The 144,179-nt window shown below is 39.5% G+C and overlaps 1 protein-coding gene across 1 annotated transcript; it reads right to left on the reverse strand.

The window, feature by feature from the left end:
• Positions 1-61,396: 61,396 nt before the first annotated feature.
• On the reverse strand, positions 61,397-115,009 carry AR401 (S-adenosyl-L-methionine-dependent methyltransferases superfamily protein). Its single transcript, XM_087681319.1, has 8 exons — positions 114,774-115,009; positions 114,363-114,636; positions 79,975-80,100; positions 79,654-79,878; positions 63,871-63,967; positions 63,631-63,734; positions 61,932-61,983; positions 61,397-61,833 (listed from the first exon to the last, which is right to left on the reverse strand). The coding sequence occupies exons 2-8, from the start codon at positions 114,608-114,610 to the stop codon at positions 61,579-61,581; spliced, it is 1,107 nt and encodes a 368-aa protein (XP_087537445.1). The 5' UTR covers positions 114,611-114,636; positions 114,774-115,009; the 3' UTR covers positions 61,397-61,578.
• Between the last annotated feature and the right edge of the window lie 29,170 nt (positions 115,010-144,179).

Here is a 144,179-nt window from a genome sequence, read left to right on the forward strand (position 1 = left end):
AACACTCTGTTTTCAGCCTCATTTTTTGCATGTATAGTTGCTGAAATTTCAGCCATAGTGTCATTAATATTCAGCCCATAAAAGATGCCTGAAATGCTATCATTTTCAGCTAACAACCCCAATGCTCTCAGTTTCTTAATAGCCCGTTTCATAGATATGTGTTTAGCTCTACATATTGCTTCCACTGTCTTAGACCAACATGAACTGTTTGCTGTAAGCTGAGAATTACCAATAGTAAATACATGCTTCATTTCATCAAAGGCGAGTACACCCTTTGAACAGCACTACTACAGCCTCGCATTACAGCAGTGCTTAATGAAAATTCAGGTCTTTGAATTCCCTTGCATTTGGAACCAAAGGAGACTCTCGAAGCGTATCACGATTTCTAGGATGATTAACACAAACAGTAAGAAATGTAGACGGCAGGTCTAGGATCACATCCCGTCCCTCATCACAGAGGAGATGGGACACTCCCTCTTAGCCCCCTTCACAGAGAAGGAACTAAAGGAGGCTTTCCATACACACGACGAGTAGAAATGCTCGGGAGAGGATGGCCTCTCTAAGGCCTTCTTTACTACCTACTAGGAAGTAGTGAAGGACCCCCTACTGATGGCCTTCCAAGAGATTTTCACTTTAGGACAGATTCCAGGGAGCCTTTTGGCAGGCCTTATCAGCCTTTGGACTACTTTTCTCCCATCCTTGCTTCTGACTCTTTCATAAGCAGAACCATCATCAAGCACCTTTGTTTCCATACGCACACCTGTAATATAGGGCTGTTGTTAATTGTCAGATGAACAAGGTGGAAAGTTTGGAAAAGCTAAATCAGAAGAAAGAAGCATAGAAAAGTCCCAAATAAGGGGAGAAAGACGCACAAGGAAAAGCGCAAGTCAATACTTTTGTAAAAGAGCACAAGCGCATCGTGATTTAATTTAAGGAGCAGTGGGCTCTCACCCGTGCAATTTGTAAAGGTAGATGGGCGGTAGGAAGTAAGCTAGGAAGATAGGAGGACAATGGGAAAAAGGGCCTAGGCCACGGCCGGCCATGTAAAAAAGGGGATAAGGGGATGACCGCCCAAAAGGGATTTAGGGTTTTGTATATAAAGTTGAAAAGTGAATGAGAAGCTCATTCTTGTGTGTGGCCAAAGCTTCTTCTTCTTCTTCTCTTGTTTCTTGCCTTCTTGCTTGTGCTTGAGTGAGGGATTGAGGGAGTGTGAGGGAGTGAGGGAGTGAGGGAGTGAGTGTGTGAGAGTGAGGGATCATGGAGAAGAAGCTCCCCATCTTCTCTCTTCATTTTCTCTTCTTCTATTCTCTTCTCTTTTCTCATGCAGCTATGGAGGGTGGAGCTTGACGGAGAGGGCTTGAGGTTTCTTGAGCTTGCTGCAAGGATCATGGAGCTACCGGAGTGCAAGAGAGAGGAGGGAACTCGATCGAGCATCAAGGTAAGCTCACTACACCCGTAAGGTAGGCATTGCACGTTGACTATGTGAGAGGTAGCCATGGCCGCTCGGCTTGAAACGCTTGATTAATAAGCGGTCCGTAGGTCTCGAGGTAGAGCTCCATAGCTCCCCTCCATTTTGGTTCCGTTGTCGGGACCAACGGAATCGATCCTCGAGCGCCGCGCACATCGAATTGAGCATAGAAGTAGGATTCGTAGCCCAAACTGGTGCTCAAGATAGTTAGGAGATTTAGGAGGTTTTAATCCTTGGAGCAAGTAAGTATTTTGATTTGTTGTTGAATATTAGAGTAGGACCATCCATCTCCATCTCTGGTTTGGATTTTTGTTGCATTAGGTTAAGAGTAGGATAGGAAAAAGAAGGAAAACAGAAGGGTTCTGCTGCTGCTGGAAATAGGAAAATAAGGACACATATTCAGATTTCTGACTGGAAGAGTGTGAGGGATTAATTTCTGGGGTTACGGCAGGCTGGGATGGGGGTAAGAGGCCTAGGGAACCAGGAAATACCACATTTGACATTCTGCCTTGTGAGAAGAGAGGGAGCTTGAGAGCCAGGGAGAGAGAGAGAGAGCTGCAGGGAGATCTTTGAAGCGCTGATCGATTCAAGTGCCACATTGATTCCAGGTATGTCTGGCATTTCCTTGTAGTGTTTTGCACCTATCCGGAAGGCACTGGATGATTCCATGGAGTAGGCACTGAGCTTGAGTCATTGCACGCAACCCGTGGGCTATCATCTGCGCAGTCGGACCAGCCCCTGTTCGAGTCCCAAAATCGAACCACCTGATTTCTGGAGTCAGACCGTTCGTCTGCTAGAATCGGACCACCCTGTCCGACTGCGAAAATCGGACCCAGTGCCAAAATCGGACCACCTTGTCCGATTTTCAAAATTGGACCACGTGTCCTATCGCAGGAGTCGGACCACCATGTCCGACTAGGGAAATTGGACCAAAGTAGAAATCGAACCCTGTGCCAAAATCAGACCACCCTGTCTGATTTTCACAATCAGACTAGCACGTTCGATTCCCAGGATCGGACCACCCTGGCCGAGTCCCATAATCGGCCCTCGGCCCTCGGACAACCAGACTCGGACTAGCTGAATTTGACATTCGGACCAGTTACATTCGGCCCTTTCTACTTGGCCCTCGGATGGGCCGAATTGGGAATTTTGCCCCTGCAACTCGAACTTGTTGGGCTGAATTTGGATTTTTTTAAATTTTAACCTGTAGACCTAAAACTGACCGAGAGACCATATAGAACTGAAACCATATCATAGATCAATCACTGGGCTAAAACTTATAGCAAGTAGTTCAAAATTTGGCTATAACGATCCTCCAAATTGCGCATGGTGTTTACCGTAATGGCCCTGCGGGCTGGGGGGGACTGCCCCCCCTCCCCCTCTCCCTCCCCCCAGACCCCCGCAGAGGGGGCTTTGTCCCCTCTGCACCTCCCCCAAGTAGGTTGGAGAGAAATATGTGTCATGACAGGTCCTCCAAATTGGACCCTAGTGTAGTAATGGATCTACATGAGCATGGATTCTCACTTGCAAAAGAGCAACCAAAAGCCCATACCTGAACAGAGAGAAACAGAGACCCTAGAACATCAATGGGCCAATATAGCCAACAAGGGCAAAAAGGCCACACTACAAAAACACATACGTGTTGCATTCGGACTGCATCTAGTCAAAGCAGAAAGCAACAACATCAAGCTACAACAACGAGAATGACTACATATGATAGTCCTGACAATAGATGCTCCTTGAATAGCACTGCACTGACGATCCAAGACATCAGTGGAGAATCCACATCTGGTCGTGCAGTTGGGGACTCAAGGGCATTTGTCAGAAGGCTTAAATTTACAAGCCAAGACCAGCAAGACGAAGACATAGTACCACCTGCTTATCTTAGGGTCAAACTCACTACGGAAAGAGAGCATACTATCAATGCTCTGATTGATGAAGGAACAGATTTTAATACCTTGACCTATGAATCATGGAACCTACTAGGCCAACCAGAGCTCATACCGACTAATGCAACTCTTAGCCCTTACGGGGGACACCCACAAGCACTCATAGGGAAGTGCAAAATCCTTGCGACAATTGAAACTGAAAGCTTACCTATCCTATTCCATGTTCCTCCAAATAGTGCTAATTACGGGAAGGAAACCCTCCTAGGAAGACCCTTCAATAGGGCAACCAAGTGTGAGTCCGACTATGTACCACAAAGGATACACCTGACACTACTGGGTGTGAGGATAGTCACAACCTTTAGCAAGGGTGACCTCATCGAACCTCAAGGGAAAGGCAATGAGGGTGCTGATATAATAGTCAAGCCTGCTAACGAGAGCAATGACTTGTTGGAAGAGTTGACACAAGCACAAGTCGAACAACGAGAACTAGTGAGTGAGGCCATGCCTGAAACAAGGAGAGTGCTGACATAACAGTTAAGCCTGCTAACAAGAGCAAGGACTTGTTGGAAGAGTTGATACAAGCACATGTTGAACAACGAGAACCAGTGAGTGAGGCCATGCCTGAAACAAGAAGGTCAAAAGACAATGCCAAGGACGGGCTTTGGACTTACAAATATTGTAGAAGACCCCAGAAGAAGCCCAAGCCTTATAGACGAAGACATCGATGGAGGGTCAGCACAATGCCACGATGGATATCCAAATCATTGCTATGTGCTCAAGGGTATTACACAAGTAACCGATGGATTTGGGTGCCAAAACCCTTTGCTAAACCTCCCTTGTCGGCTGAAGGCTAGATCGTCTCAAGAGCAAAGAAGCGTAGGAGGAGATCTAAACAAAAAATCAGGTCTCGAGTCAACAACAGTGGAGTGACCGAGTCCCTCATGCTCAAAATCAAGAAACCAAACGGGACTAGTCTGAGGGTAGATCCTCAGCCTAGCGTGCTTGACAAGCAAATATCAGATGTAATCATTGAAGATACACAAAAGCAGCTAGTGCCCAAGGAGCCTTTGATTCCCAAAGAGGATAGCATGCATCATAGGCACAACCTTGCTCATGGCAAGGTTAAATGCTCAACAAAGCAAATAGCAAAATCATCTAACAGCCGCGAGCAAACCTCCCAACCAGTGTCAAAGCCACATAGGAGTCTTAAGTCTCCTACACCCTCTTCCCCTAAACGGACACAGGAAGCACAACAGTCGTCAAGTGCGGCTACTCAATCCCAATCTCTACCTACATCAGAGCTTCCAAATGTCCAAGAGGCAAGACATGACACCACCCTTAACTCTCAACCTAAGGATATGCCTGTGAAATCCACCGTGCCTAGCTCAACTGATACTCGATCTACGCAAGTGAATGCTCTAAGGGCAACAAAAGACATGACCACTTCCAATCAACCTAAGGACTTGACACCGCAATCCACCAATAGTAGCAAGTCCACTGAACTAGCTGCTACTACTTCCAACCAGAGATCACAGCAATCACAGCCCTTAGCCGTGGCAATGCCCCTTGTGGAACGTGTCCTTAGTAGTTTATCTGTGGAGAAGGTATCGCAACCAACTTCATTGACAACTCCAGCACTTCCAAAGTGCCTAATGTCTAGGAGTTAAATAGAAGGGAAGAGCTAGACTCTCCAAAAAGGGAGGCAGTTGTACCCTCACAACCTAGCAAGGCTATTCAGTAGGCCACGACTATGTCCTATAAGGACACACTAAAGAAAGGGAATGCTGAGGCCCAACCAAGCACGTCAACTATTGACCTAGTCCAGGGTCTTGAGCCATTGAGAGATGCACCTTCACTAACCAATAAAAAGAGGAGAAAATAGCAAAAACAATAGCAGTTACAGGTGGTTGTGGACCCTAAGAACATTGACACCAAGAGCGCTGGAGAGCTGAGGAACAAAGCATCGAGTCCATCCACCAATGATCCCATTGATGCCTCTCCTAATAGCGGTGAAACCTCAGACACATCCATGTGCTCTAAAAAATCAAAGCAGTCATTACCATCAACGGTTGCTTGCAATACTCAATCCACTGACAACAAAACTCGCATTGACCAATCAAGAGTGGATACAATGCTGTCAAAATAGAGTGACAAATCTATACCAATCACATCCAAGGAGAACCATGACGCAATAACAAAGCCTCAAGAGAAACATGGAAACCCCAAGAGCATAAGAAATCCTAGCATTGACCAATCTTGCTCGTCTAGGCCTGAGCCCCCAGCTACGCTAAAGCCTAGGCAAACTCCTAGAACTCTACATGAGATAGCAACTATGCAAGCCCTTGTTGAACATAGAAGTGTCGCAGAATGCTTAACCAAGTTGGATGCTAAGCTCAAAGTGTTCTCATGTGTCTATGTCCTGGTAGACATGGGCGCATTTCCTAAAGAGCAGCTTGAAGAATACTTGCCATTTCCCTTATCCTGGGAAGAGCAAGAACATCTTGAGGAGCATTATAACAAGCTCCTGCATGAACCCATGCGACTCATCTCTAACAAGGAAGCCGATGAACTACGCTTAACTATAACATTCAATGATGTGCTCTGCCAACCAAATCTCTTAGAGATAGAGTAACTAAAGCGACAATTAGAGGGCCAAAGTCAATTGGAACAACGTTGGTGTGAAAACCGTGTTGCAATGGCCAAACTAGGAGCCCAGATCATGACTGCCTCAGAGGAGAGATTAGCCAAATGGCAGTCTCAAAGAGACCCAACCTATGTGGCACCAACTTCCTTTCGAGTGCTGACTGCCATTCAGGGTACGAACTTAGCTGAAACTAGCCAAGAGAACTCTTTGTATGATAAGGTTCTCACTGAGGAGTTACATGTTGCCAGTAGACTCGGACAAGGTTCCATGCTACTCGATGTTACAAAATATCTATCGATACTGAGTAAGCCGCCACAAGTATTAGATGTGTGTGCCACACTCCAGTACAATCCGAAGTTCTACAATTGGCTTTTATCCTCCTGAAGTGACATGGATTCGTAAATATGTACATAAATAAACAATGAATTTTGTGACCCTGTATAGACAATATCAACACACACAAGCAATGATAGTCAAGTGCAGGGAGAAGAGTTGGGTTCAACAGGCTAAGCTCCTCAGGTCCTCCTCTCACCACACATTTAGAAGTTGTGTGACCATTCCCGCCTCCAGGTGGAGAGCATGCAACCCTCATTACCACCAGAAGAAGCCCTGACCAATATCTCTGATGGTGTAGACAGGGTACCATCCCTTTCTATACACCTTTCCCCCTTTTTGGTCTATCCTTCTGAGGATGAGCCAGGACCCACTCCATGACAACCAGTCCACACAACTTAGCATAAGCTAAGATCTGCTAATGGCTGGAGGCAAAATGAACATCATCATGGGGGCCATCCCTCTACAATAAACATTGCATGCCTCACCTCTTCCCTCCTCATCATATGCGCTTGATAACCCACTGTATAATCCCTTCCATGCGAATAGTTTTATCCTGCCTCAAGGCCTAATCCTTGGTTTTCCATTTTTCAGGTCCCCCTACGGTAGCCGACATGGAGTACCCAGTGTAGCTAGCTTGCAAGGACGCTATCCGCTGTCGAAGGGAGCATGTAGCACAAGTGTTAACAATCAGAGACAAAGACAATAGTGAAGAAGCAACAGTCAGAGCAGAGTGCTCTCTCACTTTCATTATCATTCCACACACTACTTAGTGAATGTACAACCTAAGGTCACAAATGACCATTCACACCAAAGCAATTAAGTCCTAAGCATCGACTTATTTAATGTTCACATAGTGTGGTACAGTTGGATAACTCAATTGTCGAGTATGGTCATACCAAAGATAGTAGATCGAGCTTGAAGTCTTAACACTCCCCCTCAAGCTCAAGACAGCATCTGCACACCAAGCAGCTATCTAAAAACACTGAACTTATATTTACCGTAGGACTTGATAAAGATATCCGCAACCTGCTCATCAGTCTTTACATGAATGAGATCAACTTGTTGTCCTGCAAGAGCCATCTCTCTGATGAAGTGGTAGTGTACCTCTATGTGTTTCGTTCTGGCATGATATACTGGATTCATGGCCAAGAGTACACTACTCAGATTATCGCATAGTAACTTCACTGGAGCATCTACCTGTATGTCCAAATCAGCCATAAGCTTGAGCAGCCATGAAATCTTGCATGCTGCCAATGCAGCACCCCTGTACTCTGCCTCAGTACTCGACAAAGCAACCGTAGGCTGCTTCTTGCTGCTCTAGCTAATCACGCCGCTACCAAATCCAAAAGCATATCCACTCGTAGATCTATGGTCATATGAGCTTCCTTCCCAATCTGCATCTGTGTATCCAACCAGTTTCAAGGGCTTATCTCTCACATAGAACAGCCCATAAGCTACAGTGGACTTAATATATCTCAAAATCCGCCTAACAGCATCTGAATGTGGCTTCTTGGGCTTCTGCATAAACTGACTTATGAGCCCAACTACATAACTCAAGTCCGGCCTAGTGATGGTCAAGTAGATCAGAATTTCAACCATCTTCCTGTACATAGTCACATCCTGAATTTCAGCTCCAGTGCTAATGTCCAGCTTGACATTCTGATCAAGAGGTGTATCCCAATGGTTTACAATCAACCATGACATATTTCTTCAGCATTTCCATGGCATAATATTTCTGCATCAGCCATAAACCATTTTCAGCCTTGATCACCTAAATACCCAAAAAGTACTTCAATTCACCTAGATCTTTCATGTCAAATTCAGATTTTAGCATCTGCATAACATGATGTATCCCCAAATCATCATCACCTATGATTATTAGGTCATCAATATAGATAACCAGCACTATCAATCCTTTGTCTGTCTTTTTTGTAAATAGACTGTGATCAGCCCTACCAATAGCAAATCCCAAGCTATGTAAGTAATTACTGATCCTTGCATGCCAGGCTCTCGGAGCCTGATTCAGCCCATACAATGCTTTTTTCAGCTTACATACATAATGCTAAAAATCAGGGTGAACATACCCTTCAGGCTGAACCATATAAGCATCCTCTACTAAGTGGTCATTAAGAAATGCATTCTTAACGTCCATCTGCTACAATTTCCAGCCTTTAGCAGCAGCCAAAGCAATCACAGTGCGTATGATTGCCATCTTGGCAACAAGGCTGAATGTTTCCTCATAATCAATTCCATACTATTGGGCATACCCCTTAGCAACCAGCCTAGCTTTGTACCTTTCCACACTACCATACGACTTGCATTTGATTTTGTAGACCCATTTGCAGCCAATGGTCTTTTTCCCTTCAGGCAGTGGCACAAGATCCCATGTCTTATTTTCAACCAAGGCATTCATTTCTTCATCCATAGCTGCACACTAGTTCTCATCTTTCACTGCTTCAGCATATGTACCTGGTTCTTTGATCTCCATCACTTTTGTCATGTAAGCATAATGCTTTGTAGAGTAGCCATTGTACGTCAACCTATCAACAGGGTATCTAACCCTCTGTGAGCATCTAGGCTGTGGTGCACTGCTCGATTCCCCTCTCTCATGAGGCGGAATGTACATGCTCTGCCTTGTGCCAGGCATATAGACAGTCGGAATACCAAGTTCACTGTCTAAAGCATCAGCAAACTCATATCCAGAAGTCATTCTACCATGTGTCATCATACCAGATGCATCCTCAGTAACTTTCTCTTTTCCTTTGCTGTCCAAGACATCATTTCATACCAAATGCATCCTTAGTAGCTTTCTCTTTTCCTTTGCTATCCAAGACATCATATCTCCCCCTCACTGACATATTGGTGTCATCATACCATATGCATCCTCAGTAGCTTTCTCTTTTGCTTTTCTTTCCAAGACATCTATCTCCCCCTCACTGACATACTGGTGTCAGTGGACGGTGAGCTCCTCAATCTCCCTATCCATGGGGATACTATCTGACCACTAAGTCCTGTCATAGCAGTGCTCTACTGCAATGGCACTGTAGCCGGTGAAACATACCAAGAACCCATCTCATCAAAAATAACATCCCTGCTCACTAAAGTCTCCCTGGTAGAGGGATCATAGCATTTGTATGCCTTCTTCTCCTACTAATATCCAATAAAAACACACTTATGCGCTTTTGGATCTAGCTTCTTTCTTTTCTCATCTGGAATGTGCACATAAGCAAAACAGCCAGAGACTTTCATGTGACATACATCCGGCTTAAAGCCATACAGCCTCTCAAAAGGTGTCATCTCATGAATACCTACAGTGGGAGTCCGATTCAAGATATACATGGCTATCGTGACAGCCTCAACCCAATAATAGAGCGGCATCTTCTTCTCATTAATCATGGCACGAGCAGCTTTCATCAAGACCATGTTCTTTCTTTCAACTACCCCATTTTGTTGAGGAGTGTAGCTGGAGGTAAGTTGCCTACGTATGCCATTTTCAGCCAGAAAGTTGTCAAACTCATTTGACACATACTCCCCACTGCTATCTGATCTCAAGCAAGAGATATAGCAATCAAATTCCTTTTCAACCTGCTTTTTAAACTGCTAAAAAACAACAAACACCTCATCCTTTGTCTTCAGAATGTAAACCCAAGTATAGCGACTGTAATCATCAATGAATGTCACATAATACTTACATAATACTTTGAGCCTCCCATAGATGCATTATTGGCTAGCCCCCAAACATTAGAGTGCACTAATTGCAACAGACATGTACTCTACCTTACATGCCTGACAAATGGAAACCTTGACTGCTTACCAAACTAGCAAGCATCACATACATGACCAATATCTGAATATTGGAACTTGGATAAACCTGTAACAAGCTATTTTTTCTGCATAATTTGCAACCTTTGCAAATTCACATGCCCCACTCTCTTGTGCCAAATTTCCAAATCTCTGATAGTGCCAGAACCATGGGCAAACATAACTCAACTCAGCCCTGGCAAAGTAGCATCAAGAGTAAACATTCTGCCATTCCTGTGATCGCGAGCTATCAACTTGCATCCATTTCCAAACTCTTCAATAAAGCAACCATGCTTATTGAATCTAATCTGCAAGTTCTGCTCTGTCATCTGACTGGCAGATAGTAAGTTCTTCATAATCGATGGAACATGCAATACATCATGCAAATTTTTCTTTATGCCATCATGAACCACAAGAGGCACTTTGCCTTTATGTTCAATGCACCTGTATAGACATAGCCATGTTTTTCAGCCACCATATGAGTGAACCAATCATCGTGAGGGGTCATGTTGTTCAATTCCCCTGAATCAATATACCAAACTGCATCATTAGTGGATTTTTCAGCAGCTCTGCCTTTTACATACTGCATGGCAAACAATCTATCTCCTGAAGTATCATCTACATGACTAAACATAGCAAAGTGTCCATGTTTTTTGCCTTTCTAATTGCTCTACTTCTTCCAGCAGTCCTTGGCAATATGCCCATACTTCCCATAGTAGTGACAATCCTTATCCCTATTGGGATTGTCAAATGGACGCTCCTGCTACCAAGAGCCTCTGGCTCTAGGGCTAGATCTCCCCCTGCCTCTAAAATTTCCACCACCTCTCGTGTTTGATACCTGCTGGTTGTTATTTCCATAGGATGCATTATGCTGGCCTCCTCTACCAGATCCATAGCCTCTACCATGGCTGCCATGACCACGCTGATTCGAATAAAAAATTTGTATCCTTATTTTTAGAACTACTTGACCTTGTAGCCAAGCCAAGTTTAACCTCCTCATGTATAAGCAATGCAACCAGCTCATTAAAATCAGGCATTTCAACCCTCACAGACACAGAAGTGTCAAAAGACTCATACTCAAGCCCCATGCCATTCAAAGTCACAACAACCATGTCTTCATCTTCAACCTGTGAACCAATAGATGCCAACTGATCTGCAATGGTCTTAACCTCCATGACATAATCCTGTATAGATCTGCTCCTTCTCTCCACGTTGTTGAACTTCTGCTTCAATTGTATCTTCCTGGTACTTGTGGTTGTGCCATAGTACTTGACCAAAGTGTCCCATGCATTCTTAGGAGAGCTACAGTTCATTATTTGCATTACCATGGCATCTGAGATACATAAAGAGAGCTAGTGCAAGCCTCTATGAGCTCTTTCTGTCCAAGCTTGGTGTAATCATCTCTGATCAGTCGTAGGTTGATCTGGGAGCTCAGGTTCAGCTTCTGCTCCAGTCACCAACTCCCAGTAGCCTTTCCCTATTAAGAAGTTCTCCATGCGGAACTTCCTTATGGCATAATTGTTATTGTCAAGATTTTCCCCCACTATCTAGGTTATGGTGTCAGTCCTCTCTGCATTAGCCATATTGTACCAGGCAATATTTAGTCACTGCCTGACTTCCTGCAAGCCAACAAGTATGACTGACCAAGTTCAATCCTCAACTGTTTATGACAGTTTTCTGCAATTAATTGCAATACAAAAACCAGGGTATTTCAGCCTAATGACAGCTCAAAATAGTCCACACAAACAAGTGGTCTAACCCATAGGTATAACAGTCAATACATATGTTATGTAGTTGCTTCAGCTTAAACTCCTGCAACCTCACTGCCAGGGTAAATACATACAATCTAAAAACTGTAAACTGTGAGTAACCAGCTGTAATTTTAAGGCCAAAAACATTGAGTATACATGACATACATGTCCCATAATGCTTGTAGCAGTTCAGAGATCTATCTCTGCATATGAGTTCTCAGTTAAGTCACTCTAACATAGAGTATGACATTTGTTACAAGTACAAAACAAGATATACCTACTGTATATTTCAAGCACTAAAAAAAAAAAGTCATTGTCAAGGTATTTCAGTCCCAAAGACTTTGCAAAATGCCATAACCTTATGCTACCATGCATAGAACTCAATACATGATCTTGACCTCATCCAAGAATGATCTGTCTCCAAGAGTCAGTAGCAATGAAGACATTTACTGGTTATTTGCTATTCATGACATTCAAGAACCATGTGAAAGCATCTTGTTTCAGCTCCATACATTTGCTTCAACTCCCTTTTCAATGCTCATAGCATTTGAGAGACATATGCAAGTCACCGTGTACCTGGAGCTAACTAGAGTGACTGATACACTTTAGAGTGTAGTGATACATGCAGCCCACACTGCTCATGACAGATTTTAGCATGTCAATGACTTCCCAAAACTGAGCATTTCAGTCAATAACTTCAGTCCACAACCATGTCAGTCAATACATATGGTTCCCAGAGCATGTATATGCTTCAACAAGTTCTCCTGAGCATGCCAAGAAGCTCAAAGCTCTTGAGTAGAATCAAGTATATGCTGTATACACCTGATTACAGCAAGTGTTCACTATTTTCAGACCTGTGGTCAACTGTCATAGTTCATAGATGAGGTCTACATCAAGGGTTAGCATTCCAGGACAATAACCCATCTTCCAATGATGATTTAGCAAGCATTTAAGTGCTCCATTCCCTTCCAATATGCTTATCCAGCTGGCATATGCAGATTAGCAACTTGGCGCAGTTTGCATGGATAGATATGGGCTTCTCCTTCTTCACGCTGATGATCACTTCGATGTATATCCACTCAATGATGATAAACCAAGCCTTTACAAGGCTCCAAACAAGTCACAGGTCCTCCTTCAAGCAATGACAAGTCACAATGATAATGCCTACCTTGTACCATAGGAAAATGATAGTCAGTCCTTTGTTCTCTTCAACCCTGACAATTCAATCTTCAGGTCTTCTTCCCGTATGCACTCCACAGAGCCCAGTCATGGGTGCTCTGATACCATGTTAACAATCAAAGACAAAGACAGAGTGAAGAAGAAACAGTCAGAGCAAAGTGCTCTCTCACTTTCATTATCATTCCACACACTACTTAGTGAATGTACAACCTAAGGTCACAAAGGACCATTCACACCAAAGCAGTTAAGTCCTAAGCACTGACTTATTTAATGTCCCCATAGTGTGGTACAACTGGACACTTTACGTGTCGGGTATGGTCATACCAAAGATAGTAGATTGAGCTTGAAGTCTTAACAACAAGCTCCTCCGTCGGAACGCTACGTATCTACCCTTGAAAGATATGCAAAGAAACCCCCGGACGTAGGCCAAAAAATTCCCAGGTCAGGGGAATAGAAGCTCAAGGGAGCACACAGGGCACAACAACACCGACCGTGCGGACCCCCAGCAGACGCTCGGGCACCAGGTGCTCGAAAGAGGAGAGGGCAGCTCGAGACAAGCAGGAATTTGATGCATTGTTCAAAAGTATTCTGGAAACAGTTGCGGCCAGGGACTACACCACTCAGGTTCGAGCCGACATTTACCCCACCCAGCCTCACAGGAGCCCCTCACCAGCATAGCCTCAGCCGCCCGACCACCCAAACTCGCCCCGCCTCGTACAAATAGAGTAGCCCCATGTTGTATAAAAGGCTTATCAAATGCTACCTAGCCATGACTTTTTGTCTTTAAATGGTTAAGTGCTGACATGTTTCCCAATTGTACAAACTTTTCATATTTGCGTTTAATATATTTCATGTCTTTAGCAAAAGAAAAAGCTAATCAAGTGCAGGTGATAAGTATTTAAGCCAACACCATGGAATTCAGCACTAGTTTATTCTAGTTGCGGCATATGCCGTGCATGTACTCTCATGAAGTGACAAGTGAATGTAGGATGACACAGGTCTTTGTGCGAAAGTGTTCAATGCCCAAATCACTGCAAGTCCATCGACCCCACAAAGAGTTGCAACAAAGCCACGCTGCCGAAAGCAAAGATCATCCGTGCGAGTGTCCATGTCACATGGCCCAAAGCGTGATCTTAACCACTTCCTCTTTCTGGGTTACACTCTGCACCAGGCACTCACGCAGCTGTTACCCCAATTGTACCAACATCACACGTTCCAAAGAGGGTTCCAATATCTCAAGTTTATCTCCCCATCTCAATGACTGCTTCTCTAACAATGAGGCTAGGGCACAATCATCACTGTAATATCCATTTCCTGAGCCTTCGAAGCTTGTCATTTCCCAACCCATTGAAAGGCTGATAGCCTCAACATGTTGCAATAGTTGTACTCAAGCAAGTCCAAAAAAAGACAAAATTTTTAAAAATTTAAAAAAAAACAAAAAAAGAGAAAAAAGAAAGAAATAAACAAGAAAAAAAGAAGCACAAGAAAAAGAAAATGGAAAAGGAAAAAAGAAAATAAAAGAAGAAAAAGATACGAAGCACCCACGATTACAGCACAGCACCTAGGGGTCCTCAAATTAGGCACGTCCAGTGACCTTGGTCGGCTGGCTCCGTCTCTAGTCCCCTAGCCCTTTAGCATCACCCACAATTGTTCAGGGCACATCAAAGGCAAGACATACCTAGGGAGCTTGCCTCACCTGTGGTTAGATCTGTCACCCTGACCCATTCGCACAATTCCCTCTTGCACTCTGCCTTAATACCATTGCAATCAATTGTGGTAAGCACCGCATAAATGGCCATGAAAAGTACACCGTCCTCATCAAGCAAGTCCAACAGCTCCCAACTATCGAAAGTGCGGTGTCCCTATGTTCAATTATGCTACGTCGTGCAGTCACAATGCAAAGGATGTCTCATACACCTTCACGTGTACTTCTTCTCAACATGGATAACTTTTCTTTGTCTACACATTGTTACGAGAAACTAGCCCGCTGTCTTCTAACTACGTAATATCTAAGTATGCACGAGCACTCACATAATATCTGCACTGAAATATATACGCAGTTTGGGTCCTCAAGTGTGCTGACAATACTCTCAACTTGCTTCGAGTTCGACCTATCTCCCAAACTAAGTGAACTATGTCTTGTGCACGATAGAGAAGACTAGCACTACCCCTAGGGTGAGACCAGCTATGAGAGGTTTTCAATTGCAGGTATTGAAGACTCCAACGAAAGTGTCATTCGCTCTTCACCGACACCCAATTCTGAATTCTTATCATTTATCATCCTGCAAACCCACCAAGAATCGTCATGTGCAGAATCCCCAACAAACCAATACTTGTGCTGGCCATTAGTGCAATCCCCAACAAAGAACAATCCTACCACCAACTCCAACAACCCTACCACCAACCACCTAGGCCACCAACATGCCCCCAACAATATTCCTCCATACCACTACCAACACTCCTCCACGGCAACCATCAATGTCCCTTCCACCCCCCACGTCTTCGGTACAGGCCAAAGCCTGCTACCTACAACGGTGAGTGCCATGAGACTGGCACTCGTCTAGAAGGGGGATAATCTTAACTGTTACATGAACAAGGTGGAAAATCTAGAAAAGCTAAAGCAGAAGAAAAAGGCCAAGGAAAAGTGAAACGAAAGACAAAGGCGCACAAGGAAAATCTAGAAACATAAGAAGCACAGAAAAGTTCCAAATAAGGGAGAAAGACGCACAAGGAAAAGCGCAAGTCAATACTTTTGTAAAAGAGCACAAGCGCATCATGATTTAATTTAAGGAGTGCCAGGCTCTCACCCATGCAATTTGTAAAGGTAGACGGGCGGTAGGAAGGAAGCTAGGAAGATAGGAGGACAATGGAAAAAAGGGCCGCCGGCCATGTGAAAGAGGGGATAAGGGGATGACCACCCAAAAGGGATTTAGGGTTTTGTATGTAAAGTTGAAAAGTGAATGAGAAGCTAATTCTCGTGTGTGGTCAAAGCTTCTTCTTCCTCTTCTCTTGTTTCTTGCCTTCTTGCTTGTGCTTGAGTGAAGGATTGAGGGAGTGTGAGGGAGTGAGGGAGTGAGTGTGTGAGAGTGAGGGATCGTGGAGAAGAAGCTCCCCATCTTCTCTCTTCATTTTCTCTTCTTCTCTTCTCTTCTCTTTTCTCGCGCGGCTATCGAGGATGGAGCTTGACGTAGAGGGCTTGAGGTTGCTTGATCTTGCCGCAAGGATCGTGGAGCTACCGGAGTGGAAGAGAGAGGAGGAAACTCAATTGAGCATCAAGGTAAGCTCACTACACCCGTAAGGTAGGCATTGCGCATCGACTATGTGAGAGGTAGCCATGGCCGCTTAGCTTGAATTGCTTGATCAATAAGCGGTCCGTAGGTCTCGGGGTAGAGCTCCATAGCTCCCCTCCAGCTGTCCCAAAATCAATGCATATGAGGAATTATCTTGCACAAAGAAGTGTTGCTCTTCCTGTACATCACCAATCATCACTTTTACATTAGGACATGCAGCATAGAGCTCCCCTGAAGAATTATTTGCAGCCCTCATTCACCAACCATGATCAGTGTCTACAGGCCATGCACCATTTTCATACAATCCACGCTCAATGACATTTATCTCAGACCCATGTTCACGTAAAGCAACACAAGGAGTTTCACACTCCCCTATTTTCACTACCGTTTCAGTGGTAGCTCTAGCCCAATGATTTCTTGTGTAGTGATTTCGAGGAATAAATCCTAGAGTCTCTTCTCCATATTGTTGCATTTGCCTTACTCCACCATGCATATTGCTACAAGACGATGCATTTTCAGCCACTTTCTTCTCTTTTTCACATATTGTCCACTGATTAGTAGCATCCTGCATAGATAATCCAGTACCTACTTCATGCTCATATTCAGCCAGAATACCCAACAAACCAGTTTCCTCCTCAAATTGCAGCAATGCACTAGTGGTATCACCAAGAAACTAACGCTTCCTTTTAATTATGTCAATGATCTCATCATGAAATTATCGCTTGGCAATGCCAAGCACCTCTTCCAAGGTAAATTCCACCCGACTATTTAAGATCCGTTCTTCAAGAATCTTCTTAATATATGTGGCTATCTCAATGTCAGATTGCAACTTATATCCTAGCTGCTTGCCCTTCTTTTTGCCCTCTTGTTTGTTATCATGTTTTTGCTTCTGACTAACCTCTTTCATAACATGCTCGGGAGGTAGGTGATTTGCAACTTTAGGCTGATCCACACTTCTTCTTGTCATTCTTTTAGATGTCCCTACAATATCTTCATCTCTTTTTCATTTTTCTTCCACAAGTACATTCGTGTTTTGTACCTTTGCTAAATATGCATACACTGAATATGCATCTACCGGTGATTCCCAACCAGTTATGCCACGAATATCTTGCCCTACATGAGACATTTCACTATCAGTGACCTTTCTCTTTTCAGCTGCATGTAAAGCATGTGTCCATATTTCAACCTTTGGACCAACCATCACTTGGCCATGCATTCTATCCAACCGTAGACCAAAAGTAGAAGCATGTATCGCTGCATAAGCATTTCGGACAGCCAAGTCTTCCAACAACTTCTGCATACCTCCCTTTCTAAAATTCAAAGCAAGAGGCAATCCCGTTTCTTGTGCATGGATCTTGCCATCTTTCCAAAAGATAAGTTGTCGTGCCAAGGCCTCCTGATAGGCAGCACAATCCTTTCTCTCGTGCTGCAAACTATCACACCACATACATCTTTTTCCAGGCTTAGGGGTTGCTACCCGTCCCCTTTCCTCTTATACTTTTTCATCCAATTTTCCAACCTTCAATTGAAGATCCCACATCCCTTTGACCAATTCATCCAAGACATCTTCCCTAACAGAGGAAACAATAGCAGGAACAGCCATAGGGCTAGCCACAGAAGTAGGTAGCTTACTAGATACATCAACTGTCTTGCTTGTAACAGTGGGCAAGCTAGAGACATGCAATCTTTCTATTCTTCTATGCTTCTTCACAAGAGCAGTAACAGCTTCCTTGACATGTCTCCACTCTGTTTTCAAACCTGTCTCTGTAATCTGATCCTCTAGCAAATTATCAAGCTTCTCTTGAAGCTCAAGATCAACTGCCTGTAGAAATAATTCAATTTTTTGACTTGCAAGAGCTTGCTGTTCTGCAAGATCCAACTGCTCAAATCGACTTTCAAATTCTCTTAACAATTCCGTAGCCACAAGAACCTTATTGGGTTGTATAACCCACTCCTGAAAAGTCTTGCGTGTAATCAAACTGGTGTCCTCAATGTAAAATTCTTCCTTGAGTGTCTTCTTGAAGGCTACCCAATCTACATCCTGCAAGTATAATTCAGTAATCCGCGCTTTCAGTTCATGAACAATAACACGTATAAAATACTGGCTCCATGCAAATTGAGCCACTCCAAAGAATTCCATCTTCTGAGCATAGGTATGTACATATGCAGATACATTCCTTCCATTGAATAACTTCACCTCACGCTCAACTACTTGCAAAGCATTCATCACAATGCTTTCTGTTTGAGCTGAAGCTTACATCACCTATTGTTGTTGTTGTACCTGCATAAGCATATTCATATTTTGCACTAATTGTTGCAAAACATCACTGGAGATTGTATTCGAAGGTTCTCCTATATTACCTTTCCTTCTTCTATGACGACCTTTCACGTCGGGTTCACCAATGTCAGAGAGGTTTTTGTCAAAAGGTTGAATCCACCGGGAATCAGAAGTAGAAGGAAGTAGAGATAGGAGATGGAAGAGAAGATAGAGAATACCCAAGTGGTAAACACAACAAAAACAAATCACAATGAATTGAATCAATATGTATTGAAAGAACCTAGAATCTTTGCACTACTCAGAAGTAATCTCCAGGCATTAGTTCTCCTGGAGCTCCTTCGTAAACCAAAAACGTAGATGAGAAAAATCTGCTCTTTCTCTGCTGCCTGGAACCCAAATCTGATGGCTCCGTTGGCTCCGAAAGGGGGTAAAACCTTCGAACACCTGTTCACGGATCTCCCAGATCACTCCTTCTTTCAGTTCAATCTGCAATTTTCAGCATGTTTACAGCAATCGCGACGCGCGCATTTCGTCAATCTGTCCTTTTTATGAAAAATCTCCTAATTGGTTGAAAAAGCAACTAGCTTTTTGCATGCCATCCTAATCTAGAAGCTTTTTCTAACTTTTTCGAATTTTTTCAATAAATAATATCAAAAATAGACTAAAATTATCAAAAAATCTAGTATTTTCGGATAATCCATGAAACTCATACTAGTACTAATAGCTCAGCTCACATTGACTCTCTAGATCAATAGAGAAGTCAGATGATGATGCATTCCATACTTTTTCACACTGTGTCCTCATAACATCATGATAGCGGGATGGCCCACCAACAAGAAGGTAGATTGTTGCAGCTGTGGAGGCCCTACAAATAGCTGTAGAGGGGTTTATCATCAACTTATTTGATAATACACATCTTGTGGCCATCCATGCAAAGCGTGTCACAATCACAGATAAAGATATGAACTTTATCATTCGGCTTCGACACGGCAAGGGAACTCCGCCATAGTTTACTAGATTAATGATGCAAGGTTTGTAATGAGTGTTACATCTCCATAACATCTTGGAAGCCGAAAAAATTTTGTATACTCTGCCACATTGGAATATTTATTTATATATACATAATATCTCATGCGATGTGTACTGAATTCAAATAATTGAGTAAAGTTGTTTTGTTTTGTTTATTGAAATGCATGACTCTTAATTTTTGTTTAAAGTAGGAACGCATCAAAAGTAGTAATATGTATGGATACAAGTTACGTTATTGCTTATGCACAATCACAAAGTGCAGTTTATGCATTGAATTATGTTAATATATGTGGATGTCTCATTCACGTACCACACATTATCATCACACTTACGCAATCACAAGTGCAGTACTACGTGTTGAATTATGTTAACGTATGCGAATGCGTCATTCACATACCACACATTATCGTCACACTTATATGAACCACACATTTATTTAATAAATATTTATTTATAGGGACAAATTAAAGTATCTTATATTCATCAAGAAAAATACATGTGATGGTTGTTAGTGATGGTAGATACAAAAAGTCGATAGCCAACAAGAACTCTCAATTGTTCCTTGGCTTTTTCATCGGTTGAGAGGAGGGGCCAGCTTTCGATGAAAATATAAGTTCTTTCTTTGCTTCAAAAATAATGCACTCCCCCTTTAGCTCTTTCTCTAGGAGAAGCAGATCTAACGCTTTAGTGAGGTTACCTAATGTCGCAAGCACACACATTGCTCCACCACATGTTTGGTCAAACAAGTAAAGAAGCTTTGATCGCTTGATTAGCACCACCTTCTCCAAGCTAGATGTCACATGTATCGCTTGAAAAGGTCCAAACTTGGTCAAAGCTCGAATTTTCATGATTATTTCTTGCCCTCTTGGTGAGCACTTCTTATGGAAGACCACCAAATCTGCAACAAGTTTACCAATATATTTCTTAAGAGCTGAATCCTTGCGTCGATCCGCATGTCGAGCTCCTCCTTGCCTTGATGCAAACTCATCTATATACAGTATGTCCTGAATGACAAAGTCAAATCAAATAATATATTTAGTGACTAACCTAGAGTTATCAGAAAGTGATGAAACTTGATAGTAGGGTGCGTCGAGTCCCCGGAGTCCACCGGTGAAATCTTGGCCAAAAATTATACTTGTAGCTGCCCTGTCCGAGTCATCACACAGGATAGCTGTAGGCATCATTGCTAGAAAGTGGCCCCAGACGCCAAACTTCGGATAGGGTAGCTGCAAGCATCATTTTTTGCCAAGATTTCACCAATGGACTCCGAGGGACCCGACTCATCCTACCATCAAGTTTCATTGCATAAAAATATATGGTAGTTAGAAATCTCACCTTCTCCAGATCATCTTGTATCTTCATTTTCTTGTGTGTCAGGGAGGCATCTCTTTAGGCAAAGGGATCTACAAACTCCTTGGTAGGAAGCTGGGGCCTTGGTCTGAACAAATCATACTATAGTGCTTCAAATTCAGCATCGGGCACAAGGTAATCTTCTTCAACCGAGATAATATGCTCCTGTGCTGCTATGATCGCGCTCACAATATCTAAGCTTGTGCCATCATATCTTCCAATCTCTGCCATTGTTGGATGCACATCCATGTAATCATAATCAATCAAGTCTTCCATTGAATCCCTGACTAGGATAGAAAACAACTCTTCTTCCTTCATTTCCAAGTATTGCAGTACATCTAATAGAAGCAAGTATTGTACACCATCTACTTCAATGGGTGTCAAGGAGGCAAGGTTGGGTTTGTCGACTTGTGGCTGTTCTGAAGAAGATGGCACCATGAGAGCCAACCATTGCTCTGTCACCACTCGATGTTCCTCTTCAACATTTATGAGCTCTTCAATCGGTTCTTCTCCTGTGTATGTGATAGAAATAACATGTGGAGTTGTATCTTCATAGCTCTCCTCCTCTAGGGGTGTATCCAATGCAAGGAGATAAATTGCCAATGCGCAATCACACTCCACGAGATCCAAAGGTGATATATCTGGTGCACTTCCCATGGGAACAGTGCATACTCTATGTGAAGGATCCACATGGGTCAGACACCTATTCACCACTTTTTGGTAATTCTTCCCTGCCTAAAATACTATGAGTTGTTCCAGAGGCACCCAAGTCATGTCGGATCCCTTGATGGAGTATGTGCATGTAGCAATGGTGCTCACAAAGTCTTCCAAAACCTGAAGGGGGGGATCTAGTGATGAGAGTACGCTTTCAAGGTTGAAGTTCTTAGAGAAAACATGGAATATCTCATCACCCTAGCTGGCAAAGATAGTCTCGTGGATCCACTCATCAAAGTGTGTGCGAGCATCCATCGTAGCAGGTAGGAGCGATGTGGTGGATATAAACAGATGAAGAGAGAAAGTGTGAAATGAAACAATGAAACAAGAACTAAACTAGTTCTACCTTAAAAACCTTAAGTTTTAAACCATTAAGGGTTGTTAGCATACGATATTTAGTTATGGCTTTACTTACATCTTTATAAAGTTTACATGCATATGTAAATGTGTTGATGTGAAAAGTGTATAACAAGTGTATGATTTTGCATAAATACCATAATTTTTAAATATTGCAAGTTTGTAAGCGACAATATTCTATTGGCCAAAAAAATCCAGAAAATTACAGGTGTTGGATATTACAACTTGTGGTGTTGGGATATTTAGGGAGACTCTATAATTTCTAAAATATGTGGAGCCACACACTTTCCGCTGGTAATAGTATCCTCAACTCGGATTCGAATTTTCCTACCATCTAGTTTAAAATAGAAGCTTACAGGTGGATTCTGCATTAACATTGTAATTTCCTAGTGCATTATACTCAAGGGCTAATCATCCTCCATTTGCAACACTTGGGGCTCGCGGCCCTCACAAATGACAATAACATCCACAGTTGCACTTTCACGCATGTCTTGATCAAGGCACAACCATTTACCCTTGAGCATCCTCCATCTACGATACTTGAACACTAGGCATAAAGTTCGTTGTGCGACAAAGTACCTGTAATTGGAAAGGAAAGTTAGTTGATTCATCCCAAAGTAAGATAATAGTCAACTAAGAGAGAAAATTTTTACCTAAAAGCCATGTCCCTTGTTGTGACTCGACACTCCACTGTGTCAGGACTGAGTTATTTTTTATGTCCAAGTTTTGCCGAGAATCCTTGTTACATAATCCTCTAATGCATTTTTTATGACGTATGTGCTTTTGGTACGTCTCAAACCCTAACATTCCTTGAACATGTGTGCAAAAATTGCAATCAATATGGTACATGTGCAAAATGTTGCTACTACACACTGGCCATTCTATGCTATTGAGATTCGATATGTGCATAGACTCAAGGGTTCCATATTCTCGACTCCCCTTGGGTAATATGTACTTGGAGTCATAGAAAAAAACAAGGTGCTCTGCGAGTTGCTTAGTTGTGCGCCCCCCCTCAAAGAGCAATCTACCAATTTTGAGGTGGTAACACTTAAAAGAACCAATGAAACTCTCAACATTTTGCCACTCACAGCAATCCGAAGAAGGGTATACTTCTATAAATACAAGACAAGTTGTTACATAGGTATCATGAAATTTCTCATTCTCAATGAGTTGCAAATACTTACTATTTGCAATGTTTCGTTGAAAGGGCACAGTGGGCGCAATATGTATTTGTTTTTGCATGAATACACATTGTACAAACGCCTGTGTTACAAGGTGAGAATCAACATTCCTTTGTCTAAGAGCTAAAATTTTATCCTTCCAATGCTTTGATACATCTACAATTGCAGATGCTTTCACCCTGAAAGCTCCCTTCATACTTGGATGCATATGTAACCAAGATGAGCAATGATACGTATCAATGATCCAATTCCCTTCTTCATCTTTTCTGTTACGTACTTCTATCAATAGAATGCTTGCTCTTCTCTCAGGCATTATAACCTATGAATTAGATGTAAAGAAGTATGTATTAACCCCTAAATAATAAGCATTTTAAGTCTGTCCAGTAATCACCAATATGCCATACAAATCAACATGGCATTAAGAGATGTTTACACTTTTGTAAACAGACATAAACATCGATATTGAAATGCATGTGGATATATACATCAACATAGAGTATAGATTTAATTTCAAACATCACTTTAATCATACCATTTACATGAAATATAATGAAAAAAATAGCACAAGAATACTCAGAGAATTTTGCCAAAATAAATTTTATTATAATGAAGAGGAGTCTAATTTGACTCAATACATTGTATGAAATGTGGGTATTATAGAGTAGTTGTTACAAGGATAGCATCCACATGGCATGCAAATCTTAATAAGCACATTGGATTGACACCTGAGATATTCTAAGACTCAATAGATTGTGTGTTATATGGATGATATGATACAAGAGTTTCATGGATCATTGCCAATTGGCATGGAGATCCAAATGGACACATAGGACCAATAAAGCAGAGGATTTTTGAACCATCGACTTCCAACAGATCCATATCATCCAACACAAAGGAATCACTCACCACATCAAAATAGTCGATTGAGAATTATATGCTTCACCTAAACCTTGTACAATACCTGCATGTACAAAAAAACACCTGCATGAATCCCTTTTAACAAAAATACTTGCATGAATCTCTTTTGGCAAAAAATATCTAGATAACTACATGAATAGAAGCAATACAAAACATGGCCAATTTACCTATAAGCTGGTCTGCTGAAGATAAGATTGAATCATTGCTAATCAAAACCCATTGCAAATGATGGACATAAGAAAACATCAATCCCATCAAACATAAAAGTCACTAATTAAATGAATAAATTTTGGCACCACAAAATGTGGCAGATTTACCTGTAAATTGAGCTATAGAATCTCTGCTCTACCTTGTGTTTAGTGCTGCAACAACAATTGATCCTTAAGTTAGAACTAGCATCAAACCCTATTGTAAAGATAGTATAAAAAGGGATAATACAGAGAGGAAGAAAGAGAGTGTGTGTGTGAGTACACGGGAGAGAGAAAGAAATGAGCACCTATCCAATCTTCCCCAAATTGATCTCTGCAAAAGACAATTTTGCAAGAGTTAGTATTTACATGAAGGTATACTAAAAAAAAGTAGAAAAGAGGAAACATAGAGAGAGAAAGAGAGAGGGAGAGAGAGATAAGCACTTATGCAATGTCACCCAAAATGATCTCTGCAATAAAACAACAACAAGGGTTAGAACTAACATTGTGTTGTATTGAAAAGATATCAGCAAAAAAAAAAAACCAAACAAAGAGAGAGATTAACACCTTTGCCTCTTGCTCTAAATAAACTCTACAAGAAAACAACAATTAGAACCAACATCAAATTCTATTGAAAACACAACATAAAAGAGGAACAACACATAGAGAGAGGGGGGAAAGAAAGGAGAGAGAGATGAGCACCTTTGTCTCCTGCCCCAAACAACCTCTGTAATAAAACAACAACAACAACAGTAAGAAACGACATCAAACCCTATTGAAAAAATAGCAAACAAGAGAAAATGCAAAGAGAGACGGGCACCTGTGTTTTGCCCAAAATCTGGAGCTGCATGGAGAAGAAAGTACAGAGGTAAGCAGAACGCTCAAAACCCTAATTACTCTCAGCAGGGAGCTTCAATGGAGACGAAAATTCACGAGTATAGAGAATAGAGGAAAAGTGGTTTGTTGCTCAACTTTTGGGTCAAACTGATTTCGTAAGAGGGAAAAAAATCGAAATTGAAAATTTTCCAAAAAAAAGGGGAAAAATACGATGTGAGAGAAACTCAAATTTTGTGTACTATTCATTCTCCCTTTCTTATCCTCCACTACCCCTTTTTTTAATAGAAAACCCAAGATTTGGAGAGAGAATATTCACCCTCCATGGATGTCAATATCTAGCCTTCCTATTGAACAATCCAAAAGGCCCACATCTTAAACTATATTATTTTCAAGGGCCCATTTGTGAGTTCATTTTTTTCCTAATGAAATTCATGCATACTGCCATCATCATGCAAAATAGTCATTTCATTATTATGGATTTTACATCTCATTTTCAATCAAGCATGGATAGAAACTTCAATGTCTTCAATTTCTTTGTTAGCTCCAAGATAATTTAAATGTGCAATAAGCTTTTTCAATCAGGAGTGTTACCCATATAAGACAACGACTTGCAATATGGCTAGAGCAATTACATTTATAAAAAATTACATTCTTGAAATTGGTATTTGAGACACTTGGATTAACATTTTTACGTTTAGATAACTTAAGCAAATTAAAAGGTGGATGAGAAATCTTGGGATTAGAATTTGTAGGTTGGCTTACATTATTATAAAATTTTCACATCCAAGGTCGATGATTAGGATGGTTCTTTCCAAATTGAAAGTTGGAAGCACAAAAAGAATAAAAACAAGAGTTGTTATTACCCATATTATTTCCTATGGAAGTTGAAAGTTCTCGTCGATATTTAGTTTGTTTCTTTTCAGCATATGCCAAACAGATAGCCTCATCCAATGTATTCGGTTTCAACATGTTGACTTCAGCTTGGAAAAATGAAAGAAGGCCGGACATATAATTCCTTTTAAAAGTAGATTCAGCTATAGGCTAGACCATTTGAAGTTGCAACAAAGTATTCCAAAATCTTTCGATTTTTTGAGGAATGGTCATCCAATTTTTGTAACATGTGAAGCTTGAATTGGGCAAGAAGAAAATTAGTGAGAACCTTCTTACGGAATGCTTTCCATGTAAGAGGACGATAAGTGCTCTTGTGTGTGACATCCCACCATAAAGAAGCTTTGTCGATAAAATGATGTAAAGCACACTTGATTTTATCATTTTCAACATAACTTTCATTATCAAAATATGAGTCGAATTGACTTCGCCAAGAAAGAACCTTAAGACCATCTATAATACCATCGGTATTAAATTTAAAGGTATGTTTGGTTATCTTTGTCTCTTTGCAGATGGATTATGCTTCAAGGGTAGCATTAATGGTGCGGACCATAGCATCGTCGTCAGTAGAGAAAATTTGGGATTAAGGACGCTTGAGAGATCACAACTCTTGCTCTAGTTGGGCTCGATGTTGGCGTTATTCTTCTAATTGCATGGCCAATAAATCCATGTGTTGCTCCATGTTGGTTCAGGAAGAACCGACAATGTAGAATCAAAATTTGCAGTGCTGGATGGTCTTTCATGAGACATGATGATTGCAAACAACTTCATGAAGTTATCTAAATAATAAAGACGCCTTGTAATTCAAAGACACTTCACCTATGGTGATAAAATTTTGGTGTGTAGGCACCAAAATAGAGAGTGACTTCTCGACAAAATCATGAGATGAACTAGGAAAGAAAGATTGAAAATTTTTATGGTATTTTGATGAAGTTTCACAGCCTTGGAGTGATAGCACAGGAATCCCCTCTTGAAAACTAGAAGTCAATGGTGATGGGATGGTGATTTAGGTTGATCAGACTAGTCTACAAGTGAGTTGGTGTAGGAAAGGTTGACGTTGATTGAGTAGGCAAGGATTAAGCAAGGCTTTAAGCCTTATTTAAAAAACTTGACTTTAAATGACTTGAGGATAATGTCGACTTGATCACCCAATGGCCAAAAAAACTGCCCCCCCACAAATTACAAAAAGAAGCTTAAGCAAAGATTAATTACAAATCTTAATTAAGCTCCTACAAATCTTCTTTTGGCTTGGAACTCACAAAATGATGGCGCCATGGTAGGGGGGATTGAATTTTTCAATGTTCGACTGAAGTGCAAAATTTCTTAGTAGAGATAGAGGGGTTTGGGGTTTCGAAGCCTTGGGAATCTAGTTGTGAAGTTGATTTGGGACTATAGAGCTCAATTGCTCTAGAGAGGTCTACTTCGTGCAAGAGGGTAAGCGTTGGAAACCCCAAATGTAAGTTGAGCTTTGGTACCACTATTCCATAGATTGGGTGTGAGACTTGCACATAGTGAGCAAAAGAAGCTCTCCCTTACTCTCTTTTCTTATAAAATCAAAAGCACAACTCATAAAACTCAAAATAGAATTAGAGAAGAGTAAAGAATAATTGAGTGACACACTATTGGGTGCCATTTTCCCTGTACATGGAGTGGACACCTCCTCCATGCCGTATTTATAATATTAAAATGAATCTTTCTTTGCCCAAAGATAGACCCTTTACAATCACTATTTTGATAGAAGAGTTTGAGCTAATTGAATAAATGGTTGGAATCAGTTGCACAACTCACAACTGCTAAGAGCCATAAAATATTTCTAAAATAGCTTCAATATATCTCCTAAAATCTCAAGTATCAATAAATATTTACAAAGAGGATATATGCACGCCTTAGAATAAACAAAGGTATTTCAATAAAGAAGTCATTGGAATAAATTGTGCTTAACGGTGTGTATCCAATTCATCTTACTCTACACATCAATCAAATATTCAAAAAATCATGTTTTAAAAAAATTAACTGAGTAAATGAAACTAGCAATAATAATCAAATAATTATTAGAATTTCATTAAATATTCAAATCATGTAGATTTTAGCACTTGAGATATGAATATTGTGGCATCACCCAGGTACGGCTTCACCCACGTTCACACCTACAAGTCTCATGCCCAGAAAGGATAGGCATCCCCATCAACCTTCTGCCGCCCAAGAAGAAAAATCATTCACTCTTAGGAACATGCCCTATACTATAATGGAGAACCAATGAGGCACTCATCCTGTTAATGTGCACACAAGGAAAAACCATTGAAGGCGGTCATCTCCTCGTATGTAGGTGCCAGTTAAAACAAATATAGTCAAAACTTTGGAAACCATTATGTAGCATCCATACATGGTGCTCAATCCAAATAGATCTAAGGATGTTTCATTAAGAGGATGTTCCATTAACAAAGGGTCCTAGGTTAAGGGTTCTCTATGCATTTATAGTGCACTAGTATAGCTTGGCTCAAAAAAAGTATTTGCTAATATGCACATGGTATATGTTGTGTGCACTACATACATGTCTTAAGTTGGTTATAACATAATGTGCGACTCATAATCCACTTGAAGAATTCACAAATGTCTCACTTTACTTATTGTATAAATTCCACTCTAGGTTGGCACATTAGAATTATTAGAATCTACTACTTTTAGGTTTGTAAGTAGAGTGGCTTAACTTTATTTATGAGAGTTTCATATGTATAATTAATGCTCATATTAAGCTTAGTGCTTACATCAAAGTTTGAGATATATGAGACTAACAAAGACTAAGAAGTTTATCATATAATCAAGATATAGCATAATATAATGGAGTGATCTAGTAAGCCAATCACAATATGTTACCATCAATATATATGCCAACACATATGAAATATCACTTATGTTTAACAATAGTGATAATTCAATAACCATACAAAATCCCACATGGAAGAAAGGGTTATAAGATAAATTTTCAATATCCACCGTATAAGTGTAGAGAAGTGGTAATGTTACCCTTATATGAGTTGTAAATAGGAGATTTTTCAAAACTCTATGCTCACAAGTGACATATGTTCTTTATAAAGAGTGAATCCCTTTGGACATGCATGCAATCTCTACAAATGCCATCATAAAAAAAATTTCAAAAAAATCAAGGTCAAGTATCTAAATTTGCAAATGTTCTTACTGTAAGTGACTTTTAGCATCAACAAAGGTCATGTGACTAAGCTTGCTACTCTTGCCGTTCCAAACCATGGACACTGTATATTTGAGCATGCTATCATTTTAAAACACTCTCTGTAATTTGGAAGTTTCTATGCACTCCTTCACTCATATTTTAGTCAAGACTTCTCTTGCAATATTGTAGAGCTTGAAGTTAGCTTTCCAGATCAAATTTCATTTCCTCATCTTGACGTTTCTATCAAAAGTTGTGGCAAAAATATTGCATGCCTATCTAGCAAAGCATAACCACAACTTTGTTTCTTTGGCCCAATCTTCATCACAACTCTAGTGCAATGCCTTGAAAGCCCTATAATTGAAGTAAGAATCTAATAAACAAATCTCAAAATCTTGTCTTACCTCTCTTGAGCTCCAATAATGGAAATATGGGTGCATTGCTCATTTTGTAGTTTCATCACTCCAAGTGAGTTGTTTATCCTAGTTTTATCCTTCTTTACGAAAGCAAGTGCCTCTTCCTACTCTCTAAGGATTCTTCTTGGCTATGGCTACTACTTGCTCTCCAATGGTTGAGTTCAAATGCTCAATCACTTTGAGCATAGATTTTTTGCAATTAAAAAAGGGTCACAAACCCACTCAACTCTTAATGGCTACTATAATATCATCTCAAGAATGTAACACAAGTATCATGCACTCATACACTATAGATAAGATATGGTGGAAGGAAACTTCTTAGGCTCTACTCTCTTGCATTGTTTCTTAGTGTGTTCTCACTCTATCAATTGAAAATGATTAAGTGTGCCTTATATGCAGGCACCACACACACAACAACAACAAAAAACTAATGGTACAAAGTAGCATAATCCCTCTGATTTATCATATATGTTACTCTACATTATCATGTACAAGCTGGTGGATATAACCAAGCATATATATCAATAGATGTCTAGGTCCCACGTCCTCATGGCTAGGCACTAAAGGGACACTATAATTAGTGTAGTCATGCATCTGACTTATATGATTTATAGCTTGTACTTTCCACTTTGTATCGACGTCCAAGGCCTCTCCTGATGAAAAGAGATATAAGGCTTTCCTTACACCTATACTATGCATAATGTCTAGATTCCATGTCCTCATGGCTTGACATTAAAGGAACACCATAATTATTGTAGTTGTGAGCATCTAACTTAACTAGTTTATAGCTTATACTTGCTTTGTGTTGATGTCCCATGCCTCGCGTAGTGCAAAGAGACACAAGGATTTTCTTACACCTACACTAAGCATAATGTATCGGTCCTGCATCCTCATGGCTTGGTACTAAAGGAACACCATATTTAGTGCAGTCATATTTAGTTATTTATAGCTTGTACTTTTAGCTTTATGTTAGGCACATGTTTTTTTCTTGAAAGATGGTTATTTATGGAAACATGCTAAGAAGAAGTAAGGGTCTCCACTGTGGGTTCTTGGTGACAAAGCTACACAAGCACATGTTATTCGAGAGTTTCAAAAAAGCTTAAGGGCTAGTCACAAGGGTGTGTGGGGTACATTTGAAAATATCAAAGAGAGATATTGGTGGCAAGGAATGCATAAATACATTGCTCACTTTGTGGAATCTTGTGCCACCTATATCTATCACCTATATCAAATGTATTTAGTTGTGAGGCATCGAGATGGATTGCTATCAACTTACCCACTTTCTCTTCACTTTAAATGGGTACTAGACTTCGTTATTATACCCACAGGTCTCTCAAAAATGTGATACCTTGTGTTAGCACAAGAAGATTTGACAAATCAAGTATAAGGAAGAGCTTCATGGATGAAGACTACATAGGCATTGTGTACATTTTGCTTCAACGAGATATTTTATCAATATGGCTATGGGAAAAATCACAAATGATAGAGGAGAGTTGGATGTTGATGAAGATCAAGAGTTCTTCTCTCAATTGGGTGAAGTATCTTTTATTCTATGCTTTTTCTACCTTATTATGAGAAAACTTTACTATTATTAGTGTAAAAAAACACTTTTAAAGTTCTATTTATTTATGAGTCTCATAGAAAGTATTATCCATATTAATTATAAGGTTTTTTAAATTTAGACAACAAATCTCCTCACTTTCAATCACAATGTCATGTATACTAACATGTAAAGCTTCATGTATCTATATAAGACTTTTCAAGGGTTATTCCTCAATCAAATTTGATGGAAAAACATCCATTAGGAAAAAACATATAGTAAATGGTTGAAGTCATGAATGTGATGAACATGAGAAAGAATAGGGATATCGTAAGAGAGACTTACAATTTGAAGGTCATGAATGTAAAGGTACATAAGCAACGAAAGTCTTATTTCACTTAATACAGGGATGCTAGTATTCACCATCAAACTTAATGTTAAGATTGTAGATTTCTATCCATCTCCAAGCATCCACTTCTTCCATTTTCTAAAATAACAGAAAAAATAAGTTACTTTTATCTTATGAAAGAAGAAACAAAATAGCAAATAACCACTACCAATAGAATATCATTGTCTTTTACAATAGAAGGCAAGTGGAAGAACACAAAATGCAAGGGAAATAATGCAAAATGACAATATGGTGGAAAAAGATAGTATGTAAAAGTTTTATTTTGTTAAAATTATGAATACCTACCTAATGACCAAATTTTGAAACATAAGCCACTCAATTCCACCTTGTAAAAGTTAATGTCTGCAATCTTTATCTAACAATAAAAAACAATTGTGCAGGATGTAAGAAGCAAAAGATACATATCTATGGATTGATGGAAAGCTCTATTTCATGGACCCTTTTAAAAAAATCGGGTAGGAAAAAAATCTGGACACTGCCTTTATTTCAACAAAAATCTACACCCCCAACAAGAAAGTTTTTCAAGATACACATATCTCACAAATGGACAAATCCTAGAGAAGGAATTGCTTGAAATGGAAAACACTTGCTTGAAGCATACCAAGAATGAATGTTTGAAGAAGTTAGAAAGCAATAAAGAGGCCATCTTGCATCTTTAAAAAAATAAAAAGAAGTATTGCAACACAAGAAAAATAGCATTAGGTCTTCATAAAAGAGAAAAGATGCTTTAAGATATTGCTCGATTGGAAGCAAGAAGCAACAATATCAAAAAACACTCCATGCAATCAAGTGAGCAACTTTTCTTACTTCTTACTTCATTTTCTATATAATACGTGATTAAGCAAGTATTTATACTCAATTATATTAATTATTTATATGTGGAACATATCTTTATTGCATTGGTGTCATACTTGAATCAATTGGATCATTTGATGTTGGTTTTCTTGTAAATCAATAGGAGAAGGAAGCAATACTCAAGAGTTTAAGAAGATTGCCCAAAAGGATCTACAAATCTTAATCAAAGATAATGCGTTGCATCCAAAAGACCTACAAAAGATTCTTAATCACTTGGATATCGCACACACAAAGGCTACTCTATAATGTATAACATGTTACCAACAAACGTGAAGTAGGCAAATGTGAAGGGAAGAAAACACTTGTAAATTTGATGATTTGCCCCAACAAGGCATTAAAGCTTTCAAAGTAACAAAATTACTTGTGTTTTCACATTGCATATAGCTTTAAAGTGTTCATTTACTAAATGCTTCTTTGGATTAATATTTGGAATCTTGGATCATTGAGTAGTACTTAGCATTGTTGCATGAACAAACTATTAATAGAGGGGTATTGAACATTGATTGCTTAGCATAGTTATACAATGGGATTAGATGCAACTCTTATAAGCAACAAAGTCAATCTAGCTTTAATTTACTTTGTCTTTTTTAATGGCTTGGTGATTTCTTCTAAGATGTGGCTAGATAAAAAAGAAAAAAAATGAACAAACTTAAATGGAAAATGAGGTATCCCTTATGGTATTGGGGTTCTCTTGAGTGGTATTGAGTGTATGCCCAAACAACACAAGGATCACCCATTGTGCATTAGAAACAACCCCTCCTTCTTTTTTGGGCACACAAACCAGAAACACATAGTATCCCAAAGAATGGGCGACCAACTCACTTTCAATTCAAAATAAGGCCCCTTCATGTTATTAGGTCATCCTTGAGGGATATTGAGCATGTGATGCCCAAACATCTTGAGAGGAAGCCATTATGCATGAGAAACAAATATGCCTCTTTCTATTTTGGCATACACACAATAAAAATAGATATACCCTAGTAGTACAAACAAATCCCATTCTAAACTCACATTGAGGTCCTCTTCCACTATTGGGTAATCTTGAGTGGTATTTAGTATGCCCAAATAGTTCCCTCTTGCCTATTGTTTAAACATGTACGTCATTTTTCTTCAATTAGACTCCATCTATTGTGGGCATTTATGTATGAGGTTAAACATGCCACAACTTGAGTTTTTCACCAAAACAAGTGTTTTGATAGTCTCTCCATCTATTGACGGCATTTATGTATGAGGTTAAACATGCCACAACTTGAGTTTTTCACCAAAACAAGTGTTTTGATAGTCTCTCCTCACTAAAATGGTCCCAAAACTATGCTTTCCAATTATATTTGAACAATACAAGAGGGGAGTATCCTAGATCCCAAACAACCCTCTCTTGTATTGTTCAATCACACCCCTAAAACACCTCCAATATGCCATCACATAGAAGTACCCCAATAGCATGAGAGGACCTCATTTTTCATTTAGGATAGGTCACTTTGCGCTATTAGGGTAGAGTTATCTCTAATGTGTATAAGTGTGAAAGTACAAGATGAGTGTATATAAGCTTGAGTAGTATAAGGGGAGATTGTTTATCATGTATAATTGCTTTTTATTGCACTATTTTGATATATACTCAGCACCACATAGGATGCCCTAATAGTATAAAGTGACTTCATTTTGAATTTACAATGGGATCCCTTCTTGGTATTGTTATCACATAGAAGTGCCCAATAGTGCAACTAGACCTCGTTTTTCATTCAGAATGAGGTCCCTTCACACAATTGGGGTAGAGTTGTTTCCAATGTGTATATCCAAACAACCCTCTCTTGCATTATTCAAACATTCTCCCAAAACACCTCCATTATGCCATCATATAGAAGTATTCCAATAGTGTGATGAGACCTCATTTTTCATTAGAATGGGGTCTATTTGTGCGTTATTGGGATAGAGTTGTTTCTAATGTGTATATAAGCACAATAAATGTACTTTAGTATAAGGGGAGATTATTTCTCATATATAATGGGCTCCCCTGCACTATTTTTATATACACTCAACAACACATAAGATATGCTAGTAGCTTGAAAGGAACTCATTTTGTATTTAGAATGTAGTCGCTTCACACTATTCAGATAGAGTTGTTTCTAATATATCTAGTTTTTTTCCAAGGCATGATATGGCCATTTTGACATATGGATGGGTTTCTCATGGCTCAAAACCCCAAAAACAACTTTTTGAAACACTAAAAATGGGATCCAAATGAGGGAGAAATGGACAAAAAAAGGTGTCCAAGAGACGGTTTTCTCAAATGATGCAAGAGAGGGACATCTTAAGAAATGGATGAAAAAGGGTGTCCAAGGGGGCTATCCTGAATAATGTAAGATTTCTCTCTCACGTTGTTTAGGACAACCTCTCTTGGACACTCTTTTTCGGCTATTTATCCCTCATCCAACTCCATCTTCAATGTTTTAAAGTTGTTTTTGAAGTTTTTTGCAATGGAAAACCCATCCACAAGGTCAAAATGGACCTATCATGCCACCATATAGAAATACCCCTAATAGGCCAAGGAGATCTCATTTTTCATTAGAATGAGGCCCTTTGCACTATAGGGATAGAATTGTTTCTAGTATGTATAAGTCGAAACAGTACAAGGGGAGTTGTTTCTAGTGTGTATACGATGCTAGAATAATCTAAGGACAGATTGTTTCCCGTGCACAATGGCATCATCACTTGCACTATTAGGACACACACAGCACCATCTAGGATATATTACTTATGCAAAGGGATCTTATTTTGCATTTAGAATGGGGTCTCTTTCCACTATTGGGGCAAAGTTGTTCCTAGTGTGTATAATCCAAATAATGCAAAGGGAGTTTTTTCTAGCGTATACAAGCTCAAATAGTACAAGGGAAGAAGATTGTTTCTCATGCATAATAGCATGCCTACTTACACTATTGGAACACACACACTTAACATCGCATAGGATAACTTAGTAGCACAAAGGGCCTACTTACACTATTGGTGTAATGTGTCCACTTGTTCACTTGTAGGACACGTCTTAGCAGCCCATCGGGAAGAGAGTCCAGAAAGCGCCACCCGGCATTTCCACGGAATGTCATGGGATTTGCGATCTAGGTCTTCCTGAGTCTGCCACGAAGTGGAAGCATTTCGGCCATTCCCACTTAGGACCGACCTGAATCGGGGTTTCCCTAGTGATCAAATTCTTAGAACGGTAACTAGCGTTGAACCCCAGGCAAACTACTTTACGCAGAAACGTCAAGATCGAAGCGTATTCATGCTGTACTTGGTTCAAGAAGAATGGGAAACGAGACGGATACAAGCTTCACCTCTCTGCCCGTAAGGCATAGTACCATTCTGTTCCCCTAAAACAGCATAAATCGGGACTCTAGTATCCTAGATTCTAGGTCATCGTTCCTTGCTATCAAATTCCTTCGACAAAAGTTCCCGGCCAACTGACACCACCCTTCCGTAGGACGGACCCATGGTCACATCCACTGCACTTTCCTCAGGGTTGCTTTAGTTGTCTAATTACCTACCACATTTAGTTTGACACGCAAAAACAACTTCCTTAATTAGCCAATTAATCACCGATTCCTTCACGTAATCTTAGCACTGACATAGAAAAACAATGTTAAGCAAGTTCCTTTTCAACAATTGATCTTATTTATCCTTCTTTGGAATACATCATATAATCCAGCCTGAAGGCTAATGCATAATTCGCCCGAAGGCAATCCATAATCTGCCTGAAGGCAATCCAGCAATCCTCAAGCATTACTAATCCAAGTTTCCACTCGTAGACTAGTATGCGGGCCTCGAGATCCAATCTTGAGTCACGTCGGCCTCTTGTGCAAGACCCGGAGGCAAGGGATTTACAGCCAGAGCCCCCCTTGGCACCCAAGCGTCCTCTTGCTCCAAGTAGCACCCACGGAGAGACCTCTCGCGGCGGGTTCGGTCCACGTACCCGATGCGGCTAACAAACCCCTTGGTTAGGGTCATGCAAATAGTTGAGGGTAACTGATGCTGCCTCTCCCTCCAGGCCTTCAACCTACAGCATTAAGTATTTTTCCGTATTTAGTTCCTTGAGCAAAGAAGTACAAACAGTGCTCCTAACTGTACAAACACAATCAATCCAGTGGTTGTTTGTTTGGCCAACTGCTAAGGTGTGAATCCTTCTCTCCGAATGCATCCATCATTCGATCCGAGATCAATTGCGACTTGGAAAGATCCCCAAGGGTTTGTTTGTTTACCCTTTTATACTTGGGTTAGGATTTATACCATGTTAACCCAATTAACAAACATATTAAGTTCCTTAAATTAAGATAGTAAATCCTGGGCAACCTTCTCGCCCCAACTTGATTGGTCAATTGCTTGCTAGGCAATACATAATTTTCCAAACTTGGCAAATCAGCCTCAGGGAAGGGTGATGTAGCAGGATGTCTACTCATCCTCTTGCAAATTAGACTTGCACTAAAACCTGCTAACCTTATTCCAAGGAGTGAAAAATCTATCTCGTGATTTAAACACAAAGCCATGCGACATTGCAACTTGTTGCATAGGAGTTGCATCTGACTTGCAGGATCATCTCTCCCATCAAACGGCATTCCTTGTTCAAGAAATACGTTTGGTCAAGATGTGTCCTCTTGACCCAACCCTAACCTTACTAGGCCGATAATGTTTGGCCCTAGGGTTTCTAATTTCAAATGGAAGTCTAGTATTTGGCCGTTGATCCGTAGGGCAAAAACCCTAGATCGTTCTTGCATGGGCGTCAAACTAACCCTAACATTCCGTGAATGTGGGTAGGACCTTTGGGATTGAAAGTCTTGACTTGGCATCCCAAGTGCGATACTAGGCAAAATTTTTAACGTACTAAACCCTACCTAGCACTTTGAAGTGGTCATCATTTGAGTTACACTCTTACATGAATTACCTAACTGATCCAATTGTCTTGTGACAAGAGGTGATCTTTCCTTAGAACAGATGCAAATCCTTTTCCTAAGAGATGTAAATAATTGCAAAACATAACATTCCATGCAAATATTGCGATTCATAGACTTTTCCCTTCTACGCAACCACAAAATGTAAAATGACCATTTCTTTTCCTTGCCTAATCTATAATGATAGACAATTCACGTCTAACTCATATAAAAACCTACGTTGAATTTCCAACAAGAACTATGCTCATAACCCTTTGCTTAATGCATTGAATTCTAGCTTTAATATGAAATTTCATCCATTCTTAAATCCAACTTCGATAAACGAAGTCCATGCATGAATGATATGGAACCATTATTGATTAATTTGTTCTTCAGCACTTAGCGAACCTAGGATACAATTAACATCGCATGCAATATGCATGGTACATAAATCCCTTCCATGCAATGCAACTACTTGGACAATATTTTTATGGACGTCAACAATTATTTCCTACGAGTCACATCTAGGAAATCATTGCCTAAATGCATTATGCGCTTGTTTTTTCTTGCGAGGAGGAAGACAAGGATGCATTTAAACAATTTCATCTTTTTTTAACCTATGCAATATGTGTTTAGGATTGTGACTTGGAAATGCAAGCAAAGGGTAACATGCAACTAAAACTCATAAGATGAATAAATAATTGCATTCATAACTTCCCCATGAAAATTAAACGTGCCTAATGCATCCCTTTTTTTGTGGAATTAATCTTGTAAGAACCTGGGCATTGGGGTTCGAGGTAGTGTCCACACGTGTGCTTGGGGTAGAAACTCCCGCATGTGCACCTCTCGCCATTTTCTTGGGAGCCATTGACGACGTAAATAATTTGATTTAGTAACTCTCTCTTAGGTTCCTTTCGTGTATTGACTCAATGTCTGTCCATTTTCTCCCCCTCCCGCACAGGACCGGGGCCTTGGAGACTTAGTTTTTCAACCCCAAGGAGGCACAAGTGACAAGGGGCTATGGAGGCTTTAATTTGGAAGCTTCCAAAGAAGCTTCTAAAGCTTCTCTGTCAGAACGATCATGGAGAGAGAAGAATTTGATGATGATGAGGCTAATGATTATGACGATGGCAATGATGTTGGTGGAGGTAGGGGCAGAATGGCGACAATAGGCAGCGTGGAGATGGAGGGCAGCGGCTCGGTGCAGGGTGGCAACTCGTCTTCTTGGCAGCAGCAACAGTCGTCGATTCCTTCCTCTCCCCCCTCCCCAAGCTCCAAGGGGGGATTCATATAGTTGGGGGGGGGGGGGGGGGGGGGGGGGGGGAGATAGCCACCCACATGGCATCACATGCCTCCTCCCTCCCTCATGCACTCCACGACATCTAGCTTCACTTCCTCTCACATTCCTCTCCCCTGCTATGCATCGATTGAGAGGGGGAGGTTAATAATTAAAAAAATTGCCTTAATTTTGACCATTATCCATTTACCTTTTCCCCGAGAAGGGTGTTCTCGTGCGGCCTACGGGTTTTTAGCCTCAGCCTCATTTTCATAATGCGGTTGGGGTTTATTAACGCATGCATGGGGTAAGAACTTAACCACCAATATTTTACATGTGGGAGATTACTTTGGGTTGCATTTTTTTTCGCGGGATACAGAATCTAAAATCGTTAATATTTCATGCAGAAATATTACATTCTCTCTCCCTTAGAGGAATCAAGATGTCCTCATCTCGAGAAGAGCTGGGGGTATTGTTGGTTGAGAGTACTTTCATCCATCCAAGTGGCATCTTCTTTGGGATAATCTTTCCACTGGTGGACGAGGTATTCTCTCAAGGTTTTGAATTTCAAATGCCTCTCCCTAACATCTAAGATCATGTTAGGCCGTAGCTCAAGGACTCCTTGGCTAGGCATTACAACTTGTTGATCATCAAGTACATGACTAGGGTTAGGTACATACTTTTTCACTAGACTGATATGGAATACATTATGAACTTTTAGGTTCTCAGGGAGTTGTAATCTGTATGCATTAGGCCCTAGGCACTTGAGGATCTTGTAAGGTCCACAATACCTTGGACTTAGCTTTTTGCATTCTCCCAAGGATAGGGAACTCTTCTTTGGATGTACATGAATGAAGACCATATCTCCTTCAACAAAGGATCTATCTTGACATTTCAAATCCGCATATGCCTTCTGTCTATCCTTGGTGGCTTGGATGTCCTGTCTTATTGACTTGATTTGGTCATTCATATCTTCCAGCATCTGCTTTGAGGCTTCAACTGTCAAGGTTGAATCTGAAAAGTTTAAAGGACTTCGACAATCGTGCCCATATAATGCTTGAAAAGGATCATCTGAATGCTTTGTTGGTAAGAAGCATTGTAGGCAAACTCAACCAATGCCAAATATTAAATCCACTTTTTGGGTTCGCGACAGCAGTGTGCCCTTAGCATATCCTCAATAACTTGGTTGACTTGCTCTGTTTGACCATCGGTTTGGGGCCAATGGCTTCAAAGATAGCCCTCCAGAAGTGTGATGTGAAGAGAGAGTCACAATCACTAATGATTCTTCTAGGTAACCCATGCAGTTTGAATATCTCCTTGATGAACAACCTTGCAATGTCTGAGGCTTTATAGTTTGTCTTAACAGGAATAGGATGTGCAACTTTGGTAAGCATATCAACTACAACCATAATGGAGTTGTATCCTCCCTAAACTTGGGGCAGGCCAATAACAAAATCCATACTAATGAATTCCCATTTCATTTGGGGAATGTCAAGTGGTTGCAATTTCCCTAGCATTTTGACATGTTCAGCCTTAATGTGTTGACAAGGCAAACATTGAGTGACATATTTGAGAACGTCACCTTTAAGCCTTTCCCAATAATACCTCTTTGTGACTCCATTGAGGGTCTTGGCATAGCCAAGATGTCCTAAAAAAGGAGAGTCATGGGCTTCCCAAAGCATCTTATGTTTGAGTGACTGGCTTACCGGTATACATAATCTCGTTCTATAGTAGACAAGTCCGCTATTGATAAAGAACTCTAGATACTTTGCATGTAGCTTCGGGTCTTGATCCTTGATAGGGATCTCCCTTAGCAATTTCTGATAGGTTGGATCATCGCATGCCTCTTCTCTAGCTATCTCAAGAATTGGGTTGTTTGGCATGAACACCTTTGTAGCTAGAGATCTAGCCGTTGATGGATCTTCTAAAATCAGAGAATTCAGAAATGCCTTGCGACTGAGTGCATTAGCAACTACATTCTCCTTTTCAGGCCGGTATTTGATTTCAAAATCATATTCCTCCAGCACTTCAATCCATCGACGTTGCCTCATGTTGAGCTCATTCTCGGTAAAAATCCATTTAAGACTTTTATGATCCGTCACTAGGGTAAACTTGTTACCCAGCAAGTAGTGTCTCCAAAGCTTGAGAGCATGGATGACAGCTAACAGCTCCAAATCGTGGGTAGCATAATTCCTCTCATGGTTCTTCAGTTTCCTTGAAGAGTATGCTACGAGATGACCTTCTTGCATAAGCACACATCCTAAGGCAAGTGTGCTATTATCAGTTATCACTTTAAACTCCTTACTAAGGTTCGGAAGTTTCGGGATGGGTGCTGATACCAAGCTTTGCTTTAGTTTATCAAAGCTGGACTGTTCAGTAGGTGACCATACAATTGATGTTTGCTTCTTCAGTAGATCTGTCAGAGGCACTGCAATCAAAGTATAGTTTTTGATAAAGACCCTGTACCATCCTGTCAATCCAAGAAAACTACGTATTTCTTTAACAGTTGTTGGTGTTGTCATTCCAGAACGTCTCTGACCTTGGCCGGATCTACTGAAATTTCTTCTGCTGATAGAATGAATCCCATATATTCAATCTATCGCTTGAAAAATGCACACTTCTTCTTTTTGGCATAAAGCTTGTGTGCCCTCATTGTTTCAAGAACAATGCGAAGCTGGGGTTCATGATCTTCTTCTTGTTCGGAGTAGACTAGGGTATCGTCAAAGAAGACAAGTACGAAGTCATCAAGATATGGCCTAAAGATATCGTAAATTAACCTATTGAAGGTGGCAGGTGCATTTGTCATCCCGAATGACATGACCAGGAACTCAGAATGCCCATATCTTGTGCTGAATGCCGTATTTGGGATATCTTCTTCCTTGATCCTTATCTGATAATATCCAGACCTGAGATCAATCTTGGAGAAGATCTTCGCACCTTGAAGACGATCAAGAAGTTCATCTATTCTTGGAATGGGGTATTTGTTCTTAATGGTTGATTGATTCAACCCTCTGTAGTCAATGCATAGCCGAAGCGTTCCATCCTTCTTCTTCTAGAACAGCACTGGATCTCCCCATGGTGAACTGCTAGGATGGATGTAGCCTTGGTCTAATAGTTGCTTGAGTTGCTCCTTCAACTCAATCGCTTCCGGGATGGACATTCTATATGGCCTCTTTGCAATTGGTGCAGCTCCTGTCACTAGCTTGATTTCGTGATCAACTTCCCTTTGAGGAGGAAGTTCTATCAACTCTTCAGGAAATACGTCTGCGTACTCCTTTAGCCATGAAGGTTCTTCACTAGACTCCTAATTCTGATCTAGCTTATGTAGCTTAATCAAATAGACAAGTAGCCCCTTTCTAACTCCTTTTATTATTTGAGATGTTTTGGCCAGTTGGATCTTCCCAGCCTCTCCTTGAGTTGTAACCAATTCCCCTTTAGAATTTCAAAATGAAAACTAGCCCTTTCCACATTGAATGTGGGCATCATTAGGTTTAAGCCAATCCATTCCGAGCAAACACTCATGGATACCTAGATTCATAACCCTGAATCTGATCGAAGTCGACTTTTCTCCCAGTAGGAATTCCACCTTAGCAGTTTGCCTAGTACAAGTGACCTCATGACCATTTGCTAATTCTACAAGTAAGGTAGGTGCATCTATTGTGGCTATTCCTAATCTTCTTGCACAAACTACTGAAATAAAGGAATGGGTACTGCCACAATCAATCAAGGTTTTGAAGTCTTTATCTTGATAATCCGATGGAGTCTGAATCATTGAAAATTGGCGATTTGGGCCTTTCTTGTGAAGAGCGGCATGGACTGTTGCCCTCTCAAAGTCTACTTCCATGGTCGGGTCTTCTTCATGGCACATCTCCCTGTTGGCAACACTGGCGGTTCTTCCTCTGCTCTTGACGACAGCTCCTTGGCCACGGGCGGTTCCCTGGAATGGTCCTTGACATTGTCCTCCATCAAGCTTGGGACATTGCCTTTTAAAATGACCAGGCTCATTGCAATGGAAGCAATGGAGATTACGGCCATTACCTTGGGTAGGAACAAAATTATTGACAGTGTTAGTCCTAGCTCTCTTCCTTTGTCCCTAACTTTGTCCATGCGTTCTCTTAGCCTGGGACCTATACACTCCTTTGTTCTGATCCTTGTATGACCAAGTCTTGTTATTTCTTGGCCTATTCTACACCTCCTATATTATGGATGCAGCTCGAATGAGTGTGTCCTGAAGATCTGTCGAGCACATTGATTTGAGGCGGGTGTTTATAGGTGGGTTTAATCTGGCATAAAACTTTGACACCTGTTGTGTAATGTCCATTTGTGGCGCATACTTCAAAAGAGAGATGAACTTTGAGTAGTATGCATCAAGAGATAGACCAAGTTGTTTCAGCTCATAGAACTCATTCATCTTTTGTGTGCGGTAGGCAAGTGATAGATATCTTCCTCGCACAGCTCTTTTTAGCTTTTCTCAAGTAACTGACCCTTCTGAGATCCCTTGGTCTCTGCACCATTGCTTTCACCAAAGTCTTGCTTCGCCGGTAAGCTTCAGCTTGGCGAGCATTGCTTGGTTAGCGGGTGCAGTACCTGCTACTTCGAAATAATCCTCCATCGATTCGATCCAGATCTCGGCATCAGTTTGGACGGTCCTCCCCTTACCGTCGAATTCTGGTGCCTTGATTTGCTTGAGAACAAACTTCTTCTCCTGAATCACGGTCGTACTTGGTGTAGGGGTCGGACTAGGAATCTGCACTTGAGGTTGTGCCTGGGCATTGAAAAATCTTTATGTTAAAACTTTGCTAAATGTTTCCCACATTACGTTACATGCCCAGTTCAGCTTTCAGCCAAGTGACCTAATCACTTAACTTCTTTATCAATACTCACAGTCGAGACAATCATTGATAAAAACAAGTCTTATTTCATTCATATGAGGCATAGCCCTTTCGAGTACAATTATTTTTGGAAAGATGGAACAAGATGATACATTAATTCGGGGGGAATAAGATTGTGTTGCTGAATACATTCAGCTACAGGAACTGAGTAATAGTGTGGATTGGGGTCACAGATTTTCAAGAATTGATAGGTCATAGGAAGATTAGGGTATCCTTTCCTTTGATATCCGTTCTTCTCGTAACATCCCAAGACCTTGATTCTGTCGATAGGGATTATTCGAGTCACTTCCTCGTACACATACGTGTTGTGCTTGACCTTTCGACCGCCGACATGTAGGGTTGCATTTGCGTGAGCCTCAACAAAGATGAACAGCTTCACGATCTTTAGGTCCTCCATCCACTTGATTCTCTTCAAGTTGATTTGAAGGTATACAAGTCAGTGGGCAACTATGTAATAAATTTCTAAATCACCCGTCCATCTTCGTTCCACGTACAAGGGTGAAGGATTGTAGATGCAGTCTAGGATATTCATCATATCGATCCTCCGTCGATAATCCGAAGCACACATCACAGTCATAAACATAACCTGGGACACCAAGAATTTGTTCCATGCTTCACAACTCTGCAGGCCAGCATTGATACGTAAGTAAGGAAATGTTTTTTTAACAGCAACATTTTCTCTACTTTCCCTCATTAAGTTTTCTTGTAAATATTAGTTCCTCATTGGTTCGCTTTGATACCAACTATAACGTGTCCACTTGTTCACTTGTAGGACACGTCTTAGCAGCACATCGCGAGGAGAGTTCAAAAAGCACCGCTCGGCACTCCCACGGAATGTCACGGGGTTTGCGATTTAGGTCTTCCCGAGTCTGCCACGAAGCGGAAGCATTCCGGCCGTTCCCACTTAGGACCGACCTAAATCAGGGTTTTCCTAGTGGTCAAATTCCTAGAACGATAACTAGCGTGAACTACTTTACGCAAAAACATCAAGGTCGAAGCGGATTCATGCTGCACTTGGTTCAAGGAGAATGAAAAACGAGAGGGATACAAGCTCAACCTCTCTGCCTATAAGGCCTAGTCCCATTCCGTTCCCCTAAAATAACATAAATCGGGACTCTAGTATCCTAGATTCTAGGTCATCGTTCCTTGCTGTCAAATTCCTTCGAGAAAAGTTTCCGGCCAACCGGGACCACCCTTCCGTAGGACGGACCCATGGTCACATCCACCACACTTTCCTCGGGGTTGCTTTAGTTGTCTAATTACCTACGACATTTAGTTTGACACGCAAAAACAGCTTCCTTAATTAGCCAATTAATCACTGATTCCTTCACGTAATCTTAGCACTGACATAGAAAAACAATATTAAGCAAGTTCCTTTTCAACAATTGAACCTATTTATCCTTCTTTGGAATACATCATATAATCCAGCCTAAAAGCTACTACATAATCCGCCCGAAGGCAATCCATAATCCGTCCAAAGGCAATCCAGCAATCCTCAAGGATTACTAATCTAAGTTTCCGCCCGTAGACTAATATGCGGGCCTCGAGATTCAATCTCAAGTCACGTCGGCCTCTTGTGCAGGACCTAAAGGCAAGGGATTTACGGCCACAGCCCCTCGTGGCACCCAAGAGTCCTCCTGCTCAAAGTAGCACCCACGGAGAGACCTCTCGCGGCGGGTTCGGTCCTCGTACTGGGAGTGGCTAACAACCCCCTTGGTTAGGGTCAGGCAGACAATCGAGGGTAACTACTGCTGCCTCTCCCTCCAAGCCTTCAACCTAAAGCATTAATTATTTTTCCAACTTTAGTTCCTTGAGCAAAGAAGTACAAACAGTGCTCCTAACTGTACAAACACAATCAATCCAGTGATCGTTTGTTTGGCCAACTACTAAGGTATGAATCCTTCTCTCCGAATGCATCCATCATTCGATCCGGGATCAATTGCGACTTGGAAAGATCCCCAAGGGTTTGTTTGTACCCTTTTATCCTTGGGTTAGGGTTTATACCATGTTAACCCAATTAACAAACAACTTAAGTCCTTTAAATTAAGACAGTAAATCCTAGGCAACCTCATCGCCCCAACTTGATTGGTCAATTGCTTGCTAGGCAATACATAATTTCCTAAACTTGGCAAATCAGCCTCAGGGAAGGGTGATGTAGCAGGATGTCTACTCATCCTCTTGCAAATTAGACTTGCACTAAAACTTGCTAACCTTATTCCAAGGAGTGGCAAATCTATCTCGTGATTTAAACACAAAGCCATGCGACGTTGCAACTTGTTGCATAGGAGTTGCATCTAACTTGCAGGATCATCTCTCCCATCAAACGACGTTCCTTGTTCAAGAAATATGTTTGGTCAAGATGTAGGGTTTGGGATGTCCTCTTGACCCAACCATACCCTAACCTTACTAGGCCGATAACGTTTGGACCTAGGGTTTCTAATTTCAAATGGAAGTCTAGTATTTGGCCATTGATCCCTAGGGCAAAAACCCTAGATCGTTCTTGCATGGGCATCAAACTAACCCTAACATTTCGTGAATGTGGGTAGGACATTTGGGATTGAAAGTCTTGACTTGGCATCCCAAGTGCGATACTAGGCAAAATTTTTAATGTACTGAACCCTACCTAGCACTTTGAAGTGGTCATCATTTGAGTTACACCCTTACACGAATTACCTAACTGATCCAATTGTCTTGCAACAAGAGGTGATCTTTCCTTAGAAGAGATGCAAATCCTTTTCCTAAGAGATGTAAATAATTGCAAAACATAACATTCCATGCAACTATTGTGATTCATAGACTTTTCCCTTCTACGCAACTACAAAATGTAAAATGACCATTTCTTTTCCTTGCCTAATCTTTAATGATAGACAATTCACGTCTAACTCATATAAAAACCTACATTGAATTTTCAACAAGAAGTATGCTCATAACCCTTCACTTAATGCTTTGAATTCTAGCTTTAATATGAAACTTCATCCATTCTTAAATCCAACTTCGATAAACAAAGTCCATACATGAATGATATGGAACCATTATTGATTTAATTTGTTCTTCAGCACTTAGCGAACCTAGGATACAATTAACATCGCATGCAATATGCATGGTACATAAATCCTTTCCATGCAATGCAACTACTTGGACAATATTTTTATGGACGTCAACAATTATTTCCTACGAGTCACATCTAGGAAATCATTGCCTAAATGCATTATGCACTTGTTCTTTCTTGCGAGGAAGACAATGATGCATTTAAACAATTTCATCTTTTTTTAACCTATGCAATATGCATTTAGGATTGTAACTTGGAAATGCAAGCAAAGTGCAACATGCAACTAAAACTCGTAAGACGAATGAATAATTGCATTCATAACTTCCCCATGAAAATTAAACGTGCCTAATGCATCCCTTTTTTGCGGAATTAATCTTGTAAGAACCTGGGCATTGGAGTTCGAGGTAGTGTCCACACATGTGCTTGGGGTAGAAACTCCCGCATGTGCGCCTGTCGCCATTTTCTTGGGAGCCATTGACGACATAAATAATTTGATTGAGCAACTCTCTCTTAGGTTCCTTTCGCATATTGACTCGACGTTTGTCTGTTTTCTCCCCCTCCCGTGCAGGACTAGGGCCTTGGAGACTTGGTTTTTCAACCCCGGGGGAGGCATGGGTGACAAGGGGCTATGGAGGCTTTAATTTGGAAGCTTCCAAAGAAGCTTCTAAAGCTTCTCTGTCAGAACGATCATGGAGAGAGAAGAATTTGATGATGATGAGGCTAATGATTATGACGATGGCAATGATGTTGGTGGAGGTAGGGGCAGAGTGGCCGTAGCAAAGTGGCGTGGAGATGGAGGGCGGCAGCACGGCGCAGGGCAGCAGGTCTTCTTGGCGGCAGCAACAGTCATCGATTCCTTCCTCTCCCCCCTCCCCAAGCTCCAAGGGGGGGTTCATATAGTTAAGAGGGGGGGGGGGGGGGGGGGGGGGGGGGGGGGGGGAGATAACCTGCCACATGGCATCACATACCTCCTCCCTCCCTCATACACTCCACGACATCTAGCTTCACTTCCTCTCACACTCCTCTCCCCTACCATGCATCGGCTGAGGGGGGAGGTTAATAATTGAGAAATTTTCCTTAATTTTGACCATTATCCATTTACCTTTTCCTCGAGAAGGGTGTTCTCGTGCGGCCTACGGGTTTTTAGCCTCGGCCTCATTTGCACAATGCGATTGGGGTTTATTAACACATGCGCGGGGTAAGCACTTAACCACCAACATTTTACATGTGGGAGATTACTTTGGGTTGCATTTTTTTGCGTGGGATACAGGATCTAAAATCGTTAATATTTCATGCGGAAATATTGCGATTGGGCCACACACTTAACATCACATTGGATAACTAGATAGCTCAAAGGGATCTGTTAATAGCATGCCTACTTACATTATTGGGAGACACACTTAACATCACATAAGATAACTAAATAGTGCAAAGGAATAATGTGATGGAAGTTGTTTCTAGTGTATATAAGCTCAGACAGTACATGGGAAGAAGATTGTTTCTCATGCATAATAGCATGAGTGCTTATGCTATTGGGACACACACTTAACATCCAATAGGATAACTCAATAGTGCAAAGGCATCTCATCTTGCACTTAGAATGGGATCCCTTCACAGTATTGGATTAAAGGCAAGTAATGTAAGGGGAGATTGTTTCTTATCCACAATGGTCTCCCCTTGCACTATTTGGAAACGTACTCAACACAGCACTCATTTTGCATAGGATGCCCTTATAGCGCAAAGGACCTCTCTTTGCATTTACAATGGGTCCCTTCATGCTATTTGGATAGAGTTATTTCTGCTATATGCAACTTTCAACCAAGACATGGCATGGCCGTTTTGACCTCACAAATGGGCTTTTCGTGGCCAAAGACCTCAAAAAGGGCTATTAAAATGCTGAGAGAAAAGAGTTTGGATGTGGGAAAAATGACCAAAAACATTTTTGAGATGCCCCTCTCTCACGGTGTTCAGGGCAATCCCACCTAGACGCCCTTTTTTGAGATGTCTCTCTCTCTTGCATTGTTTAGGGAAGCCGCCCCCCCCCCCCTTTTGACACCCTTCTTTGGTTGTTTTTCTCTCATTCGAACTCTATTTTCAATGTTTCAATAGTCATTTTTGAGGTTTCTAGCCACAAAAATCCATCCATGAGGTCAAAACGGCCATGCCATGCCTTGATTGAAAGCTACATGTAGTAGACATATTTCTATTCCAATAGTCATTTTTCTTTCATTCAAGCTCTATTTTTCCATCATTCAAACTCTATTTCAATGTTGTAATAGTCATTTTGAGGTTTCTAGCCACAAGAATCCATCCATGAGGTCAAAATGGCCATGCCATGCCTTGATTGAAAGCTACATGTAGTAGACATAATTCTATTCCAATAGTCAATTTTTTCATCATTCAAAGCTTGTCTTAGTTGAAATGGCAATTTTCTCATGCACATTGGCATTTGTGAGGTCGAAAAGGCAATTTTCTCATGCACATAATTCTATTCCAATAGTCAATTTTTGAGGTTTTTGGCCATGGGAAACTCATCTTGAGATCAAAACAACAGACCATGCTTCAGTTTGAAAGTTGCACATTATCCCTTGGACACCCGTTTTTCTTACTATTTCTCCTTTATCTAGACTCCATTTTCAATGTTTTAATAGCATTTTTTTACCATTTTTGGCCATGGCCCATCCATGAGGTCAAAACAACCATATTATGCCGCTACATAGGGGCATCCCCAATATGTGATGGGATAGAATGGGATCTCTTGTCACTCTTGGGATAGTGTTGTTCTTAGTGTATATGTCTAAATAATGCAAAGGAATTTGATTCTAGTATATGTAAGCCCGAGTAGTGGAAGGGGAGATCGTTTCTCATGCACATTGGCCTCCCCTTTCACTATTTGGATACAATCAATACCACATAGGATGCCCTAATTACACAAGTGGGCCATACTTTGCATTCAAAATAGGGGCCCTTCATGATGTTAGGAAATTTTCTTTTTTACTATGTATAAGGTTAAATAGTGCAAGGAGAGTTGTTTCTAGTGTGTACAAGTCCAAAAGGTGCAAGGGGAGATTGTTTCTTATCCATGAGGGCAACTCCCCTTATACTATTGAAACGTTGTTGTAAGACTACAAGTTCAGTGAAGCCTCCGAAGAGAAAGGAAAAGACATCCATACAAGTATTTTGTGTTGAGAAACACGTGGATCTAGAGCATGGCTGTAGCTATGGAGGTTGGAATGTAGTAACTAGAACCATGACAACATAGGCAAATGACACTAACTTTTAGTCGGTTGAATTAGGTTCCAAGATAGAATGCTTGGACTCATAAACACAATCCCGAGTAGGACATGATAGGGACTCACAGTGAAGTACAAAGTACAATAGCATATATTGAAAAAGTGAGCCAAGTACATGCCTTTATAGCTTTCCAGCTTCTCTACTCTCCTCACTATCCTTATGGGATACAAGTCTCCTCATCATGCAGCATACATCATTTGACCTATTTTCCAACATTTTGAATACATGTTTATGGTGTATTTGAACAAAATCTTTACAAGATTTTTAGGTAGCAAAACCGGTCCAACAAAATAGTCTACATTTTTTATATTAAATTCCAACGACTTGTTGAGAACTTTGGATGGATCCAAATATATACAATGACCTATTTATTTTGAATAGTACAAGTTGTCCAAGACTAAAACTATCAAAAAGTAATGTGTTTTATGAAAAGTAAAATTTTTGGATATTTTGAGAAGATTTTTGCAATTCTTCCCACGTTACCATATAGATCAAGGTTCTTTCAATCATTTTGAGTAGTTAGATGACCATATTCGGAGTTCGTATGACAAAGGTATGGCAAAAATAAGTCGTAGTCAGTTGCAAAAAAATGAAAATAGAAAAAGCAAAAATCAAATGCAAGGAAGGTAAAAGCAAGCTATTACATTTGAAGAGCAAGAGTTTGAGTTTGTAAATAAGATATAGAGATGTATAAATAGAAGATGGATGAATGAGAAGATCATGGAAAATCAAGTCAGAGCTCGAGTCAAAGAAACTGATTGTGTGAAGGGTCTTGACTAGGATTGAGTTGCCTCTTGCCTAGAGAGTCAACCCATTGAAAGACACATTGCAAGGTACCTTGAATTCCTTCATTTTATCATGTGTCTACATAATACAAAGAGATTCTTGAAATCTTTTTTTTTTTTTTTTTGCTTCTCGTCTTATATCCTACCTATCTTGTTGAAGTTGATCCCCAATGGATCGTGTCTAAACACACTACCCCTCAACATTGTTGGTGAACCCACTGTGAAAGGCCACAAAAAATCAGCAAGATGGGCAATAGTGAGTATGAAGTGAAACCTACCATGAGTAGAGAAAGCATCTTCAACACCACAAACATTCATATAACACATGAAATCCACGACTTTATGCAAACCTATGAAAGCATAAAACATGATGAAGCCATTTGAAGGACACTTCAAGCGATTATTACTGAAATGAAGAGGTTTGATGGAAAAGACATCCCAAATTTTATTTAAGTCTATCAGGAGAAGTTAGAATTTGCAAATGTAGCAGTAAATGAGATGTCATAACACTTCAACGATGTAGTTACTTATGAACTATGGAATCTAATTCAAACTTTATATGGAACCCATGGCAAGACATGTGCAAGTTTCAAAAAAGCCTTAAAAGATGAATTTTTCTTAGAAGATTCGAATCACTAACAAAGTGCTCATTCCTGGAATGGGTTATGAAGAACAGAAAAGTTATATCTGTTACCAAACTACAAAGAGAATTTGAGCAAAAATATGATCAACTTAGCACAACTGAACATATGCTTGTACTTCCTAAGAAAGTGCTACTCTTCCTACAAACCAACAGATCCTCCACTTCAAGCAAAACTTGAGAAATTCCTAGAAGATCATTCAATGGAAAATGGATTCAAGGCTGATTGGGTTGATCTTCAAGAAGTTGTTTTGAAGCTTATAAAGAGGTAATATAGACATGAGCAATTGATGAATTCATAGCGTATGGTTCCTCCTTCATCACGATCAAATCCTCCACCAAGATCACATCTCATAGTACATGCTACTACTTCAAGTAAAGAATATATTTATGAAGAATTGATTAAAGAAATGAGAGATTTGAAATTTTAAATGTCTTTAAAAGAAGATTCAGAGTGATCTAGCTCTTCTCAGATACGCCACACCTAGAATGAATTATGTCAGGAGATGCATCTAGTCTAATAGTCATGAGCATCAGTGCAAGGACTGTGAGTCATTTAGCGATGCTAGAAGAAAGAACTTGGTTTTCTAGGGACTAAATGGAAAAATATCATTGACTGAGATAGGTATGGTGATTACTTCAAACTTTGGCAAGGGTGGTATGAAGAAGATTCTTGAGGGCATGGCCATGCGGACATCTTATGTGACCAGAGAAGATACTTTAGCTTATGGTATATGGGTTGAAAATAAGTCTGAGTAGAAAACATAGCTATGGCAATATGTTGGCAAAAAAGAGAAAGAGTTGAGAAGATAAAGTTATTTGTAGGATAAAGAGAGTATTGATGAAGTAGATGGGCTGTCATGTACAGAATCTACTGTAGATATTTTAGATATGTTGAAAATAGAATTTAAAAGTAGATTGATACTTGTGCATAAACATACATTGGATATATTGGATACTAATTCTTCCCAATGAGAAGATTTGTCTAGTGATTTAGAAGGTAAAGAGGAGCACAAAGAAGATATTTTGGATTTCAATATAGATTGCAAGTTTAGAGGGGGTGAAGATACTCTGTCAATGATTTTGCCCATGTTTTTGCATGAGATGTAGGAAGACCAAGGAAAGGTATGCATATAAGAGTATGATTTAGGAGTGTCTACAAAGTATGATGTCATTCATTTTTTGCCATATGATCCAAGAGAATTTACAAATGTTGGGATGCTACAAAGGATCGATAAGCCAAGGCCAAATGTAGAGGGATTCATGCTAAGAGATGTAGAAGATGCAGATGTTAAGGAGAATCTAGTAAAAGATAAGCAGTTTGGCAGTGAAGATAAGAATAAGGAATATGCAATGATTGAGCCTGAGATACTATATGATGCTAGTGGATTTATGGAGCTTGGGTTACAACAGAGGTTGGATAAGCTATCATTAGATGTAGAGGGATACATATAGGATAAGAAGATCAAGCTTTTGATACCTTACAATCCATGTGGGAGTGATTGGACTCATGATGTGATAAATATAGGTGTTCAGATTTATGATCTTTGAGATAGAATGATCCAGATTATGATACCTTGGGAAATGCATATATGGGTTTTCGATCCAAGTGGATTACATTGTTGGCCAATTCGAAGGATACATAGGTTTGAAGGGGGTGGATGTCGTAAGACTACAAGCTTAGTGAAGGAAGAGCAAGGAATAGACATCTATATAAGTATTTTGAATATATGCTTATGGTGGTGTACTTGAACAAGATCTTTACAAGACTTTTAGATAGCAGAACGCATCCACCAAAATAGTCTAAATTTCCCATATTAAATTATAGTGACTTATTGAGAACTTTGGATGGATCCAAATATATACAATTACCTATTTTGAATAGTAAAAGTTGTCCAATACCAAAACTATCAAAAAGCAATGTGTTTTACAAAAAGCACTATTTTTGGATATTCTAAGAAGATTTTCTCAATTTTGCCCACAATATCCTATAGATCAAGGTTCTTTCAATTGTTTTGAGTACCTAGATGACCAGATTTGAAGTTTGTAAGACAAAGGTATGGCCGAAACAACCAAACTAAGGGCTTATAGAAAAACAAAAACAAGAAAAGAAAAAAACAAAGGAAAAGAAGGAAAAATCAAGATTTTGTGTTTAAAAAGTAAGAGTTTGAGTTTGTAAACAAGGGATAGATTTGTATAAATAGAAGCATGGATTAATGAGAAGGTCTAGATAGAACAAATCGGAGCTTAAGTTAGAGAAATTGATCGTGTGAAGGGTCTTAACTAGGGCTGAGTTGCCTCTTGCCTAGAGAGGTGACAATGAAAGACAGATTGTAAGATATCTTGAATTCCTTCCTTGAATACTATGTCTTCATAATACAAAGTGCTTCTTTGAATTAGTTTTTTTTCACTTCTCATCTCGTATCCTACCTGTCTTGTTGAAGCTGATCCCCAGCAAATTGTGGCTAAACACGCTACCCCTTGACAACATGTAGGCTGTGATATTGTCATTTGCTCTACAAGTAGTAGAAGAGAAAACAAAAATGTGAGGAGACAAAGCTTAAATCCTAAAGATACAAAGAAAAGGACTTACAAAAAAAGCTCACATAGCATAAGCAATAATAGTAAAGAGATGCCACTTTTCTTGAGGGAAATTTCTTTCTTCATTAAATGAGAGATGCACTTTGATAGTCAAATGTATCCATCAAATGAGATCGTCACAACACTATATTTAGACATCTTTAGAAGGACAATATCTCATAATTTCTTATTTGATAAATATGAATTATAAAAGTATTTTCATTTCAATTTCTTGTTTTTAGAATATATATTTAAAAAGCTAAAGAAATGACATAGTTCTTTATGGTAGATCTCTCCTAATTCATCTAGACAGTATCTCTCTCAAAAAAAGGTCCATGCTCGAGTCCAAAATAAACCTAATACTTTTATTCACCATTATCCCATTGTATATAGAACCGATTCGAAAACAACTTTACCAAAGGAGGTATGTAGAGTGATTTACGTAGCCCTTTGGTAACATTGGGCAAGAGATTCCAAAGATATGCTAATAGGATTTCCTCCTTCCAATCTAACACAACCTTGAAAAAACCCCTACCCCCATTATATTTGGCCCACAGTACCTCCCCCTTCAAGTATCATATTAAAATATGTTGTTGTTTCCAAGGGCTAAAGTGGTTTACTTGTAAAGGATACCAAGACTGCTTTAGAGTTAAAGTAAACCACATTGGCACATACCTTGTCTACATCAAGAGTGATATTCATCGCCACCCCATTAGCTTTCTATTCCATGCATTTGTTAATGATGCTCACAAAGATTTTTGATACTAGCTATGGATTGGATTCAAGCTTGAGTTGTTGTCTTCTTCTGTGTCAATTGAGTTGCTACCAAGTACTTATTTTCGATGAAGCAATCCACTAGACTTCATGTTGTGCTCGCATCCTCTTCTTCTCTTCCTCTTGTGTGTAGTCCTGATGTCTTCACCAATGCAGACTAACTATACTTCCTGATTCCTCCTACTCATATATATCTCCTCATCCCTAGATAGCTCTTGGTTAATCCTCCTCACAAGCTCACTAGCTAGGTCCCATGTGACATATTACATGAGAAGACTAGCTTGTATCTTATTACTAGTTGGCTATGCTCAATACAAAACTCAACTTCAAAACACAAAGTTGAAATCTAAGCCCCTTTGTTTAAACTCATTTTAACATTCATTGATATTCAACTACTACTTAAATGTGAAACTTTCATTATAAGAAACCATATATACCTATTGATCTTCTCTAATTGGAACATGATGATTTGTCAACAAGTTAGTGGACTTAAATTTTCAATTGGTTTGGGAAAATCGTGGTCTCAAAATGGTTATGAAAATAAATGTACTCATAACAAAATTAACAGATTCTAACCCTCAGTGTTTCCTCTTCTAGTAATAAGTACACACATGCACACCCTCGTAACTATATCATGAGTGCATTGAATATAGGTGAGAGTTGAGATCAATTTTAGCATGATTTTTGCAAAGATATTGGCCTTCCATGCATTCAAAATAAAGGACAACAAGGGCAAAGTTAGGACACACAAGTAAACTATGCTAACCAACAAGGAAAAACTGCCAAGAAAATATGCACGATTCACAAGAAAATGGAGATGCAATAATAAAGAGGTTAAAAGTAACCCCCATAGTATAGTATTTGGCTTAGTGGCTAAGGCTCTAAGCTTTGAACATGATATAACAAGTTCAAAACCCTCTTCTCTACACTTAATTTTATCTTTCTTGTTCACAAAGTTTTAAAATTTGTCCCAAGAGCTTTTCATGTGCATAATTTATTTAATCTAGCCCAACCTAGATAGCTTTTCTTGTTTCCCATTGAAAAATGGAGATCTGGACCTATTTCAAAATGGATAGTTTTGGAAGAAATTAAAAAGTTTTTAGGAAAAGGAAGACGAGAAATTGAAGGGGGTTTAAACCCATGATCTCAACTATCTAGAATGGTTTTTAACCACGAAATCACAAACTACATATTTGTCATGAAGCTATTATGTCTCTATTTTTCTTTTGGTCATGCCTATTTTTAAGTGATCCTAGTTTATCTACATGTACCTTGTGCACTAGTGTACTTGCAAGATGGGACATTTTGATGAATATCCACCATTCATCCAAAAAGCATGCCTAATTCTTAAATATGAATCATAAATCTCCCCTCTCCTAAGTGCCCATGTGAAATAGTCTTGAGGCAAACCCATAGACACAAAGTAAACACCTACTCTTGAAATATACAAATCATGCAACAAGATGCACACATGTATGCATGCATACATGCATGTGCGCGCGCGCCCCCCCCCCCACACACACACACACACACACACACACTCTCTCTCTCTCTCTCTCTCTCTCTCTCTCTCTCTCTCTCTCTCTCTCTCTCTCTCTCTCTCTCTCTCTCTCTCTCTCTCTCTCTCTCTCTCTCTCTCTCTCTCTCTCTCTCTCTCTCTCTCAAACATCTGTCTCTCAACATCATCTCCCTTGAACAAGTCGTCAGTCCACTAGCAAGTTGGCAACAAAATCACAGATACAACCTCATCTCTAAGATAGGTGGCACTCAAAGTTAATTTTCTAGTCTGCTTCTTTCTTTGCCCCGCTCTGTTGCATTTTTTGAGCTTTATGTTGCTATATTTTCTTTAAGGGTCATTTTCACCTTCTTTTTCTACCTCCCCTCCTTTTTATACTAGGCTCTACTTATGCAAGTAGGCTAAGGTAATTTATAGTCTTCCTAATCACATCCTCCTATGGTGCAAGGGCAACACCTAAGGGTAAGGGTTAGTTGTGAGCTCTTGCCTAAAAACATGATGTACCCAAAGACTTTCTCACTAGGCTTACCATCGTTGCTCAAACTAAATCAAGAACCAATCCCATGGGAGGATTATTTATGTGAATGAATCTGAAACTTGGAAGCATAGAATGTGGCTTTGAAAGAATTACTTGCCAAAGTGATTACACGCTTGGTGGAGGTAGAAGGAAAGTTGGTAATAGAAGCGGCTACAACTAATATGAATATTGAAGATAAAGTTGAGGAAATAATGACTAAAGTGCAAGAGGAAGCACATGAAGAAGTTGAATTATGGAAAGAAGTAGATAAACAAGGTATGGAAAAAACTATCATTTCAGCAACAATTAATAAAGCTACATTGCGAAACAAGATTGCATCCATGCACATTTAGGAGGTCTCATTGATGGGGTGGCATGAGAAAACACGATGAGCTAAATGATGAAGAATGCCAAGGATGTTCAAAAACATACATGCTAGAGACTAAATTAAGGCTTACTTTACAAGAAGGCTTCAATTGGATGATACCATGGAAAATCGTCAAGAAAGGAAAGAATCGAGCAACTTTAGAGTTTGGAAATACGCAGGATAAAGTTGAAGTATTAAAGCAATCAAAATGTTTCAAAGGAACCAAAGTATAAACCACAAATGAACTTGCACTAGTACACCTAAACCACGACTAAGTGAAATTGCCACCAAGAGAAGGCAACTAGAAAGGAGGGTGAATGGGCACATTATCAACATGGGAAAACCATCATATAGGAGTTTGGAAGTCTTAACCACTAAGTTGCTTTTGGGTTACGATGCATTTAGTAACTTCTATAGCTCTAGTAGTTGGTTTCCTTTTTTGTACCACTAACATTGTGAGTTTGTCCCAATGGCACCCTAAAGTGGGCTCTAAGTTGTAATTAAAACCTTGATGCATGTCTCTTTGTCTCATACAACTTTGATGCATCCAAAAGGAAAATAATGCTTCTTTCTCTCTCTCTATCTCCACATTTGCACCATTGTTTTTACAAATATCGTAGTAATAAGGAATTACATCACCACCCAAGAGTAGCAAAGGATGTGAAGGGGCTTGAAAGGCAACAATGTTTGGCATTTGAAAAGGCAAGGGTTAGCAAGCACACCCCTCCCTCTTGGTCATCATTGTTTGGTTAATGTATTTGACAAGGAAAGGGTTAACAAAGCACACTCCTCCCTCTTGAACAACAATAGGTTCACAATTCTTAACTATTATCCAAGCCTTTACAACAAGCTTCACATGGATGATTTATTTGTTGAAAGTCCACATACTAGACCAACATTATCTTGCTAATGCACCAAGGAAGGTTATGTAAACATCGAGGTGCTTTGACAAGCACCCTAAGTGAAGAAATAATACTAAAAGAAAAATTCAATTGCATCATTATAAAGCCATCCAACTTCCCCTCGCAAATGAGAGGTGAGATTCAAAGATATGAGTATAATGCTTTTGTGGCTTTGCAAATCTACGTTTCTAAAGACATGGATTTTGAAGATTTTCAGCATAGCCATTTTGACCTTTCATAGAGTGAGAAAGATAAGGTTCAAAAGGTCATATTAGCCTTTAAATTTTGGAACAACCTAATACATAATCTTTCAAAATAAAAAAGATTAAATTTATGATGAAATTCAAAACTTGGAACAATTGCATTTGTCCCTTCATAATTTATTTTAATTTAATAATAAATGTCATCAAGGATTTTAGAATGAGACTTCAAATGTCTAAACGTAAGATTGTTGTGAGTTTAGATGCAGAATGTGCTCTTAAAATGCATGACTAAGATATCTAGTCTATGTAGAAATAAAATTGAGATTTTAGACATGATTGTAATTAAAATCGTTTTAAGTAATATGACAACCCTCATTTCTAAGTAAACTACTAATAAGAAGGATCATGATATCCTCGGATGTAGATTTGAGTGGTCCAACTTTGTCACACATCTTGTAGCCTTTTGTAGATTACCTTTGACTATATATTAACCAAAGCCTAGAGAGGCAACACACTCTTGTTGCAAGTGCATGTGCCCTAAGGCAAAGACTTTTGAATAGATGACTCACAAGGGTTAAGGCTTCCTTTCACTCTACTTTTTCTAGTGGTGTGAACCACTTTTTGATGGCAATATAAGCTTTGTACCATACATTCCTTTTTTTTTTAATACAACACTTAGTTATAACATGTTCATTTTCTTGTAACTAATAAGCTATTGTCTAATTCAATATGAAAAAGGTGATCACCAAGCATCCATTCTCCTTCAACATATAGAGTGGTTCTTTTTTTTTTCAACATACTACTATGGTAGATGGCTAATGGTTAAAATTATGCTTCTAAAATAATGTGCTATTCTATCAATTTTGGATCAAGTCTACCCAATTTGTGAGACTCATCACAACACACACAAGATTAAATGTGTTTGGGCATTATTTAAGACATCTATATGATCTATGGAGATCACATATTGCTCTAGAATTCAAAAACATATATAATACATAATATGTAGCTATTTATGAGCAATCACATCTAGCACATTACTGTAGATCAACCTAAGAGCAAGTCCCAAACATTCTGCACTAAGATAGATCTTTTACAATTCAAAGTGGACAAAAAACATCCAAAATATAAAAACTTTTCATAAGGATCACCACTATTCCATTCTTAGTAGGCTCTCAAACTATTTTGCATCTTTTTGACAAGAAAAAAGAATAAGTAATCCCAACATATATAGACTAGAACTTTTAACTTTTGAGCACTTGCCTATGATGATCAAAATACATGTTATATGTGTTTTTAACACAATTTTGATTCAATAGCAAATTCTTCTACTAATTCATCAAGACATTGTATCAACAAAATGTTTTTATTCTTCACATATCAATGTACACACTTTGATATCTTTTAAATTTTCTTCATGTCAACCTAATCATGTGCTTTTTAAGTGTGTGAATTGTGATCGAAAACCTAGACAAACCTTACTAAACTAGATCTTTCTTTGGGTTGATCATATACTTTAAAGTCGACATATGATCAAAGCTATGAATTGAAAGCTTGCTCTAAACTTGCTCGCATATGTTGATATAGTCGTCATAAATTAACCATGCAAAACATCATAAAAGTAGCATGTTGCTACCTTGCCTTGTTTCAATTGGATATAATAACAAGTTATAGTCGCTTGGCATTGGAGTACAAACCAATAAGTTAAAATATTGACAAATAAGGTAGATCAAATCAATATCTACTAAAGTTCTTGCATTGAATTACAACCAACAAGTTAACATAGAACTAATTGATATTTGTTCATGCTAAGATCATTGCAGTCAACCAAAATTTTTAGAATAGCTATATTGTGGGGAACCTAGACAAATATATAGTAACCTAGTCTCGTATTAAACAATAAGAGAGCCCTTTGATTACAAATTCTAGGACAACTCCATTGTTGGACAACCTAGGCAAACACCTAAGCGACCTAGTGTCTTATTTAGCAACAGGAGAGCCTTTTTGGATGACCTGCTGGTATTTCATTGCTATCTTTGACCAATCTATTGGCATTAGTATGCTCTTCGCATCGCCTCTGGCCTCCTTGCAATTTTGGCCCATAAAAGTTGGTAGAACTCCTCAATATTGGTATAGTAGGCACCTAACGATCTGTCCAAAGAGACAACAAGACTTGAAATATGTGAGCTATCACTTCTGCACTCATCCTCAAATATTGTCACGTTTCTCATTGCACTAACTATTTTCTACTACAATTACATTACAGCCTCAAATTTCCCTCTAAAGAAAAGCTATCATTATTGATGTAAGTCACCCCTTTTGTGAGAAGTAAACATTGACATGGAGCTACTATTATACTTCTTTGCAATGGGGTGGGTGGGTGCACGGTATGTGTGCGTCAAAGTAGGGCCAAACAATGGCCCTCATATCATGCTATTAAATAGCATACTTTAGAATGAAAACCAATCAAACAACTAAACCATGGTCAAGATACTAAAGGCGTTTGAAACATTCAAAACCCTACTTGACCACTATGCACATGACTTCATGTGGCACACACCATCCAATATGAACATCCTAGTTGACCAATAGCAATGGGTTCCAAGGATTAGACTCGAGATGTTGCCTCTTTAAACAACTCAGGTATAATCATAGACAATAAAACTAATTGAGCCCTATTAGTGCTCCACAATGTTGTAGATCCTAACAACTAAAAAGTTCTTTTATGATGAGCCAAACCTTCAATAGCAATAGCTTCCAAGTATATTGTTTTGAAACTGATTCAAGTTCGCTCATGTCAGGTATGAAAATATTTCATACTCACCCCATTACTCTCGTGGTTTAATTCACCAGAGGCATTTCAGTTGTGATTTGACCCTTTTTTGACTTCTCAAGAAACATCCAAAAATGTGAAGCCTCCCAGGACCTCATTAGACTCAGATCCGTAAAGAATCCTTGGCCAAACCATGGAGATGTGTCTTTTGGCAAACGGAAACAAAACCAGCGACTGATACCACAAATTCGGCACAGCATTCATCATCCATACTGCCCAGAAACGCTTCAGATGGTACATGATTGTGAGTTTCAATGTCCAATCATACTGTCCCGAAATGCTTCAGATAGTATGTGACTGTGAGTTTCAATGTACAATCAACTTGACATCATTGCAAAGATGTACTTGCAAGATGATATAGAAAGTAAACTGGTTTGATCACATTACTTTGCAGAGCAGTCTAAACCCCTTTGATATCAAAACCAAGAAAACATCACTTCTATCATATGAAACAAGGGGATACAGTTGAATTAGCAGTTCTAAGCTGTTACAAGTTCACACTTGCTTCTGAAACGCATCACAAGCTAGTAATCTGTTATGCTGATGTTCTAAGAAATGCCACAGTAGAGACCTTACTCCCCTCCACACCTCCATATCGAAATGTTGGATAGGTTCTTATATGATCAATATAGTGAAAAACAGGCTGCACATCCGAAGATGACGATGATGTTGACGATGTCGAGACTGCATCCTCACCTCTTACGTAAAATGTACCTATTGTTGGACTTTGCATGTAAGAGCATGCCTCATCAATTAGTTCATCCTTGGTGCTGTTGCAAGATGTGATAACCTATCAAACACCATGAGATTGTCATTGAGCCTCCCCGCACAGGAGTTTTAAGCAGCAGTTAAGTGAATTAGAAATTGACAAGTGAGGAATTAAATTACCAAAATACCACCCGGAGCAACCAATTTTGACACAGCTTTCCAATACAAGACCCTGCAATACATAGGAATTATATATTAACCCTTTCAAATAATACATCCACAAAACCCTACATGTTATGTCATTCCACAAATACATGCTTATCAGTATCCATCATAAGATGAACAATTTTATTTCACAAGATCAATCGTGTCTCAAGAACACACATGCAATTCACCCTGCCTTCTCTGTTCTTAGAACATCACCAACAAGAACACAATGCAGTTATGCTCAACTGAGCCATTCCCTTGATTGCTCATGAGCCAAAGTATACTAGCCAAAATTTCCTGGAGCAAGATTTATACTGGGCAAACAAGTCATGTTCACTGAATAATCTTAAGATAGTGAGGCCTAAAGGCTTGATTGCCAATCATTAGTGAAATTATATGTAAAGCCGCCTGTAGTGCTTGTAGCTTAAACCTGGTAATGTGCAAGCATGTCATGTTCACTGAACAAACTGAAGATAGTGAGGCCTAAAGGCTTGATTGCCAATCATGAGTGAGTTTATATGTAAAGCTGCCTGTACTGCTTGCACAGGAGAATCTCAACAAACAAATAATATGATGGGCTAAAACCTTGGTGCTATATCTAAAAACTGGTAATAAATGCAGCTCTAAAAGCAACCACCTATAATTGAAGCCCATGCAACAAGTATCTGAGCATTCGTACAGCATACCGCAACAAAGATAATAGATGCCGCCTTGAGGCATCTCTCTCACATACACTACTTGTCTGCATGCCAGTTGTAACTGGATAAATCCTCTGATGCTCTAAAACCATGCATAGCTGCAATCAGCTCTCCCATTGGTGATTTGAAGCCACTATGAAAGCCTTCTGTCCTCACTCTCCAGACTTTACATCTACCACTTTAGTACAACCAGGATTATGACATCTAATTGCTGCCATATCTCAATGCCAAAACACTACATAGTAGTCCCAGGCCTGTCAACTTAGACATTGTTACAATTACTACTTAATTTCATTGGATTAATGAGATGTTAATATATATAACCCATTAGATGGATATTGAGATTGGATCAGTGCGACACTGCCAAAACTGCCGGTAAATTAAAAATGCACCTGTATCCTGGTATGATCCTCAGATCTTCTACCGATGTTCAAGTCTAGCAAGAAAGGCCATGAAAGGAGCAGTTGAGACTTTCTGAATAACAATGATTAGCTCTTCGACTGCTGGTGGCTACATAAACTTGTCTGACTTTGGCCTTCATCTTGATCAACCATTTCACTCTAATATAACTTACTGTGAATCATCATCAAAAATATCATTTTCACAACCAAGTGTGGTTCAGCTATGCAGCCTACGAGTCAAGATAGGCAAGTGCTTTTCTGACCAGACTTCAACACAATTCCATAGAACTATGATATAACCTGAACAACTACTATAATAGAAAGTTTAGATAAAAAGGGAAATGAGTAGACAATCAATGCATAATCCATTGACTGTGGTATGCCTGAATCCCTTAAACTGGTGAGCTAGAAAACCAAATCATACAATTATATTGTGAGATTGTTGCAAAAAAGGGGTTGAAAACAGAACCCATTCCATTGATCATCTCTTGGTCTTCCCTCATTTTTTATCCCCTCTCTTTTCAAAATGGACAAAATGCATACCACAAATACAACTGCACCAGTAAATATTACCTTCTCTGGGGACCTTCCGGATGAAGGCCAATTGCATCAAGTGTGCCTTTGTCAGTGACAAGCTTGAATTGTGATGAGAGCTTTGTTTCTAAAATATCATCCACCTAAACAGTAAAGAAAATCTGATGCATCACTGCAAATATCACTTAGAAGGATGGAGATCATCACAAGAAAAGCAGTACACTCAACTTAACAATGACATCAACATTCATAACAACAAACATGAAAAGGAAAAAGTACCATAAACTTGACGTTCATATGACCATTGCGATTAGCAATGGCTGTTGCCAACTCTATTGCACCATCACTATAGTCGATACCAGTCAGATCTACAAAACTACAGCACATGCACATCCAGGCTAGTTATGCATTTTTAATGTCTGACTGCTACTACACCACTCATAACTTGTGTAAAAACATTAGCATACACAAGATGTTGGATCGCATGTACTGCTTAGCTACCTTTTCACAATAACACCAACATTTTATTTTTCTTGTAAATAAGTTTTCCTGTTCTCTTACCACAAGCCTTCAAGGGACTTCAAAAAAAGAATAAAACAATCAGACCAGACATGCAATATTGCACATGATGATTTGTAAACAATAAAGAAGTAAGGGAACTTGAATATATCACAGCAGATAGCTTTCCAGTATTCCTGAGTCCAGTTCATTGAAAGTGGCTGCCCATGTTCTGTGAGGAGGAACTGTTTATTTGCAATGTGTCTAATAGCCATCTAGGGACCATCTTTGCTTGCTTACTAGCAGTCAATTCTTGAGTCTTTGCATACTGAGGTTCATGCTGATCAGAGAGAAAAAATCAGGCTACAAATTACCTGCTCCTGGTTGCTAGTTTTGCTGCATTCCAGTATGAGATTGAGCAAAGTAGGCTGGAAAACCTCAGGTGCTGTTCTAAACAAGGGCAACAATGCATAGAAATTAATTTCAAGGCCAAGAGAGCTCTTTCTTTCGTGCTTGTGATCTTAAGGCTTTATTTTCAGCAAACACAGCAGCCCAACTAACAAGCACACAGCCAGTTGTGGCCCAATACAGATGACACCCTTCGCTCTCTCGACTGTAAGCTTAGAAAGCTTCTCTGAAGATGCCATTGCTGAGAGAGTGTCACAGGATGGTAGTAGCGAAAAAGGAAAAAAGACAATAGTAATAGGTTGTATTGATAGACAAAATCTTGAGTGTGACCTAAAAGATGTCCAGACAGCCTAAAAGTATGAACCCATAACACAACTAACGACACCTAATGAAATGACTAAAAAAACAGTAAGGTACTCAAAATGTCAAAGCTCTATAATGTCCCCCATTCACTCAAGGACGAGGCTCAAAACCAACAAATGACATAAAGAATGTACTACTAACACCCGCTCAGATCCAGGATGGCACACTGAACATTTCCAGATCTTAAGCAGAAGCTAGAAATCTCCAATAAAGGTCCTTCATGCCCCACGAAGAAGTACCACAGCCCGCCTTTATGGTAGTCTGTGTCTCCATCTCAAGGACATTCAAGACACATCTTTATTCCAAGTAGTCGAGAAGAAATCCTGAGTATCTTGACTTCCCAACATGGGACCTCCAGATGATAACCAGCACCAATCGGCAATACACAGTTAAGGGATCCCTCCAAAGTGGAAAACAAGGAGGGTGATCTAAAATGGATCTTGCTGAAGACCATGCTGTACAAATACTCCACCAACGAGTAACTTCTCATCAAACTTGTAACAATGGATCATGGGAAGCCAAGTTCTTGGAGATACCAGCATTCCAAACAAGGTAGTCAATCACCTCCTACAAGGGAATCAACCTCTCTAACGGACTGCCTTGAAGGGAAAAAATGTACCTAGAGAGATATTTGACGCCCACAGAAGTGGCAAGCCAGCAGAAGGAGAAAATGCCCCTAAGTGCTTGAGGCATAGAAAGAGGGAATTGGGTGGTATACAAGAATGGAAAGGTGATCAACACCAGGTGCTGGTCCACGAGATCATACTCCACCTATGGGACATGAAGATGACGCTAATGGAATCACAATGGATCTATATGGTTAGATACAAGCATAGTTGCACTCGTACATAGTATGAACTGGTTCATACTATACGGTTCGTACCGTACCGTACCGTACAAATTCGCACCAAAAAACAAGCATTTTTTTTCTTTTTTTCTTTTTTTCATTTTTTTTTGTGGTTGTTGTTGTTGGTGGTGGTTTGGGTTGTTGACTGTTGTTGTTGTGATGATGGTGGTGGTGATTTTGTAGCCTTGATCGATCAACCAAGAAAGGGATGGAAGCTTGATTAGACTCCTCATGCATGTTTTGTTATGATTTATCCTAGAGCCAAAGGACATACATAAGGTATTCAAGCAGTTCCAAACATTTCTAATTGATGTCCCATCATTTTTCACAATATGTTAGTGTCATCAATAAATAAATTGAGCATCATTTGAGAATCATCAAGTAGCTTAATCCTATTGATTTTATCTTTGTTCACAACTCATTTTGCACCACCCGACCCAAAGCATTAGTACACATTGCTAATAAAACTAGGCCAGAGGATATCTTGGCCTAATGTACCTTCTAACAATACACGAATTAGTGAATGTACCATCAGTAGCTACTTTAGCCTTAGCAATGCCAAATAAAACCATAACAAAATTCATCAATCTTTTACCAAAACCTTTGGTGGTTTGTTTGGTAAGTATTCGTCTCACAGGTCATTTTGGCCTCTTGTAGACATTAATAAAGCATCTCATGTCATTTCATCTCTCTCTCTCTCTCTCTCAAGCATACGTGCCTCTTATTTGTATGATCATTCATGTATGATGTATCCACTCCTATGTATGTACTTATAAGTTGTAGCGCATGTTGTGCATGCAGCATATGCCATAGAGGTTCCCTCTTCTTGGCATTCTTTTTCCCTATGATAGATATTCCTTTTTGTTGTAACCTTTCTTATTCCAAAATACAGATACGCTAGGGTGCATTTTGCAACTTGCCAAATAGAGACATGATGCGAAGGAGGAGAAGAAGGACCTCACAAGTATGCCTCCCAATAGCTTCCCTCACAGCAACATCTTTTCTGCAACACGGCCTTCAAGGTCTTCTTTAGCTACGACTTTCGTTCCGTCTTCTGAAGAGCCAGCACTTCATCATCTACATCATGGCCACGTCGTCTCCTGTCACATCAATAGTCATCGAAGAACTCTCTTTGTCTCCTCCGTGTCGTTCCCTCCAACTCTCGATCTTCAACTTCACTGCAGTTCAATCCTTGATCGTTGTTCATGTCTTCCATCTCCTCGTCCGTCTTGTCTTAAAGCTTCCTCCTTCATCATTCGTTGTTGCAATTTTAGACCGGAAGGTTTAAACCGGAAAATTGTTACATGTATGCCATGTGGGACAAATTCCCAAAAGAGAGAGAGAGAGCATTAAAAAAACAACGTAATAGACATAAGAGGCAGATGGGAGAATGAAGTTTGGAGGAGCTGAGGGCAAATTGCTGCAAGAAAACCAGCCATGGAGAGTACTTCTACGTCTCTGACTCAAGCACAGAGGTAGAGCTTGCTCCCTCTGATCACCTCTCTCTCTATTCTCAAAAGAAATGCTTTGCATGATGAATTGATTCCATCGAAGGTCCAATTCTGTGTTTTCTCTGCTCATACTGAATAAGAACAGTGAACTCTACACATGTTGAATGAGAACAGTGAACTTTGCACATGCTGAATCGTAAGAACAGTGAACTCTGCTCATGTTGAATAAGAACAGTGAACTCTACTCATCCTGAATGAGGACAGTGAGCTCTACTCAGACTGAATGAGGACAATGAACTCTGCACATGCTGCATCGTAAGAACAGTGAACTCTCCTCATGCTGAAGAAAAACAATGAACTTTGCACATGCTAAACAGTAAGAACAGTGTGCTGGACAGTAAGAACAGTGAATTCTGCACATGTTGGACAGTAAGGGATGTTGATCTGGACATGTTGTACTATTCCTATGCAGCTGGGATTTACTTAGAAGAGATAAAAACCAACTGTTCACAAGTTATGTATTTTGGAACATTACCATTTTTGTAATTTTCTATCTTTTAATTGATAAAGAAATCCCGAGAGGGGTGCAGGTCTTCAGGGCCAATCTAGTGTTGAGCAAGGGAGAGAGGTCTTTGTTTATGTGTGTGTATGTAAAGTTCAAGTGTTAATTGAAGGAACTACCGCTTTATGTGAGTCATAGATCGGTTTCATAGTTCCATCCCCGGGATTTGAATTCTTTTCTGTAAGAATTTAAGCTTGGACAGTTGTGGATGAAAAGGCCATACACACAGGATTTACAGAGACTACAGGACTAGAGAGATTGCAGACATAGATAAAGGCAGAGGAAAACTCTCCCATGAAGAAGAGAGTTCTTCTTCTGCTCATAGACACCAAAGAGAGAGTATTGGTGCACAAGTATCAACACCTTCTAGAACCGAGATTGAACCACATGATGAGGAGCAAGAACAAGAGGACTTGTTTATGGCACAACTCCTCAGTATGGTTGGCTCTTTCCAACAGCTGGTAAAGAATCCTCGAATGCAAAAATTTTTGAAGTCACATAATGAGGATTCTCAGGCTGAGTCATCACATCATACCATGGAGCGCTCAAAAAGGCAAACCTCTAATGTGCGTAAGCATGTGGAAAAGACACCAAACATGGAGACACGTCCAGTGCAACAAGAAGCACAAGCACAGGATCAGGGAGTGAATAGTCAAGGCAGTTATGCACAAGTGGCACAGCAAACTATTCCTCCTCAGTTTGCTACTTATCCTGGTTACTGTTGGGATGTAAAGGTCCTTTATTCACCTCCGTGTATTTTACACGTGTATTATGTTGTACATGTGAATGCACCCTTACGGCCCTAAGTATAAATACATTTTATTCTTTGTGTACCAACACATTGTTGGTACACCCAAATCGATTCGTCACTCTTACTCTCACTCTCACTCACCAGCTCACTTCCTCTGCTGCAAATCTTCACGCTTCCGCTACCCACGCGCTCCAACAGTTACTTTGGTAGTGGGTCAGTTTTTCAAGCAGTGGCTGGATTACCCACGGGTTATCAGAGATACTTGCCTAGAGGGCCACCAAGAATGATGACTATTGAGGCAATGAACCCACTTTATGCTAATATTGGTCTACAGCCCGGTTATCAAACTCTGCAAAGTCCTTATTTGATGCCTGGAGTACAAAATGCAGCCGCTGGTTTTTCTCAGCCTAGTGGGCATATGGCAGCTAAGACAGGTGAAATGAATGCTGATAATGCACCTAAGGGACTCCCCTTTTTACAGCCACCTGTCTATGACAATCTAACACCAAAAAGTGCAAAGCCTAAAGACTATAAAGAGGGTGGTCAAGCAATAAAGTTTGAAACCTTCAATGGTATGCAAGATAAGCTGAAAGCTTTGACATTTATACAGCAGTTTGATACAGCTTACACAGGAGGGAATCTAAGGTGCGGAAGGCTACAACTTTTTTGAAAGATAATGCTGTGCAGTGGTGGAACATATTGTTGATGCAAGGATATGCACTTGCCACTTGGGCTCATTTCAAATAGTTGTTTGCAGTCTCATGGTTAACTAACACGTTTGAAGTAGATGTCATGATTGCATGGCATAAATTGGATGTGGAAAATTGTATGGATTTAGAAGAGTACAATAAGAAATTTTGGGAAGCACTTTTGCCCGTGAGTTCTAACAGGACAATGCCCCCGTCAGAACAAATTGAAAAGTACTGTTGCGGTTTGCTCGAAGCCATCAAGGATTATTGTACCAAGACTAGGGTTACAAATATGGTACAATTAATTGAAAATGATGGTGTGGCAAATGCATTGTTGAAAGGAAAAGCTGACAGCTTTAAAGGCACTGAAAAGAAGGATTCTCAGTTTAAGCAAGATCCTGGCAAGAAGAATAAGCAATTTCCAAAAAGAACCAGTTTTTCAAAGAAGTCTTTTTGAAAGAAAAGATTTCAGCAACAACCTCAGACTTCTTTTAAACAGGGTAAAGGACAAAAGAGGGCACTTTTTGGTAAAACATTTGAAGAAAGAAAGGCTTTAATGATGGCTGAAAAATGCTTTATTTGTGAACAGAAAGGCCATATTGCTTCTAAGTGCCCACAGCAATTTTCTAAAGATGCGGAGGATAAAGATGCGCCAAGTAAAAAGAAACCCAGCATGGGCTTAGTGCCTGATATGGTGGGAGATCAATCAGTTGATGATGTTACAGAATTGTGTAGAGCTAGGAGAAATATCAAAGATTCCACAGTGCTTATTTTCTTTGATCCTGGAGCTCGTGCAAGCTTTATCTCACCAGCATTGGCAGCTAAATTGGGTATACGTCCCGAGGAAATGGGACCAGTTGAACAGGTTGATTTGGCATGCCCAAGACATACTGAACCTGTCACCCCTATTCTTGGCAAACTTTGTATGCATATTTAGAGCTATATGGACATAGAGGAGTTCCATATTATGCCTCTAGAGGAATGTGATGTTCTGTTGGGTATCCCATGGTGCCACAGGAAGCATGCTATCTTGGATACTTACAATAGAATGATTACTCTTGTACATAGGAGCAAGACTCATGTGTTAGATGTGAAGCTTAAAGGAGAGTCTATCCCAATTGTTTCTACTTTTGCAATTACTTCTGTAATGAAAAATCATATTTCTGCGTACTTGGTTTTTGCAAAGCAAGTTAATGAAGTTGATAGTAATGTGTCTGTACTAGATGAAAGTAGAAGGGCTTTCTTGGATAAATTCAATGACTATTTCTCATATTCGTTACCAGGAGAGGCATGAAGATCATATCATAGATCTTATTCCAGGGACTAGTCCGCCCAATAGGCCACCGTACAGGGTCAATGCAGCGCAACAAAAAGAGATTATGGCACAGGTTAATGAGCTTTTAGAGAAATGACTAATTCAGCCCAGTAGTTCTCCGTTTTGTTCACCTGTGTAGCTAGTTCAGAAAAAGGACGGCTCTTGGCGAATGTGTATTGACTACACAGCCTTGAATAAGAACACGATCAAGAATAGGTTTCTGATTCCGAGGATAGATAACATTCTTGATCAATTACAGAAAGCAGGAATGTTTAGCAGGATAGATTTAAAAAGTGGATACCATCATATCAGAATCAGGCCAGAGGATATCCATAAGGCTGCTTTTAGAACGGCATTTGGTCTCTATGAATTTTTAGTCATGCCATTTGGATTGACCAATTCTCTTGCTACGTTTAACAAGATGATGGATAGAATTTTCTCCCCTTATCGAAGTTTTGTTAGCACATTCTTTGATGATATGATTATCTTTTCAAAGAATTAAGAGGAGCATAGAAAACACCTAGTTGCATTCTTTAATGACTTAAGCGTAACAGATTGCTCATTAATGGTAAGAAGAGTGAATTCTTTTTGGAAAAGATTCACTTCCTTGGGCACATAGTTTCTAAGGATTGTGTAAAGATGGATCCTGCAAAGATAAAAGCAATTGTTTCTTGGCCAAACTTGAAAACTGTTCATAATGTCCGCAGTTTTCTTGGCCTATGCTCTTACTACATAAGATTTGTAAGACACTTTGCGTAGATTGCTTCTCCTTTACATACACTTGAAAAAAAGGATGTCAAATGGCAATGGACTGACAAAGAGAAATCAGCATTTAGATGTTTGAAGGGGAAAATGACTACAGATCCAGTACTTATTTTGCTAGATCTGTCTAAGCCATTTGTAGTGCAATGTGATGCATGTGGAAACAGCATTGGTGTTGTATTAATGCAGAATGGCCGAGTTGTGGCATACGAGAGTAGAGTATTTTCTGTTGTTGAAAGGACTTACCAAATTTATGAGAAAGAATTATTGGCTGTGTTCCATGCACTCTCTAGTTGAAAGCACTATTTGCTTGGTGCTGATTTTGTAGTGCAAATGAATCATCAAACACTTAGATACTTTCTCACATAGGCTAAATTGTCAGAGAAGCACATGCGTTGGGCAAATTTCCTATCTATGTTTCATTTTCAGATAGTGCATGTGGAAGGCAAGAAGAATGTAGTTGCAGATGCTTTATCTCGCAAACCACAAGTGTCAACTGTTTCAATTCCTTATCACCATGAATTGGATGATATGAAAGAACAGTATGTTAATGATGAAGATTTCTCTGAAATCTATGAACAGTTGATCAATGGCCAACATCGTGACCATTATGTGTTCAAAGAAGGCTTTATCATGATGCATGGAAGATTATGCGTCACAAAACAGCTAAGGCCAAAAGTTTCATAAGAAAGTCATGCTCCACCGTATGCACGATATCATGGTATCGATGCTACAATCAAAGCGGTAGAGACTTTCTTCTATTGGCCAGCCTTGAGATCTAATATTGATGCATATGTCAAATCTTGCCTTGTATGTCAAAAGGTCAAATTTGATAGACAAAAGGCACCATGGTTATTGCAACCACTGCCTATTCCAAAAAGGCCATGGGAAAGTATTGCCATGGATTTCATTTTTAATCTTCCAAGAACTTCTTTAGGGAATGATGGAATCTGGACTATCATTTGCACATTCAACAAACAGGAACATTTCATTCCTGTAAGGAAAAAGGTTAAGTCAGAACACATGGTAAAGATATTTATGCAAAATATCTTCAAGTACCATAGAATGCCACGGTCAATTGTCAATGATAGAGACCCAAAAATGACTAGCTTGTTTTGGAAAGCATTGTTTGAAAACTGGGCACTACGCTGAAATTTTCATCTTCTTTCCATCCACACTAATGGACAGTCTGATGAAGCAAATTCGACTGGTTTAGATTTACTGAAGTGTTATGTTTCAGATCATAAGACTTCTTGGGAACACTACTTGCCATTGGTTGAGTATGCATACAATAATACAGTGCACTCACCTACTGGCAAAGCACCTTTTGAGATTGTGGAAGGTGGAAAGAAATTGCCTCCCATTTTGCAGACAAAAGATAACATCTTTGAAGCAGATCATTGTAAAAGATTGGGAAGAAGCATATAAAAAGATCAAGTATGCCCTAGAAAAGTCACAAGCTAAACAAAAAAGAGTTGTTGGTAGTCATCGTTGGGATCTCTTGTTCAAAAAGGATGATTGGGTCTTATTGCGTTTTGAAAAGCCACATTTGAGAAAACAAAAGGACAAGGAACGTTTGTTTCCAAAGTTGAGTATGCGTTATTATGGCCCTTTTCAAGTCTCAGAGAAAATCAATGACGTGGCGTATAGGGTGCAATTGCCAAAGAATTGGAAAATTCATAATGCATTCTATGTGAGCCTATTGAGGCCTTTTATTGGTAAACTGCCAAAAGATTTGGTTTAAGAGGAACAGCCTGAAGTAGAGGAATTAGATGAGATTCTAGTTTCTGAGCAGATCCTGGCACATAAGGATAGGAAAGTGAAAGGTAGAGTTATAAGAAGATTTTTGGTAAAGTACAAGAACTATTCACCAATGGATGCCAAATGGATGGAAGCGGCTGAATTGACAGATTCACCTTAGTTATTGCAACTTTACCGAGAAGCTTTCTTACTGAAATCCACAGTGACTTAGAATGCTTTTTGAAGCAATGTACATCCTCTAATGTACAATTGAATATTGTATCTCATTGAATAATGCATAATGTATGGCTTACATTTAGCATTAACATGTGTATCATTAAATGAAATCTCAGTGCTTTGAAGTTGTATTTGTTACACTTCAGTTCAATGAATATGCATGTTCTCACACTAATAGTTCGCGCATACATCCTATCGCCCTGTATTGCATCCAGAAACATGTATATTAGAAAGGCTCCTAATAATCATAGTTGATACAAGATGCAATCCTCCATCTATGTGAGACTTAACTTGCGATGACACAAATGGTAGTCGGAAAACTCCTACCATCGCCCTGTGTCATCTGTTACCAAGTGATATATGCGATAGCACTAATAACATGGAGAATCATGTTATTGCTTGTATCATCCGTTAGCATGTGTGGCATGCAATCGAGGTCGCTTGCTTCTTTCAAGAGGGGAGTATGTCACCAGGTGGTGATACTTTTTACAGTTGCTTTTCTTATTTACTTATATAAATGTTTTATTTTTCTTTTCTTTTGTTGTGATGTCGTCGCAATGATAAAAGTTGCATATAACAACTTGAGGAATGCAGGAGTCACCATCCCTAAAATTTAGCGAGTTGCTATTTTTGGACCCCAGAATATGTTCGCGTCATTGTCTTCATTTTTACACAAGGATTAATTCTCTGGTCTGTGCTGAGGTCAAATTTTGCACCAATCATGAAGAATTTTAGACCGGAAGGTTTAAACGGGAAAATTGTTACATGTATGCCATGTGACACAAATTCCCGAGAGAGAGAGAGAGAGAGAGAGAGAGAGAGAGAGAGAGAGCATTAAAAAAAAACGTAATAGGCATAAGGGGTAGATGGCAGAATGAAATTTGGAGGAGTTGAGGGCAGATTGCTGCAAGAAAACCAGCCATGGAGAGTACTTCTACGTCTCTAACTCAAGCACAAAGGTGGAGCTTACTCCCTTTGATCACCTCTCTCTCTATTCTCAGAAGAAATGCTTTGCATGATGGATTGATTCCATCGAAGGTACAATTTTGTGTTTTCTCTGCTCATACTAAATAAGAACAATGAACTCTGTCCATGCTGAATAAGAACAGTGAACTCTGCACATGCTGAATGAGAACAGTGAACTCTGCACAGGCTGAATCGTAAGAACAGTGAACTCTGCTCATGTTGAATAAGAGCAGTGAACTTTGCTCATGCTGAATGAGGACAGTGAACTCTGCACATGTTGAATAAGAACAGTGAACTCTACTCATGCTGAATGAGAACAGTGAACTCTGCACATGCTGAATCGTAAGAACAGTGAACTCCGCTCATGCTGAAGAACAGTGAACTTTGCTCGTGCTAAAGAAGAACAGTGAACTCTGCACATACTGAACAGTAAGAACAGTGTGCTAGACAGTAAGAACAATGAATTCTGCACATGTTGGACAATAAGGCATGTTGATTTGGACATGCTGTATTGTTCCTATGCAGCTGGGATTTACTCAGAAGAGATGAAAACCAACCGTTCACAGGTTATGTATTTTGGAACATTACCATCTTTGTAATTTTCTATCTTTTAATTGATAAAGAAATACCGAGAGGGGCGCCGGTCTTCGGGGCCAATCTGGTGTTGAGCGAGGGAGAGAAGTCTATGTTTATGTATGTGTATGTAAAGTCCAGGTGTTAATTGAAGGAACTACCGCTTTATGTGAGTCATAGAACGGTTTCATGTGCCTTCCATCTGAAGTGCCTAAAGCACATAAAATCACAAACAAAGACAATGTTAGAGCTCCTAATATTCTCGTCTAACTCAAACTGAGGCTCATAACCAAGAGATGACCATACAAGACATACATCTACTAAAAACCCCCTCTAAAATCTTTGATGAGACTAAAGGCCAAAGGAGATGCAGACCCAAGGGTGGCAAGAAGAGTGACAATGCCAATGAAGTCCGTCGACGAAGAATGTTAACCAAGGAGCAAGACCCCCTATCCAGATAAAAATCTGCCCAAACGAAAGGCCATGAGAGGCCAATGGAAATGGAAAGGCCTCAAACGGATCACTCTGGAAAACTCTAGTGCGAGATGGATTAGCCAAGTCTCTAATCCAATTGTGAGACAATAGCAAGAAACTATCAAAGGCACCATAAGTTACATAGAAACAAGGACCAAGGACCAAGCAACAAGAGATGGTGGCTTGATGATGAAGAAAAGAAATCACCACATAAAAGAAAAGCCCAAAGTAGACTGGAATTCTTAAAGAAGTTCCTCAAGAACCTGGGAATGCCCCTCTACAAAACAAAGGGCCAAGGAATCCGCAATCGCATCATGGATATTGTCCCTCTCTAAAAGGAATAGGAGCTATGAAGGAACCAATAAAAGAGATGGTAGGGGATGGGATGAAACCTCTAAGATAGATGGTGCACAACTAGGAAAGGGTGCAACTATAGAAATCTACCTCAAAGGCCCTTGCACAATGGAAGGGGATGGAGCATAGACGTTTCCTTAACAAAGACGGCCTGCTCAATGAAGACAACATGGTCTTGAGTCTAGAAAGGCCATAAACTAAGAGAAGATGGAAGCCCAAGTCTAAAACATGTAGGGCCTCTAAAACGAAGATCGATGGATGATCAGACAATAGAGGCAAGATGCTAACACCACTAGTAGGCATCGAATAGATGTCACCAACAGTAGTGATACCCTCTAGTGAATAGAAATCCTACAACAAATCACCTCGTGGAGTCATATGACTCGATGCAACACTATCAATGAGCCAAGGCTGCTCAAAAGTTGAGACAACCGAAAAAGTCTTCTCCACCTAATGAATGTGTAGAAACACTGACTTCATGGTAATAGCCATTGTCGAAGTAGAGGTAGATGGAGGCTCTGAGGTGGATCCACCATTTGCTCTTGAACAAAGGTGAGGATATTCCCTCCAACACTTCTCCTTGGGGTGCAAGGTCTTTCCCCATAATGAGAACACGTGATATCTTCTACACTTCCCCACAAAATCTATATCAAAGTCTGAAGATGACTCCGTCTTCTTCCTCTTCCCTTTCTTCTACTTGGCTTGTCGTGTTCCTATAGATAAGGCTGGAAAAGCACGGCCATGTATACGGGCTCGGCAAGAATTTATCTAATTGTGATGCACATCTTGCTCAAGCACCAATGTGACTAGTTTCTCCCAAGTGAGAGTCTCCCAACTGCGAGAAGTGAGAAAACTAGTATTGAACACATCATATGTCAATGATAGAAGATGCAAGAGAACTATCACAGGTGATAGCTAGGTCTTCTAAAGAAATGCCAAGGGATGCAAGCTCATCTCGAATCCCCTCAACCTTGTAGAAGTGATCTCTCATCCTAGGGGAATATGCGACAAAAAGCTTTCGTAGATTCAACTCCAAAGAAAGTTAATGCCCAAATATTTGGATCCGATAGAGAGATGCCAATCTCTTCCAAACCTCTACAACAATGCAAATATGACTTGCATGCACGAGCACAAAATTCGCACAACTCAAAAAGAGAAAAGAGCAAGCTTTAGCATTCAACCGAACCCATAAAGCTACCAAGTCCTAAGATCACACCGTCACATTAATGGGCAAGGTAGAGCTGCCAACTAGTTGAGCGGCAATCCTTCAAGGCAAGGCAATAGTCAATGAAGAGAGAAGATGAGGAGGATGGAGAGCTGGTATGATGAGAGATGGATGCCTACATGTCCTTTTATATGAGATTTTGGATCTTTAATCCTACTCTCACAAATAAAATGCTTCTTTGTGAAGTTAAAAGTAGGCCGAAATGCATGATAATTTTCTCTTAATTGAGAGCTTTAATTTTACCTACTCAACACCCCCCTCCCTTTTCAAACACAAAAAATGACTGAAGAAGAGAAGCAAAAGTATGAAACACTCTGATTCAAGGATTGTAACTCCAGGTTTGTTATTCACAACCAATTGAATGAGATGTTAGTAAATATAAATAAAGGATTTTTTCATAGTGGCTTACATTCAACCCGGTATGGTTTATGCCAAGGAAACCAACCAACAAAAGCAATGCACTTGCATACAATGAATTGTGCAATCAAAGTAAACAAACAAGTAATAATCTGCATTGACAAAGAGAACACATTTGATTTAGGATGCAGGGAATTCCATGGTCAAGTCATGGCAAAGTTTGGCTTTGGACTTCAGTGCATCATGCCATCTTTTTGGTTCTACGTTCAGTAAACCTTCTCGTACATTGGATCAAGACTCATTGGATACATGGATACTAGGCACATCCATGTCTCTGCCTTTGGCCAAACATCCATAGCTCAAACACATGGACCACCTAACAACCATGGGTAACAGGCCGGAGCCAGCAAATGGTCCACACTTTGTACAAGCATGTGATGATTGCTCCTCACTGCCTAAAAAAAATGAATAAGATGCCAAATATGTATTGCAAGGCTTGGAAAAGTTTGGATTGGCTGCAGGGCTGTAAATTAGCTTTTGAAAATCCAGAATGCCAAAATGTTAAGCGTAGACTTTGTGATGGCTATAGAATTTTCCCACCTAGGACTCCCATCACTAAATTTGGGATTATTGTGTGGGACAGAATCTCGTTTTGTCTTTTATCGCCTACTATATGGGAAAACGTGGGCATTGATGTTGATTTTCTGGAAAAATGAACACCAAAAAGGGATTTGCCAATTGATTGTTGAACTATTGTATCACCAAAAATGCATTGGACATGATATTTTAGCTAACTATTATCCAAGAAAAGCTTCAATGCTAGTACATTTTTCAAACTAAAATCAGTCTCTGCCACAAATGCTGGCTATGATGTTTCCCAACTTGTCTATGTTGGGCATTTCAAAAACTGACTGCTATTTATTGTGAGGTAATACTTGAGCAGTTCAAAGGTGAAATTCATGATTCTCCCTTCTCTGCATGGTCGATTATAGACTCCAAAGCAGTCTTAAACTCGAAATGGATAGGAGAACAGACACAAACAGGAATTCTACATCTAAAGGCGTGCTCATTGAAGTAGACGGTTTCATCTCCCCATGCTCTTCAAGAAGCTTATGAGACTTATTTCCTCTCCACTATTAAATGTATTTTGCCCAAGTTGTGCTTATGTAATTTCTTACCCAGCAGTCTATGCATGTTACAGCATGGGTGTACATTACAGAAGGTCAAACTTCAAAGCACTATCAAGTCTTTTGACAAAATCACTAAAGTTTACAGCATGATATAGCAGCCACCAGGTCACTAACTTTGCAAGACATGTCTGCCAAATCAGTTTTCAGTATATTATTCCTCGACATGGATTGTGGATAACGTCAATCTTCTATGGCATCTAACTTAGCCACAAAATGGCAGAAAGAAACTCTTAAGGAAATTGGATAAGCATCAAAAAATATCCAACTAGATATTACACAAATCTTCAGCATGTATAGAGCTCAAGAACCAACTAGGATTTGCAGAAAGCTTTTGTCAAGTCTAACTCTAACAAAAAGGCAGTGTAGGATCATCAAAACCTTCTTTAATCTACTGGATCGCCTAATTAATCAGTGATTAGCATCAACAGATATGTGAACTAGTTTCTGATAGTCTCCACATTTATTGCGCACACACACACAGATGACTTGTTATTAAATACAGGCTTGGCTTCCACTTGAACTAGAAGAACTCTTCAGTTAAAGTACATCTTAACAGAAAAGGTCATGATGCCCTATAAGCTGACCCAACACTTCTCAGCTCAAGAATCTCAAAAGACATTGTCCCCTATCTCTATAAAACTGATATGCATGCTTCCAGTCACTCTCCCCTGGAGCCCGCAATCACATAACCAAGCCACTGAGACTACTTTGACTAAATCCTAGCAAACCCTCCCTGATTCCGGCCCACCTCTCCCTCCAGAGCCCTCAATCACATAACCAAGGTATAAAGTTCAGACTGTCTTTAAATGTTTCCAATAAGTCCTATATGTTTGAGTATGAAATTATGGTCGAATTCAAATCCCAAGACTGAGCCCTAATACTTCAATAATTTCGTAAGTGAAACTAAGGAAAATGTGTTGCACGAGGGATGGTACTGTAACCTACCAGAGACTTCACTAATATGGAGCTATATGACAAGAGATCATGATGTCTTATTTAATCTAACCTCTTTTACTTCAAACAACTACATGCTTAAGACCCAACATTGCCACGTATGATTGCCCCAGCCCCTTACATCTCCAATATGCAAATATGATAAGAATGATTGAACCAATCATACCAGCATGATTCAAACTATGCAAGCTACTCTAACTACTTTGACAAAATCCTTGCAATTCATCCCCAACAGAAATTAAACAAACACACAAATCACATAAGCTCACAGCGTTTCAATAAAATTAAAAAGAATTACAAATGCATCGGTACTGTGTTAAACTGAACTTGGTTAGACAACAATTACCCATATTTTTCTAACGCTTGAAGCAAAACACCATTGCCAGTACCAATATCTAGCACATTCCACTTGGCGAGCTCCATACTCATTCGAGCTTCAGAAAAAATATCAGGATCAGCAATAGAGAGTATAGATACACCATCCATAGTATCTACTGGAAGACCTGCTGCAACACTGGCACAAATCCTCGATGTCCAAATAGCCAATGTCTCCATGACTACCTCCCCGAACCTATCAGAAGTGAACAATGTGTATCAAATGCCAGAAGACCCATGCTATTGGTGTGATAAACTTTTCTGAGTATATGGAAGCCTTCTTTTAACCCACCAGATCTCTCCTTCATCTCCATGCTCATGGAAGTTTGTCAGCTCCTCTGCATAAGCAGCATCCCAATGACTTTGCAGTCCCAATGTTGAGTGTTCCAAATCAACATCTTGATCCTCTTTGTCAAAACTGCAGTAAATAAGACTTCTGTTGGACAACTGACAAAAGATCCAGGCTACCAATAGAAACAAAATCTAATTTATGAGTTCACCCTACTTCATCAAGTATGTACAAACACAAATAAATGACCCTTTCTCCTAGGCAGAGAGATCCATTACATGGCACTAAGGACCACCATGATGGCTCTTTACTCCACCTACTAAGGGCAGGGTAGTCTAGTAGCTCTTCTCATACTTCAAATGCACTTTTCTCACATGTATGCACCTATCACTTTGTATTGCCATTAGTATTGTAAAAGAAGATTACAGTAGGTTGTAATACCATCTAACAGTTCAAGCTGCAAAACAAGATTACAATAGGTTATAGTACCATCTAGAAACCAAAAGTCTTTCCCCACTTGCAGCATCTCCATTTCGTGACTAACAAAAGGTTAGGCTGAAGGCATCCAAGCACTCTCTTTTAGCAGAGAGATGCATCCACAGAAGATGGATCATGGGCCCTATCAGTGACGCAGGCTTGGCTTCCCCTGGTCATACTGAGCCTGTTACAACTGCTCTTGGAAAATTGCAGATTCCATATTCAAAGTTATGCAGATATTGAGTTTTACATCACACCACTTGAGGGCTATGATGTTTTGTTGAGTGTAACCATGGTGCCATAGGGTTCACAGAGTGGTGGACATCTTTAATGAGAAGATTACCTTGCAGCATAGTGGAAAGACTCATATCTTGGATGTAAAGCTTAGGCGAGATTCAGTCCCCTCATATCAAATTTGGTTATTTCAATGTAATGAAAAACCATCTCTCTGCATACTTAGTTTTTGTTGAGGACAAGAGTGATCATGAAGCTGAAGCAAATTTGTCTAAGCTGGACTGATTTCTTACAGCAGTAAAAAGAATGGTTTCCGAAGTCTTTGTCTCCCACCACCACACCTGACAATTTGGGGCTTGCTTGGTTGTCCACAACCTCATCTACAATGCACACTAGCCTCAGGGACATCCAAAGGCCCAACCCTAACCGTATACTACAAGCTTTGGCCTCTAGACACATTGATAGTCACCAAACTGCACCACCATGACTAACTCAGAAGGTGGTCTCACCCACCATGTCTAACTCAAAAGGTGGTCTCGACCACCTTGACTAATTTGGAAGGTGATCCAATTCACTTTGAATGAATTATATATTGCCTCCTCTCCTTGACAACACCACCTTCACTAAGTTAGACCACAATGTGTGTTTGAACAACTTAGACCCTTGTATCATAGTCACTAGAAACACCCCGAGACTCTTTTTTTTTTCCATTTCAACGTTTTTGACTTTGTTTCCATTCTCATTTCCGTTTCTTCCTTTCTCAGCCCTAGTAAACTCCTCCAAACTCCAAATTTTTATCGTTTCCATTTCTACTCTCATTCTGTTTCTCTTTCCATTTTTCCATTACTCGTAACTATGCCCTGTATGCTTGAGTAAAATCCGTCAAAAGTACTAGATCCATATAAAAGGGTTGAAGTATCTCCTTCTATTCATCTATTTCAAGTGAATCCTCTATTACAAGTTCCAATAGTAGAGGCCCTTCATAAGGCTTCAAAAATGGATACGAAAAGCATTGTGAATTCTCCAATACTCTCGAAGTTGTAACCCGTAACAAACATCATTAATCTTTTCAATGACTTGAAACAACCCATATTTCTTGTGCGAGCTTAGTGACTTGAAATGAAAGCTTGATAGAGCTTCTTAGATGAGCTTTGTCGAATTTCAACCACACCCAATCTCCTCCTTATAAAATCAATTGCCTTCGATGCTTATCTCCTACTTTCTTTTGTTTTTCTTAAGATCTTTCGATAGCTTATCTAACTTGGGCAAAAGATATATTCATATCACATACAAACTCATCAATATGAAATATCTCCTCCTCGGTTTTGAGAATAGGTAATAAGAGTGGTTTTCCATATATAATGTCAAATGGTGCCTCATCTGTAGAAGTATAAATTGTGTTATCATAGGCAAATACTTTTCCCGTTGTTGATTGGCTTCATGGCAATAGCACTTCAGCATATCCAGCATTGTAAGATTAGCTATCTCACTTTAACCATCTATTTGAGAATGATAAGAAAAAGAAAATGTAAGATTTGTATCCAAATTTTCAAAAAAAAACTCGCCAAAAGAGACTAGTGGTTCAAGGATCTCTATCACCAATGGTGGATTGTGGTAACTCATGATACTTAAAGATTTGTTGAATAAGCCCTAAAGGCTTTTGGCGATCAAACTTAATCTTTTGGCACACAAAACATTTTTTGATAAATTCTTCAATATCTCATCAAAGGCTTAGCCAAAAGAAATACATTTTAAATGCCTTGGTTGTGACCAAAATACCACAATGAGCTATGTAAGGAGCCGCATGACATTCTTTCATTAATTTAGACCTAAACTCTTTAGTAACGCATAATTTATTATTCATCAAAAGAAATCCATCTTTGATAACATGAAATCTAGATTATGAATCATGGACACTACATGCATCTAGGGTCTTCTTGACAAGGTATCAACTACCTTGTTTTGCTTTCCAAGAATATGCAATATTTAAAAGCTAAATTGAGCTAAATAATTGACTCATCGAATATGCTTTTCAAAAACATTTGGTTGGTTAAGAAAATGTCTCAAACTATAATGGTCCATCTTGATGATAAATTCTCCACTTAAAAGATAATATCTCCAATCTTTTAAAGCTTGAATGATAGCCATTAACTCATTTTCATAGATAGTAGCATTTTTTTCTACATTTTGCAACCTTGTGCTTGCATGAGCAATTGTATGCTAGTGTCTCCAATCTTTTAAAGCTTGAATGATAGCCATTAACTCCTTTTTATAGGTAGTAGCATTCTTTTCTACATTTTGCAACCTTGTGCTTGCATGAGCAACTGTATGTCCTTCCTAGTTTAAGACTACACCAATGCAATCTCCTAAAGCATCACATTCCACAAAGAAAGGTTTCGACAAATTAAGAAAGATCATTTGCCGATATAGAGCTTTAGAGCTTCAAAAGCTTCCTTCTCTACTTCGGTCCATCGAAATGCCATTGCTTTCTTGGTTAAATCATAAAATGGTCCAACAACCACTACAAAACCATTTAATGAATCTTCTGTAATAATACCATAATCCCAAGAACTTTAAATTTCATAAACACTACTCAATTTTGGCCATTCCACAATAGCGTTGACTTTTTCAGGATCCCTCTAAGTGTAAAAGTCTTAGTCATCTGGGCTTTCTAGTCAATCTAACCGCCCGACTAAACTTCTAATTTCTCTTAGGCATCTCATCAATGATGACCCAGGTATAATTATAGGGCATTTGACCATTGGCCACCCTTAAATAGAAAGATCAATATTTAATCATATTTTGTAATACTTAAATAATACAAATCGCCTTTCAAAGTACATAAGCATTTGATTAATTTGGAATCATTCAACCAATATATCTTAGTAAAAATTAATATACAAAAGGTTTGTTACAACACGTATGTTTTATCCTCTTACATGGGAGGGGTTTTTTCCTTATGTGAACACACTTCAATGTGTAGGTCTATATAACCCTAGGGTTATACCTTGTATTCTCATTCTTTAATTCATTTTAGTGATGGCACTCTTGCACACTTTTTTGTCTCTTCTCACGCTCACTCTCTACTCCACTTCTTGTCTATCGAGCTCTCCATTCAATCCAACAATGATACCAAAGTCATTGTGCCACAGGCCTTAACGCCATTGCTACATTGGTTCCATCACCAACTTTGATACATGAAGTTCCTCACAGCATTGTTGCTCGCAACCGCTGTCACCTCAACCATGAAATTTTCTACTATGCTCTCTCTACGCAGCGTGCACACAGTTTCACGTGCAATTTTACGTACAATCCTGCACATAGCCCCTACACACAAACTCTCTCAGTCTTGCACACAATCTCTCACAGCCCTACCTGCCATTCAATTCACATCGCCCCTCTCATCCTCAATTTCCAAGAAATTTTTAATTTCACATACTCCGTGCTAGAAATTTTTGGGGTTTTTAATAAAACGACCCAATTTTTGCAATTTCTTGAAATTTCCACCAAAAATTTTTCAAGCTTTAGTTGGATTCACCTTCCATTGCATGGATCTTCATTGAATTTGCGCAAATTAAGCAATTTCTCCAACATTCACATGCAAAATTTGGAGATTGTGATACATTTCAACTTATTACCCCAAATATTTTTGTGTGCAAATCCCCGAATAACATCTACATCAACATTTGCATTGATTGTAAACTCTTTCTCATCTCATCTAGCCTTTTTATTCACACACATGTTGCTACAACAACTCTCTTATCCATTTTTGAACAAATTTAAGCAATTGTCTCAGCTCCCTTTGTGTATTCAGTGTGTGCCAAGATGGCACATAATCAAAATGAGTTATTTGAGATGCTTTCTGTTGATGACAAGTTGGATGTTAACAACTATTCCACTTGGTCATACATGATGAAACATGTATTGGTTGTGAAAGGCTTTTTGGTAATTGTGATGGGCTCAAAGGTATGGTCAACAAGCCTTAATGCACCGGCAGATGCTAGTGCTCCTGTCACGAGGACGTGAAAATTTGATGCTTTGCTTATGTTTAATTGACATTTGATTAAAGGATTAATCAAATGTGCAATTAAAAGATGCACATGTGTTGCACATGTGAGGTGCAAGCTACTTTTTTTTTACATTTGAAGACCCAAGGACCCTGTGAAAAATATGGGTGTCAAAGGCAAAAGTTGTAACAAGTTACACTTGTTAGATTCTAGGTGAATTTTGGTGTTAGTTTGCCCCTAGAACTATTAATTGCCCATTAAGTGTGAATGGTGATACTAGGGACTAGGCATTAATTAATGGATTAATGCTTGTCCAAGGGTCAATTAATACATGGGACCACTTTGGGTTGCAAATGGCCTAGCCAATTAATTTTTGGATGGGCAAGGTCAATTTTCTAGGCATGGATTAAGGGTTGAATTAATTTTCAGAATTAATTAATTCTGAAAATTAATTAAATGGCTGAAAATTGCTGAAAATGGATTAAGAAAGCTGCCACTTGGCAAAACTTTCCCATGCAAGAATAGGGCTGAAGGAAGAGGGAAATCTCGTTTTTTCATTTTGGAGCTGTTGGGAAGAGGTGTTGAGCTGTTGCTGCCAGCTTTTGGGGCCATTTCCCAGCCATTGGAGACCATTTTGGTGATGGAGATTGCATACTCTTGACCTTGGGAAGCTGACAATTGCAGCTGATGCACTTTCTCCTAAAGATCAGAGTCTCTAATGCTCCTATTGTTGTTGGTGCATCTATTTGGGGCTAGTACAGCAGGGCAGCAGCAACAAATCTCAGAATTTTCTCTCTCTATAGCATTCTCTCATCTCCTTCAGCCTATGCTCAGCCATTCTCAGCAATTCTTAGCCATTCGGAGGAGATCTTAGCCATTTTTGGTAGGCTGATCTGTAATTTCTGCAGTAAACCCTAATTTACAGCAGAAATTAGGGTTTAGCAACCACCTTGGGATCCGTGCCAGAGATTGAAGGCTCAAGGGACTGAAATCAGTAGTTGATAGTTAAAGATTATCAAGGGATTTTAGGAGCCAACCCATCCCGAATTGATTTGGGGCAGCATTTGGCCAGCCAAGGGTCAAATTGGAGAAGAAGTCCTGGGTGAATCAAGGGGCAAATGACCCAAAAGGCTTGCTGGTCATTTATGATAGCAAGAGCAATTGGTTAGCAAGAGGAGATTGAAGAATCTCGAGTTGTACTCCTTCCAATTGAATGAAAGCTAAAGAAATACCACAAGGGGCGCCAATTTTGGGGCCAATAGGGTGTCTACTGTCCAAGAATGTTATGGGAAAGTGTGCATTTCATTTTATGTGCATTTATTTATTGCTGTAATTAACTCTTAAGTCAGGTTATCACCACCCATTCCAAGAAGGAAGGCTGGTTTCAGCTCCTACTTAGGTTGTTCCACTGCCACCTCTGGCTCTTCACAAGTTACTATTGTTGCTCTTCTTACTGTCGATCAAGCACATTGGGATATACATGTGATGCTCAAGCACACTCTTTGATCACTCTTTCGATCAAAAGACTCATTATACCACACATATACTCTTGTCGGACTACAAAGAGTGCATGGGATAAGCTCGCATCTCTTTGTCAAATCATAAATGAGACACACATTGCCTATTTGAGGAAGCAGTTCGATTTCGAGAAGATGTATGAAGTGGATAGTGTGGATGCCTATCTTACATAGATAATAGATTAGCATAAGTAGTTCGTGAACATTGATGACGAGATATATGAGACCCTATCTTGTCACTTTTGTGATTGGTGGACTTTCACACTCCTATCAAACATTTGATACTACATTATGACTAGTTTCTCAAGGCAATGGGCATCAATATTCTCTTGATGAGTTAACCCCACTCCTATTGCAAGAGGAGTAGACTCATCTCAACCACTCTGCTACTACCTCAAATGATCAAAGCTTTTTGCCTCCTCTCATCATCGAGGCAAAGGGAAGATCGTCAGGTTCTTCATCCAACCATTAGAAGGACAAGGGTAACTCGTCCTCTTCTTCTTCGCACAAAGAAGAGAACAAGCAAAAAAAGAAAAGACGCAACTATTGCCACAAGCCAAGGCATGAGATCTCTAAGTGTCGCAAGCACAAGGCTATGGAGGAGGAGGAGAAGGAGGAGGAGGAGAAACAAGGGAAAATGGAGCTAAAGCTAGAGTTGAGACAAAGTACAAAATAGTGGATAAAAAAGTGAAGCCGGTTGCAGTACCACTGTCTTCAAATATTAAAGAGTTAATTCAGTTGGTTTCCAAACAGCCAAATCTAAGAGACCCAAGAAAAATTCGCCATAAATTTACAAAGGAATCTCTTAAAAAACTGAAGATTGGCAATAAAAAGTTTATCTTACCAATAGAGAGAGAGAGAGAGAGAGAGAGAGAGAAAGTTTCATAGAGATGTTATCCACGAATGGCAAGGCATTTGCGTTTCAGCCACATGAAGCACATTGTCTGGATCCAAGAGCTATAGCAAACATGGTGATTTTTACCATACCACACATCCTAGAATTTGCGACCTATACCAATGCCCGAGGCTCATTTACCTAAACTCAAAGATCTGCTAAATGAAAGAATAAGAAAGGGTATTCTAGAGCCTTCGACAACCAACCTTCCTCCTCAAATAGGGTGGTAAATAACCTAATTAAGCACTATTTACAACAATTAACAAATTCACAAAATTAAAAAGTACACTTTACCATATAATCTTGGACATTGGACACCCTATTGGGCCCCAAAATTGGGGCCTCTTTCACTATTTATTTAACTTAATTGAAGAAAAAGTTTATGTACACAAGGGTTCTCCCAAACCCTTTCGGTATTTCAACTCCCCTTACTATGCAAAATGACCAACAAGTCTTTAATCTGTTTTGCCCCTTGATTCGGGCAATCAATTGGACTTCATCTGCTTTGATGGAGATGGAAAAATGCCCCAAATTCAATTATTTGCTGGTCCCTCTACTTGAGTAGGCTAAAAACAACTTCAACCTTGTTGAATCCAAGTCTTGGAGCTTCCAATTTCTAGCACACTTCCCGAGGCTGCTGCTAAACCCTAATTTCTATTGCAGATTAGATTTTACAGAAGAGAAATCTGAAATTTCTTAGCCTTTGGTGATCTCAATGCTACAATCTTTGAAGCAAGGCTGTAGAAAGACTGGAGATGAGAGAGAATGCTAAGGAGAGAGAAAATTCAAGCTTTCTTCGCGAAGAACTGAAGAAAATCCATCATTTACTGCTGCTGCCTTGTCTCAACAACTTGTAGATGCAAAGAATTGAAGAAAATTAGTCATTTACTGCTGCTGCCCTGTCTCAACAACCTACAGATGTTGTCACCTACTGTTGATTGGTATTCCCCTGCCCCTAGCTGCCTCAGAAGGTCCTCCAATGGCTGCAAATCGAACCAGCAATATCTCTAGCTGCCTCAGAAGGTCCTCCAATGGTTGCAAATCGAGCTAGCAATATCTCCTCCCTCTCTCTTGCAGACTGAATACATTAAAAATACCTCTCTCCAGCCTCTAAAGACGTTTTTCAGTCTTATATGGGCATTTTTTACAAGTGGCAGTCTTTCCAAATGGTTTTTCCAACATTATCCATAATTAAATATTAATTTTTAATCTTTAAATACTGAAATTTAATCCAATAATTATTTTGATGCCTTGAAAAATAATCTGACTGGCCAATAATTAAATTGGCTAGACAACTTCCATTCTTGAGTGTCTCTATGCTTTCTTTGACCATCAGATTGGCGTTAGGTACCATTAAACGCCACTTCTCTAGTATCACCAACTGACACTTATGGCCAAATGAATGACCTAGGCCAACAACTGGCACCAGATACTACCAAGCACCCGTGTGGCATGACCTATAGCAACTTTTGCCTTTGATATCCTATGATTTTCTCGAGTCTCGGCTCATAAATTTACTCTAACCCCAGTTACACCTCACATATGCAACATTTACTTAACCATGTAGTTAAAAATTAATCCACAGGTTAAGTGAGCTTTCAAAAATGCATATTCTCATGACACTTCATCTGTTAAATGAAAGAATAAGAATGGGTATTCTAGAGTCTTCATTTGCACCACATTCTAACAAGTGGTTCACAATGTCTAAGAAAAATAATACACTCAGGTTCATACAAGATTTTCATCCAGTGAACAAAGTGACCATACGGAATGTGAGTGCAAGACCAATGGTGGATAAATTTACAAAAGCATTCGCAAGAAGAGCTATTTATTCTTTGGAAGATCTATACTCAAGATATAACCAGTTCTAGCTTGCATTGGAGAGCAAAGACTTAACTACAATGAAAACTCCGCTTGGCTTGGTTCATATGTGTACATTGCCGCAGGGAGCTACAAACTCTATGGCTCATATGATGAAGACGATGAACAAGGTACTCATAGATTATATTCCAAGTCCAACTATGCTATTCTTGGATGGTGTGGCCATTAAGGGATATGTAGAGAAAAAGATGGATCAAGAGCTGGATGATCATGGTTATAGAATATTTGTGAGAGATCATATTTCAAATTGTAAGAAAATTCTTACCAAGTTAGAGAAAGTGAATCTTACCCTCTCCTATCAAAATCCGGTGTTTGGGATCAATGAAGAATTAATAGTAGGTCATATGTGTAGGCCTTATGACAAAAGGCCTTCTCCTATGAAAGTGGATGCAATAGAGAATATAAAAGAAATATGTTCATCAGTCTCTAAAGTCATAAGGTTTCTTAGAGCCTGTGTGTTGTACTTAGTCTAGATTTCCCATTTTGCTCACATTGCAAATGACTTATACCGGTTGTTAAGAAAAGGATAGAAATTCTTTTGAGACAAGAGACATAACAAAGTTATAAGGAAATTAAAGAAGCTTTTTTGGACTACACCAACATTCAAAAAATTGGAGTATGCAAATGGGAAGCCCATCATTATTAGAGTGGACACTAGTCCAATTGGAATTGGTTGAGCTATAGGTCAAGATTATGGTAAAGAAAATAGATATGCAATGAGTTTTGGTGCAAAAGTTTTAAATAAAAGACAAAGGAGATACCCATAGATCAAGAGAGAGCTATGGGGTGTTGTGACTATTTTCATGTACAAGCAATGATCTGCATGGCTGCGTGTAAACTCATGAGATAGAATAAAAGTGTCAAACTTTTTGTACCACAGCTGTGGTGCTTGTTTCAGCCCATACAGGCTGCGTTTTAGCTTACACACCATTTGCTTTTTTCCAAGAACTACAAAGCCCTCGGGCTATTTCATGTAGATTTCCTCATCAATGTCACCATGCAAGAAAGCTGCTTTTACATCCATTTGATACATCTCTAAATCCAAAACAACAGTAAGAGCAAAAAGCACACATAAAGTGGTCATCTTCAGAACAGGTGAGAAGACCTCTTGGAAGTCAATCCCTTCCTTTTGTGCATAACTTTTGGCAACTAGCCTTGCCTTGTACTTGGGTTTCCCATCAACTGTCTTGACTTTGTACACCCATTTGTTTGGAAGTGATTTCCTTCCCTTTGGCAATGATACAAGATTCCAAGTATCATTCACATATAGAGATTTAATCTCTTCCTGCATAGCTAGCTTCCACTTACTGCTAAATTCGCATGACTTGGCCTCTTTGTATGTAAGAGGCTCACCCTCATCTGTAAGCATCACATAATGCAAGGAGGGGTCAAACCTATGTGGTTGCCTTCTTACGCGTGTAGACCTACATACCCAATGATCAACATTTTCAGGAGTTGGATCTACATCTGGAGGTATATTATTTTCAGCATTTATTGGCTGCTGTAAACCATTTTCAGCATGCTGCTCATGCTATACAACACCTTCATTTTCATTTCCAGCACCTGCATTTTCATAATCAGCAAGCCTATCTTGCTGTCCATGACCTCCTTGTGCTTCTATTTGCTGTCCAACATCATCTAGCTCAAAAATAACCAACTGATCATCAGTTTCAGCCTGTGGTACAACACCTTGAGGCTCATTTTCTGATGCAAACTCTGAAATTTCACCTTTTTCAGATCTTCATTAGAAGCTAAAGAGCCTTTCAGCAATTTTGCTTCATTAAAAACAACATTACGACTGCAAATAATTTTCTTGGACTGAGGTAACCACACTCTGTAGCCAAATTCACCCTCATCACCGTAGCCCATGAAAATACCTTTGGTGGATTTTGGGTCAAGTTAATTCCTCAGCTCATCCCTAACACGCACAAAAGCATCACAGCCAAATATGCATAAATGGTCATATGAGGCCGATTTGCCAGACCAAACCTCCTCAAGGATGCCATAATTTATGGACCTATTTCAAGAGCCGTTGCAAATGTGAACCGCGGTTTTGAGTGCCTCTCCCCAAAATGCATGAGGGAGAGGAGATTAGCAATGGACAACATGCACCGCACTCTTTCACATAAAGTCAAGTTATATCTTTCAGCCACCCCATTTAAAGAAGGGCTGTAAGGGGCTGTAAGCTCCCTCTTAATACCATGCAAGTCACAAAAGGACTTGAATTCAATTGATGTGAACTCACACTCGTTATCAATTCTCAAGCATTTTAGCTTTCTACCTGTTTGAGTGGTCACATGTGCATGAAAAGTTTTAAAAACAACAAACACTTCACTTTTCTTTTTCAGCAAATACACACAAATCTTCTTGGAATAGTCAATAAAGAAGACAAAATATGCAGCACCACCCAACGATTTCACAGGCATACTATATACATCAGAATGCACTAAGTCCAAGACATTAGACTTACGTGAGACACCAGAGTAAAAGGAATTTTTTATTTGCTTTCCAAACTGACACTCATTACAAAAATCAAGTCTAGAGCCTTTTCCATCAACCCTCTTCAGAGAGGTAAGGACATCAAGTCTTTTTGGCTCATATGGCCTAATCTCTTATGCCATAACTCCAAGTGGCTGCAAATTTCAACAACTGCAAGAAACTTGCCATTCAAGGCTTTACAATGCAAGCAATACAAAGTGCCCTTCTTGGTTCCTTTTGCAATCAGCATGGAACCCTTTTTCACTTTCCACAAACCACCACCAAACAGTGTGGTGTAGCCATGCAAAGTCAAGCTGGCCAACAGATAGTAAACTCTTTTTAATACCAGGCACATATCTGACATCTTTCAACACAAGCTCTTGACCATTGTCTAAAGACAAGTGTATTGTGCCAATCCCATCAATACTGCAAGCATGGTTATTTCCAAGGTACACTTTTCCATAACTGCCTGAATTGAACATAGCAAAACACTCCAAGTAAGGAGTTACATGAAAAGAGACACCAGAGTCTACAATCCAAGTCTGAGTGACACCATCATCAACTGACAAGAGTGCATCAATCACATCAACCTTGGTAATCTGCATATCCTGCATGTGACATACAAGGGCATCATAATCAATTGCACATAATACATCAACCTCTATATCTGAAAGCTCTTATATGACCACGCTAGAGGCCACATTGGCCTTCTCTTTGCCTTTGGTTGTCTCCGATGCATCTGTCTTTTCTTCCTTCTTCTTTTTATCTCCTACATTCTTCTTTCTCTCTTGTTCCTTCTTATAGTACCTGCAATTAGGTTTCTTGTGGCCCTTCCGACCACAGTGATAGCAAGTAATGTCGCTCTTATCCTTTCCTTTGCTCTTGCTCCTGTTTCTCTGCCCTATATTTGCATTTTTCTTTTCAGCCCTGCCTCTTACATTATAAGCTAAGTTGTTGCCTTCTCCACTAGATTTACGTCTAATTTCTTCATTCAAGATAGAACCCCTCACTCCATCATATGAGAGATTGGGGTTATTGCTGAGTGAAACCAAGACTTCCCAAGAGTCGAGCAGTGTCATGATCAAAAAGACCGCCCTCAACTTATCATCAAAGTCCAAGTTTGCATCTTTGAGCTGATTTAGAATCCCTATAAATGCACCCAAGTGCTCAGCTGCAGGCTTTGACTCATCCAATCGCATATTCACCAACTTGCGCATTAAATGCACCTGATTAACAAGTGTGGTGATCTCATAAGTAGTTTTCAGTGTCATGATCAAAAAGATCACCCTCAACTTATCATCAAAGTCCAAGTTTGCATCTTTGAGCTGATTTAGAATCCCTATAAATGCACCCAAGTGCTCAGTTGCAGGCTTTGACTCATCCAGTTGCATATTCACCAACTTGCGCATTAAATGCACCCGATTAACAGGTGAGGTGATCTCATAAGTAGTTTTCAAGTTCTCCCATATTGCATAACCTATGTCTAACCCTTCATGTCTGTCAAAATGTCATCAATGACACCCATCTTTATGTAAGCCACAGCCTTTATATTCACTCTGGCCCAATCTGCATCAGACATTAGTGCGGGTTTATCTTCCTGCAAAGCATCCTCACAATCCTTCAGGAACAAAATGCCCTGCATAGGGTCTTTCCAAAGGTCGAATCCATGACCATCAAACCGTTTAATCTCCATCAAACTCTTGATGTCTGAACTAGAAGTAGTTCCAGCCATTTTATCACAAACAAGTGTAAATGCACTAACTTGCGGAAGCACAAGCTGAACCAGCAAAATACCCTATTGTTTTTCCTCAACCAGAAATAAATCTCTGCTGTTTGTACATGAACCAGCCAACAAACAGGTAAAAGATGCAGAAATTTACCAAATTCTGCGCAAATCCCCAAAATTTCAAGTCCAAATTTGCATGAATATCAATCAATCTGATCTAGCTGAGTAAAGCTTTGGCAATACATGAAAAGCCCCAAATTTATGGGATCCAATGTCAGGAAATTTTGCCTAGAAGAGCGAAAATCTGACAATTTTGGTAAAATCCCCAAATTAATTTGGGTCAACTCTCACAATGTCTGCAATTTCTGACTCGGAATTTACTGTCAGGCCTAGATGGGATCAAATTTGGGAAAAGCCCCAAATTCTCTGGCCAGAATTGCACAAATTCTGAAACTGTGCCTCTAGTGTGTGAACACCCGCCAAGGCAAGCAGTAATTGAAGGGATTGAAGGAAAAAATTTTGATTTTTAAAAAAAACTGACGGTGGGGAGGGAGGGTCCGTTGACCGTTGCATCAATCACATGACCTGACCTGACCGATGGCGGCCCAACTAGACCCGTCGCCACACGCGCCTGTAGTCGCTTGCCTGTCGCCAACCCACGACTAACACCCGTCTCCTCGTTCGCGTCTGCTGGTCGTGACCGACTTGTCCACTCTAATGCCCAATCACCTACCGCCTGGTCGCTGCTCGCCTACGCCCGACTACCCTACACACGACTGCCTTTTGATTCCAGGCCGTTGACCTGCCACTTCCCGTTGGCCGCTATTGCTTGGTTTCTCTAGCGCCTAGTCAACTAGACCCCTCTGGCCTTCTGCCTCGAGCTGCCTCCACAACCTGTGAGTTGCTTCTTGGTCTCGGGAAGCGTGCAACACCTTGGGCTTTGATACCAGTTATTGAAAGCGATAGGGACGCGGCTTGAGCACAAGTAAACAAGTGAGTGTGACGGCTTAAGAGAGAGTGAGCAGAGTGAAAGTACGAGACGATAAGAGTGTACCAACAATGTGTTGATACACAAAGAATAAAGTGTATTTACACTTAGCGCATGTAAAGGGTGCGTTCACATGTATAATGTGCGTGTACTATAGATGGAGGTCACCGAGCCTTTATATCCCAACATGCCCTACTTTCCAATCAAGTAAACACAAGCTTTTGCTCGCTTTTCTTCATAAAAGTGGAGTTCCAGTTCTATCCTGAGCATTTTCTTGCTCTCTATCTCTCCTCTTTGTCTCTGAACTACAAGCTCTATTGAGAGCTTTTCAAAGCTTTTAATGGCTTTATGCTCTTTCTATTCAATCATTTGAAACGCATTGCAGTGGAAAACTTGATTTTGTGTAATCCAAAAAGTGAGTTTGGGCTTTACTGTATTCATGTAACAAGTCTGCCCTACTTTTCAATCAGGTAAACACAAGCTTTTGCTCGCTTTTCTTCGTGAAAGTGGAGTTCCAATTCTATCCTGAGCATTTACTTGCTCTCTATCTCTCGTCTTTTCAAAAGCTTTTAATGGCTTTATGCTCTTTCTATTCAATCAATCAAAACACATTGCAATGGAAGACTTGATTTTGTGCAGTCCAGAAAGTGTTGTGATTAAAACAGTGACATTCAGAACATCCTCTGAGCTTTCGTGCAATATTTGGCCAGTAGCACTCCATTAGATCCATGATTTTCCTAAGAGCAAAAAGCTTCTTCAAGCTTCCTAGATTTTTCTCTTCTCTAGCCAATCATTACTAATCATTGAAATTATCCTCTTTTGGTGCTTTGAGATTGGAGCTGGTTATTTCCCTTGGACTAGTTTGTATTTAATCAAGTTCACATTCATCTCTTCTAAACAAGTTCAAGCTAGAGGCAATGCAAAAGGTAGAAACCTCGATCAATCCCCAATCCATCCACTATAAGCTTTAGCCAATGCCTTCACTATAGGTGGATATCCTCTCTTACTTTTCTCATTTCTTTCTGGATTATAAGCGATGGTCAAAGCCGGTTTGATATCATGTTTAGGGAAGAATTTCCTAGCCTCATCCTCATCTAGTTCACCGCAATCCACCGTAATCTTTCCAACATATCCGTACATACAGAAAATCTCTTCAACAAGAAATTTCAATATAGCATTGGTAGTTCTAGTCCTTAATGCTTTGCCCTCTACTTGATTTGTAAGATCTTCTCTAGCTAAAACTATATATTGCATTTGCCAAAGACCCACTGGCATAGTGACCAAGTCAACTACCCACTTTATACATGCCCTTCCCTCAATACCTCTCCTTGATCTTCTCATATGTCGCCCATACACCCCTATGACCAACCCATAGGCTCTCGTGAAACTCTCGCATAACCTGCAACTGGGTAGCCTTGTCACAAACTATACACAAGGGTGGACGTCCTCTCTTCTTAGGATGCTTCCAAAGCATTCCATCTCTCAAGAAATATCCATTTCTTTTTATCTTCCTAAATTCCACATCTGTCCATTTATCCCTCTTAGTCAGCATACAAAGATATTGACCTATCTGCAACTACTCTCCAATGTAAAGCTCCTCTGAGAAGGTCATGGTAGCTAAAATCTTTGTATCATCCTCATCTGCAACCAAATGACTCCTCATCCTCATACTTGGCTTTGAAAAGCATATCTTCAATTGGGTTCTCCTTTCCAGCTATATGCTTGAACTCCGGATTCAATGACTCAATGTAAGCAATCAATCTCAACATAGCTACATCTAGGGTAGAGCATCTAGTAATCATGTGTCACAAGGACATGAAATTTTATTGCTTTGCTTAGCATTTGATTAAAAGTTAATCAAATATACTAATGTGACTTGCACATGTGAGGTGCAAATCAATTATTTCAGAGTGTGGGATCCACGACCCCAAGATATCAGTTGGTGCCAAAGGCAAAAGTTGTAATAAGTTATGCTTCATAGGAACTAGGTGATACTCGGTGACATTAGAGATTAGGCATTAATTAATTAATTAATGCCGATCTAAGAGCTAATAACTATTTAAGGATACTTGGAAGGCAAATTTGCCTAGCTAATTTAATTATTGGCTAGTGAAATTAATCTTTTGATCTAGGTTCAAATCTTACACTGAGTACCATCTAGTACCTGTCAACCGTAACTTATTACAACTTTTGCCTTTAGTACCAATTGATATCTCAGGGTCCTAGATTCCACACTATGAAATAATTGATTTGCGCCTCACATGTACAAGTCACATTAGAACATTTGATTAACTTCTAATCAAATGTTAAGCCAAGAAATAAAATTTCACATCCTCATGGCATCATGCCTAGTAAAGGCAAGCAATTTTTCTCAACCACAACTGGGGCTCCTTTGTCTCTCATTTAAGACCTTTGCCCCAAACCGAATGGCATATCTGTGACCCTCCTCATCATCCTAACCAATGACCCAACCTATACCAATAGGACTAGTATCAACAATCAATATAATAGATCTCACTAGTGCAATCCACTTTCCTAAGAGTAGGAGCAAACTCTAGCAATCTCTTCAACTTTTACACGGCTCTAGTATGTCTCTCGTTCTAGAAGATTTTCTATCTCTTTCGAAGGGGCTGACACAGAGCATCTACAATGTGCAAAATTGAGTATCCAAATCACATAAAATACACAAGCATAAAAGAATCTCCTCACCTTTGATGTAGAGCAATACTCTACAATCTTTCCAATAGCATTCACCTTCACAAGCAAAGGTCTCCTACCATAATAGTTACACGTGCCCAACAATGATAACCTCATTCACACCAAAGGCAGATTTCTATCCTAAGAGCGTCAAATTCACCTCCTCAAGCCTAGTCAAAATCTTCTCACAATCTACAATGTACTCTACAATAAAGTGTCTACATCCCTGCTCATTCTGACTCTCATTCTCCTCTTCTTCTACACATCCTTTTATGGGTACATCATCCAAAAAGGCATGGTAAGCGGAGGGATATACTCATGTAAGACCTTGTGCAAAGCATTCATCATATGCACAATAGAATTAGTAGCACCTTGAGGCAAGGTACACATTCTGACAAGGCCTATCGAAGTTTATAAAGTAGTAAGACTCTAATTTTCAAGGTTAGCTATAACTAATCATAAGCAAAGTACAAATCACCTAGAGAATAGATGGCACAACCTACAAATGCCTCAACAAACACATCCACAATTGCACCTGTATCAACATTCTAGATCGTTACTCTATTCACTAGCTATATATCTTGTATGAATTTGAGTGATCTATTTTTCTTTGAAATTGTAAACCATCTATTTGAGTAAGCACAACTCTGTCGGCTAAAGAGGATCAGTCCTCAATTCTTTCGACCGAAAATGATCATCCCTCTGCACTATGGACTGCATAGGAGCAGCCCTACACACTGGATGCTGAAATACTTCAACAATAAAATCTATAGGCTGAAAACAATCAGCCATAAACTCTGTTTTCTGAGTTAACCCAATCTTTGTCTTGTCAGAGTGCAGCGATGTGGAAGCGTGGGACCAAGACTAAGAGAGAGAGTGAACACAAAGAGAAGAGAGAGAGAGAGACAGTGGAAGATGAAGATCTGTTGTATAAGGTGTGCTGTATACAAAGATATGCAAATATATACACAGGTGCAGTGCACGGGATTGCGGGTCTCCACCTCGACGATGCAACCTACTGTCCACCTCGAAGTACGCTGCAGTCTGCACGAATCTCCAGCCTGAAATCTGCAATCACAAGTGGGAACAATGTGCAGGCTGCCGGCTATAAATAGCCTGAAATAATGCGAAAAATATGGCAGGTCGGCTGCATTAAATGCAGCCGACTGGTACAAATCTGTCTGACTGTACCAGATTGCCACGTGGCTGTCTGCTCCGCCAGGGGATGACTGACAATCGCTAACACCCCCTCTCAGAGCCTAGACGGGGTAAAAGCCTGAGGGATCTGGCATGTCTCCGAAATAGAGCCTGGGGAAGCACCTTCGTAAACAAATCTGCAGGATTGTCCTCCATCTTGCAGTACTCCACAGCTATGGTCTCATCCAGAAGCTTCTCCCTTATGAAGTGGTACTGGATCTCTATGTGCTTCGTCCGGGCATGGAAAACAGGATTCCGTGCCAAGGCAATGCAACTCTCATTGTCGCATCGCAGAAAAGTAGGACGAGTCTGGGGGCATCCAAGCTCCTCCAACAATCTTCGAAGCCACACAGCCTCACATGTGGTGGAAGACAAGGCCCGATACTCCGCCTCAATAGACGAAAGGGCTACCGTGGGCTGCTTCTTGCTACTCCATGAGATAACACCTGCACCCAAGGTAAAACAATAGCCTGTAGTAGACCGCCTGTGGTCCACATCACCAGCCCAATCCGAGTTGCTCCAACCTGCAAGTATAAGATCTGAACCACCTGTGCCTGCTGGATAATGAATCCCTAAGTCAGAGGTCCCCCTCAAATACCGAAGTATCCTCTAAGCAGCCTGCCAATGCACCGTCTGAGGATCACTCATGAACCCCGCCAAGAGACCTACAGCAAAACAAAGATCAACACAAGTGTTGAGGAGCCAAATCAATGATCCAATCAACTGACGGTAGCAAGAAGCATCCGCCAAGGGAGAATCTGAATGTGAAGTGGCCTTCCAGTTCGGATCCATAGGAGTAGAAATGGTCCGGCAATCCTCCATCGCAAAGGAAACCAAGAGCTCCTATACATATCTCTGCTGAGAGATGAAAATCCCTCTCTGAGATTGATAAATCTCATGGCCCAAGAAAAAGTGGAGTAGACCCGAGTCCGTCATCTCGAACGTCTGATGTAAAGCTGCCTTCGTCTCTTTGACCTTCTGTGCATGATTACCTATGACAATCAAATCGTCGATTCATACAGTGATGTTACTACACACACACACACACACACACACACACACACACACACACACACACACACACACACACACACACACACACACACACACACACACACACACACACACACACACATATATATATATATATATATATATATATATATAACACACACACACACACACACACACACACACACACACACACACACACACACACACACACACACACACACACACACACACACACACACACACACACACACACACACACACACACAGAGGCCATCTCCTATGGCCAGCCAAGGCAAGAACAGCTCGAATAGTCGCCATACGAGCAGTGGGGGCAAAAGTATCATGACAGTCAATCTCGGGACGCTGTGCAAAACCTTTAGCAACAAGGCGAGCCTTGTGTTTGTCCAAAGAACCATCGCTAAGATACTTAGTCTTGAAGACCCATTTGACACCAATCACCTTCTGATGAGAGAGGCGAGGCACGAGGTAGCAAGTGCCATTCCTCTTAATAGCCTCCAACTCGGCTTCCATAGCTTTCTTCCATGGTGCGGACTGTAAAGCCTCCTTCACGGAGGTGGACTCTCGATCCTACATAACATAGGTCAGCAAACAATAGTTAGAGCAAACAAGCTCCGTAGAATGTGCCTGGTGCCTCCGTGACCGCCGCGGACCATCCTGCGGTCCCCACTCCTCAGGGACCCCCTCGATCCCTGAATCTCGGAGTGTGTCACGAGCCCAACGAGGAGGAGACCAGACCTCTCCTCGTCGCTCTCCATCAGCTGAAGACTCTGGGATATCCACCGATGGTAACTCCTCGAGGGTGACCGGTGGAATAGTAGACTCTGTCTCGGAAACAGAATCGAAATCAAAAGGCGTTGGCTCCAAAGAAACTGTCTCGGGAGCCCAAGTCTCCCCTGGATCTCCAAGAACGGGATGCTCCTCACCCGCTGCTATGGCCGGAACCTCCACGAACCGCACATCTCGACTGGTGTACACATCCCACTTTACGGGATCATACAAGCGATAGCCTTGGGACTGAGAGCTGTAGCCAACGAACACCTGTCTTCGGGAAGCCGCTTCAAATTTATCACGATGAGACTTGGGAATGTGGACATAGGCATCACACCCAAAAACCCTAAAATAAGAAACATCGGGCTTAGTCCCAAAGTAAGCCTCAAAAGGTGTCATCCCATCAACAGCCGAAGTGGAGGATCGGTTGAGGATGTGAACTGCAATAGCCACAGCCTCGGCCCACAAAAACCAAGGTGTATGTCGGTGCTCCATCATGGTGCGCGCCATCTCGATCACACTTCGGTTCTTCCGTTCAAGAATGCCATTGTCTTCAGGAGTGTGGGTGTTAGCAAACTCCTGAAGAATGCCTTTATCTGCACAAAAACGAGCAAACTCATTAGAAACAAATTCACCACCCTTGTCGGAGCGCAAGGTCTTCAATCGCCAGCCCAATCGGTTCTCCTCAAAGCGAAGTCAATCCTTGAAGTGGGAGAAAGCCTCCGACTTCAACGCCAAGAAGTAGGCCCAAGTCATCCTGCTATAGTCATCTACGATCAACATGAAGTACGAGCTCCCTTTCAAGGACTCGTTCCGCATAGAGCCACAAAGATCCGTAGATACAAGCTCCATCGGGAAAGTAAACCGCCGCGAAGCTTTGTTGGGAATCGCATCCCTATGTTGCTTCCCACGAATGCAGGAGACGCATGGCTACTGGCTCACCACTATGTCCGGCAACCCTTGGACAAGCTGTCCACGTGACGCCCTCCGAAGATAATCATAGTTTAGGTGACCAAACCGAGCATGCCATAGCTCTGTCTATGTCTGAGAGGTAAGAAGAAGAGTAGGGAGAGCAGTAGAAGACGTCAATTTGTAGATGCCGTTCTCCTCATATCCTGATGAGAGAACCTTCCGTGATCCACGATCAAGGACTCGTACCGAATCACTATCAAACTCCACCAAAAGTCCAAGGGAACAAATCTTATGAACCGAAAGTAGATGATACCCTAAACCTGGCACATGCAACACCTCTGAGGTATGGATACCACCACATCCATTTGGAATAAGCTGCATCTCACCCCGTCCTGCAATAGACACCGAAGAGCTATCTTCGATGAGAAATCTGCCCACGCGAAGGTTGCAAAACTGGGCAACACCAACTGATGAAGGAGTCATGTGCCGGGAGGCACCACTGTCTACGATCCACTCTCGAGCCTGGGGGGCTATCATCGCAGCATCAGAAGCCTTCGGGGTAGAGTCCTCAATGACTGCTAGATGAAGAAACACAGCTGATGTGGATGCAGCCACCGCTCCAAAATCCTTGGAGTCCTTCTTGTGGTTGTCCTTCTTGTCTTTGTCGGGGCAATCCTTCTTCCAATGGCCGGTCTTACCACAAATATGGCATGTGGATTCTTTTTTCTTGTCCTTTGACTTGTCGTCCTTCTTCTTCTTCTTCTTTTGGTCCTTCCCCTTCTTCTGAGAGGCTTGACTTGTCAATGCTTCCGACTTGGAAGCATGTTGTCCCTTCAGTTGTTCCTCTTGGTCCAAGACCATAGGAACCAACTCTTCCCACTGAAGAGTAGACTCACGCCCCAAAGCAATAAGGGCGGAGTAGAAAGCACCGAATCGTGGCGGCAACTGGAACAAGAGTATGATTGCCATGTCTTCGGAGGAAATCAGCTTTCCCGCATTCTGAACCTGCATCTGAAGCTGTCTAAGCTTGTTGATGTGCTCCCGCAACGAAGAAGACTTGTTCATGGACAAGGTCCGCATCTGCACCTCCAAAGAAACCCTCTTCATAAGGGTCATCCGGTTATACATCTGGCCAAGCTCCAGCCATATCTCCCGAGCCAGCATCAAGTGCTCGATGTGGGCTATCACGACTATAGTACAAGACAGAAAATAGAAAAGAATGAATCCGGGCATTCAGTTTGTCCCAATGAGACTCGGCCTTAGCCAACTCCGCACGAGCATCGGAAGAGAGTTTGGACTCATCTCTTACCAAGGACCGGTCGATCTCTTCCTGTACAAGCTCTGCCAAATCATAAGACTCAAGGATGGCCAACATCATCACACGCCAGATGCGGTAATTGTCACCATTGAGCTTTTGATCTGAGGAAAGAGCCAGTAAAACAGGTACCTTCCGATCCATGATCGTCTGGAACTCCAAGTCAATCTCTATAGACATCTTCACCTGTAATGCCGGCGCAAACGCAAAAGCAGCCCCCTCTGACTGTGAAAACGCAGCCTGCTAGGGTTCTTTCTTCCGCGTCCCGAACCTTCTTTAAACGCCGGAGGCGATGAAAAAATAAAACCTGCACTTGAAAGCTGAAAACACAGCCTTCCTCCTCTTCAAACAGCACTCCACGCTCGCTTCAACCTTGTTCCAATGCGCAGCCCTCCCGCTCACCCTCGAACGCTGGAAACGCAGCCTTGTGTCGCGATGAAATCTCCTCTTCAAGTAGGTTCTTCACTCAGTCAGCCCTTCTTCACTGCTCTGATACCATGTCAGAGTGCATGGATGCGGATGCGTGGGACCAAGACTAAGAGAGAGTGAACACAGAGGAGAGAGAGACAGTGGAAGATGAAGATCTGTTGTATAAGGTGTGCTGTATACAAAGATATGCAGATATATACACGGGCGCAGTGCGCGAGACTGCGTCTCTCCACCTCGACGATGCAACCTGCTGTCCACCTCGAAGTACACTGCAGTCTACACGAATCTCCAGCCTGAAATCTGCAATCACAAGTGGGAACAATGTGCAGGCTGCCGGCTATAAATAGCCTGAAATAATGCGAAAAATATGGCAGGTCGGCTGCATTAAATGCAGCCGACTGGTACAGATCTGTCTGACTGTACCAGACTGCCACGTGGCTGCCTGCTCCGCCAAGGGACGACTAACAATCGCTAACATGTCTCTGATCTCTACACAAAATTTGCAATTTCATGAAATATATACAAGGAATCCATTGGTACAACACTAGGACTACTCTACATACCAATTTTTAGCATATCTTTTATTTCTAATACTGTGTCTATACAAGTCAAGCCATCATACATCCCATCTATATGCTCATCATCCTACAAACACTTGCAATCCTCAAATCTTTCTCCTTCTTGCATATATACTACTACGCAACTCTAGCCAACTCTATAATTTTCTGAAAAGAAATAGAACTATCTATTGAAAAACCAACAAAGCTTGAAGAAAAAGCACTTCTACCATGAGGCAAGAGCTTTTGCCTCCTTCAACACCGTTCTTCCGCAAGGCAATAGTACCTAAAGAAAATCTGAATCTTTTGCAGGAAAAGGGACACCCCATACAATATCTCTATTCCTAGGATGATTCACACATACGGCCATAAACTATATTGCTCTTTTTCCATCTCTACTACGTACTCATGCATATGCAAACCCATCATCCATTACCTTTGTCTCCATCTATGCTTCCATAATAAATGGTTGACCCAAAATAATATCATAAGAACAAGAGTGCTACACAAAGAAATGGAAATCTTTTTGTAGATCACCTATAGATACCTTGATATTCGGGCATGTAGCGTATAGTTCTCCAGCACTATTGTTGGCGGCTCTCATCTGCCATTCATACTCAACATCCACTAGCCATTTCTCGCTCTCATAGACTCTGCATACAATGACATTGATCTCTGATCCATGATGTATAAGCAATGCATGGAGTAGTTGTTTCACCTATCTTAACCACTGTCTCAATGGTTGCTCATGCCCAACGTGATCTAAAAAAATAACTCTAAGGAACTATACTTGGAGCATCATCTTTTTCATATCGCAACAACTGATTATTGATCTCTAATCAATGATGTATCTAAGCAATACATGGAGTAGCCGTTTCACCTATCTTAACCACTATCTCAATGGTTGCTCATGCCCAATGTGATCTAGAAAAATGACTACGCATAACCATAATTGGAGCATCGTCTTCTTCATAACGCACCAACTGACTATTCTTTATGACATTTGGGCATACTGCAACATTTACTACATAGCTCTCATTTTCTTTTTCTTCATTTAACTCTTTGCAAAGCAACTCCTCAATTGTGCTACTTTGTCCTTCTCCAATCTAGATTATTTGCCTTTTTTTTAATGATATCTATAATCACATCGTGAAATTCCCTCTTAGCGATTCACAATATTTCACCAAGAGTAAGTTCCAATTTACTGTCCAAATAAAGAACCTTCTTTAGATCAATACTATTCTCAATATCTGAAAGAAGCTTATAGCTGAGCTGCTTCTTAAGACATATATCATGTTTCTTTTCTTTTCTTTGTTTATCTGCCATGACACACTCAGGTCTTGGTTTAGGAGGTGGAGCAACTTGCTCACCCCCTCTAGTCTTTTTAGAAGTGATAGGAGCTTCATTATCACGTCTTCTTTTCTCTCCAACAAGTATCTCAATTTCTTGAGTCTTTGCTAGATATACATAAACAAAATAAGGGTCTACTGGAGCATCCTACCCAATCTCTTTCTTATATTTTGTCTTATGCTAGAGATAATTCTGACTGCTGCAATTTTCATTTATGTGTTGTATCCAAAGCAAAAGTCCAAAAATCTAATTTACTCTGTGATTTCTTCTCAATTTGTACTCCATAAGTGAAAGCATTATTTCCAATTACATAAGAAGTCTGTGCAGCCATGTCTTCAAGAGTTTGCTTCATTCCTCCCTTGCCAAAGTTTGAAATCACTGGCATTCCCATCTCAATTAAGCAAATTTTACCCTCTGGTCCCCATAGGACCAAGTTCTTTCTTCTAACATCTTTAAAGAATTCACGATCCTTGCACTGATGCTCATGACTGTCACATCAAATACATCTTTTGGCATATTCCCTCCTAGGCGATGCCTATAAAGAACCTATCTTTTCAGATGCAGTAGTTGGTGCTGCAACCTTAGCAACATCAAGTCTTAGATCTCTTATACCTTTAAGTATCTCTCATCCATACCGTCATTCTTGAGTGGCGAAGTTGTAGAGGCTAGTGGCGGAACCATAGGTATTGATACTAGCATAGAAAGAAGTGTAGGCATAGAAACACGGATCGACATTACAGGAGTGGGCATTATTGTGGGAGTTATGGTCAAGATAGTAGAAGGTACTGAGATAGAAGGGACCGTAGAAGAGACCGTCCCATTTTGCAATCTAGATTTCCACATATGCCGATTCATTCAAGTAGTAACTACGTCCTTCACGTCTTGCTAGTCGGTCTTCACATCCATAGGCTACAACCTATCCTCAAAACGCTCTCCTAGTTGCGCTTGAAACACTGGATCCACTGTTTGTAACCAACCTTCCTTTCGTGAATGGGTGGTAAATCCTTGATTACAACTTAATTACAACAACAAACAATTAATGCAAATCTGAAAATACAAATTTACTTACTGATCTTGGACAATGCACACCCGATTGGCCCCAAAATTGACACTTCTTTTGGTATTTTTTTAGCTTTATTGGTGCGCAAATTGGATGTTGTATGCACGCATAGTGAACGCTGGAAGGTCCCCAAAAACAAAGAACTCTACAAAAGCTCATAAAGCAAAAAGAGAGGTTTACACGACATGAGACAAAAAGACAAATTGGATACAATCTCCTCCCATGCCTTGTGTGAGCGCTTTACAAGGCACGTACTTATAAATTTATTAATCTCCAAGCTCAAAAATAGCCCAATTTATAATTAGCATGCTTTGGCTTTTGTGTTTGCTTTTGTCTAAATAAAGAATAAAGCATTTGGGCGTCCAAAAAGTCAAATTGAGCCCAAATACAATGTCCAATAATAAAATATTTAAACCGAGTGCCTATGCACATACAAAATAATAAAAGTTTGTCAAGTGCTTTAATAAATAAGTATACCTAAATAAATATTAGCGCTAAGTCTTTAATAATAAAACACACGCCTATCAAAAATGATCATTTTTTCTTAGATAATCTAAATACACGCCATCGTCCGATACTTCCTAACGCCACCGCTACTTGCTTTACACATCAACTGAAGCATTCACAATGGTTAGAAAATAATAAGATAAAATCCACAAATGTGAATACCTAGCAGTCTTCCGCTACAAAATAAATAAATAGATTGGAACTATGTCCTAACCTTAATTAAATATGAGTGCACTCTAAACTCGTAAACGTCCATTAATTTAAATATGTATTTTGTGGAATCACTCACATCCACATTAAATTAGCATGACGCCCGAAAAGGATAGACGTTTCCGTCGACTTCTCGCACAAGGAATCCACCTTACGTACAAGCCCCGGCAAATAAATATAGTTTTACGGAATCCATCGTGGAATACACCTCCTAGCATCATACCCCCGAGGTGGGATAGCAATTGTCCTCAATTGCTATTAGGTCAATGTGGAGCAGGCAGTGAGAGGTAAGTACTTAGGTCGCGAGTATGCATCCATTCAGCTTTTTCAACATGATGATTTTTAAACTTAACTAAGTATCTAGAATATCTACGATCAATTCTAGTGGTCATAAAGTCACCGTCTAGAATAGTTTCAGGTTCAAAAATTTCAATTCCTTCCTCTAACAAAGGAGGGTTTTCATAGACAAGATGTGCAGGTAATTGGCCTCTAAAAGGTCGCAGTAAACTTATATGAAAAGTATTATGGATCTTCCAATGCTGGGATAGTTCTCATTTAAATACATTGTCATTGATCTTGTGAATTATTTTGAAAGGTTCATAAAATCTAGGTGCTAATTTAACAATACAATGTTTCTCAACACTTTGCAATCTTCTCTTTTCAATGCATAACCAAACATAATCATCAACATTGAAACTCATGGCTTTTCTTTTCTTATTAGCTTGTTTAGTGTATAATTGTTAGACTTTCGCAATCATATCTTTAACTTCAACAAAAATAATAGCATGTGTATTGGCAATATCATCAGCACCTTTAACTTTGTTTGGCAATAATGTAACAGATGTAGACAATCTATGTTCATAAATGATTTCAAAATGTGTTTTTTGAGTAGCTGTGTGGAATGTATTATTGTATGCAAATTGAAATAGATGCAAGTGTGTATCCCATGTTTGTGGTTTTAAAATTGTATATACACGCAAAAGATCTAAAATTATAATATCAGTAGCTTTTGTTTGTCCATTGATTTCAGAATAAAATACAAATGAAAAATCAATCTTAGTACCTAAATTAGCAAACAAAGTAATCCAAAAATTATTGCAAAATCTAAAATCACGATAAAAAATAATAATTTTTTGCAAACCATGGTTAGTGAAAACAGTCTTAAAAAACAATTGTGCAGCTTGAGATACAGTTAAAGTTTTCTTGTATGGTAGAAAATATGCTTGTTGCTAAATCGATTTACTATAGTCCAAATAATATCATGATTAGTTTATGTATTAGGCAAACCAGTTATGAAATCCATTGAAATTTATTCCTATGGACGTTCAGGAATCGGTAAAGGCATTAACGAGCCATATTACTTACCATGGTATATAATAACTTTTGGCAAACCATAGTTAGTGAAAACAGTCTTCAAAAACAATTGTGCAGCCTGAGATACAGTTAAAGTTTTCTTGCATGGTAGAAAATATGCTTGTTGCTAAATCGATCTACTATAGTCCAAATATCATGATTAGTTTATGTATTAAGCAAATCAGTTATGAAATCCATTGAAATTTATTCCTATCGACATTCAAGAATTGGTAAAGCCATTAACAAACCATATTACTTACCATGGTGTCGCTTGACTCTTTGACAAATTAAACACTGAGAAACAAAGAAACATCAAATTTCATTTGTGGCCAATAAAAATCTTCAACCAATGTTCTTAAAGTAAAAATAACACCTCTATGGCCTTGATATGGGGAACAATGAATTTCGTGCAACACAAATTATCTAAATGAAAAAATGACATACAATCTATTCCCATAAAACAAATCCATCAGAATGAATAAGACAGAGACTCAATTGAAATCCAGTTCTTAGGAACTAATTTATTCCAATCAGCTTGAAAACTGAGATCATAGACATAGGTATCCTTCATAGGAATAAGGAAATCAAAAGATAGAACGAAAATATTATGGATACTTGGTCTTCTACTTAATGCATCGATAACAATATTCTCTCTTCCGAATTGATATTGGATAAGTGGATAAAAACTTTCAATGAAAACAACCCATTTGATACGATGATCAAAGATTTGTGGGTGACTAAGAAGATTTTTAATACTTTGTTTGTCGATTTTAATCATAAATTTAGATCCCATTAGATAGTGTTTCCATTGATGTAAGGCTTAAACTACAACTAACAATTATTTAATATAGATAGAATACTTCAATTCAAAAGGTTTAAGTTTGCAACTAGAATAGGCTATGAGATGTAAATCTTGCATAAGAACAGCTCATATTCTTGATCCGCTAGCATCAATGACTACTAGAAAAAAATGATCGATTAAAAATCAAATAATTGCAAAGCAAGTACATGTGTTAAAGCATGTTTCAATAAATCAAAAGACTTCTTTTTTTAATATGGCTTTTTACGATCTTGCTTCTTTTGCGGGTACGGTAATTGATGACGGTCTTCTTCTAAGCGAAAAATAGTCCATGTATGTTAATTTGCTTGCTAGAAATCAACTCTATCAAAGTACAGGTGTAAACAGAGGCTTGATGAAGTTTTTCGGGAGTGGTTCAAGAAGAGCTCGGTGTGAACACTCACTAAGAACGAGATTAAAGATTGAATTGAAGACTTTCTGTAAAGCTTAGAAGCTTTAAGCTTTAGGAAATATAACTTTAATGAATCGTTGGCAGCGCGCAGGACAAGAGAATATCGTCATCAGATTCGACGTCGTTCAGTACATCATTCCGCCATTGATATTGAAATTGGAAGCTTAAGCTTTTTCTTAAGTTTATTAAGCTTATTAAACTCCAACTAAATAATATTTCTTCTTTGTTCTTTGTTAACCAAAGAGACTTACAAAGGATCTTCAGAGATGGTCCTCTGCTTTCTAGGAGTGGTCCTTCAAGATCTGACAGCACAACAAGGGGTTCTTCACCACCAAGAACACGTTGATATTGACATTTCGTCGCAAGACTGCCTATAGAGCCCGCTCGTTCCAAGAGCTTTGTATTCTCTCGAGATGGTAGGCGATTGAAAGCACTTGATCTCAACTTTACTCTGATACCACTAGTGCGCAAATCGGATGCTGTATGCGCGTGTTGTGAACACCGAAAGATCCCCAAGAACAAAGAACTCTACAAAAGCTCATAAAGCAAGAAGAGAGGTTTGCACGACATGAGACAAAACGTCAAATTGGATACAATCTCTCCCTATGCCTTATGTAAGCGCTTCACAAGGCATGTATTTATAATTTATTAATCTCTAAGCTCAAAAATAACCCAATTTACAATTAGCATGCTTTAGCTTTTGTGTTTACTTTTGCCTAAATAAAGAATAAAGCATTTGGACATCCAAAAAGTCGAGTTATACCCAAATACAATGTCAAATAATGAAATATTTAAACCGAGCACCTATGCACATACAAAATAATAAATGTTTATCAAGCGCTTTAATAAATAAGCGTGCCTAAATAGATATTAGCGCCACGCCTTTAATAATAAGATGCACGCCCATCAAAAATGATAATATCTTCTTAGGTAATCTGAATACACGTCGTCGCCTGGTGCTTCCCAACGCCACCGCTACCTACTCTACACATCAATTAAAGCATTCACAATTGTTAAAAAATAATAAGATAAAACCCACAAAAGTAAATACCTAGCAGTCTTTTGTTACAAAATAAATAAATAGGTTGGAACTCTGTCCTAACCTTAATTAAATACGAGTGCACTCTAAACTCATAAACATCCATTAATTGAAATATATATTTTGTGGAATCACCCACGTACACATTAAATTAACATGACGCCCGAAAGCACAGGCGTCCCCGTCAACTTCTCGCACAAGAAATCCACCTTGTATACGAGTCCCGGCAAATAAATATAGTTTTACGGAATCGACCGAAAAACCTCACAGAATCCACCATGGAATAAAAACCTCACGGAATCCACCGTGGAATAAAAACCTCACGGAATCCACCATGGAATATGCCTCTTGGCATTATTTATTGAAGAAAAAAGTTGACTTACAATGGAATCCTTCCAATCCCTTTTGGTATTTCGACTCCCCTTATTGTCCAAAGTGAACAGCAAGTCTTCAATCTATTTTGCCCCTTGATTCGAGCACTTAATTGACCCTCACCCACTTCATAGATGATGAAAATGCCCCAAATTCAATGCCTAGCTAGTCCTCCACCTGAATTCAACTGAAATTCACCTTCAGCCTTGTTGAATCTAAGACTTAGAGCTTCCAATTTCTGGTACACTTCTCAAGGCTGCTGCTAAACCCTAATTTTTGCTGTAAATTAGGGTTTACAACAAAGAATATTGCAATTTCTCAACCTCCAAGGGTCCAAATGCCGAGATCATCAGAGCAAGGCTGTGAAATGGCTAGGAGATGAGAGGAAAAGCTGTAGAGAAAAAATTCAAAGTTTTGTCACGAAGAATGATTGAAAATCAGTCAAATGCAATTATTGCCCTGCCACAACAACATGTAGATACAAAGAACTAAAGAAAATCAATCATTTATTGTTATTGCCCTGTCTCAACAGCCTGTAAATGCTATCACCAACTGTTGATTGGTCTTCTCTTACCCTTGACAGCCTTAGAAGGTCCTCCAATGGCTACAAATCAGACCAACAACCTCTTCTCTCTCTCTTGCAGACTGAATTTATAAAAATGCATATCTCCAATCTCTAAAGACGTTTTTCAGTCTTGCATGGACATTTTTGACAAGTGGCAACCTTTCTAAATGGTTTTTTCAACATTTTTTATAATTAAATATTGATTTTCAGTCTTTAAATACTGAAAATTAATCTAATAATTATTTCGGTGCCTTGAAAAATAATCTAACTGGCCAATAATTAAATTGGTTAGACAACTTTCATTCCCGAGTATCTCTGCGCCATCTTTGACCATCAGATTGGCGTTATGTACCATTAAACGCCACTTCTCGAATGCCACCAACTGACACTTATGGCCAAATGGATGACCTAGGCCAATAACTAGCGCCAGATACCACCAAGTACCTGTGCAGTATAACTTATAGCAACATTTGCCTTTGACATTCCATGATTTTCTGGAGTCCCGCACTTGTAAATTTACTCTAACCCCAATTACATCTCAAGTGTGCAACATTTACTTAACCATGTGATTAAAAATTAATCCATATGTTAAGTAAGGTTTTAAAAATACATGCCCTCATGACATAGTCTATAGAAATAACTCCACCTTCTCAAGCTCTGAGGTCACTTGACCTACAGCATTCATCTCATTAAATAGAGACTCAAACTCTCGTAGAAGCTCGATTACCACTTAACTTGTATATCCTCTCACGAAAGTTGCACTTTGTCTTCCAAGTGGTATTCTTCCTTCAAAGCTTTCTTGAAGCCAAGCCAAATAAGACTCGCAACCTAGAGCTCGTTAATACACAGCTTTAGGGATGACATAACCAATCGTACAAAGTATTGACTCATCGTATAAGCAATCATACTAAGAAACTCCATATTTGACCCATAAAGCTTCAAATAGCTTGAAACATTGTGACTATCAAAGAGTTTTTTCTGCCTTTCTATCGCCTCCATAGCCTTCATAGCTCCAACTTCATATTGTGCATTGGCTTAAAGTTGCATCTATTGCTAATGGTGTTGTTGTTATTGCATATATGCATTGAATGTGCAAAGAAGTTGTTTCACTTATTCATTAGATTCGGATGTACTTGTTGAAAAGGGTAATTATTCCATCTTGCTAACAATGTGGCTTTCACGTCGGGTTCACCAAATGTCACAGAGATTCGCAAATAGCCACTAACCACAAGGATTCTTGAACAAACAAAACGGAACACGAGAGACAAAAAGATAGACAACACTGTGTATTACTAAATACAAGCACCATACAATGATGAGAATCTCTCAAGCATACTCTGATAATACAAGAACGATTTCTCTCTGCAATACCTTCATAGCTTTTAGATCAAAGTTGAGTAGAATCTCTATTCAATCTCCTTATTCGAGTAGCCTTTTGTGCTAAGAGACCCATTTAGAACTCAAGCTCATGTTCTTTTTACCAAGACACAATGTATCTCAGAATTCAAATAGACAAGCCTTCTCCTTCATCCATACTTCCATTTATATAACTCTATTCCTTATTTACAAACTCAAATCCTACTTTTCAAATACAAAAGCTTGCTTTTGTCTTCCTTGCCTTTACTTTTTGCTTTCCCTATTTTTGTTTTTCTACAAGCCCCAAGTCTGGTTGGGACTTGTTTTGGCCATAACTTTGTCATACAAACTCCAAATATAGTCATTCATGTACTCAAATACTCAAAATTATTGGAATGACCCTAATCTACAAGACTACACAAGAAACATTTCAAAATTCTTCTCAAAATAGCTGAAAATGCCACTTTTTATAAAATGCATGACTTTTTTTTTTTTTGGGGTTTGAACGACTTATACCACTTAATATAAGTCCTTGCATGTATTTAAATCCACCCAAGCTTCTCATTAAGTTATTTGAACTTAAAACCAGATATTCAAACTATTTTGATGGACTAGTTCTACCCCCTAAAATTCCCGTTAAGATCCTTTTTAAGTACCCATAAGCACATACTCAAAATGCTTGTATGGATGTCTTTTCCTTGCTTTTCCTTCATTGAACCTATAGCCTCATGACACCCTTAGCCTAAAAGGCTACCTGAAAAAAGTATTTGAGAAGAGAATTTGCATATCATTTTGCTTGAATAGCTGAAGGTATTGCAAGGTGTTATGGTCTTTGTATTGATAGGAAATATTAGGGGGTTTCTTCTCATTGTATCATGCCCTATTCTGAGCAATGCAGAGTTCTTAGGTATCTATTGCTCTTGTCACTTATCTCCTCTCATTTTGCTTGATCAAGAACCTCCGTGTTTTGTGGCTATTCGCGAACCCCCTTGACAGCATGTGAGCATACCTTAGTGTATGTAAGTCTAGGATTTGAGTTTGAGTCTGGTTGAATACCTCAGCCCATAAAATAAAGTTCTCACTTTTTACCTTCATATTATCCATTGGATGAATCAAGTACTTCAATCTTGCTATATACTTACAACGTTTCTTAGTATGCGCACTAAATATCTCATAACAATCTTCTATGTTATAACTTTCCACCAACCATGTGACAATGTCCACTCAAGTTAAAAGATTGTAACTAAATATCTCATTAGAGTCTTCCTTATAACAGCTTTGCATCGACCATGTAATAATGTTCGCCTCAAGTTGAAACACTAAGTTATCCCACAACATTCAGCAAAAAAGTTACAATTGTTATGCTTTTCAAGTCATGCAAGGTATAAAAGTGCAGCGACGCATAGACCTACTAAACATTCAAGATGAATAACATGTCAAGTTTCCATCATGTGGCATACCCTCTTTCTCTCTTACTTACTAAAATTATAGTCACCTTTACTTTGAAATGCAAGTAGTGACTAAATGTGTGGCAGGACTCTAAAAGTGAGCAATGGCATTCCTTTTCACAAAAGAGCCATAAAATTTTAACGTGCATTAATGACTATATCGTACATTGACCATCCTTGAATTAGACCCAAACGTACTGGGATTATTTCTGGGCGTCTTTATGGTCTACATTCTTTTAAAGCTTTAAACCAAGTGTCTCTACAATTGGGATTCCAAAACTCCTTGTCAAATCTTTCAACCCACTAGAATCCCCATCCAAACATAATGTTTTCTGTGGACGCGGCTTTTCAAAAATGGTTAGTCCACTCTCTCTTTTCCATCACATGCAACATGAAAATTAGTTGGATCTTTAACTCTAGCATAACATTTCAATGTGTCATAATCTCCATGAGCACAAACAAACTTGCATTTGAACCATTCATGGAGGACTCAAATTGGCAGTCAGTGCACACCAGCTCCTCATGGAAATTAGATATAGACACTTAAGATTTTATCGATTTTGTAACACAATCAATACAAAACCGATTTCGCAGTCCCAAGAAATCCCTTGCATGAATATTACTGATTTTGGCATATAGATCCATAGCATGAAAGTTTTCTTCTTATGGCAAGAGGAATAGTTTATGCCTATTAGAGGCCTATATCCCAATGTGGTTATCTACACCTACTCAAAGGGAATGTTAGTAAGATTGAAGCAAGACTCTGACCTGTAGTCCAAAGTGCGGAAACTGGCTGCAGCCAGGTATTCGGCTTCGGTTTGTCGCTGGTCTTCAATATCAAGCACACTACCGTACTCACTCTTGACAGACCATGAATCCGCAGCTAAGGACCGTTCATCGTCGGAATAGTGAGATGCGACATCCACATCTGCAGTCCTGCCGAGCTCCGCTGCTACCTGAGCTCGCACCTGTGGAGCTTGATGTCCTTCGTCGAGGGGCCATCGGAGACCAGCCATGGCATGAAAAGGGTCTGGAAGAACAGCTGCAGGGAGAAGAGAAAGGGGCCAGGGAAGCCGAAGGAAAAATGAAAAACATTACCAAAACGAAGACTTCGGATCGCGAAAAAGCATCAAAAATGCAAAACTGCGAACGAGAAGACAGGGAAAACGAGAAGCTTGCCTTTGGCGATCGGGCTTTTCACAAGCTCGACGATGTTTTATTCAAGCAAAGCTCCCCACGGCCACCCTGACAACTCAGAAAATGGACATTTCAAGAGAAACGGAGAGGTTTGCTGGTGATCTCAGAGAAAAACCCACTCACTGTTCCGACGATGGCGACGAGAACCGCTCACCTCTCTCTCTCTCTCTCTCTCTCTCTCTCTCTCTCTCTCCGTCAGATCACGGGTACGTGACTTCCATGTGCCCCACACTCCCCTAATTCCCACCACCAGGAGTCTGGGACCCCGCTAGAGTCGTTTTAAATAATTTCTTTTTAGGTAATATAGTCTATCTTTCAAACATCTTCACAGCCCTCGGACATGAGGTCCTCTCCTCATAGGCCTCTCACGTGATCTACCAGAGGCCTAACTAGGTTAACATGTTCAACTAAGTAAAGGAGTATGAAGTTCCGTGTTCAATTCTTGTATGTTTGTTATATAACAGTTTTACTGATGGTGTTTAGACATGTAACGTGTTTTAAAGTGAAGCATAAAACTGTTGGTGTTTAGACATGTGACGTGTTTTAAAGTGAAGTACGTTTGCAGATAAGATTTAGCGTTGTTTAAATACATGGAGAATCTCAAAAGGAGAATATGTATACTTATATAGTTCTAGTCAAAGATCATGAGTTTAAACATTTACATTTATATAGTTCTATCTCAAAAGGAGAATATGTATACTTTTTACATCTTGTTAGGTGTCCATCTATAGGTTATTGTACCCTGTCTCACGGTTGCATGTTTCTTACAAAAGGTGGCCTGCTCAAAATTCTTAGCCTTGTCTATGCTATCAACTATTACTTCTATGTTAGCCTCGAAGTTATCCTCAAACCATGGGAATGTTTCTATGTCTTTCTTCATTTTCTTGACGGGCTTTCTTCAATGTTGCTAGAATCTTTTCTCGATGTTGGTCGTCTGTCCTACATACTCCTTGCCATTTTTCTTACATCTTATGTTATAGATGAAGTACTTGCTTTTGTGTCTCTGTGTTGGCACTTCTAAACTAGCTCATGGGTTTTAGTTGTAGATGATGTCAGATAATATGGAAGTACTTGAGCTAGTGGAACAACTTGCAGTGGTTGAGGCTACAAGTTTAACACTAGCAGAAGTTTGGTTTTTTTTAAGTCTACTTTTGTCTACATTTTTGCGAGAAAAGTTGATATTTTTAATTTTTTTTAATGCTTGAGAACTTGCATGTTACATAGATTATGTTACCGAATGGATCAAAGTTGGAACCGTGTTTCTGGGTGTAGACCTATTTGCTTGATAGGTATGTGACCTTCTTGATCGTTATTGCAGGATTATCCTAACCATGGTTGTAGTGGTTCTTTTTCATGTAATCTTTTAGTATGTCATTGCGTTCTTTTTTCGTACTTCTACCAACTAGTTAAGCGAGATGTTAAATCCATAATGCAACAGTTCAATTGGGTATATTTCAATGATATTTGTTCTTGTGTCCAAAAGCTCTTGGACCATGCTTGTTTCTAGTGAATTGTCAACCGAGTCTTCATACTTAAGTTCAAGTCTATTGAGTATGTCTTTGAGAAGTCCTGCATGTTAAGTGCATACGAGTTAGTGTTGTTGTTTCAAGTAAAAATAAAGGTTGCAAAGTTTGTAGGAGGTTGTGTACCAGTTGTGATCTTGTCATTTATACAATACATTGTTCATTGTTGAGAATTTGAGTGGATGTGACTATAAGTTTTTGGAGATGGTTGTATGTTGCAAATCCGTTGACATGTGTCGATGGCTTTTGCCCAGCAACATTTGCCATTCTCATTTGATTTGTCTTTACATACCTGCAATTTTGTGTATTTGCAAAATGGTTCTCAATTGGGCGGTGGGTGTTCCTGTGGTTTTGAATGTATAGTTGAAACATCTGCATGCATAGGTCAATGTGCTTAGATCAAGCAATATATTTGTATTTGTATACATACTAAGTATCGTTTGAATTGTGCGTACCTCATCTAGAGTCATCTTTACCTTGACAAATGATGTGTATTTATAAATGAGAAAATGAGGAAAGCACATTAGTATGCTAATAAATCTATTAGTAGGAGAAGAAAAGTAGAAAAATACATTAGTATATTAACAAATAACGTTTGAAAGAAGGTTTAGAAGATTACTTTATTACTTGTTACAAGAAGCATATGAGATTGTTGTGTGATAGAATGTGTTGTATTTAATCTTTGTTTGTTTTTTGTTGAGCTATATTGTTTCTCTACTTGAGTCATGGTGTCATGAAAGGTATCAGAGTGAAGGCAAATATATCCAAAAGGTTGACGATACGCAAATTTCTTCTTTTGGTTATGCGGGAGAGCATTACGTAGACTAGCCTAGATGCGAACATGCTTCTTATGTGTAGAAGTGTTTTTTGGTTGACTATGGCTCCTTGTGATTTGTGACCAGTGATCATGTATGCGAGTGCCAACGAGAATGTGGATTTATGGTACCACTTTCTATTCAATGCCTTGCGTTGGTGCTTACTGCACTACAGGGTGAGCTATTGGTTTGTTGACTAGATCATGATCTGGATTCCTGATATCATTTTATCATTTGATGTGTCAATACGGTTGATCTTATACATCGCACCATTTGTTGCACCTATGGTGAGGTTAATATTCTCAATTATCATTGCAGTTGCCCCAATTGCTATCTCCTCTATCTTGTGGAAATTCTTGTCATGTAGCCAGGTTCTGCAATGTTGACTCATTGTTTCCATTTGTCTAAACTTTGACGGTGTGGACCTGTTTGGTTGTATAGTATTTTTGTAGAATCTACTTGTTGTAGTTGTGAACAACTTCCTTGTGTCTGTATATGATTGTTGTTTTTTGGTTAATGAAATATAGAATGTCCTTCTTATAAATCATACACTGATGAAAATATTCATGGATCTCTCGCTTTGTTGGACAACGATGCATAATCACTTGTAGAAACTGAAATTGTAGGAATGGCAGGTCGCATGCGTGTCGAACTGAGAGAGTGTGTTGCTTTCCATGTGCCCAGTACGATGAGGAGGTAATGTGACATTGTTCACAAAACTTGGTTTGATGGTTGTAGATAGGTAGTAAATGTGCAAGATCTCTAAATAGTATCATGAGCTTATTACTAAATGGATTAAGCAATGAGCCTTGGCAAATGCTCACTACCTAGCGCACTATTATATCAAACATTGTCCTTGTTAACATGGGCATCTCACTGATGATGATTATGTCAGTTTCTCTTATTGCAATGTAGTGTTCGTTTGTCTCTTGCAACTGTACAGGATATTATTATGCATGTCCTAGTATCTTGAACTGATAGAGGACTGTGGTGGATAAGCTACATAGGCTAGTTCCAGCTACTCTTGTGCTTGTTGTTAGTAGTGTGCTCTTATTCTTGGCAATGAGATTATAATTGTAGTAACGTATGTGAAAGCTCTTTTCACTACCTGGTGTGCCATTGACATTGTATAGGCCGTATGTTGCATCGATGAGGTGGTTGTAGATAGATTGTTGTTTTGTTTGTTAGAGTACTATCAGGAATGAGACATGCCCCATATGTTGACCATTGTGATAAAGTCCTTCAAGTTACACTAGTGACAAGATGGGGATCCCATTATTGAAGTGGGAATGTTGTAGCGGAGGATGTACTTGGTGACCTCCTCATTGAAGTTATTCTTATTTGTGTACTTGTAGTTGTTGATGTGCCTTTGTAGGCAAGTTGTGCTTGTGATTTTCATGATCAAGACAACCTATTTTAGATATTATAGAATCAGGAAATAAAGCTTGTGTAAGGTGTACATAGAGTATAGGGTTAATGCCCGCATCTTGATGTATTCAGTAAGGTAGATATTTCCATCATAGGCACCATGGCCAAGTGGGAATAGGAATAGGAACATTGCATTTTCCAAGGTGATATCTAGACAGGGCGAGCTTCTTGCAGGCAAGCTATCTGTCCTAAACGTTGTTGTTATTTGTATAATACAATTATTATTCTGTAATATGATGCAGGCAAAATCGTGTTGATCGGCTCTTTGGAATGCGCTCAATTATATTATCGAGCAAACTATAACCTCTTTCGTTCTCATGTTCTGCTTAGAGCATTGGGTCGAATGGAGAGCTTTCATGATGAAGCTCTATGATCCTTTTGACGGATTGCCTATCGAGGATACAAAGCCATGTCCTTGGATGTGGATGTTCTACTATAGCCATGTACTTCTGGATTTGTGGATTATGTAGAATGTTGAAAGCGAACACATATGCAATATCAAATGTAGTTAAGTCAATTCTAGTAGATGACTGCAAAAGCGATGCATCATTCTAAGAGACTAGAGGGTTGTTGAGAATTAATCAATAGTCCAAGGTTCTGTTCGCAATCGTTGTTGTCGTTTTGGAGATGGAGATGGTTGTATCAATTATACTTAAGAGTTGAAGCTATAATAGCTTTGCATTGAGAATTCATTTTATGTAATCTGGTAACAATGAGACCACGTATTTGTTTCTGTCTTTATGTATAAGATATGGTCGGCATTTCATTATTATCATGTTGACTCCGTGTTGTTGGCATGCAAGGATAAGAATATGCTTGACAAAGTCGTTGTTACTTGTATTTCTTTTGTAGATGCATTGTTCTTTTGCAAGATGGCAGCATGATGCTTTCACATTTTGTTGCCCAAGATGATTCAAATTTATCTTTGTCGTACCAAGTTGTAGCAAAAGGGTTTTAATGATGTTTTTTTGCAAGCCATAGTTTTCCTTTTTCTAGAAGTCATGAAGGATGCCCTATGACTTTGTTTTTGCGCAGTGTCCATTGATGCTAATGAGAACAATACATTTTGATCATTCAACTACACTACACTTGTTCATGAAAATAACATTCTATGCTTCATAATTACATATTTAAATTTTTTAAAAGCTAGTTGATCTCTTTTACGTGCGAGAATGATGATTTTTATTTTTTTACTTAATAATAATTCAAATAAATAAATGAAATCAATAAATATTAAAACGAATAAACATTAACAATACTTCTTCAAAAACTAAATAAAATGAAAATACATTATATATAGCATGTGAAGAGTTGGCATAGGTATCTTCTTATTTAAATAGTTATGGGGGAAGGTGCCATTCCCCCGTCCGTTCAAAATATAATGTTTGTTCAAATAAAGTTTAATTTTTTCAATACATTTGAAAGATCATTGCACTTTCATTGTTTCCATATGTTTAAAATATTCTTTTCTTTTGCTTTCATTTCACTACTAATTAACTATTAATTACTACAAATACTACTGATACTACATAAGTCTAACTAACACAAGTTTAACTACTAATACTACAACTAATAATTAACTATTAACTATTATAAATAGTATTAATACTATATAAGTCTAACTAATTAACTAATAATACTATAACTACTAATAAGTCTAAATAATTATCTACTACTTATAAGTCTAACTACTAATACTACAACTAATAATTAACTTTTTAACTACTACTTATATTGAATGACCTTATTCATTTGTTAGCTGGCAACCAAGTTGGTCGATAACAGATTTTTCGTTTGCTAGAGCAACCGCAAGCACACATCACAGCACCACACACATGTACTCGTCACACAATGTCACACACAACGCTCGTGCAAGTGTAGCATATCAAGCATCGCTCATTGGAGACACATCGTCACACACAGCCGTTGTACAAGAGTAACATGTCAAGTGTCGCTCATTGGAGAGCAACATGTCAAGCACCGGAGTAGTCAAAGGGTTAAGCTTTCAAACAGAGCTTACATGCATGCACATCACTTTTGCGTTGCAACATTGCGTTCCACACAAAGCAAGAAGCAATGATATAAACTTTTTTTTTAAAGTTTCATTCGATTTTTAGTTTTTTTTCAATTTGCAAAACTAGGCAAAAAACCAAGAAAAAGATAAAAGAATAACATTATATAGCTGAACTTGTAAAAAGCTTACCATGGTGATCACTTTTTTGGTGTGGCAACCAAATTTTAGTTTTAGTTAAATTATTCAATCCCCAATAACCATGGGGAGATCTTATGTTTGCCTTCATACCAATCGAGTTAGCTCTCTATAGTCAAATTGGAGTGCTTTACAAATGTAACCATACTAGGAATGTGTGCACGTGATATATGGGGTCCATTCAATTAGGTCTTTAAAGTTGTTTTTTAGAGTTGTTTTTTGAACACGTGTACCACTTAAGTACAAAGTCGCCTAGTTTAACTAGTTTTATGTGAATAACACAAGATCTCCCCATGGTTTTTCGGAGACCCTAACTCAACTAGGGGAAATGTGACACATCAAAAAGTGATAGATTGAGTATGTCTCCCCCCCCCCCCCCCCCCCAAATAGTACCTAATCTGTGTAGGCTTTCAAACCACAATTCGATTGCCATTGTAACAGGGCATGTTGGATTTTAGTTGGTTGTGGATCATGGCAATCTATGATGAGGTTCACTTTTTTCCTTATTCATGTGCACAAACTCTTTCTATTGATTTACTGTGGTCGAACTTTTTGCTTCCACTATGGTTGATCTTGAAGGCTTCATGTGTGTGGCTCATGAGCTTTGCAAGTTTGCAAAGTGCTCTTTGAAGGACTCATGTCTAAGGCTCATGGGCTTTGCAAGTTTGCAATGCATTGTTTTTAGGTAGTATTAGAGAAAGATCACCATGGTCATTGCTGGCTAGACCAACTAGTATCATAGAAAGATCATCATGGTAAGCACTTTATCAATGTAGTGCTTGCTTTGCAATTCAACCAAGGTCGCTCTTGATTACCATAGGAAAACATGTGCTAATTGTTAATGGCCCGATTGAACCACAAAGCTTCATATCTAGAATTCTTTTATTTGTGAGGGAAAAAATGGCATCCAAAATAGATGTTTCGAGTTGGTCTATCAAGCCCTTCATACACATCTATTCATGGAGTTAACCTATATCAATTGATCAACTAACCACATTGCATCATTTGCATAGGCTTTCAAGGGTGATATCATAAGCTAATGATGTGGATGTGTGGAGGGGAAGGTTCAATCCCAAAGTTCAATCCTAGTGATGAACCAAGCTTCGATTGCCTCGCCCACATGTGGGGGGGACCCTTAGCACCTTAAATATTTTGTTTGCATTACAAAGCAAAACTCGAGAAACTGAACCTAAGCACAAAGCTCTAAGCTCATGAGCTTATTTTATTGTCCAAAGAATTTGTGAAAAAATGAAAACTAAACTTTAATGCAAAAAGTGAAAGATAAAGAAACTGTTTGTATGGGTGTCCTTAACCAAGCAAACTAGAATAGTTGTCATGTTTGTATGAGAATGAGTTGGCATCATCACAATGAAATCACTTGGAATGATTAACACTTAGCAATATTGATAGATTAAATGAATGTTGACTTAAGTTTGCACAAAGAAAGTTTGTTTAAATTTAACAAGTCAAATTAACTTAATAAGCATACATCAAGGCCTGAGTAAAGATTGAATTAAACTTAATAAGCATTTTCCAAGGGCAAGGCCTATGCAAAAATAACTTAATAAAAACAATCAAGCTCACAATCAAACAATCAAGTTAAACTAATAACAATGCATATTAAGAAGAAGGACAATGACAACCAACTATAGCAACACATGCTTTTGACAATCAAAAATTCATGTGTAGTAAGCATTGAGCTATATAGGGGGGATCAATAAGTGCATAGATCAAAAGAAGAATGGAAATTAGAGATGGAGAGGAAGAGAGTGATAGCTGAAGAGTAATGAGAGGGATTAAGTTGCCATGTCCATGAATTTTTTTTAAACATAAATGTTATAAGTAAGTGGCACCTTTACTAATGCATTTTATGTTGTTCAAGCCCAAAAGAGGTCATTTAGAACATCATGGCCCATGTTTGATGAAACTAGCACCGTGTGTGTACAAGGACATTCTAAGATTGTAAAGAAAAATATAACTTTCTCTCTATCCAGCACCCCCACATTGATGCTCATTAAAAATGAGACGATTTCAAATGCATAGAGAGTCTTTGTCAATGAGCATGGAATCTCCCTCATCATCGTGTGTGTGTGTGTGTGTGTGTGTGTGTGTGTGTGTGTGTGTGTGTGTGTGTGTGTGTGTGTGTGTGTGTGTGTGTGTGTGTGTGTGTGTGTGTGTGTGTGTGTGTGTGTGTGTGTGTGTGTGTGTGTGTGTGTGTGTGTGTGTGTGTGTGTGTGTGTGTGTGTGTGTGTGTGTGTGTGTGTGTGTGTGTGTGTGTGTGTGTGTGTGTGTGTGTGTGTGTGTGTGTGTGTGTGTGTGTGTGTGTGTGTGTGTGTGTGTGTAGCAACAAGCTCTTTGATTCAAGTGGGTTACCTTCTTTAATATTTGATTCCTTTAATGATGCCTTTCATCCCCTCAATCTCCTCATCCCGCTTCCTCTTATACAGATCAATACTCAACTAAAATTATAACAATAGCTTTATCTTCTCCATGCTAGGGAATGTGTGTAGATAAAATAAGAAGGTTTTATTAAGCTTGGAGACACCTATGGTAACCTATGTGTGGAGAGACTTGGTGGCGGTTATAGTGGTAGTGGTGAATGGAGCACTCAATGGCCTTTGATGATGATTGCCAACTACATTTTGGCCGATTTTGATGGTCATGTGGCATTGGTGTTTTCACAATGTTCCTTGAATGTGGAAAGAGTTGGCTATCTAGCTCAACTAGACAAAGCACTGATTTTGACAAGTCCTACTGAAGCAAGTTTGTGAGAAAATTATAATCATTAGTACTTGTGTGATGTCCTTTTGTTTACACATAGCTATCATGGATTGGCTTCCAAAAATTCCAACTTCCAATATGCACTAGCACTCCCTAATTAAAACATTCATTGTTATATTGTGCTAGAACTAGCACTATGTTGAGGGCATAGTTTTACCACTCGCTACTTGAAATATTTGAAAACCATTATGCTATAATCCATGAGATTTTTTAGGAATAATTTTCAATAAGAACAAATGAATCTATTTCTCAGTACATGCCCCTCCATGTTTGCCTTGTATTTTCTATACATTATATTTGCTTGATCATCTATTATCTGCAAACATATTATTTCCTTTAGCACTTGAAAGATTGACTTTCATTTTGTTGGCTAGTGTAACATTAAAGAAAGTAGCTTCTATAGGTGGGTTGCCCCAAGCTTGCAAAACTGTGTGGTTGAGGACAATAACTCTTGCCCTAGTGTCAACAATTCCCTTTTTGGTTGTGTTGCCCAAAGCTACAATTGAGAGAGTTATGTGCATTTTGGTGCCTTCCCAAGGCATTGACTTGCAAGGTTCTTAAAATGGGGTTCAAGGTTAGACTTGGTATATGTCTTTTAATATCATGTCTTTGCATGATTCCTAATTATGGTTATATTGGTCCTTCTATCCATAACTTTAGGCTTCCTAAGGTGCAAGACTTTGCTCAAGCGGATATGGTTTGTATTCAATCTATTCATCTCTCAATTTTCCTTGGTTTATCCTTCCTTTCTTAGGTCCCACAACTCGATTATTTCCTTGTTGTTGCTTTGATTGTTCTCTTCGGGTTCCCTTTTTTGAATTAATTTGATGATGTGTTTCATATTCCTTTTAGAAGCAAATAATGTTTCTATTTATTAATGCAAATGAGTGCACATGCAAATTGTGCAATCAAGCTTTTTGTTTTTCCACAATCAATGAGATTCAATGAGATGCAAGTACATTCATACTGATGGTGCTCAAGTAGGTTGTTTACTATCCAATCCAAACAATGTGATGTGTGCAACAAGTATTAAGCTACAATTAGTGCAACACACTTCACAATCTATTAACTCTCTTTTCAATGATTCAATCACTCGCAACTTCTCACATAGGTTAAGCCTATTATCCTCTTAGGGTTGGTGTTTCCTTAAGTGTGGTCAAGTATGCAAGTAGTATTGTCGCTCTTGGCAATCTAGTCATGTGAGGCCTTTACAATTTCTACTGGTCAATACCTCAACTCTAGCCATTCTCACATAATTGTTCTAAGTGGTTACACACATGGTTATTAGAGTGTCACTCAAGTTTGCTTTGCACAATAAGTGTCAAACCTCTAGAATTCTCTTTTTGGAGTCAAGGGTCAAGTGGGCAAGTTTTCCTCCTAGTGCACCATAGTAACTTCAAATTGCGAAAGATATAGATAGCTAGGTGTTCAAATTTGACTCGCTTCTATTACGAGCTATGGTTAAGGCAAAAGCACTCTATGAGTTCCTTGGTGTAGTTGATTGTCAATAGAGTGATGTCTTTGGGTCTAGCTAGGGTTAGTTTGGAGCGAGCAGACTCTTAGGTCTGGTTGAGTTGCTGGGATCCCTAGTTGAATCACTGTTCCTTCACTATATGAGCATGTGAGAGAGTGTTTAACTCCGATTCTTCAATTTTGAGAGAGTTGCCTCATACTATCTTGGCATTGTTCTTTGTGGCACATCTAAGTCGAGGTTTTCCTTCTTCTAAGCGTTCAATTCAAGCATCATCCAACTCATGCTATATGGTCTTGTGGCGCTTAGAGATATTTACTTTTTGCATTTCAATGATTCTTGACACCTTAATGACTCAAAAGTGTGATGATAACTCCAAGACCAAGCCTTTAAGGTAGGGATGCTCCAAGTGATATATGCATCTTGGGACCATGACTGGGTGGCTTCTTCAAGGTCAATTGTGGTGCAAGTCTCTATTCACATGCTAGAGGAGTATGAGGCCAAGAGTGAGGCACTCAAGGTGATCGCACTCCTAGTTGTCCCAATCTTTGTCTGGATGTCATTCTATCTTGGGAATTTCAAGGTTTTATGCCCCTATCCAACGTTCACTCAATGCCTATCATCACAGTCCAAACTCCAGTGCACTTTACAATGTAGTTAATCCACTATGATGTGCAACTCTCAACTCAATCACAGTTAGATTTGGTACAAATTTTTGTAGGCAGCCCTTGCACAATGTATGGGTTCAATTTAGTTCATGGGGTCAATCCTTGAAGCTAGATAGCTGGACAACTTTTAGCCATGGGGCAAGACTATTGTTTCATGGTGAGGCTCCAAGGTTGAGCATTTGAGGCAAGTTGTCCTTGGGCAACAACTCAATGTATGTCTAACTAGGAATGGGGTGTGAGTGACAACTTAGTAGACAAGTTCCAAATCTTGCACTCAAGCTTTCAATTTCTTCCTTGGAGTGGTTGATTTGAGTGCATACATGGATCAGTGTGGGGCGAGTGCACTATTGTGTAGGTGTGTGCAATGTGTTTAATGCATGAGTCCAATGCATAATAAGTTTAGTGCACACACAATCAAGTGCAAGCATGCAACAATGGCTTCATTTGTCCTCCAATGGAATCAGGATCATGAAGATTGGACAAACATGCTAGTGCACACAACTCACAGGGGTGACATAGTTGTGGGTGTCAACATAGATGCATGCACAAGAGACAAAAGGTTTCTGCTAGACTAACTAAGTGCTCGAGTGGGAGTACACTACCGAGTTTGTCCTACTGATGACTTGTGTCATGGTATAAGGATCATGGTAGCCAATTGACAAATGGCCAATTGGGATTAGTTGATTAACAAATTCAAGGCCTTTACAGCCTATGGGTAAAGCTCATAGCTCAATTTGGCTATATAGGGTGTGGCGAGGGCAAATGTATTATTGGTATGACCATGTCCCAAAAATGGGATGAATTGATGATGAGGACAAGGGCCAAGTATGGTCGATTGATAAGGTGAAGGCCAAATATGGCATATTACTAAAGATATTGGTGCAAGTTTGGGATCATGGTCCTATGTGGACAATGTGGGTCAAGGGCTAGAAACAACCAACCATAGTGAGTATGCCCTCTATGGGTCTAGGTGTAATGATCATGAGCCAAGTTGAGCCAATTGAGAAGGCATGCGGCCTTCATGGCTGAAATGGTGACAAAGAAGGGCCAAGTATAGCTATTGGCTAAAGCCTCAGCCTAATAGGCCAATTTGATCAAGGGGTAGGGCCCCCTTGGTTGCTTGGACCCAAGCATGTGCACAATAGGATCGAGTTGATGATGACAAGTGCCCAATAAGGCCAAGTTGATGACGACAAGTGCCCATAGCTGTGGGTTGACTAATGTTGTGCAAGGTGACCAACTTGACTACTTGGGCTGAAGTCACATACTCAGTGTGGGTCAACTTAGCCACTTGGGTTAAAGCCACGCACTTGACCATTTAGGCAAAAAGCAAGAAACTAGGTCGTTCAAGCTAAACTACATGGGTAGGGTTGTGTGTGACTTGGCCAAATTGGCTGAGCAAGTTAAGGTCAAGGCCATAAAAGCCTAATGGATGGTGTTTGAGGTCCCACTAAGCCAAATGAAGGTGTCCAAGGCATGAATGGGCCTATTGTGGTTGCTACAAGCCCAAGAGGGCCTATTTTGACTAGTGGAGGGCCAAATTGTACATTGTTAAGGTTAAGGCCTTTATGGTGGTTGAGTGATTTTTTAGGGGGGTAGAGTTATGATGGGTCAAGGGTGAAAACGGAAGTCTAATTAGTCTAGCCATAGGAATTCAAGGCCTCTGATGGTTGTATAGTGAGAGTATGGATGGAGGGGGAAGGAGAGAACACATAAAATATTTAAGACCAAGAAATCAACCAAGTTGAAGTGATGAGATCCATACGTCTATGTTAGGCAAGAATCTAGGTAGAGGAAGCCTTCCTCATTGTTAGATCACTTCTTCACCTCCTTTGCCTCCTTCCATGAGTAGCCACAACTCTACTCTTTCATCTCTCCTCTCTTTCTCATGTCCTCATTCTTTAACTCTTCATAGACAAAAAGCTCACTCCCAAAAAGAAAGAAAAGTAAAAGGCCACGAAAACAAAGGCAAATGTTATAGGAGAGACCTCAACTCCCTTTGCTTCTATTCCAATGTCTTTGGTTTGCCCAAGCCCCCTACTTCCATTCTTTTTCTAGACAATAGAGACTCAATAATTCTTAGTTTTTCTAGATTTTTAAATATTTGGATCTTAGTTCTCAAGCTTTATCTTCCTAAGTAGTCAAGTTTATATCAAATACTAATTGAAAAATCCAACACACGTAATGAATCAAATACCTCTCAACTTTCTCATCCTATACTAACATGTGTGATGTTTCAGAGTGTGGTCTCCTACTTTGCCACTCATCATAGAGTATGTATACCTAGCTATTCAATTATGTTGGTCTTAGTAATGGAATTGAAATATCAAAGATTTTCTAAGCTCAACATAGGACTTGAAGGAATGCTTATTGATTGAAGCACTTCAAACAATATGGCTATGGCTATCTTTCACACATCCATTGCACACTCACAAATGCCATAGTGAACTCATTGATTTACCTCTTCATTATAGTCTATTTGTAAAGCTTATCGATGGCTCTATGACTTGAGTGATGCTCCTCAAGGAAGCTCCAACTATAGCTTTGACTACCATGCTCTAAGAAGAAGAAGAAGAAGAAAAAGAATAATCAAAGAGCTTTACCTACATCCTTTTCTCACTCTCCCTCACACACACACACACACACACACACACACACACACACACACACACACACACACACACACACACACACACACACACACACACACACACACACACACACACACACACACACACACACACACACACACACACACACACACACACACACACAAAACATGGAGAAGGAAGAAGTAAGAAGAGAGCTCGACAAAGTTGCACACCATAAGGATGAGCTTATCCATTCATTTTGGGGGTTTTATACATGGGTTTGATTTTTGTGCACCCTACCCTCTCTTTGGCCTGAAACCAGACTATCCTTATCCATTTATTTTTTGGGCTTTTTAATGGGCTTGATTTTTGAGCACCCTACCCTTTCTTTGGCCCAAAACTAGACTGGCCCAAAACTAGACTATCCCTTATCGTATGCATACTTTCCACTTTTAGGGAAAATGAACCATGAGGAAGGAAGTTAAAGGAAGAGAGAGGTTATAACCAACTCAACAACCCACCTCCTCATATGCCATGACATAAAACCACCTTTTCCTTTTCTTATATTGTGATATTGAAGTTTGCATACATTGGAATAAGGTCTTAGAGACCCTTCAACTTTGCAATGGAACAAAAGTTGTTTGGCCTTTCCTTTTTCCTTTCAATACTTTTATGGCCCTTGGGCCCATGCAATTACATTATTCTATATATGATTTTTGATAATAATTATTAGAACAATGAGTAATTATAAAAAGGATGCTTCTATGATGAGCAAATTTTTATGCCTTTATTTGCACATATTTTTTGGTCCTCATTCCTCTCTCACTTAAGTGTGAAATGTCCCCATGAACAAATTGGAGAAGAACCATGTTTAGATCTTGGAAAAAGTATTCATCTTTAAGTCCCTTCCTTGATCCTCATTATCTTGATTACCTTTGTTTTCCTTGGAGGGGAAAAAGAAATTTGAACACATCCCACACATAAAAGAAAGTGCACAACTTGGTGATGTAGCCTAGGTCACCAACACACAAAATAAAAACCCCATCATGACATGAAAAAGGTAGGGCTCTTAGACAAATTTGTAGGCAAGGGTAGCTATCACACTTAACAAGGAAAAAATGAAACAACACAATGAAGCACTAAAACAAAACCCATTCCCTCACTTAAGATCTTCAACAAGCACTCCATGTAGTTCTTTTTGGAAAGAAAAGAGACATAGAATTTATGATGAACACAATAGGAAATAAAATTCATTATAAAGGAAGTTAATGGAAATTTGTGTATGTATCAAATGTGGTTTTTATGGAAGCTACATAAACTAACTTTCCAAATCAACTGTGTAGTTGCCTAGTGATCGACAAATAGATAAGGCTACTCGCAATCTTCTTATACATCATGACATCCTTAATCAAATCACCCTCATGTGTACTAAGCTTAGCATTAACATCCTAAGTTATAGAAATAGACTTGTAATCAGCCATACCATACTTCTTCAACATATCTGATGAATACTATCTCTATGATAACCATAAACCCTCTAGAGTCACAATTATCTTTATGTAAAGAAAATAGCATAGCTCTTCCAAATCCTTAATCTCAAACTCAGTCTTTAGAACACCCTTCACATTGTCAATCTCTATCTCACTATCACCATCAATGATCAAATCATCCACATATATAGTAATGATCACAATACCTTCAGCACTCTCATAGACATTGAGTGAGTATCAACGTGTGCTCTGCAATATCCAATGCTAATAAGGTATTCTACAATCCTATCACTCCATGCCCTCAGTGCTTGCTTCACCCCCCATACAAGGCCTTGTGAAGCCTAATACATACTCTGGATGATTCTCATCCATATAACTAGGTGGCTACTCCACATAAACTTCCTCTTGCAACTCTCCCTACAAGATGACATTCTTAACATCCATTTGATGCATGATTTAACCTTTTGATGTAGCCACTACTATGATAGCCTATATAGTGTTCATTTTAGCCATTGGAACAAAAGTCTCCTCATAATCAATACTCTGAGTCTGTGCATATCCTTTGATAACCAGTCACACCTTATAGCTCTCAATAGATCCATCATTGACCTTGTAAACATATTTGCAGCCAATAGCTTTCTTGCCTTTATGTAAAGGCACCATCTCCCATGTGTCATTATCCTTAAGTGTAGCCATTTCTTCATCCATAGCATGATCCCAATACTCATTACCTACTACATCCTCAAAACAAGTGGATTCCACATACTAGATCACTAATATGTGCTTTAGTGTCCTCTTGTGCATTTTGCATACTATATATTTTAATAGACAAAATCCCAAACTCCTCATCCAAGCATGGCATGGGGCCATGAATCAGTATCAACCTGAGAGAAACTTGATCATGCATATGCCATAATAGGTGAGTCCCCAACTTTTTCTTTACCTTTTCTTGACATCTGTGATGTACTTGGTGGGTTAACCTGTGACCTCAATCTACCACTTCAAGGTCTATAAAGAGAACCATGATAGGAGACTCTTGTGGTCCACTCAATGTCTATGATTGTTGACTTGCATAGCCACACACTTTCCCGCTCATGAACCCCAACTGCATTCTGCACATTACAATGTTGGCTACTCATTTCACGAAAAACAACAGCCCTACTAACTCTTAGTTCATGTTGTTAAGTGCTTTTACATAAACTAAAAAACCCTAGAAAAACATTAGATATGTAGGACTTTTGTAGCTTAGCTATTTGAGTAATTGTTTATTTTGTTGTTTTGTAGTTGGAGTTTTTATCTTTGTCTAAGTTAGGAATTGTTTTTTTTCATTTTCTTTCGATTTTTTGAGCTTGAAAACTTGATGGCCTTGGTTGAGATTGCTGTTTTCTTGGTGGATAGATTGGAGTAGGATTTTGATGGTAGCTAGAATCCTAACATAGGTATACTTACTTGCTGCTATCTTTGCACATCACAAGGATTTTTGGGTTCACGAGCACTTCATGTTGCACTTGTCAAATACATTGCACTCAGGGGTCATCTCTTTATTTTATTAATTACTTCCATGCCAAGGGTTGGGTTGATGCACTCTTTGTACCATTGTTAAGTATGAGCATAGCATGATGCCCGTTGCAACTATATGTAGTAAACCCTAGATTCATGTACATTTGAGAGAGTACCTTTCATTATGCACGTACATTTCTTTGTATGCACAAGAGTTGGGATATTCATTGCCAAAATAGGAACTTCTGGATGAGTGGGAAGGTGGATGGGTGAGTTTTGAGGGCCGTGAAGGATGCCTATAGTTGTGAGATGGGTTGTTTTACACAGTTGATATCATGAGGACCATATTTTAGTTGAGTGATTGTGAGATTTTGGGGAGGTGGAGTAGAGTACAATATTTTTTCTTTATTGAATGATGAGAGCTGAGATTAAGGATTGTAAATTAATCAAGGAACAATGCTTGTATTTTGCATGACGCATGGGCACATGTAGATAGGCTAAGCACTAATTCTTCAGTGCATCCATATATTTGTGTGTAGCATTGTTTGTATGATTGTATGTCATGGTTTAGACTATGCATTTATTTTCAAAACATGAGTGATCGAGCACATGGAGTTCGTCTTCAACAGTATATTATTGCTAGGACACATTGCATTGAGACAAATGTAGGTATATCTGAAGAAAATGAAAAAATTTTAAAGACTCAAGGGGTGTGTACACCTTAGTGCGATTTGTGGAAGAAAGTTTGTGGCGAATTATGAACGAGGTTTTAGTCTGGCTTGGATACACATATTTGTTTGTTTGAATGTCATCAAATTTCTACACTTAAGGAATAATATGAGAAAAGGGTACCAAGGGTCCTAATTTCAATTGATCTTGAAGGATGGCCATTGATGATTGTGGTAGTAGTTCATATGATCCTTTGGTCTAAGCTTTGGTGCCCGTTGATAAGCCTCAGGTTTGAGATGCATTGCATCATGCTGCTTTTGATAGTAACTCTCAATTGGCAACTATATGTCAAGTCATTCATACAAGAGAGATGCCTCCAACCATGAACCACCCTTTTGATAAGGCTACGAATGCCCCTATTTTGCATACAAAATTGAATTTTTCTTTGGAGAACAACATGAAGTTTGAGGATGTCAAGGCAATGTTTCTACATGGTGATCTTCATGATGAGATCTACGTGTAGCAATGAGAGGGTTTTGTGGAACATGGCAAACAAAATCTTAGTTGTAGGCTAAAAAAAAGACTTTATGATTAATGAAAGCCCCATAGGAATCGTACAATAAGTTTGATGCCTTTACGTAGTCTCATGGTGGCTATAAGAAAAATGAGATAGATAACTTCTTATACACTAGAAAGGCTAAAGATGGTAGCTTGATACTATTGATCCTTTATGTGGATGATATATTAATAGCTACGAAAAACAAGTATGAGATTGATGCCCTAAAGAAAAGGTTAATTGAAGCCTTTGAAATGAAGGATTTGGGACATACAAATCACATTTTTGGTATGCAAATAATCAAGGATAGAACAAATTATGAAGGATTATGCCAATTAAGTGTTGTAACATTCAATATGGAGGGGAGAAGGCAATTACTACTCCATTTTCTCCATACGTGAAACTTAACATAGATGATTGTCTCAAATCTAACAAGGAGAAGGTTAAAATGGCCAACATCCCATATTCATCTTGTGTGGGAAATTTCATGTATCTATGATTTCCCTCACTTGGACATTGCATTTATAGTGGGAATAGTGAGTGTGTACATGTCAAATCTTGCCAAGAAGGATTGAGAATCAATGAAAGGCAGCTTGAGTTAACTGAGTAGTATAAGAGATATGTACATGTGCTTTGGGAGAAGTAGGAATGGTATACTTGGATACACAGATGTAGACTATGCATAGAATATTGACAATAGAAAGTCAACCACAAGATATAATTTTTACCTTGTACAATGGTGCATCTTCATGGATGTCTTGCTTACAAAAATGCATGGCATTATCTACCACTAAATTTGGGAATATTGCAACCATAGAGGTATGTAAAGAAGTTGTAAGGCTTACTCTTCTAGTGAGAGATGGACCTTAGTGAAGGCATGCCATTGTGACATAATGATAGTTAGAGTGTCCTCATGTTAGCAAAGAATCTTTTGTTTCATGTAAAAACCAGGCACATTGAAGTGAGTGTATTACTTCATTTGTCAAATGCTTGAGGATAAGCAAGTTGTGCTTATCAAAGTGTACCCTGACAATAATTTACCCTACAAGGTTTGTTACCAAGAGTCTCTCCTATAAAAAGTTTGTACATTGCAGGGCATTGGATAAGGGTAACTCACATGTATTATACCTCACATATTCTCTCATTCTTCTTTCTCACTTAAAAGCACATTGGCCTTTAGTGGGAGATTGTTGAAGTAAGGGCCAATATGGCCATCTTACTTTCTAATCCTAACCCCACACACACACACACACACACACACACACACACACACACACACACACACACACACACACACACACACACACACACACACACACACACACACACACACACACACACACACACACACACACACACACACACACACACACACACACACACACACACACACACACACATTCTTTATTCTTTGAGATAAGGCAATAAGGTATTTCTCACAAGAGCTATTGAAGACACCACAAACATAGCACCTTCTCTTTCTCTCTCCATATATATACCTCATGTTTCTCCCTTTCTTTGGCTAAGTTTAAGGGGTTAATTTGAGGTTATTTACAACAGTCTATTCTCTTGGATTTTGTATTGGTATACTATCATTATAGCTAATTCTTCAAATGATAGTGCCATTTTCAATATTGTAAAGCTTGATGGCATGAATTTCACCTATTGGAAGATGTAGATATGGTAGGTACTAGATCAATAGTAGGCCATTGAAGACTAAGAATGTGAAGCCTAAAGATATGTATAAGGATGATAGGGACAAGTTAGATAGGCTATGTAAATCCACCCTTATACTATCATTATCTAGGAAAGTTTACTTCAATGTTATTGCACCTAAGGATAATGGCTGACAGTTATGGGGTAAAAGACATGCAATATTTATGACAAGAAAAGTCATGCGTCACAAATGTATTAGTTGAAATAGCTCATGGACCTTCACACATGAAGGAAGGGACCAATGTGTCCACACATTTTAATAAATTTTATTCTATTTTCAACTAGTTGCCTTTGCATGGAATTGAGTTTAACGATAGCCTACCTCCCTTGTTCTTGCTTGTGACACTTCCTAAGTCATGGGATACTTTTCATATAGCCACGTGTGCTAATATGCCTAAGGATGGCTTGAAACTCTAAGATATTGAGGGCACTTTGCGCCCAGAGAAGATAAACAAAAAGAATGTGGATGTAGCCCATACTTCTCACACATTGATTATTAGGGGTAGAGATATGATGGTAAAAGTGGTAATGATGGCCGTGGTAGAGACTTACATAGATCTCAATCTTGTGAGTAGTCTTTGTTGTATTCGTAGATCAATGGAGTGAAGTTGTTGAAGCAAGTTGAGAGAGATGAGAGACAGAGACATAGTCTTTTGGTGGTACTGAAGAGTACCTCAATAATGTTTTAGATAGGTATATAAGTCATGTACAGGTCAGCCCTTAAAGGTGGGCATGGGCATTACATTGGGCATTGCCCTTTATCCCAACAACCTCCCCCCTAAAGGCAATGTGCCCAAAGGTAGGGGAGGAAAAAAATCAGCTAAGTCTAAGTATGTACAAAGCTGAAAGAGGCTACACCTATCCAATACCCATCATCTGCTTGTGATGGGAAAACCACTCTGCTACTACTGGAAGACCCTTCGCGAGAAGGTCTGCAGGGTTATCATCAGTGTGTACCTTGACTAGCTCAATGCTCTTGCTGTCAAGTACCTCCCTAATGAAATGATACTTCACATGTATGTGTTTTGTCTTTGCATGAAAGACAGGGTTTCGTGCTAACATGATATCGCTCTCACTATCACAGTGGAGGATAGGAACCTCAATGATACCAAGTTCAACAACCAAACGTGACAACCATAAGGCCTCTTTGCATGCCTCAGTGGGCAGCCACATACTCTGCCTCTGTAGTAGACAGTGCAACACACTTCTGCAGCCTGGATATCCAAGAAACATATCCCCCTATGAAGGTAAACATATACCCTGAAGTGGACTTCTTGTAGTTTTGCATGTCCACCAATATAGTCTGCATCCGTAAAGCCAACGACAGATGCCTTCTTCTTACCAAAGTAGATGCACAAATCCCTTGTGCCCTTGAGGTATCTCATAGTACCTTTAACTACTTTCCAATGCTTCTTGCCAGGGTTTGCCATGTACTTGCTAACCACTCCCACTGCAAAGACAATGTCAGGATGTGTAGCAACCATGGCATACATCAAACTACCAAAATAGCTGAAGCATATGGAAAATTGGCCATTTCAACCTTCTCATCATTAGATGTAGGGTTATCCTTTGCATCGAGTTTCACATATGGAGGCAATGGAACTCCGATTGCTTTTCCCCACTCCATATTGAAACACTGCAAAATCTTTGAGACATACTCCTGTTGAGACTGATAGAGTAACCCCTTTGATCTATCTTTGAGTATTCGCATCCCAAGAATGTGATTTGCATCACCAAGATCCTTCATGTCAAAGCTGCCGTGTAGATTCTGCTTTAAATGAATCCAAAGCATGAGTATCCTTGCCAGCAATTAGCATGTCATCAACATACAAAACCAAGATAATCAAGTTGCCATCTGTTGCCTTCTTGGTGTACAAGCAGTGATTAACTTGACTTCTTTGATAACCTTGAGACTGCATGAAAGTATCAAAATTATGATACCATTCCCATGGTGCTTGTTTCAGCCCATTCAAACTCCGTTTGAGTTTACATACCATCTTCTCTTTGCCTTTAGCAACAAAAACCTGGAGCCTGCTACATATATATGTCCTCATGCAGATCACCATGTGAGTCTTTACATCCATCTGTATGAGGTCCATATCTTCATCTACAACCAAGCCGAAAATGGTTCTTAGAGTAGTCATCTTGACTATGGGAGAGAAGATCTCATCAAAGTTAATTCCATGTTCTTACTTGTACCCCTTTGCAACCAACCGTGCTTTATACTTTGGCTGGCGAAGAACTAGAAATGACCTTCATCTTGTAAACCTACTTGCGCGGAAGGGTTTTTTTTCCCTTTAGGCAGTTGCACCAAGTCCCAAGTACCATTCTTATCAAGTGATTCCATTTTCGACAACATGGCCTTAAACCAGTTCTTACTGTCCAGTCTAGTCATTGCTTCCTTGAAGCATGATGGCTCACCACAGTCAGTAACCATGACATAATCTGCAGCATATTGCACACCAGGAACAAACATGTTAGGTGGCCTTGATGGTTAGGTTGACCTACAGAGCGAAGGCTCAGCATTTGCATGCTGTGGAACTTGCAATCCTACATTTTCAGCTTACTCTCCTGAAATTTCAAAATGTTGTCCAACCCCTGGTGGCTATCCTAATTGCATATTTTCTTGCTACAACTGTGGATCATCATGGGCAATACCTTGTTGGTAATTTCCAACACCAGTCCCTACATTTTTAGGGTCATTTACAATACGTGCATGTTGCTATCCAATGGGCACAAACGATTGTCTAAAAGGTACATCCTCCCTGAAAACAACCCTCCTGACTTTCTCACTCTTCTCTGACTTCTTATGCATGAGATCTTAATGAAAGATGACATCAATGTTGTGTACTGTCTTTCTTTTCTTGGGATCCCAAAGTGTATACCCCATCTCACCCTCGTTACCGTATCCTAGGAATATGCATTTATAGGACTTTGGTTCCAATTTGCTGTGTTCTTCTTTCCATATGTGCACCAAAGGCTCACAACACTCGCAAATGAGTATAAGAAGGTGGCTTGCCTGACCACTCTTCTTGAGGGACTCTCCCCCCCAAAGACCTGTTTGGTGACCTATTGATTAGATGAATGGTTGTCATAATAGTCTCTGCCCAAAATCCATGAGGTAATGTAGCATGAGACAGTATTGTACGAACCTTATCTTGGATGGTTCGATTCATGCACTATGCAACTCCATTTTGGGGTGGATTATGAGGGGTAGTGAGCTCCCTCTTTATCTAGTTATTGCCACAAAATGCAGAAAGGCTTTGGATACATATTCTCCATTGTTGTCAGAGTGAAGATACTTAAGTGTCTTATCAATCTGATTCTGAACCAATGCCATGAATTTTTTAAACTTGTCAAGCACTTTGTCCTTGCTACGAATAGGGTAAACCCATACCTTTCGAGTAGCAATATCAACAAATGTGACAAAGTGTTTCTTTTCCCCCCTAGAGATAATTGTGGCATCTAATAGACATCGGAATGTACTAACTCTAGAGGCAAATATTTCAATGAAAGATACTTTTTATGAGACGTCTATGCATGCAATGATGAGCAATGATGACATCGCTCAAAATTAGCATAACGAAGACAAGGTAGATAACCCAAATGAGAAAGTACTTTCATTCTTGTTTGACTCATGTGTCCCAACTTGCCATGCCAGAAGGAAACACTTGGCTGCTTGGTTACAACATGGTCACACACACTAGATACATGAAGTGGATACAAAACATCACTCTTGCAACCTCTGGCAATAACCCTAGATCCCTTACAGATCTTCCATTTCCCATCATCAAAGGTGGTATGAAAACCATATCATCATCTAGCTGAGGAGTACTAATTAAGCTCTTCTTGAGCTGAGGTACATGCCTGACATGCTGAAGAGTGAAGATAGATCCATGCTAAAACTGCAGTTGCACATTGCCAATACCTACAATGTCACATGCATAGTTATCCCCAAGATGGACAACTCTATGTTTGCCCCCAGTGTAGTCGAAAAACCACTCGCGATGAGGGGTGACATGAAAAGAGGCACCTGAATCTAAAATTTAAGTGTACATGTCATCATCCGTATCTGCAATCAAGGCATGTGCACTGAAACAAGAAGAGACAAAGAGGACATCATTCCCATTGTTGCTCTCATGGTTGACTACATTCACCTCTTTGACCTTTACAATGCTCTTCTTAGTACAGGCTGACTCTCTTTCTTCTCTTCTTTGCTCTCATATGTCTTCATGACTTTCCCTTTCTCTTTCTTTCATCTATAGCAGTCACGTTGTCATGCCACTACTAATCGGACACGGTGTGAAAAACTTTGGAGTGCATCATCATCCAACTTTCTTATTGATCAAGAGAGTCAATGTGATCTGGGTCATTAGTACTAGTATGAGTGGCATGAATGGTCCAAAAATACTAGATTTTTGGACAACTTTACCCTATTTTTTATATTATTTATTGTAAAAATGTGAAAAAGTTAGAAAGCTTCTAAATTAGGATGGCATGCAAAAAGCAAGTTGCTTTTTTAGCCAGTTATTGGATTTTTCATAAAAAAGAGAGATTGGTGAAATTGCGTGCATCGCGATCGCTGTTAACAGGCTGAAAACTGCGCTTTGAAATGGAAGAAGAAGAAGGAGTAATCTAGGAGTTCCTTGATTAGGTGTCCTGAGGTTTTGCACCCCTTCCAAAGCCAACAAAGCCATTAGATTTGGGTTTCGAGTAGCAGAGAAGAAGCTGTTTTTTGGATGCACGTTTTTGGTCTATGAAGGATCTCCACGAGATCTAATGCCTGGAGAGTGCTTCCGAGTAGTGCCAGACAAAGGATTTCAGGTTCTGTCAATACATATTGATTCAATTCATTGTGCTTTGTCTTTGTCGTATTTGCCTCTTGTCTATTTTTTTTCTTCTCTTCCATCTCCTATCTCTAGTTCCTTCTACCTCCAATCCTTGGTGGATTCGACCTTTTGACAAAAACCCCTCTGACATTGGTAAACCCGACGTGAAAGGTTATCAGTAGGGAAAGACAAGATGGGGGAACCTTTGAACATAATCTCCATTGATGTTTTGCAACAATTGGTGCAAAATATGAATATGCTTATGCAGGTACAATAACAACAACACGTGATGCATGCTTCTACTAAAAAAAAAAGTGTTGTGATGAATGCTCTGCAAGAAGTTGAGCGTGAGATGAAGTTATTCAATGGTAAGAATGTATCTACATATATACATACCTATGCTCAAAAGATGGAATTCTTTGGGGTGGCTCAAATTGCATGGAGTTGGTATTTTTTACATATTACTATACATGAACCAAAAGCACGAATTACTGAATTATACATATAGGATGCTGACTGGGCAGCTTTCAAGAAGACACTCAGGGAAGAATTTTACATTGAGGATACCAGTTTGATTACACGCAAGACTTTTCAGGAGTGGGTTTTACAACCCAATAAGGGTCTTATGGCTATAGAATTGTTAAGAGAACTTGAAAGTCGATTTGAGTAGTTGGATCTTGCAGAACAATAAGCTCTTGCAAGTCAAAAAATTGAATTGTTTCTACAAGGAGCAGATCTTAAGCTTCAAGAGAGGCTTGATGATTTTTTAGAAATTCAAACTACAAAGATAGGTTTGAAAATAGAGTGGAGACATGTCAAGGAAGCTATTATTGCACTTGTGAAAAAGCATAGAAGAAGAGAAAGATTGCATGTCTCTAGCTTGCCCACTATTACGGGCAAAACAATTGAAGTATCTAGTAAGCCACCCACTTCTGTGGCTAGCCCTATGGCTGTACCCACTATTGTTCCCTCTGTTAGGGAATATGTCTTAGATGAATTGGTCAAAAGGATGTGGGATCTTCAATTGAAGGTTGCAAAATTGGATGAAAAAGGACAAGAGGAAAGGGAAGGGGCAACAACCCTTAAGCCAGGAAAAAGATGTATGTGGTGTGATAGTTTGTAGCGTGAGAGAAAGGATTGTGCTACCTATGAGGAGGCCTTGGCACGATAGCTCATCTTTTGGAAAGATGGAAAGATCCATGCACAAGAAATGGGATTGCCTCTTGCTTTGAATTTTGGAAAGGGAGGTATGCAAAAGTTGTTGGAAGACTTGGCTGTCCGAAATGACATGCTTTTACTTTTGGTCTATAGTTGGATAGAATGCATGGCCGTCCAAAGGTTGAAATATAGATACATGCTTTATATGCAGCTGAAAAGAGAAAAGTTACTGATAGTGAAATGTCTCATGTAGGGCAAGACATTCGTGACATAACTAGATGGGAATCACCGGTAGATGCATATTCAGTGTATGCATATTTAGCAAAGGTACAATACACAGATGTACTTGTGGAAGAGGATTGAAAACGAGATGAAGATAATGTAGGGACATCTAAAAGAGTGACAAGAAGAAGTGTGGATCAGCCTAAAGCCACAAATCAACCACCTCCCGAGCATGTTATGGAAGAGGTCAATCAAGAGCAAAAACATGATAACAAACAAGAGAGAAAAAAGAAGGGCAAGCAGCCAGGGTATAAGTTGTAGTATGACATTGAGATAACCATAGATCTTAAGAAGGTTCTTGAAGAACGGATCTTAAACAGTTGGGTGGAATTCACCTTGGGAGAGGTGCTTGGCATCACCAAGCGAGAATTTCATGATGAGATCATTGACATAATTAAGAGAAAGCATCAGTTTCTTGGTGATACCACTAGTGTATTGCTGCAATTTGAGGAGGAAACTGGTTTGCTGGGTATTCGGGTTGAATATGAGCATGAAGTAAGTACGGGATTATCTATGCAGGATACTACTAATCAGTACAACATGTGGAAAAGAGAAGAAAGTGGCTGAAAATGCATTGTCTTGTATCAATATGGATGGTGGAGTAAGGCACATGCAACAATATGGGGAAGAGACTCTAGGATTTATTTCTCGAGGTCATTATACGAGAAATCATTGGGCCAAAGCTACCACTGAAACAGTAGTGAAAATGGGGGAATGTGAAACTCCTTGTGTTGCTTTGCTTGACCGTGGGTATGAGATTAATGGCATTGAGTGTGGATTGTATGAGAACGGTGCATGGCCTATGGACACTAATCATGGTTGGCATATGAGGGCTACAAATAATTCTTCGGGAGAGCTCTATGCTGCATGTCCTAATGTAAAAGTGACAATTGTGGATGTACAAGAAGAGCAACACTTCTTTGTGCAAGATAATTCCTCATATGCAGTGATTTTGGGAAAGCCCTATATTATAGGAGTGCATATGGAAACAAAGGTGCTTGGTGATGGTATGCTTATGCAAGAGTCAGAAGTAAGGATGGAAGGAAAGAAGTCCAATTTCTTACCGTTTGTGTTAATCATCCTAGAAATCGTGATATGCTTCGAGAGTCTCCTTTGGCTCCAAATGCATGGGAATTCAAAGACCTAGATTTTCATTAAGCAGTGCTGTCGCGTGGGGCTATAGTAGTGCTGTTCAGAGGATGTACTTGCCTCTTGATGGAATGAATCATGTATTTACTATTGGTTATTCTCAGTTTACAACAAATAGTTTATGTTGGTTTAAGTCTATGGAAGCTATGTGCAAGGCTGAACGCATATCTATGAAACGGGCTAATAAGGAATTGAAAGCATTGGGACTTTTAGCTAAAAATGAAGGCATTTCAGGCATATTTTATGGGTTGAATATTAATGACACTATGGCTAAAATTTCCAACTATACATGTTGAAAATGAGGCTGAAAACAGAGTGTTGTGAGTATGTTCTTTGGACATGTATGATGTTATAGCATTGTTTGCTCAATAGGAAGGATTACAATGGACTAAAGCATTTGTGGAGACAAAGTATAAGACAATTGACAAAAAGGTGAAACCAATTCCTTTGCCACTTCCCCCAAAAAGTGAGGGTTTGTATGAAAAAGTATCAAGGTAGCCAAGCTTACGGAATCCTAAAGATATAGGCCATCAGTTTACATTTGAAACATTACAGGAATTGAAAGTTCGTGCAAAAGGGTTTCTTTTGCCTGGTGCTGAGAGAGATTGTTTTATACAAATGTTGGCTAGGCATGGAAATACATTTGCATTTCAGCCAACTAAAATAGGTTGTGTCGATCTAGATGTTGTCTCTCCTATGGTAATATTTACTGTGCCACATGTACCATGGAACTTGAGGCATATTCCAATGCCTAAAGCTTACTTACCAAAGTTGATGGATTTGTTAAATGAAAAGATTCGCATGAAGATCTTGGAGCCCTCTTCAGCCCTGTACTCAAATCGTTGGTTTACTGTGCCAAAAAAGAATGGGGCTTTGAGATTTATTCAAGACATGCAATCGGTCAATAAAGTGACCATAAGAAATGTGGGTGTAGGTCCTGTGGTTGGTGAATTTGCAGAGGCTTTTGCACACAGAGCGATCTATTCTTTGGGTGACCTTTACTCTAGGTATGATCAGTTTCAGCTTGCAATTGAAAGCAGGGATATCACAACCATGAAGACTCCCTTGGGGTTAGTAGGGATGTGTACTCTCCCTTAGGGTGCAACAAACTCGGTGGCACACATGACAAAGGTTATGAATAGGGTACTCAGGGATTTTATACCACAATTGACAATGCCTTTCTTGAATGATATTCCAATCAAAGGGTGTGTAGTGGATGAAAAGAACGAAGAGATGGATGCTCATGGATGCAGACAGCTTGTTGCAGACCATATTGTGGATTGTGAGAGGTTTTTGACGTGTCTAGAAGAGGTGCATTTAACTCTTTCTGGACAAAAGTCTTGTCTTTGGACTTGAAGAGGTTTTGATTGTTGGGCATATGTGTGGGCCCTATGGGCAAAGTCCATCACCAGCAAAAATAGATGGGATTGATAGAATGAAAAATATATGCACGAATGTATCAGAGGTGCGTAGATTCTTGGGTGCATGTGTGTTATATTTGATATGGATTCCTCACTTTGCACATGTAGCCAATGCCCTATATCAGCTTCTCAGAAAAGGTCAGAGATTTCATTGGGAAAGAAAGCATCAGAAAGCAATGAAGAAATTGAAGCAACTCTTAAAATCTGACTCCTACATTGAGAAAGGCTGACTATTCACATGGAAATCCTATCATTATTACTGTTGATACAAGCCCAATTGGGATTGGATGGGCAATTGGGCAAGATGATGAGGAAGGATAAAGATATGCAATTCTCTTTGGTGCTAAAGTATTGACTCAACGACAGAGAAGATATCCACAGGTTAAAAGAGAATTATGGGGAATTGTGACAGCCCTTAAATGTGATAATGAGTATTTTATGGGTGCTCGTGTAGTCATTGAGACTGATTGTTTGCCGGTATTGGGTATGATTACTAGTTGTGCTACCCCGGAAATTGCTATGCTCCGGTGGATTGCATACATCAAATCTTTAAACCCTGAATTTCTACATATTGCAAGAAGAGATAACCCAGTGGCAGACATGTTATCTCGGGACGCTATGAGAATGAAGATGGGATGATGGATGAGGAGGAAGATGATGACTTTCTTACGATTGAAAATGATGTTGTAAGAGTGAATTTAGCAAAGCAAGTTGTTGCTATAGCATTAATAGAAGATTGGACAACAAAGAGAAGAGACTTTAGATGTTTTGCATCTTGTGTAGAAGTGTTTTTGGAAGACAAATATGCAGGAGAGTGGTTGAGAATTGGTCAATACCTCAGTACACTAACAAAGAGAGATGAATGGTCAGATGAGGATTTTAAGAAGATCAAGAGGAAAGCCTGGGTTTGTCTTAAAATATGGATACTTATGGAAACATGCTAAAAAGAAACATGGTATGCCATTGTGAGTTTTGGGTGACAGAGCTTCACAAGTAAATGTTATGCAAGAACTTCATGAAAGCTTGTGGGCTAGCCATAGAGGTGTTTGGGGTACTTTTGCAAAGATCAGAGAAAGATATTGGTGGCAGGGTATGTATAAGGATGTTGCTCACTTTGTGGAAACATGTATGA

This window comes from Lygodium microphyllum, chromosome 7, assembly GCF_053477565.2.
Source record: "Lygodium microphyllum isolate KBCC chromosome 7, Lygodium_microphyllum_v1.1.10, whole genome shotgun sequence".
Taxonomy (NCBI): Eukaryota; Viridiplantae; Streptophyta; class Polypodiopsida; order Schizaeales; family Lygodiaceae; genus Lygodium; species Lygodium microphyllum.

What these genes read in the sequence shown, in the direction of transcription:
- AR401 (XM_087681319.1), bottom strand. Translation starts at nt 114,610, where the DNA reads ATGGCTGGTCTCCGATGGCCCCTCGACGAAGGACATCAAGCTCCACAG. An exon ending in TTCCGCACTTTGGACTACAG is followed by an intron (nt 80,101 to 114,362) that starts GTCAGAGTCTTG and finishes TATTTACTGCAG; the next exon opens with TTTTGACAAAGAGGATCAAG. An exon ending in ATATGAACGTCAAGTTTATG is followed by an intron (nt 63,735 to 63,870) that starts GTACTTTTTCCT and finishes TTTACTGTTTAG; the next exon opens with GTGGATGATATTTTAGAAAC.